Source organism: Nycticebus coucang, chromosome 21 (genome assembly GCF_027406575.1).
Source record: "Nycticebus coucang isolate mNycCou1 chromosome 21, mNycCou1.pri, whole genome shotgun sequence".
NCBI classification, from domain to species: Eukaryota; Metazoa; Chordata; class Mammalia; order Primates; family Lorisidae; genus Nycticebus; species Nycticebus coucang.
Genome location: NC_069800.1, coordinates 13,230,927 through 13,352,822, shown reverse-complemented (window position 1 = coordinate 13,352,822; position 121,896 = coordinate 13,230,927). Strand labels below are relative to the sequence as shown.

Here is a 121,896-nt window from a genome sequence, read left to right as displayed (position 1 = left end):
TTAACATCATTATTATTTTTTGAGACAGAGTCTCACTATGTCACCACCCTTGGTAGAGTGCCAAGGTGTCACAGCTCACAGCAACCTCACACTATGGGCTTAAGAGATTCTCTTACTTCAGCCTCTCAAGTAGCTGGGAGTATAGGTGCCTGCCACAACTCCCAGCTATTTTTTTGTTGTAGTTGTCATAGTTTTTAGCAGGCCTGGGTTGGGTTTGAACCTGCCAGCCCCAGTGTATGTGGCTGGCGCCCTAACCATTGAGCTATGGGTGCCAAGCCCTGAGCCTTAACATTAAATGCAGAAATTCTGGCTATATGCCATCCCACGGTGTATAGTCTGTTTCTTGACTTAACAATTACAGGAGCGAGTTCACACCTACAGCAAAGCGCTGCTCGTTTGCGTCTCGGGTTGCGCAACACTACAAAAAAAAAAAAAAAGGGATTCTTTGATGGGTTAAAGCGACGAGGTTTTGTCTATCTAAAAAGGCTTGGACGATGAGGAAGCCTGTAGGTCGGAGACGAGCCACTGGAGGAGTGAGCCACAGGCGCCACCCCATTGTCCGCTGTGATGATGAAGCATGGTTACATTGGTAAATTTGAAATCCTCGATGATCGCAGAGTTGGGAAAATCGTTGAGAACCTCACAGGTTAAACGAGTGTGGAGCGATCAGCCCCAGGTTTGCTGTGCAACTCTAGAAAGATGGCAGTATTGTCTGCTTCCATCCTGCCGGTTTGGTTTCACTGTACTGACAACTTCAGCTGGCATCACGGACCATGAAGAAGCAAGAAGAAAACACACGGGAGGGAAAATCCTGCGATTCTTTTTCTAGGGATGCAATACATATTGAACAAATGAAATGCCTCAATGAAAACAAAACAAAAATAAAAACAAACAAATAAAAAAAATGCAGAAATTCTGCTCAATGGATCCATATAAATATATTCAGCTTGATTCAATTTTATGTTTCTTCACCTTTATCTCACACTTTCATTCCCACACATATGTCCTGAATCTGATTGTACAAATTAGAAAATTTAAGTAGTTCTTTTGGAGTGTAGTACACTCCATGGATTATACTTTGTACCCAACCTTTAGGGACCGCTAGGTCTTGAATCTAGTCATAGATCTAAAAGTCAAGAGTGATGGGGTGGGTCCTTAGGAGAATCAGCATTGCCTTGTAAGTCAACTGTCTCAGATGAGGTCATTACAGATTCCTTAGGCAATGAAAGGTTAATCCCCCCAGGCAGGAGTGGAGAGGCTACTTTTATTGAAGGGAGACAGAATGCTTACATGGATGAAAAAGACTCAAATTTAGGGGCTCAGCACTCCCAGTACCAAGTCAAGGTCTTCGCACGTCTCCATTCCAACTTTTTGAATCCTATTCTTTCCCTGTAAGTGCTCTCCTTCTAAGTGTAGATACCTTGTAAGGCCAAGAATTCAATTTGTGTTATAATTCAGCCACTTAGATGAGCTTCTGAGTTTGATTTTCAGCAATCTCAGCCTTGCAGTTATAGGACATAAGGCAGACACAGAAGCTTTTAGGTCACTTAACGTTACTTGAACTCAGAATCCCTGAGCGCATCCTTTTCTTTTCCCACTTTGTCTGACAACATTAGGAACAAACAGCCAATATTATACTCAATAGTTTGACAAATGTGGTAGGAAGTATCATACACATCGTTACCCAGGTCCTTGCTTTTTAAAAATGTCGGCTTAGGAATAGCTAATGGTGATATTTGTTAGTTCTATTACTTGATCATGCCATGAACTACCAATGCTTTCTTAACTACTGGAAACAGAGTTATTTTTATCTCTTTGATCTAATCATATTAGAGAGCCATTTCCAGAAACTCCAGAATCAATTTGGAAAATTTATCTTTATGATTCTTTTCCTCACCACTCCTTGTACCAGAATGTGTAGTTGTCAGGGCTTACCAGAGAAAAAAAATCAACAGGCAGTTTACATAGAGAAACACAAATCTTTTATAAGGATTTTGGTTGATACAATTATAAAGATTGGCAAATCCAAATCTGCAGTGTGGGCCAGGAGGTTCAAGACTCGGGGGGCAGATAAAATGCAAAGGCAGTTGGCTGGAGAATTCCCTCTTGGTTCGGGGTCAGTCTTTTTGTTTTCCTTCAACTGGTTAGATTAGGCAGACCACATTATGTAGGGCAATCTGCTTTACAGATTAAAAATGTTAATCTCATCCAAAAATGCTCTCAGAGAAACACCTGTCCTAGATTAACGTTTGACCAATATTTGGCCCAGTCGAGACATAAAATTAGCCATCATGACTGGTATTTTTAAATACATCAGTTTATTCGCAATGATTTTTTAAAAAGATAAACAGGGAAGAGAACCACTTGATAATCCAGAGACGAATAACAGGCAAAAAAATTTCAAGTTTTTTTCTATGATAATTACAATGTTAATGGGGCTTAAAATTAATTAGTATTGGGAGGTGCCTGTGGCTCAAATGAGTAGGGCGCGGGTCCCATATGCCAGAGGTGATGGGTTCAAGCCTGGCCCTGGCCAAAAACTCCAGAAAAAAAAACTAATTAGTATTTATGGCATCTTAGTGTCTACATAGTGTATATTTTTCATTTTTCTTTTGTTTTGGAGACAGAGTCTCACTTTGTAGCCCTTGGTAGAGTACTGTAGCATCATAGCTCACAGCAGCCTCAACCTCCCAAGTAGCTGGGACTATAGGCCCCTGACACAATGCCCAGCTATTTTTAGAGACGAGGTCTCTCTCTGGCTCAGGCTGGTCTCCAATCTGTGAGTTCAGGCAATCTACCCACCTGGGCCTCACAAGTGCTAGGATTATAGGTGTGAGCCACTGTGCCCGGCCCATATTTTTCTTATTACCCCTCACATTAGTGTAATCCAGATATCACCTGGGGACTTCCTCTGGCCCTACCCCCACCCCTTGAGATCTAGGCAAAAAGTGTTTCAAAATCTGAGTTTTCAGCCTGCATTAACTCCAATGTCCTGTGAATTTCCCAGACTAAAAAATTCTCTTCACCCCTTCTGCTTAAGCTCTGCTTTGTTTCCTGGCCCTGTAGTTCTAGACCAATGACCCAAAATGAGACTCAATCTCTTCTTCAGTTTCTACAAGAAAAATCCATACCAAGACTGAGTCTAATAGACTTTACTGGACACACTGGGCTGGGGACATTGTCACAACACTTAGCCTATATGCTACTGCTATCTTTCAAGTTCCTTCCCCTCTTTACCTCTCACCCTTTCCTTTTCTAAGTTCCTCAAACTCCAATTTTTGTACTTCTATGTAAACCAATTTAGCCACCTAGGTAAGTTAACTGTGTTCTGCCCAATTTTTGTTACTGGTTTGCTGGGATAGATTTCTATCCTTTGCAAGGGATAGAAATTTAACCCAAGCCAGTTTAGGGCAAAAGGGCATTTTTTTGGCTAATGAATTTGAAGGACAGACTTCCAACCAAATTGCAGGATGAGAGAGATTTAGCTGTAACCAGGAACTTAAACTTATGTCTCTCATTGCAGATCGGCAAGTCCCAATTCTAACCTTTCAGCTTTCACTCATTTGGGAAGGGTGGTCTTATATTTCTTTTTTTTTTTTTTTTTTTTTTGTAGAGACAGAGTCTCACTGTACCGCCCTCGGGTAGAGTGCCATGGCGACACACAGCTCACAGCAACCTCTAACTCTTGGGGTTACGCAATTCTCTTGCCTCAGCCTCCCGAGCAACTGGGACTACAGGCGCCCGCCACAACGCCCGGCTATTTTTTTGTTGCAGTTTGGCCGGGGCTGGGCTTGAACCTGCAACCCTCAGCATATGGGGCCGGCGCCTTACCAACTGAGCCAGAGGCGCCGCCCGGTCTTATATTTCTTATTGCTCAAAGTTCAAAAATGCTGGGTAAAGATTCTGAATGGCTTAACTCAGCCAGCTGTCTATCTGTACACTAACTGCATGTTCCTAAAAGAACACAGAACCTTCCTGGGGAACTAAACACTTGAGGAGGGAGAGACAATTTCCAAGTAAAAGGAGGAATTTCACTATAGACATAATACTCTGGAACAGTTTTGGCTATACTTAAAAGTGAAATAGGGGATACACTTCCTTAACTTCTATACCAGCAATTCAAACAACCTCTCATCACACCACAGAAGAGGGGGTAATAAATATTCCCTGACTGACAGCACGAGCACAGAGAAATCACTTTCATTGAGGTCTCTTGAGGTGAGCCTTTAGGATTGAGTGTGATAGGTCAAGCCAAGAGGGGATTCCAGGGAGAGACTTCCAGGCTTGAGCAATAAATACTTACTCTCCCAGACCTCTCCTTTCATATACTTTAAAAAAAAAAAATGCACTTGAAGCCATCAGAAAACAAAGGATAAAGTTATCACGCTAAGACAAGGACAGGAGATTAAATGATCTTTGTTTGAACTAAAACAGAAGCTTTGTGAATAAGCCACTTAACTCCTCTAAAATGTGACTTTCTCATCTGCTACCCAAGTTCGGTAACAGTACCCTCAGAAGGCTCAAGTAATGATTAAATGAGACAAAACAAATCCTTAGTCAATGCCCTAGCTTATTGTAAGCACTCAGTTAAGTGAAGGATTATATAGCATGTTATATATAGCACTATATAATCTCCGCCTATTTTATACTCATAAGTGAAGCCAGAAGGTTGTATCGTATGCTAAATGTCGGCTAGATTCCATTCTGTAAATATTTCAAGTGAGTTTTTAATGCAAACTAGCCATTGTTCCCGTAAAATGCTCCGTTTGATAGCCCGGGCACATTCTGTGGCACAAAACCAGGAGAAATTAGTAACAAGTGAGTTTGGATGCTTTGATTCTCTCTAGCGAGGCAGGCGAGAAAGGAAGGTAAACTAAGACACGCTTTTCCTAAATCAGAGGTGACAAAACCGGCAAGAATAGCTCCCTCCCGACCTGCAAAGCGCGGGGATTCAGCGCCAGGGAAGCCTGGACCGGGGAAGCAGAATTGGAGGGAGCTCCAGCGGCTCAGACATTCCTGGCCTCGCGCTCCAGGGCTGGGATGGCCGAGAACAAGCCGAACCCAGCAGCCCTCTGTCCGCGGTCCATTCACGCCCCGCCCAGCACCAGCTCCTTCCCCTAGTTGCACCTCCTTCCCAGCTTCCCCCGCGTCGGGGCCGTGACATCACTTCCGGTATCCGCGCGCACGTGGGAGGAAGTGCCGGTGCCCGCGGCCGCGGCTCCTGGCGGTCTCTTTGGTTACGTTCATCCTTTGGCCGGCCGACGCCTCCGGCTGTACTGCAGCAATGGGAGTCCCGGCATTTTTCCGCTGGCTCAGTCGCAAATACCCGTCCATCATTGTCAACTGCGTGGAAGAGAAGGTGAGGAGGTGCCAGGCGGCCGCTCCGCTGTGGCCCCAGACGCCCCGGCGCGTCTAGGCCTCGGCTCTCAGGGCCGTCCGCCTGCCCCCTGGAAGCCTTGCGGGAGCCCGCGCCTCCCCTCCCCCCAGCCCCGGGGACCGCCGCAGCCCGACACGTGGTTGGACGTCGGCACACCGATTCCAGGCCCTGGGGAGCGGCCTGGGAGCGGTGAGGATTAAGCGGGGGAGAACTCATTGAGGGCAGTTCCTCCCTGTCTGCTTTTTCCTGGGACCGGAAGGCCCCGCCCACGGCTTTGTTTCCTCCAAAGACCGCGCGTTTTGTGTTTGGGAAGAGACTACCAGGTTGTAGCGCCATACCTGCGTGGTCTGCTGAGTTAAGGGCTAGGGATGTGCGGATGTTGATTCCAGTCTTTAACAGTTTTGTAAAATAATCCTGCCTGGGAGCTTCTTGTTTATCATTCATGTCTAAAAGGTTTTCTCCTAGCGTGCGGGGCCATTTGTTGTTGTTAGATCTTAATTCTGAAAGCAACAGTGTTAGAAGTTTCTAAGACGCGAAAGTCCTAAGTTCCCCCCTTTCTGTGTACCTCCACTGCTGGATTGCACGCTTGTTAAAATTTTAAGGTTATTGGATGCCCTCTAACGATGTATTTTCGGTGTGTTAGTTAACATACAGGTAGACTTTTGGTCATTCTTGAGTTTTGTTATGGTTTCCGTCCGAGTTCGAAATTGTACTCTTAAGAATTTCTGGATGGGAAAGGTTCAGAGAGGCACATCATGCCTCCCTCATTCCTTGGTCTGTGAAGGCAGTACTCGCCTGTCACTGAATTTCTTTTGCTTAGATTGGTAAGATTTTGATTTTTTTATTTACTTGGCTTCTATCCAGTGCGAAACCAAAATCTTTGTTTTGGTGACTTTCCTGTTTTGTTTTTCTCAAAGGGAGACTGCTAAACTGTTTTATTTGCAAATTTTTTATCGAAGTTTATTGATCTTAACTCGCTTACAGGTTAAATAAAAAGCAACACCTTCTTGCTCCACCCCTTCCCATACACTTTAAACTGTTTTGGTTCTATCTCTGAATATCATGCTTATACTTGTTTTTAGCCGCACCTCCCTATACTCGTAATAGGGTAATGACTTTATTTCTTTTACCAGTAAACTCTTGAGTAATATGCCTTTATTTTTATTCCATCACCTATGTAAAGTATCCCTAACATCATTTTCTAAGGTTGATAATAGCTTTTTTTGCACTACTAGCCTTCACCTCAAGTTTGTCAGATGTCCTTTTTCTTTCTTTCTTTTTTTTTGGAGACAGAGTCTCACTTTGTCGCCCTCGGTAGAGGGCTGTGGCATCACAGCTCACAGCAACCTCCAAATCTTGGGCTTAGGCAATTCTCTTGCCTCAACTTCCCGAGTAGCTGGGACTACAGACAACCGCCACAACTCCCGGCTATTTTTTGTTGCAGTTTGGCCGGTACCGCGTTTGAACCCACCACCCTTGGTATATGGGACTGGTGCCCCCACTCACTGAGCCACAGGCGTTTCCCTGTCAGATGTCCCTTTACATGTGGGCATCCAAAATTAAATTATCAGGGCTTTAATTTTTTTGTTTTTGAGATAGTCTCAAGTTGTTGCCCTGGGTAGAGTGCTATGCCGTCATAGCTCACAGCAACCTCCAACTTGGGCTCAAATGATCCTCTTGCCTCAGTTTTTCTTTCTTTTCTTTTCTTTCTTTTTTTTTTTTTGCAGTTTTTGGCCAGAGCTGGGTTTGAACCCGCCACCTCTGGCATATGGGGCTGGTGCCCTACTCCGTTGAGCCACAGGTGCTGCCCTTGCCTCAGTTTTTCTATTTTTTAGTAGAGACAGGGTGTTGAAGTCATGAGCTCAAGAAATCACACGTCTCCGCTTCCCAGAGTGCTGGGATTACAGGTATAGCCATCGCGCCTGGCCACATCAGGGCTTTAATTATTCAGGTTTGTTTTTGAAAGCTGGAAAATCACAGGATTTTTGATTAGTGTCACTGTGCAGATTCAGGTTATGTACTGTGATAGTGTTTTTTGCACTTTTTTGTCTTTCCTGGTGTTGTCTTTTTCACGCATTTTACCTTTCTCTACACAAACACTGTTTTATCAGTTATTCTGTCAAGTTCTCTTTTCTTTTTGGAGACTCATTTTTGTTGCAGTTACACCTAGTTACTCTCTAGGCTTATTGGAAAGCTACATCCTGAGATTTTTCAAAAAAAATTTCTCAAATGGAAACTACTGTTTTCTGGATCATAATCTTTCTTGCCTTAAATGCTTCCTTGGTTTTTATTCTCAGTCTAAGAAATATTTTGTGGGATGTGAGTTTTCTGAATCACCCTAGGCCCCCAAATCACCCCATTCTGCCCTTATGTACATGAAAGATGAATCATTAGCTAGGCCTAAAATGCGTTTTCCTCAAAGCTTGGAAAGCATTGTTCTTTTGTAATCTGTCATCTGGTATTGCTGATGACAGTTAAATGTTAATGTGAATTATCTATTTCACCAGCACTTACAACGTGTTTGCTGTGCACCAGGCACTGTTCTAAGCACTTTGTTAATATTGTTTTTTAGATCCTCAAAACAACCACTCGACTAGGCCAACTATTACTATATATTATTACTACTAATACAGGTGAGAAAACTGAAACACAGAAAGGTTGAGTAACATACTTAGTATCACTCAGCTAACAAATGCCAGAGCCAGTGTAGAAACCAGCCTAGAAGGCCATGCTCTTAAGTTTTATGCTGTTCTACTGCTTTCATTCTTTTATGTTGGTCAGTTTTTCTTTATGAACTTTGGAAAGATCTTTATCCTTGACATTGTAATTTTGTGATACTTATGTACCTAGGTATAGATTTTATTTAAAAAAAAAATTTTTTTTTTTTGCAGTTTTTTGGCCGGAGTTGGGTTTGAATCCACCACCTCCGGCATATAGGGCCGGCGCCTTACTCTTTTGAGCCACAAGCGCCACCTGATTTTATTTTAAATTAAAAAAAAAATTTTTTTTTTTGGAGACAGAGTCTCAAGCTGTCACCCTAGGTAGAGCACTGTGGTGTCACAAAGTGATTCTCTTGTCTCAGCCTTCCAAGTAGCTGGGACCACAGGTGCCCAGCACAACACCTGGGTATTTTGTAGTTGTTGTTGTTGCTGTTGTTGCAGTTGTCGTTGTTTTAGCTGGCTGGGCTGGGTTTGAACTGCTAGCATGGGTGTAGGTGGCCAGCACCGTACCCACTGAGCTATGGGCTCCGTCCTGTAAATGTTTTTTTTTTTCTTTTCTGTAAATGGGTTTTGATCAGCATGTGTTTGACTCTTTGAGTCCGGAGTTTGTGTTCTTCGTTTTAGGGAATACTCTTTATTTCTTGGCCTTCTTTTTCTCTTCCCTTTTCAAACTGTTCCTCTTAGACTGGTTTATTTTTATTTTCTTTTTTCCTCTCATTCTTGAGCATTCTTTTCCCCTCTCCCAACCCTCTTTTGTAGGTTTATTGAGCAATAATTGACATAAACTAAACTGCACATATTTAGAATGTACTATTTAATTCAGTGAATACTACATACATCCATGAATGTATCCTTTACAGTGAACATCACTTCCATCTCTAAACTGTTTTCTGTCCCTTTGTAATTTCTCTCTGCCACCCATCTTTTGCCAACCACTGATTTGCTTTCTAACTCTATAGATAAATTTTCATTTTCTACAATTTTATAAATGAAATTAGACAATATGTATTTATTATTTTTTAACCTGGTTCAGTTACTTTCATTCAGTGTAATTATTTTGAAATTCTTCAATGTTGTTATTTGTATCAACACTTCATTTATTTTTGGATAGCATTTTGTGTTGTGGATATACTGCGTTTCGGTTTTTCTTTCACCTGATTGATGAACTTTGCATTGTTCCCAGTTTTGGGCAGTTACAGAAAACCTATGACTATCTGTGCACATGTCTGTGTGTGAACATATGCTTTCATTTTTTAGGGAAAAATCTTAGGATAATGGTTGGATCGTATGGTAGGTGTGTGGTTATTTTAAAAGAAAAGCCTACCAAACTTATTTTCCAAATTAATTATACCATTTTACATTGGCACCAGCAGTGTATGAGAGTTTTAGTTGCTCTATTCTCACCAACATTTGGTACGGTTAGTCTTCTTAGTTGGTTTTTTTTGCACACCCTTTCCAAGTGGATGGGACCACCAGGATGAAATAAAGAGTACATGCCATGTTAGAGTAATGAGAGTTTATTGAAAGACACAATAAACAAAAGTTAAGACAAAATGTAACTGAGGGGCGGTAGAAACAGCTCACTCAATCTTTTTAGTTTTAGATATTTAAGTGTAGTGTTTTTCTTACTGTGGTTTTAACTTGTGCTTTTCCCTAAAGACAGATGATGCTGAGTGTCTTTTCAGGTGCTTATTTGCTTTCTTTTCTTTCTTTCTTTTTTTTTTGTGGCATCATAGCTCACAGCAACTTCCAATTCTTGGGCTCAAGCGATCCTCTTGCCTCAGTTTTTCTATTTTTAGTAGAGACAGGGGTCTTTCTTTTGCTCAGCCTGGTCTCGAACTTGTGAGCTGAAGCAATCCTCATGCCTCGGCCTCCCAGAGTGCTAGGATTACAGGTGTGAGCCACCGCACCCAGCTTTATTTGCTTTCTATATAAATATCATCTTCAGTGAGGTGTCTGTTCAGCTTTTTTGCCGATTTTTATATTGGTTTGTCTTATTGAAACGTAGAGTTTATTACATATTCTAGATGGAAGTCCTTAGTTTGATATTATCTTTTGCAGAAGTTTTCTTGTAATCTGTGGCTTGCCTTTTTATTTATTTAACAGTATGTTGAAGAGCAAATATTTTTAATTTTTAATGAAGTCTGATTTATTTTTTCTATTTCTGCTTTTTGTGTTGTATTTAAGAAATCTTTGCCAAAGCTCTTTTCTGTTTTCTTAGAGAAATTTTATAGTTTTAGTTAATTTTGTGATTTCTTTGTTTAGTCTTCTAAATAGTAAGTTATGTTGTTTTTTAAACACTAAACCCACCTTGCATTCCTTGGATAAACCTCACTTGGTCATGTATTATTTTTATGTACTGTTGAATTCAGTTTGTTAAAGATTTCTTGAGGATTTTTATGTCTGTGTTCATGGAAGATACTCAAATTTGTCTGAAGCATTCTTAGATATGCTATTTGTCTAGTTTTAATGTTAGAATAATGTTGACCTCAGATTGAGTTGCATTGTATACCTGCGTTAGTGTTTTGGAATAGGCTCACTCTTGTAGTCCTAGCTCTCTGGGAGGCCAAGGTGGGAGGATTGCCTGAGTTCAGTTCAAGACCAGCCTGACCAAGAGCAAGACCACGTCTCTACTAAAAATAGAAAAACTAGCCTGGAGTTGTGGTGGGTATCTGTAGTCCCAGCTACTCGGGAGGCTTAGGGAAGAGGATCTCTTGAGCCCAAGAATTTGAGGTTGCTGTGAGCTCACACCACAGCACTCTACCCAGACTGAGTGATACTGTCTCAAAAAAATGTGTTTCTGTGTATGTACAGGGTGTGTGTATATATGTGTGTGTGTGTGTACAGGATGTGTGTGTACATATATACACAGAGTGTCCGTAAAATTTTGCACAGTATTTTAAATTGCACACGAATTTTATGGCCACCCTGCATATTCAGTAGAATTAAATCACCGAAGTCATCTGGAATTTTGAGAGGGAAGATTTTAAGCTACAAATTCAATTTCTTTGTAGACATGGAGTTACTTAGGTTACTTCTTTCTCTATCCTCCTCTCCCCCCTCCTCCCCCCTTCTTCTCTCCCTTCTCCCCCTTCCCACCCATCTCCCCGCCGCCCCTCGTTACCCCCTCTATCCTCCCCTTCCCCAGTCTGATGCAGACGCACTCACTGTAACCTTGAACTGCCAGGCTCAGGCAGTCCTCCCATTTTAGCCTCTAGAGCAGGCGTCCTCAAACTTTTTAAATAGGGGGCCAAGTCACTGTCCCTCAGACCATTGGAGGGCCGGACTATAGTTTAAAAAAAAAAAAACTATGAACAGATTCCTATGCACACTGCACATATCTTATTTTGAAGTAAAAAACAAGACGGGAACAAATACAATGACACCACCTCATGTGGCCCGCGGGCCGCAGTTTGAGGACGCCTGCTCTAGAGTAGCTAGTTTCACAGGTGTGTGCTACTACGCTTGCTAATTTTTAATTTTTTATAGAGATGAGGTCTTGCTGTGTTGCTCAGGCTGTTCTCAGACTCCTAGCCTCAAGTGATCCTCCCACCTCGGTAAAGTGCTGGGATTATGGGCATGAGCCACTGCACCTGTGTCTCCCCCTTTTCTATTTGGATGGGCTTTGTAGTTTTATCCTTCACAGATTTTGTCCATTTAACTAGTCAATTTTGTTGACACAAAGCTGTTTGTAGTGTTTTCTTATTCTTTAATGTTGTTGGAATCTGTAGTGATGTCACTCTCGCCTTCCTGAGGCTCATCTTCTCTCTTTGGTCCCATTATCAGGCTGGCTAGACTGTTCTCTAGTAAGCAGCTTTTGGTTTCATTGATTTTTTTTTTTTTTCCTGTTTTCTATTTGTTTGATTTCTGCTGTTATTTTTATTATTTCTAGGTTGTGCTCACTTTGAACTTAGCTTGCTTTTCTTTTCCTTGTTTTTTGAGGTAAGAAGCTGAGGTCATTGATTTGAAACATTTCTTCTCTGATTAGGTATTGAGTACTGTAAGTTGCTTTCTGGATATTGTTTAAACACAATGCTACAAATACTGACATGTATTTTTTTTTTCATTCAGTTGAAAATATATTCTGAGAGCCCCTTTAGCCTATTGATTTTTTTTAGGTTGTTACTTAATTTTCAAATATTTGGAGGATTTTCCAGATATGTTTTCTGTTACTAATTTCTAATTCCCCTTTCAGAGTGTACTTTGCATACTTTGAATTCTTTTAAAGTTTAGACTTGTTTTATGGTTCAGAATATGGTCTCTGTAAATGTTTCATGTAGACTTGAAAAGGATGTATCTTCTGTTGTTGGGTGTTCTGTAAAAGTTACTATACTGGAGAGCGGTTGATCGCAGTCCCGAGGTGGTACATTATGGCTGACATGCAAAATCTGGTAGAAAGATTGGAGAGGGCAGTGGGCCGCCTGGAGGCAGTATCCCATACCTCTGACATGCACTGTGGGTATGGAGACAGTTCATCAAAAGGGGCAATTCCATGTGTGCAAGCATTTGACTCACTGCCTGCTGGTCCTGTGGGAGAGTACTTGAAGATCAGTAAAGAAATTGAGGGAGACGTGCAGAAACATGCGGAGATGGTCCACACAGGTCTGAAGTTGGAGCGAGCACTCTTGGTTACAGCCTCTCAGTGTCAGCAGCCAGCAGGCAATGAGCTTTCTGATTTGTTGGCATCCATTTCAGAGCAGATCCAAGAAGTGATAACTTTTCGGGAGAAGAACCGAGGCAGCAGTTTATTCAATCACTTGTCAGCTGTCAGTGAAAGTATCCAGGCCCCCTTTCCAAGCCTGGCCCCTATGTGAAAGAAATGAATGATGCTGCCATGTTTTATACAAACCGAGTCCTCAAGGAGTACAAAGATGTGAATAAGAAGCATGTAGACTGGGTCAAAGCTTACCTGAGTATATGAACAGAGCTGCAGAGTTACATTAAAGAGTTCCATACCACCAGACTGTCCTGGAGCAAGATGGGGCCTGTGGGAAAAGAACTGAGTGGATTACCATCAGGCCCCTCTGTTGGATTAGGCCCTCCTCCCCCAGTCCCCACCAGTTCAGGCTCTGATGAATCTACATCCCATTCAGCACTGTTTGTGCAGATTAATCAGGGGGAGAGCATCACACATGCCCTAAAACATGTATCTGATGACGTGAAGACTCACAAGAACCCTGCCTTGAAGGCTCAGAGTGGTCCAGTACACAGTGGCCCCAAACCCCAAACAAGCCCATCCCCCAAACCAACCACAAAGAAGGAGCCAGTTCTACTTGAACTGGAGGGCAAGAAGTGGAGAGTGGAAAATCAGGAGAATGTTTCCAACCTGGTGATTGATGACGCAGAGCCGAAACAGGTGGTTTACATATACAAATGTGTCAACACCTCATTGCAAATCAAGGGCAAAATTAACTCTATTACAGTAGATAATGTACTATAATGGGTTCAGGTAATGGGTAAAGTGCCCACCATTTCCATCAACAAAACAGATGGTTGCCATGCTTACTTGAGCAAGAATTCCCTGGATTGTGAGATAGTGCCAGATCTTCTGAGATGAACGTCCTCATTCCTATGGAACATGGTGACTTTAATGAGTTTCCAGTCCCTGAACAATTCAAGACCGTATGGAATGGGCAGAAGTTGGTCACCACAGTAACAGAAATTGCTGGTTAAATGAAGGCCACTGGGTTCTTTGCCTTCTCCCTTCACACCATGGGATAAATCCGTATCAAGACTGTTCTTTTCTAGATTTCCTCTACTTTCTGCTCTTAAACTGCTTCTCTACTGTGAGAAGCACAGCTACCTGCCTTCATTGAAATATACCTCAGGCTGAGATTTGGGGTGGGATAGTAAGTCAGTTGATCTTGCGCAGGAAGGTGCGACCTTTCCATATCAGTTCAATCACACCACCAGTCCATTCTTAATGAACTGCGGAGCAGGACTGTTGCTTTTCAGCTTTTGGCTTTGGGGGTGTTGTTCTACCAATTCCTTTGAGAAGAATACAACAATTCTAGGAATTAACAGATCAGAATGTTCACACTAGTTAATCTTTTTTCTGACAATGAGCATGAGGGTAGTAGAAGCTGGTATTGATTCCAGACAGTTCTTCTAACCAAACTAACTTTTCACTGTTGACAAGTGAAGGCAAGGGTAGAACTGGATGAAAAGCCGAGGCTTGGCCATCTGGCATTCCAAGCAAATTGTTCCCTATAAGCATTCCTTTTATTCTGCATTCCATCCTGGTCTGTTTCAACCATGAGATAGAAGGTTCTTTGGTACCAGCTACTGTACCAGTGCCCTTCCAGGGCCATTAGAGGTGTCTTGGACTCTTTCTTTCTCTGGGATCCCTGCCTACCACCTTCCCACCTTTCCCTAAAGATGTCTTTAAAGGAAAAACAACACATCATTCCAAGATGTCTGGCATTCCTTCCTCTTTACCTGCTAGGTGCCATCCATCTTCACTGTCTCCTTTTCTCTGTCATGCTCAACAACTTAACAGCTTCTATCCAGGCACCTGAACCAGAGGACTAAAACCTCCCCTGCAGACTGGTTTTAGGTCTCAGTTTATGTAAGACTCTTACACAGCATTGCTAGTATAAATTTCAGCCCCACCCCCACCCGGACAAACAATTATCAACGTATGCAACTTTTTTTGGTGGGAAGAGAGACAGTCCTGTGATTTCTACCCATTTCCTGAGGCCTGTGGAAATAAACCTTTATGTACTTAAAGTTATACAGAAAATAGAATAAAGTTAATACCAAAAAATTATATATATATCCATTATACTGATGGATAGGATATTGAAGACTTGAAAATACTTAACTGGTTTTCTGTCTCTTTGTCATATCAATTATAGATGTGGGTGTTGAAATCTCTGTCATTTTTGCATTTGTCAGTTTCTCCTTTCAGATCTATTTTTTGCTTCTTGATTTTGAAGCTCTTATTAGGTACTTAAATGCTTAGAATTATTCTTTTTGATTAACATTTTTTCTCATTAGGAAAAGACCCTCTCTATCCCAGGTTACATTCTTTGCTCTGAAGTCTTCTTTGGTGTTAATACACAGTGTAGCCTGTTCTCTTGACAAATGTTATTTTAAATTTCAGCTTATTTGCATCTTTATAAAGTGGATTTTTTTGTAGGCAACATACATTTGGATCTTGCCTTTTTATACAAGTTGACAATCTTTGTCCCCCTTTTTTGTTGGTATAAAATATAATATAAATTATACCATTTTAACTCTTTTTAAGTATACAATCCAGTGGAACTAAGTACATTGATAATATTATGTAACTATTACCACTGTCCATTTTTAGAACTTCTTTATCATCTAGAACAGAAGCTCTACCCATTAAACACTAACCTCCTGTCTTTATGAGTTTGCCTATTCTAGGTCCTCACTTAAGTGGAATCATATAATTGTCCTTTTGTGTCTGACTTATTTCACTTAGCATAATGTTTCTAGATGTTGCATGTGTCAGAATTTTCGTTTGTTTTTATGGAATTTCATTCCAATGTATGTGTAACATTTTGTTTGAATACTTTTGGCTGTTATACATAACACTGCTAGGAACATTGTTGTATAAGTATCTCTTTCAGTCCCTGCTTTCAGTTCTTTTAGGTATACACCACATGATCAGAATCACATCACCTTGGATCATTTAGCTTTTTTTTTTTTTTTTTGGAGACAGTCTCACTCCATCACCTTGGGTAGAGTGCTGTGGTGTGATAGCTCATAGCAACCTCACACTCTTGGGCTTGAGCAGTCCTCTTGCCTTAGCCTCTTGAGTAGCTAGGGCTACAGGCATGCACCACTACACCCAGATAGCTTTTTAATTTTTGGTAGAGATGGGCCCTGGACCTTGCTCAGGCTGGTCTTGGAACTTCTGAGATCAATTTGAGATGACAGGTGTGAGCCGCCGCTCCCAGCTTGTGTTCAGCTTTTTGAGGAACCACCAAACTTATTTTCTTCCTCTGCTTTGTAATTGGGCGGGTGGAACATTTACATTTAAAGTGGTTATTGATACGCTTACGTTTAAATCCATAATTTATTTCTTTTCAGTCTCATCTGTCGTTTCAGTTTCCCAAATGTTTCTTTCGGGTTGAGTATTTTTATGACTCGGTTATATTTCTTTTGTTTTCGTACCGCCTACTCCTTATTGGTTTAACTGTCATCTTCCTTACGTCATGTCTTTTAACTACTTGGCTTATATAGTTCCTCCACTTAACAAGCCTTCTGACCTTGGGAAGTTGACTTTAAGGCCTAAACTCTAGAGAGGTGGAACTTCTGGCACTTGTTAAAGTAGAAGCTCTAGATAAATTTAACCGTTTAATTGAGCAAAGAACAATTCACCAATTGGGCAGTCCTCAGAACTAGAGGAGGTTCAGACAGCTCTGCTCTGCAGTGTGGGTTGGCAGCTTAAGGGACAGGAATCAGAAGTGAGAGGTATACAAACAACTCAGTTGGTTGCAGTTTGGGCATTTGCCTAATTTGGACTGGCCTGATGAGTTTCAGGCCACCTGTGGGCGATTATAGCTTGGCTGCTGTGATTGTCTGAGACTCAGCTATTTGTTAGAAAGTAGAATATACTACTAGAGTTTACTTTTGTATACTATACTTTTGTATACTATAGTAGTATACTATTTTTGTAACAAAAGTTAGGGTTTCTGTCTATATTAAACTAAGTTTAATTGCAGTTGGTTAAGTAGAAGAGAGTTGTCAGGTCAGGCCAAATTTGGTTTACTTTTAACACCGCATTGGACTGCCCCTACAGCCTTCACTTTCTGGTCATCTCTGTGTGAGGGCTGGAACCAGAAGACCTCAGCTGGGAATGTGTGTTTTGAAGACACAAAATTTTCACCTCTCTGCACATGTCAGCAGATGACTGAAAGTACTGTGTGTATTAATTTGGGGGTTAAAAATACACTATAGTAGGCTTGGTGCCTGTAGGTCAGCGGCTAGGGTGCCAGCCACATACACTGGCTGCCCGGACCTGCCAAACAGTAATGACAACTACAACCAAAAAAATAAAAATAGCCAGGCGCCTGTAGTCCCAGCTACTTGGGAGGCTGAGGCAAGAGAATCGCTTGAGCCCAAGAGTTTGAGGTTGCTATAAGTTGTGATGCCATAACACTCTACCGAGGGCTACAAAGTGAGACTTTGTCTCAAAACAAACAGAAATGTATACACACACACACACATATAGTAGTAAGTAGGAAAATTTGCAAATATGAGATTCATGAGTAATAATGACCTAACGTATGTACCTTGGAGCGTGGTTCTGTGGGTTAGACACATAGTGTATTAATGCAAGTTAGGCTTCTGGCACAGAAGCACTTGATAAATGGCAACTAGCTATGAAAATCTGATTTCAGAATTTTACTTGGTAAGTTAATTTTTAGTAGCTTATATGTCTGAGTAAAAGTGGAGATGTCTTTGTGTTTACCTCTTGGTAACACGGAACAGTGTAGAGTTGTGCTCTTAACTGTTTTCATGTAACGAAATGCAGGTTTCCTCCCCTGCTGCCTTTCTCTTTCCTTTTGTTCTGTTTCATTAAGTGCTGCTTCTGTGACAGGCACTGCTCTAAGGGAGGAGACAGTAATGAACAGGAGGATGTTGGTCCTTGACCTTGCATTGTATTTTCTCCAATATGTTTTTTTTGGAGAGGAGGGAATAGTTTTTCTACATCCTTTAAACAGCTTTATTGAGGGATGATTTATATAACATCCCATTTACGGATTAGAGTATACAATTCAGTGGTTTTTAGTATGTTCACAGATGTTTGCAGCTGTCACCACAGTCAGTGTTAGAACATTTTCTTTACCTCAGAAAGAAACCTGAGGTGCAGTAAAAGCGCTAGTAAAGCCTCTGCCTGCGAGCCCCTCTTCTCCATCCCTAAGCATCTGTTAATTTACTTTGACTTTATTTTCCTACTCTGGACTTCTCTGTGAGAGGAATCATATTGTATAATACATATGTTGTTTGCTTCTTTGACTTACCATTATGCTTTCAAGATTAATTGAAAGCTTGTGTCAGTACTTAATTTTTTTTTAATTGTTGGGGATTCATTGACGGTACAAAACCAGGTTACCTGATTGCATTTTTTAGGTAAAGTCCCTCGTATACTTGTGTCTTGCTCCCTAAAGGTGTGTCACACACCAAGACTCCCCATCCCTACCCTCCTTCCCTCTCTCTGCTCTTCCTTCTCCCATCCACCTCCTCCTCTCTCTCTCTCTGCTCTCCCCTTCCCTCGCCCCCCTGGGTAACTAGGTCATTAATTATCCTCGTATCAAAATTGAGTACATAGGATTCATGCTTCTCCATTCTTGTGATGCTTTGCTAAGAATACTGTGTTCCACTTCCATCCAGGTTAATACAAAGGATGCAAGGTCTCCATCTTTTTTAAAGGCTGAATAGTATTCCATGGTATACATATACCACAGCTTGTTAATCCATTCCTGGGTTGGTGGGCATTTCGGCTGTTTCCACATTTTGGCGATTGTAAATTGAGCTGCGATGAACAGTCTAGTGCAAGTGTCCTTATGATAAAAGGATTCTTTTCCTTTTGGGTAGGTGCCCAGTAATGGGATTGCAGGATCAAATGGGAGGTCTAGCTTGAGTTTTTTGAAGAGTACTTCATTTTTTATTAAATGAAAAAAATAATGTGTAGGGGTATATTGCATTTTGTTTGTCCATTTGTCTTTTGGTGGACATCTGAGTTTCTGTCTTCTGGCTCTTATGAATAATAGGTTTTAAAAATTCACGTACAAGTTCTCGTATGTGTCGCAGCCCCTAGTGACCCCTATGGCCCTGGACTCGGTCGCCGCAGGAAGGAACCAGGTGTGACGCGGATTAGAAGTACAAGCTTGCAGGAGGCGGGCTGACCTTGCTTGCAGGGTAGCCCCGAGCAACCTCCGCAGTAGCCCACACAGCACAAGACAGGTGAGGGGGGTGTTAGACAATGACTGCGTACCTAAGGATCGCCATGGGCTCGGGCTCTTTCTCCACAAGGAGCACCTGTGGACGAACCGTCCGAGGGTCTGTCCCCAGCTGCAGATCATCCTGCTCAGAGGACACCACCTGGCTCTTGGTGTCCTCTATACGTATGGACATACATGTCTTCATTTCTCCTGGATACATGCCTAGGAATCGAATGGCTGGGTCATATGGTAACTCCATGTTTGAGCATTTGAGTAACTACTTTTCCACTATTTATATTACCACTGGAACAGCATGCCTATTTACAGATAGACAGAGCCTGGCATTTATATTTATTTATTTATTTATTTATTTATAACCTAGCATTTATTGTGACTCAGTTTCCCCAGGCTCAGGAAAGACCCCTGGGGCAGATGGAGTCTTACATACCTCTGTGTTGCATGCAGCCGAGGACTGTATACCCATATTCACTGGGCTAAAGCTTTGGAGGACATGCTGCTTTTAGGGAAGACAAGAACAAAGCCCAGGCTGTTCCAGTAAGTTCTTCCCTAACTCAAGATACTGTATTCCCTCGGAAAGATGAGAACAAGGCCTGGGAGCTTTCAGGCAGTTCTTTTCTATTTCAGGGTATTCATGCCATCACATTCTACAGTTAATCTTGAGGACTACAAGCAAGAAGGGGTGGAGAACTGAGTTGGTCCAGGGCTACCCAGAGAATTGTCCTGTACTTGCTGACACTTGTTACTGACTTTTTTGGCTTTAGCCATCCTGTTGGGTGTGTGAAGTGGTTTACTAAGTGTTTTCATTTGCATTTTCTTGGTAACTAATCATGTTGAGCATTTTCATGTTCTTATTGGCCATTTGTTTCTATTTTGGAGAAATGTCTATTTAGATATTTTGGTTTTTAAATTGGGTTGCCTTTTTATTATTAATTATAAATTTTTTTTTTTTTTGTAGAGACAGAGTTTCATTTTATTGCCCTCAGTAGAGTGCTGTGGTGTCACATGGCTCACAGCAATCTCCAACTCCTAGGCTTAGGTGATTCTCCTGCCTCAGCCTCCTGAGTAGCTGGGACTACAGGCGCTCGCCACAATGCCTGGCTATTTTTTTGTTGCAGTTTGGCCGGGGCTGGGTTTGAACCCGCCACCCTCGGCATATGGGGCCGGCGCCCTACTCACTGAGCCACAGGCGCCACCCACTTATAAATGTTTTTATTATATTCTGAATATGAGTCCCTTATTAGATACATGATTTGCAAATATTTCCCCCCAGTTTGTGAGTTGTCTTTCCACTTTTTCTTTTGAGACAGAGTCTTACTCTGTTGTTCAGGCTAGGGTTCTGTGGTGTCAGCCTAACTTAGAGAAACCTCAAACTCCTGGGTTCAAGTGATCCTCCTGTCTCAGCCTCTTGAGTAGTTGACCATAATGCCAAGCTATTTTTTTTTTCTTCTACTTTTAGTAGAGATGGGGTATTGCTCTTGCTCAGGGTGATGTCAAACACTTGAACTCAAGGGATCCTCCCACTTTGGCCTCCCGGAGTGGTGGGATTACAGGTGCAACCCACTGCGCCCACCTGTCTTTCCACTTTCTTGATGGTGTCCTTTGATGGATAAAAGTTTTACATTTTATTTTATTTTACCTTTTAGAGATGGGGTCTCACTGTGTTGTCTAGGTCAGAGCCTCAAATTCCTAGGCTTAAGCAATCCTCTTGCCTTAACTCCCGAGTAGGCAGGACTATAGGCATGTGCCACCACATTGCCAAGGTTGATCTCAGCTGATCCTCCTGGCCTTAAATGATCTACCACATCAGCTGTTGAAAATTCAGGAATTATAGGCATGAACCACCATGCCCAGCTTTCTAGTGATTTTATTTTATTGTTTTTGAACTCTAATATTTCCATTGGTTCTTAAAAAATTTTTTTTTTTTGAGATGGAGTCTATGTCACCCTCAGTAAAGTGCTGTTGTGTCACAGGTCACAGCAACCTCAAACTCACTTAAGTGATTCTCTTGCCTCAAATAGCTAGGACTACAGGTGCCCGCCACAACATCTGGCTATTTTTTTGTTGCAGTTGTTTAGCTGGCCTGGGCCGGGTTTGAACCCACCACCCTTGGTGTATGTGGCTGGTGCTATAACCACTGTGCTACAGGACCTGAGCCTCTTAAAAAAATTTAAGTGATTTTTATCTCTGTTAAATCCAGCATCTGGGTACTCCCATAGGCTCTCTTTTTTCCTAGTGTTTGAGTTGTACTTTCTGTGTTTGTTTTTGTTTTTTATTGTTTCTGCATGCCTGGTAATTTTTTTCTTGCAAACAGGACATTTTAAGATTACATATTGTGGTGATTCTGGGTGCTGGTCCTCCTGTGGGGACTTGTTATGTGGCTGTTGGTTGACTGGCTACGTTATTTTAATGAAGTGTGCTTCTTCACTATCATGTTATACCCCTGATGTTTTTCCCCAGGGAGGTGCTGTTCGGGGCATGCCACAGCCACCTCGGGATGACAGTGGCACAGGTAGGGGTCTCGTGTACTTATTACTTGATCAATCCCAGCAGTAAAACTCCACCAATTGGTCCCATTGATCTGTTACTTTCAACAATACCCTGGGGGATAAATTCTTCTACAAACTAGCTTAGTGGACTTGTGGTCACTGGATTAATTTCTGAGGTCAGTGTTTGTATTCATGCCAACCCGGGAAGGGCTTCTCTCAGCTGTCTCCCAGTTTTTCCCACGAACTAACTGACCTGGAGTCTAGGCTGTATCTTCATTAGATCCAGGAATCTCCTTTCAATTGCTTTTCACCACAGGTTTCACTTTTTTTAGAACACCTTTAGGTTTAAAACTTGGCCATATACTTCCCTCCCTTTCTTTCTTTTTGAACAGCTCAATACAGGTAATGCTATGTATTTTTGCAAATGAAGTCAGTTCCAGAAATTTCATAGACTTTCTTGATTGGGTTGCTGTATATTCTTAGGACCATTTCCAAAGGTTTTAAATCAGGAGTGTCCAACATTTTGTCTTCTCTGGGCCACATTGAAAGAATTGTCCTGGGCCACACACAAACATGTTAAATATGCAAATACTCATGAAAGCTGATGGGCAAAAAAATATCTGTGTATAATTTCTGTTTTATCCCATACCACAGACAATGGAAAAAGTCCTCATTTAATTATGCAGCAGCCTGTTCAGAGTCCTTTAAAATAGTTGGGCAGGTCCCAAGTTTGTGATCACTAATATAGAATATGTATATATCTAAGTAATAAAACATCTTTTTAAAAATGCTTTTTGTTATAAAAGTAAAAGAAAATTGGGTAACATAAGACTAGTGTGGTATTTGACTTTGTATTTCAGAAACTAATGTATCAGTATCTGGTTTGGTGGAAGTAGTTGCAATTCTCAGTGAATGCTAAAGGTGCTCATCAGATAATTTGGTTCTAATTTTACTCTTAATATATTTCATTTTTGAAAATAGTTGCCTGCCAATGTAGGTGCTGCCAAAAAGCCATGATTGTGAAGTGAGAGGTATTTGTCTCTGGGAAGATAGGCCCTATAAAAGTCTAGTAAAGTTGAATGTCAGATTCAGCTGAATGCATTAATTGAATGCAGCTCTATGCATTCCATTGGAAAATAGGTAACATGTTTTTGTCAACTGAAAATGGAGTCCCAAACGCACTAAAATATTATTTTCCCCAAATCTTGAAATTTATTTTCAAATTCTGATATTAAATCTAAAACCAAGACTGCTGAATAGTTTTTTTCTATTCACAGGACTGTGTTTAACCAACAGGGTGGAAATGCATAAAATTGTTTGCCTTAACTTGAGCTTGTGGTAGTTTCAGTTTCATTTGGAACACTGTTATGGTTTACTTATTTTATGTTTATTTTTTTTTTTTTGAGACAGTCTCATTATGTTGCTCTCGGTACAGTGCTATGGTGTCATAGCTCACAGCAACCTCAAACTCTTGGGCTTAATTGATCCTCTTGCCTCAGCCTCCCGAGTAGCTGGGACTACAGGCGCCCAACATTATGCACCTCAGCCGTTTGTTGGGCTGCAGCTGTCATTGTTGTTTAATAGCCCTGGCTGTAAGCCAGTTTTCATCATTAAGTTCTGGCACAAATTTGGTTTTTGATACCATAAGATGTTTTTTGAAATCATAAAATCTTTTCTGCATTTGATCTCAGCTTAGCTATTTTCCCAAAAGTCAGTGTGTCACTGTAGTCAGCATTAATACTTTTAAGGAATTCCTGGAATTGACCATGATTCAGTCCTTTGGCCCATATAAAATTCACAGTCTTGGTGATGATTTGTATGACATTATCCATTTTTGAAGCTTTTGTGCATAAATTTTCATCCTTTTTTTTTTTTTTTTTGAGGTTGCCTCGGGCAACCTCAAACTCCTGGGCTCACGCAATCCTCTTGCCTCAGCCTCCCAAATAGCTGGGACTACAGATGCCCGCCATAACGCTCAGATTTTTTTTTTTTTTGTAGAGACAGAGTCTCACTTCATGGCCCTCGGTAGAGTGCCATGTCATCACACAGCTCACAGCAACCTCCAACTCCTGGGCTGAAGCGATTCTCTCGCTTCAGCCTCCCGAGTAGCTGGGACTACAGGCGCCCACCACAACGCCCAGCTATTTTTTGGGTTGCAGTTTAGCCAGGGCTGGGTTTGAACCCGCCACCCTCAGTATATGGGGCCGGCGCCCCACGCCCAGATATTTTTAGAGATGAGGTCTTGGTGTATCTTAGGCTGGTCTTGAACTGGCGAGCACAGGCCATCCAACCCACCTCCACCTCCCAGAATGCTAGGATTACAGGTGTGCACCACCGTGCCTGGCCTATAAATTTTCTTTTCTTTTTTTTTTTTTTTTCTTTTTTTGACTGTCAAGCTATCACCCTGGATAGAGTGCTGTGGTGTCATAGCTCACAGCAACCTCCAACTCGGCTCAAGTGATCCTCTTGCCTCAGTTTTTCTATTTTTCTAAAACGGGGTCTTGTTTTTTGCTTAGGCTAGTTTTAAACTCATGAGCTCAAGCAATCCACCCTCCTCAGCCTCCGAGGTATAAATTTTCTTGACGTACTCTGCAGTGATATTTCATCAAACATGAGTGTTGGGTGGCAATTGCATTGTTTTCTGTTAATTTTACAAATCTCTCTCTTACCTGCCATCATTAGGGCACTATCAGTAACTATACCAGATATGTTGACAGTGGACAAAGAAAATGGCTTTGACTTTTTTTTTTTACTGCTTCATGTAACTCTTAGTTTAGTCTTTTAAGGGCACTAAGAAGCCATTTCTTCAGTGGCATTATATTTGTCATCAGTGCCTCTGATAAAAATGGCAAGCTGAGCTGTATGTAGCATCAGTGCTATCATCCATGGCCAAAGCATAAAATTTAAAATTAGTAATTTTATTCTCCAAACTTTTTTCCATAGATTTTCTAATTTCTTAAATCCTGGCTATAATTTTATGAATATCCCCCTGTTTTTCAGGGCAAATTATATTTTGGCACACTTTCTACACATTGCTTAATAAACTCATCATCAGTAAATGGTTTTGATTTTTTTTGCAATTAAATATGCTACAGCATAACTAGCTTTTGGCTTGTACAGTGGAATCTGAGTTACAACTTTAAAAAATGTTTTTTTGGGAAGACAGGTTCTTTTTCAGTTCTGCTGTTTTTGTCCTTAGGACACGGTTCTTCTTAGTATTGAATTTGACAGGGTGTTCTTTATATAATGCCTTTCAAACAGCTTCTCTACAAATCAAGCAGAGCGCCTTACTATTTGTCTCGACAGAAAAGTAGTCATCTGTCCATTTTTCATCAACCAATCTTCTCTTATTTGTAATTTTTCCTCTTGAGACATAGAAGCCATGCTCAGATTTAAAAAATAGTAGTCAAGGGACTATATTTTCTTTGATTATGAAAATTAATTGACAGGGAAATAGAAAGCAAGGTTTGGATCATTTCACTGATGTGGGGCAAGTTGGCTGGCTGATTGTAAAGCACCATGGGCGATGTACGAGGTGTTCCCAAGGTGTGGAAGGACCCTTAATAATAAAAAAGAATGCTTACCTGACTTCTAAATGGTATTAAGTGCCTTAACATTGCAGTAGTAGGTTGAAATATTATTGATAATCACTGCCTTGCCAAGTCACTATGAGCCTGTATAATGCCTGATGGGGTCAATTTGGCTGCACTTGGGAGATAACACACTGGAAGCTGTACACTGCTTTAAACATGGGTGGGTATAAATAGCGAGAGCACATAAATGTTTATTTTATATGAAATTGTGATGCAGTGCTGTTCATGCTCGAGACCTGGGCATGAACAATTGAGTTCCACCAAAAACTTATAAAAAATCCTCAGAAAAAGTATATGGTTTTGTGTTGGACCACACATCCTGGGCTGTGTGTGGCCTAAAGGCCACTGGTTGGACACCCCTACTTTAAATGCTCTAGTTTTTAAAATAATTTTCACCAGTTTCACTTGGGAGCAGATGAGTAAAGCTTCTCATACGGTCTGTCATGTTGGAAATGGGTCTCTCTGATAAGATTTTATGTCTTAGCAAGGATCAGAATCACGTATCTTGTGTATTTTGTATACTCCAGTGTACTTGCTTTGGATCTACTGAAATTACAATTGATCAGTCTCATGTATTGGGTGAGATACCACATCAGAGGTCTTGGATTTAAATTCTAGTTCTTGAACTTGGCAGTAATGTGACTTTGGAAAAGCCACTTTAACTCCGCTAAGAATTTATGTTCTCCATTTTGAGTGGGATACTCCAGACCTCACAAGGTTGTTGTGAGGATAGAATGGAATAATCCATGAGCAAAAGTCCTTAGAAAAGGGCTTGTCAGATTTTAAGTGTTCCATAAATGTTAGTGATAGTTCTTGTTCACTAACAGTGTATAAACATGAAGATATAACACACATGGAACCTGAAAAAACTAATCACCCACAAATGTTCAAATACTCTATTTGATAACTGCATCAAAACTTACTGATTAATCAGAACTACTTTGAGATACCATCTAACTCCAGTAAGATTAGCCCATATCACAAAATCCCAAGACCAGAGATGTTGGCATGGATGTGGAGAAAAGGGAACACTTCTACACCGCTGGCGGGAATGCAAATTAATACATTTCTTTTGGAAAGATGTTTGGAGAACACTCAGAGATCTAAAAATAGATCTGTCATTCAATCCTATAACTCCTCTACTAGGTATATACCCAGAAGACCAAAAATCATATTGTAACAAAGATATTTGTACCAGAATGTTTATTGCAGCCCAATTCACAATTGCTAAGTCATGGAAAAAGCCCAAGTGCCCATTGATCCACCAATGGATTAATTGTGGTATATGTACACCATGGAATATTATGCAGCTTTAAAGAAAGATGGAGACTTTACCTCTTTCCTGTTTAAATGGATGGAGCTGGAACCTATTCTTCTTAGTAAAGTATCTCAAGAATGGAAGAAAAAGTATCTAATGTACTCAGCCCTACTATGAAACTAATTTATGGCTTTCACATGAAAGCTATAACCCAGTTATAACCTAAGCATATGGGGAAGGGGATGAGGGAGGGGGGACGTGGGCAGAGGGAGGGTGATTGGTGGGATTACACCTGCGGTGCATCTTACAAGGGTACATGTGAAACTTAGTAAATGTAGAATATAAATGTCTTAACACGATAACTAAGAAAATGCCAGGAAGGCTACATTAACCAGTGTGATGATAATGTGTCATATGGTCTATAAAACCAGTGTATGGTGCCCCTCAATCGCATTTATGTACACAGCTATGATTTAATAATAAAAAAACTTACAGATTGAAATTTTAAGCTGACATACTGTAATTTGAAAATTCATTACCTTTTGCCTATTTCTCCCCCAAAGTGTCACACGTTTTGTATTTTTTTTTAATTTTTTTCAAAATTATGTTTATATTAAATGATTAAGTCAAATATTTATGTAATAATTGATACAAGAAATTGTTGATTCCATTTTAAACATAAAAAAGAAAAACAATAAATGAAGGATAATATTAAAACCAAGAAAGCTATAAGGTACTTGTTGAAATATTCCATACATAATTTTTTTTTTTTTTTTTTATTGGGGATTCATTGAGGGTACAATAAGCCAGGTTACACTGATTGCAATTGTTAGGTAAAGTCCCTCTTGCAATCATGTCTTGCCCCCATAAAGTGTGACACACACCAAGGCCCCACCCCCCTCCCTCCGTCCCTCTTTCTGCTTCCCCCCCATAACCATAATTGTCAATAATTGTCCTCATATCAAAATTGAGTACATAGGATTCATGCTTCTCCATTCTTGTGATGCTTTACTAAGAATAATGTCTTCCACGTCCATCCAGGTTAATACGAAGGATGTAAAGTCTCCATTTTTTTTAATGGCTGAATAGTATTCCATGGTATACATATACCACAGCTTGTTAATCCATTCCTGGGTTGGTGGGCATTTAGGTTGTTTCCACATTTTGGCGATTGTAAATTGAGCTGCAATAAACAGTCTAGTACAAGTGTCCTTATGATAAAAGGATTTTTTTCCTTCTGGGTAGATGCCCAGTAATGGGACTGCAGGATCAAATGGGAGGTCTAGCTTGAGTGCTTTGAGGTTTCTCCATACTTCCTTCCAGAAAGGTTGTACTAGTTTGCAGTCCCACCAGCAGTGTAAAAGTGTTCCCTTCTCTCCACATCCACGCCAGCATCTGCAGTTTTGAGATTTTGTGATGTGGGCCATTCTCACTGGGGTTAGATGATATCTCAGGGTTGTTTTGATTTGCATTTCTCTAATATATAGAGATGATGAACATTTTTTCATGTGGTAGCCATTCGTCTATCGTCTTTAGAGAAAGTTCTATTCATGTCTCTTGCCCATTGATCTATGGGATTGTTGGCTTTTTTCATGTGGATTAATTTGAGTTCTCTATAGATCCTAGTTATCAAGCTTTTGTCTGATTGAAAATATGCAAATATCCTTTCCCATTGTGTAGGTTGTCTCTTTGCTTTGGTTATTGTCTCCTTAGCTGTACAGAAGCTTTTCAGTTTAATGAAGTCCCATTTGTTTATTTTTGTTGTTGTTGCAATTGCCATGGCAGACTTCTTCATGAAGTCTTTCCCCAGGCCAATATCTTCCAGTGTTTTTCCTATGCTTTCTTGGAGGATTTTTATTGTTTCATGCCTTAAGTTTAAGTCCTTTATCCATCTTGAATCAATTTTTGTGAGTGGGGAAAGGTGTGGGTCCAGTTTCAGTCTTTCACATGTAGACATCCAGTTCTCCCAACACCATTTATTGAATAGGGAGTCTTTCCCCCAAGGTATGTTCTTGTTTGGTTTATCAAAGATTAGGTGATTGTAAAATGTTAGTTTCATTTCTTGGTTTTCAATTCGATTCCAAGTGTCTATGTCTCTGTTTTTGTGCCAGTACCATGCTGTCTTGAGCACTATGGCTTTGTAATACAGACTAAAATCTGGTATGCTGATGCCCCCAGCTTTATTTTTGTGACAGAGAACTTGCCTTAGCTATACGGGGTTTTTTCCGGTTCCATACAAAATGCAGAATCATTTTTTCCAAATCTTGAAAGTACAATGTTGGTATTTTGATAGAAATGGCATTGAATAGGTAGATTGCTTTGGGAAGTATAGACATTTTAACAATGTTGATTCTTCCCATCCATGAGCATGGTATGTTCTTCCATTTGTTAATATCCTCTGCTATTTCCTTTCTGAGGATTTCATAATTTTCTTTATAGAGGTCCTTCACCTCCTTCGTTAGGTATACTCCTAGGTATTTCATTTTCTTTGAAACTATGGTGAAGGGAGTTGTGTCCTTAATTAGCTTCTCATCTTGACTGTTATTGGTGTACACAAAGGCTACTGACTTGTGGACATTGATTTTATATCCTGAAACATTACTGTATTTTTTGATGACTTCTAGGAGTCTTGTGGTTGAGTCTTTGGGGTTCTCTAAGTATAAGATCATGTCGTCAGCAAAGAGGGAGAGTTTGACCTCCTCTGCTCCCATTTGGATTCCCTTTATTTCCTTGTCTTGCCTAATTGTATTGGCTAGAACTTCCAGCACTACGTAAAGGTGACAGAGGACAACTTTGTCTGGTTCCAGTTCTAAGAAGAAAAGCTTTGAGTTTTACTCCATTCAGTAAAATACTGGCTGTGGGTTTGTCATAGATAGCTTCAATCAGTTTCAGAAATGTGCCACCTATGCCTATACTCTTCAGTGTTCTAATTAGAAAAGGATGCTGGATTTTATCAAATGCTTTTTCTGCATCTATTGAGAGCATCATGTGATCTTTATTTTTGCCTCTGTTAATATGGTGGATAACGTTTATAGACTTGCGTATGTTAAACCAGCCTTGCATCCCTGGGATGAAGCCTACTTGATCATGATGAATGACTTTTTTGATGATAAGCTGCAATCTATTGTGTAGGATTTTGTTCAGAATTTTTGCGTCTATATTCATGAGTGAGATTGGTCTGAAATTCTCCTTTTTGGTGGGTCTTTTCCTGTTTGGTATCAGGGTGATGTTTCCTTCATAGAATGTGTTGGGGAAGATTCCTTCTTCCTCAATTTTTTGGAATAATTTCTGCAGTACAGGAATAAGCTCTTCCTTGAAGGTTTGATAGAATTCTGGAGTGAAGCCATCTGGACCAGGGCATTTTTTGGTTGGAAGCTTTTTTATTGTTTCTTTGATCTCAGTGCTTGAAATTGGTCTGTTCAGGAGCTCTATTTCTTCCTGGCTGAGTCTAGGGAGAGGGTGTGATTCCAAATATTGATCCATTTCTTTCACATTGTCAAATATCTGGGCATAGAGTTTCTGGTAGTATTCAGAGATGATCTCTTGTATCTCTGTGGGATCAGTTGTTATTTCCCCTTTATCATTTCTGATTGAGGTTCCTAGAGATTTTACTTTTCTATTCCTCATTAGTCTGGCCAATGGTTTATCTATTTTATTTATTTTTTCAAAAAACCAACTCCTTGTTTCATTAATTTTCTGAATGATTCTTTTGTTTTCAATTTCATTGATCTCTGATTTGATTTTGGATATTTCTTTTCTTCTACTGAGTTTAGGCTTAGATTGTTCTTCTTTTTCCAATGCCATAATATCTCTTGTGAGATTGTTGATGTGCTCTCCTTCTGTTTTTCGAATGTAGGCATCTAAAGCGATGAATTTTCCTCTCAAAACTGCTTTTGCAGTATCTCACAGGTTTTGGTAGCTTGTGTCTTCATTGTTGTTATGCTCAAGGAAGTTAATGATTTCCTGTTTTATTTCTTCCTGCACCCATCTGTTATTCAACAGAAGATTGTTTAATTTCCATGCCTTTGTGTGGGGTCCAGCATTTTTGTTACAGTTGAGTTCCACCCTTAGTGCCTTATGGTCTGAGAAGATACAAGGTAAAATTTCAATTCTTTTGATTCTGTTGATATTTGTTTTGTGTCCCAGGATAATGATCAATTTTGGAGAATGTTCCATGGGGTGATGAGAAGAATGTATTCTTTATCTTCGGGATGGAGTGTTCTATATGCGTCTATCAAGCACAGTTGTTCTAGGGTCTCATTTAAATCTCTTATATCTTTGTTTAATTTCTGTTTAGAGGATCTGTCCAGCTCTGTAAGAGGAGTGTTAAAGTCCCTTGTTATTATGGTATTATCAGATATAATATTGCTCAGACTGAGTCAGGTCTGTTTCAAGAATCTGGGAGTATTTAAATTGGGTGCATAAATATTTAGAATTGAAATGTCTTCTTGTTGTATTTTTCCCATAACCAATATAAAGTGACCATCTTTGCCTTTTTTGACTTTAGTTGCTTTAAATCCACATGTATCTGAAAATAAGATTGCAACTCCTCTTTTCTTCTGAATTCCATTTGCCTGAAAAATTGTCTTCCAACCCTTGACTCGGAGCTTTAATTTGTCTTTTGAAGCCAGGTGTGTTTCTTGCAGACAGCAAATGAATGGCTTGTGTTTTTTAATCCAGTCAACCAATCTATGTCTCTTGATTCATGATATTTTTAATGTAGCTACTGTGTAGGTTTAGCCAGACATGTATCTACCTAGCTATTACTGTGGTTTCTGCTTATAAGGTTGTTCGGAACAGTAGGTTGGCATGAAATTCATTTTAGGGGTTTACTTTAAAACCTAATGTATTTTTACACAGACATCACTATATAGTTGCAATATCTTTACTTCCTTAAATACCTTTACCTTGATCGCTTAGCATTTTCATGCACAAATAGAATAAAACCCCCATTGTCTATTTGGGATACATAGATCCCTTTCTTTTATCGTGAAGTACAGGAGTGGGTTTACTGCTGGGCAGAGCTACCTTGACTGCAGTGTTCTTTAGGGGTGCTTCCTGGTCCTCTGGGGAATCGCTAGTCAGCCAGGGCACTGTATGGCCCTTCTAACCAAGCACCTATTTTCTCTGGGTATGCCTGTGTCAAGTTGCCTGACCCACAGGGGACCTGATGGGATGAGGAAAGAGGAGAGCGTTAGGGTTCATCTACCTTTTTTTTGAGACAGAGCCTCAAGCTGTCGCCCTGGGTAGAGTGCTGTGGCATCACAGCTCACAGTAACCTCCAACTCCTGGGCTCAAGCGATTCTCCTGTCTCCATTTCCCAAGTAGCTGGGACTACAGGCGCCTGCCACAACACCTGGCTGTTTTGGGGTTGTAGCCGTCATTGTTGTTTGGCAACAACAATGGATTTGAACCTGCCAGCTCAGGTGTATGTGGCTGGCGCCTTAGCGGCTTGAGCTACAGTCGCCAAGCCATCTACCTGTTTTTTTTTTGACTGGTGCTGAAGGATCATCTAGAAGCTGTCCAGTGAGCTCTCTCTTTGGGTCAGGAGCCTTTTTGTGTTCAGAAGGCAGCACATCTCTCACATGTTGTGGGTGCTGTTCTCCATCTAAAGACACCCATTCCCTGTGTTTTGGGCATCCTTTGTGATTTCTCAGCCATATGAGGTTCTGCTTCTGGTTTTCTGTAATAGCTATGTAGTTGATTTATTTGTTTAGTCTTTTATGTGTTCTTGGAGTGGAAAGAGAAGATTGCAGTCTGTCATCTGGAGTTCAAAAAGTAATGAACAGTTTTTATTTGAAATAAATTTGAAATATTCAAATTATTTTATTTGAATAAATAAACCAAAGTTCAGAATGATTCTCCTTTTGGTTACCCTTTGATGAAGGATTTCCCTTTAACCCAATAGGAGACACGTTTGGTACTGTATTTGACAAGGCACTTGAGGAATGAGTTTGAGGAGTAAATGTGTTCAGGTTTTTTTGGCAGGGGAGTGGGTGCTCAGAGGCATTTTCTCAAAATTAAGACCTATACTATATTTTTTTCTAGGTAGCAGAGGTAGCAGTTCTGCAGCGACCCTCAGTACAGAGAGCTGCATTATGCCCAGTTCTAAGCTGAGCACTGGGGCGCACAGCTGCTTTCACTCCACAAAGGCACATACGGGTTGTTGTAGCTGAGATCACATGGCCAACAAATCTAAAATATTTTCTGTCTGGCTTTTTGGGGGCGAGCACAAAGGATGAGCCTTGATTTTCCTGAGCATGAAGGCTGCTTGGTGCAGAAGAAAGGAAGATGTGGACTTTGGGATGTGGAGAGTAGATGGAGAGGCAGAGAGCCTCGTGCCTTCATGAGTTTGTTTTTGTTTGAGAGTTGTCAAATTATCTTCTTCCATAGACTCCCGCACCCCACTGAGAATTAACCTGCTTTCCTTACCACTTACCTCATGCACTGCTTCTAGTCAGGTACCTCTTTATTGATTACCAGCATGTAAGTACCGAACACTGTCTAATGCTGTCTTTTCTGTTCTGTCTTGAGTCTCTTTGGTATCCTTCCCCTCCAATTATAAATACAGATTGAAGTCTGATTTCATTTCCTTCCTTTCCTCTTAAAGATAACTGCTATCTTGACATTGGTGTTTATCATTCCCTTGCTTTTTCACGGTGCTTCATTGTGTATACCCGCCCCGAACAGTGACTACTGTCTCGTCTGTTGTGTGATTTTTCTTTAAGTGCTATGCTGTGCTTCTGCAGCTTGCTCTTCTGGCTCAGAAGTATAATTGTGACCATTCAGCTCTGGTTCTTTGAATCACCCTTGAGTCTGGCATTCTAGTAAATGGACATATCATCACTTATTAATCTCTTCTCTTTATTGTTTTTAATAGACAGAGTCCTGCTCTGTCACCTTAGGTAGAGTGCAGTGGTGTCATGGTAAATCACTGCAGCCAGCCTCAAACTCTTTGAGCTTAAGAAATCATCCTGCCTCAGCCTCCTGATTAGCTGGGACTACAGGTGTGTACTATGACGCCTAGCTAATCTTTCTGTTTTTAGTAGAGACGGGGTCTTGCTGTTGCTTAGGCTGGTCTTGAACTGAGCTCAAGTGATCCTCCCACCTTGCCTGGCTATATCTTCTTGATTGGCTCCCCCACCCCTTAAGCTGATCTTTGATTTTTCTTTTTCAACATAGGTAATATCATTTCTAAACATACAATTGAGTACCTCTGGGAGTAAGCCTTACCTTTTAAAGAACTCACAATGTAGGTGGATTAGGAGTATAATTATAGAATTATGATATGCTATAATGAATAAGCAAAATTCTAAAGAAGTGCAGGAGGAGCAGTTAATTTCTTGGGAGATGTTTAAAAAATGTTATAAAGTGAGTGACATTTGATCTGAGTCTAGAGTCAGAAAAATCAGTAAGATCTCAGGAAGTAAGTGTTGGTAGGGAGGAAGAAGAAGGGATTCTGAAAGAAGCAGCGTTATGCAAAGGCATTGCGAGATGAAAGCATTTTCCAGGAACTTCGGAGCATTGTGTCAGGACCCTCAGGAGACTAGTAAAGGTCCAAGACCTTGGTTACCACCTGTTGCGGGAATCATGGGAAAAGTTAGGCAAGATTAAGACATTTGTGTTTTAGAAGAAAACTATAGTGTAGAAGATGAAGTGGAGATTAGGGAGTCTCCGTAATGGTGGCTGTGATCTTTAGGTGAGACATGGTAACTTCATGTTGTTCGTGGTAGTGAGTGCAAGAAGATTAAGTGGGGAGATTGATTGCAGTGACGGGGCTTACTGATAATGGGTCATGAGGAAAGGTACTCCAAGGACTTCCGCGATTTCTCCCTTGGACCACTGAATGATACGGGAATTTGATAAACATCCTCCACATTGTCAAATTAACCTATTTTAGAAACCAACCACTTTCTACAGATGGAAATATCTGTGTCAGTTTACTTTAAGAAATAAAATAACTTCTTATCTTATAATTTAAAGATTACTCGAAGTGTTTTATTTCCAGTTAAAAAACAAAACACAGGATCATACTGAGCTTAGTTATCTGTCATTTTTAGACCTGAAAATAATCAGACTGCTATTAACCGTCTCTTCCTCATAGTCAAAGGAGTGCAGTGGTGTCAAGATTCCCGTTGATGCCAGTAAACCTAATCCCAATGATGTGGAGTTTGATAATCTTTATTTGGATATGAATGGAATCATCCATCCCTGTACTCATCCTGAAGATAAGTACGTAACCTATTTTTGTCACTGATATTGCAAATCAAAGAGGAAATACTATGTTATATTACATTGTTTGCTTGTTATTATAGACCAGCACCAAAAAATGAAGATGAAATGATGGTTGCAATTTTTGAGTACATTGACAGACTTTTCAATATTGTAAGACCAAGACGACTTCTCTACATGGCAATAGACGGAGTGGTAAGTGCTAAAGTAGTTAACTTAGAAGCTTCCATTTTGGATTTTGCTGTGTTCTCAGTGTCTAGTTGATACTAGTGAATTTAACAATGAAAACTTCATCATTCATTCGAATGTCTTTTAGTGACTGGTGCCAGGTACTGTGAAATTCTGGGGACATTTATTGGGGACTGCCCTTGCTTTTGAAGGGCTTACTGTCCAAGGGAGGGAGGCATAAATAAATGGGCAGGCTTGGTTACGTGCAGGTTTTTTAGGCACTAGATAACAATGGAAAGTGCTGAGGGAGAGCCAGTGCTGCTGAAGGAGTTAGCACATAGAGAGGAGTGGACTTTTGTCCCATTTCTTTTACTATGAAGAATAATTGGAGATTGGTGGGTACTGGTGGGGGGTGGGGGCTCTAAATTTATTTAGCCATATGCAAGTAGATTTTCTTTCTTTTAGGTTTAGTACATCCCAGTGGCTAATGGAATGATTTTGAAAATCCAGAGAACTTTGAATCCAAGATTAACTTCTCTGTGAGGTTCTTTTTACTCAATGAAAAATCTTAGCTGCCTGATAACTTGCTGAACTGCAGTTAGACTGGAATAAAATAATAAAGTGAACAGGAATATGTCTCCTTTAAAGCATATTCCAATTTACATTCAGCTAAATTTTCATTTTACTCCAGTGTGCCCTTACTGCTAGCTCAATTTATAAAATATTTGCATGTTTATATGTGTGTGTATATGTGCATGTGTATACACATTTTTATGTATAAATGTAGATCATGGAACTTGGTAGTTGAGGGGCTACATTAGATGGCCTCATGTTATGGGAAAGGGAACTGTTGAAAGAGAATATAAGAAACTTGTATTTACATGTACACAGGATATTTCAGAGTTCCTTCCAACCCAAACTCAGCTCGGTAACTTCCAAAATCTTAACAGTCCAGTTCACTTTATTCAGGCTTAGTCTGTGATTTAAACTGCATTTAGTTTGAACACATTTAAAGTACTTTTAAAGTACTTATTAGTTAGAATCATTTAAAGTACTTCTGGTTAAAACATTGCTCCTTTCCTAACTGCTGTCCTTTTTTAAAAGACAGTGATAATTATGAACCTTATTGTGGGAAAAATACAAAATAGAAGTGTACTGAGCTCCTGCAGGTCAAGAAGAAGTAGTGGTTTCTTTTTTTCTTGATATTTGTTTTTAATTTCAGAATATTACAGGGAGAATTAGTTTTTCTGTTGCTTTTGTGGGACATTGTGAATCCCATTTGGAGATCATCCTTCCTTTTAGGCATGGATATAGGGAAGGTCTTCCTGATCCTGGTTTTATTGTGATTACTAATCAAATACTTACTAGATCTTTAAGTAAAGTGAGTTTTTTTGGTTGGGGCTTGGAAGCATTGTAAGCCAGGGAAATTGGCATTAGACCATGGGCCGATGAAGTGCTGGGGCTTCGTAGGATTTTTGTCCATTTGATATGTTACTCACCTTAGTGAGCTCAGCTTTTAGGTTCTTGGTCTGTGTTTAAGGTCTCAGGATCCATTGTCTGTCATGAAAGAATTATTCGAGATTTTACTTAATTTTCTTCCATTTTATTATACTACTATTATAAGAATGACTGGTTCAAAATAATGTACAGATTTATTTGTGAATATTTTTATTAGTATCACGTGAATATGAAATACATGTTTTCAGGCACCACGTGCTAAAATGAACCAGCAGCGTTCAAGGCGGTTCAGAGCATCAAAAGAAGGAATGGAGGCAGCCCTCGAGAAGCAGCGAGTCAGGGAGGAGATACTGGCAAAAGGTAAGGAATATACATTTTAAAGTTGGACATTTAACAAGGTACATGGAGGGGCAACTTTTTCTTACAAGTGAGGGAAGTTTTTAATTTAATAAGGATCCCAGAGTATCTGAGGAAAATGTAAGTTCACTGTTGAGGAAAAATTAGCCATTAACCCATTTATACCTTGCATCTCATTATTGGAACGTTAGTGACGTGGGAGTCATTGCCAAGGTCTGATTTTTCACACATCTTCCTCCCCCCCTGAGATTACGTGTTACTATGTGGTGCACAGAGTTAAGTCACTGCTGCAGACACTGGTGTTCTGGGAGCTTGTCAAAAAGTCAGGCAAAAAATTCAAAATTTCAGCCTCTGGCATAAATGGGTTAATAAACTTGTTCATTTTGAGACTCTACAGTAAAAGGAAAACTTGAGAGTAAAAGGAAGGAATGCTGAAAAGGGAGAGCAGATTGTCAGCCCCTCCCAGGGTGAGTGTGGCTCTACAGCTAATGTTTATGTATCTGTAAAACAGAATAGGAGTGCTTCTCTGTGGGGACTGTGAGAAAGCTACGATTCTGGAAACATTTATCTGAAATCAGTCTTGGCTTGCTTATGCTTCCCCTGGAAACTCAGAGGCCCATCTGAGAAGGCCAGGAACGACCTAATCCGCATTATAGCTGGTTGCCAAATCTCTTGCACACTTGGAACACAGGTTGATGGAGTAGGCACTGTACTCAGGGTTCTCTCAATTTTGGGATGTTGAGGATGAGATGTGGTCATTTTTGCAGTTTCCCAAAGCCTTGGAAGTGCTAGTGGGTACAGGAGTTGATTAGAGGAGAAAGGTCAGAGGGTGCGGATGCAGACTGGCCGTCACCTGCCACATCTGTGTGGGAGATAGGGTAGGGTTTCTGGTGTTCTGCTACATGAGACAGTGTACTAAACCAGGAAAGCTGTAATTTATTGGCTCAAGAAAATTGCAATTTGCATTTGAAAAAAGGATGCCATAGTATGGTGAGCTCAGGCCTATATTTACAATAATTTTTAAGTTATTTTGATTTACCAGAAGATATATAAGTCTGGTTACTTTAGCCACAGCCTATACATATATATATATATATATATATTTTTTTTTTTTTTTTTAAGGAATTTTATTTTATTTTTTGGTCAGGGCTGGGTTTGAACCCACCACCTCTGGCATATGGGGCCAGTGCCCTGCCCCCTTTGAGCCACAGGCACTGTCCTAGCCACAGCTTATAATTAAGACTGTCACACCTATTTGTATTTAAAACACAGTGTTTTGATTTTAAGGATTCTTCTTTTTTGAAGATGCAGGAAATATTTTGAGAAGCAACTAATTAGTCATGTAGAGGAGAAATTAAGATTTTTTTTGTCCCGTTACCTGATAATTTCATTTTATTATCTTATAAAGGTAAGATAAGCTTAGCTTTTTAGTTTCATCTTTCTAAGGTGCCTTTACTTTAAGAACTCATATCAGAAATAAAACCCTTAACCTGTGTGTGTGTGGTTCCAGAGAAAGACTTTTAACAGTTTTTATATTTTTATGTAACAATGTAGTATCCTTTTGTGTACCATACCAATCTTGTTAAAACTTCATTTAAATGTGAAGGGAGCAATTTTTATTTTCCAAAAGGGGAACATTGTTCCTCAGGTGACATTTCTCTTTGTTTTGTGTTTGAGCTTTGTTGTTGTTCTGGCTTAATATTGAGTCATTTACCTTACTTTTTATGGGGAGAATGAAACATTGCCTCTTTTTTTTCTAGGTGGCTTTCTTCCTCCAGAAGAAATAAAAGAAAGATTTGACAGCAACTGTATTACGCCAGTAAGTAGACTCATATTTTGCTAGCTATTCCTAACTCTTAAATGATAGGTTAATTTATTTCCTTCTATCATTTTAGGGAACTGAGTTCATGGACAATCTTGCTAAATGTCTTCGCTATTACATAGCTGATCGTTTAAACAATGACCCTGGGTGGGAAAATTTGACAGTAAGTTTCACATTTTCATACTTCAAAAAGATTAGAGTGATCATTTGAAGCTGTACTTTGATAGGATTAATAACACTCATCCCTACCCCCTGCCTTACCCCTGCATAAAATGTTAGTTGACTGTCAGAAATGTCAGAGAAAAGCTTCTAGGGCTACTGGAAATGGGTTGCCTTGCATGGCCACATTTTAGATGGCTGAATTTTCTCTGAAGGCCAATTTTATCCTTTGACTATACTAGGAAGCCATAAAATGGGGTTCATAATTTAAAAAAACATATAGGCAAGTTATTTTTGAATGGAAATTGCTCTTACTAGATATCAAAATATAGCAAGATTAAAATTATGAGGCTGCCTTTATAAAATAGCCATGTTCTAATAATTGAGTAAAATTTAAATGAACTATTAATGTAATTTTATTGATAAGCTGTCTTTTATTGATTTTTGTCAGGGCATGTATGGTTTGGTGCTTTGTCCTTGGGAGATAGTGAAAATATTAGGAACTTATGAATTTATTAGTTTTGTAATGGCTAAGTGTGACCCAGATTTTTTTTTTTTTTTTGGTAGAGTCTCACTTTATCGCCTTTAGTAGAGTGCTGTGGTGTCACATAGCTCACAGCAACCCCCAACTCCTGGGCTTAGGCGATTCTCCTGCCTCAGCCTCCCGAGTAGCTGGGACTACAGGCGCCCGCCCATCTATTTTTTTTTTTTTTTTTTTTTTTTAAGTTTGGCCAGGGCTGGCCTTGAACCCACCACCCTTGGTATATGGGCCGGTGCCCTATTCACTGAGCCACAGGTGCCGCCTGACCCAGATGTTTTATTTTTTTCCATTCTATGTAATAAGTTAACACTTTATTCAGAAAATTTTCTAACTAATAACACTATCTTAATAGAATTATGTTAGTTTTTTCAAGATATTCAGTTCTTTTAATTATTGTGTCTATAGAAAATTGGGGATGAGCTGAAAGTGTTAAACACTTTTTTTACTAGGTTATTTTATCTGATGCTAGTGTTCCTGGTGAAGGAGAGCATAAAATTATGGATTACATTAGAAGACAAAGAGGTAAACCTTATAAATATTTTATTATATGTTCTATTAAAAAATGCCATTAAAATGCCATTGAATAGATAATATTTGGGAAGATGTGAAATAGTTAATATTTGGGAAGATGTGATATTCCTGTGGTATATACTATATTTAATATGTAATTTCCCCCTTCTTTAGCCCAGCCTAACCATGACCCAAATACTCATCATTGTTTATGTGGAGCAGATGGTGAGTTTCTTCTTTCGGATTTGCTTCTGTTAGATTAAATTATAGTAGGCTGCTATAGTAGGTTGTTGGTAATTATTACTAATGGTTTCCTGGGAATTCAAAAATGCCTTGCCTCTTTTATGTTTGAGAGAGTTGCTGTTTCATCAGTGATAGATAATCACTAGTCTTTAATTTTTTTTTTGTTTGTTTTTTACATTTTTCAGCCTTAATTTAACTAGAAAATTTCCCAAGGCCAGGCACGGTGGCTCACACCTTGTAATCCTAGCACTCTGGGAGGTCGAGGCGGGTGGATTGTTTGAGCTCATGAGTTCAAGACTATCTTAAGCAAGAGCGAGACCCTTTATCTACTAAAAATAGAAAATATTAGCTGGACCTGGTGGCAAATGCCTGTAGTCCTAGCTACTTGTGAGGCTGAGGCAAGAGGATTGCTTGAGCCTACGAGTTTGAGGTTGCTGTGAGCTATGACCCCGTGGCACTCTATCCCAGGTCATAGAGTAAAAACTCTGTCTCAAAAAAAATAAAGAAAAAGAAAAGAAAATTCCCCAAGTGTTTAATCCTGAGTGGTAGTCTGTGTCGTAGGTCCACATCTGTGGAGGGCTCTTGTTGATGGAGAACTGTAGGCTTCAGGGCGCTGCTGCCTCCGTCTGGGTGCTTATTGGGGCTTTTCTTTGTGTTGGTGTCTTGCACTCCTTTGGTTATGGAGCCTCTCGAAGTGCTCACTGTTCATGTTTTTCTCATTGTCAATTGATAGCTGATCTCATTATGCTTGGCCTTGCTACCCATGAACCCAACTTTACCATTATTAGAGAAGAATTCAAACCAAACAAACCCAAACCATGTGGTCTTTGTAATCAGTTTGGACATGAGGTCAAGGATTGTGAAGGTTTGCCAAGAGAAAAGAAGGGAAAGGTAAGACCTTTGAGATGGTAGTTGCCTCATTTTTTCTTTAAGTATTCTATTGTGGTAAAACATATGTAGCACAAAATATAACATTTTGATGATTTTTTAAAAGTATATAATTAACTAGCATTAAGTATTAAGTTGCCTCATCTTTAAAATGAATAAAGAGAAGGTTATGTTTGATAAAATTTTTTCCCTCTTTGCTCTGTTGCCCCTCACAGAGATGTATCGTTTAAAGTATTTTAAGATAAACGCGTGTTCAGAAGCATGCATGCACTGGTTCTTTCCACTTTGCTCTTTTCCTAGTGTAGCCTCTATCTATTTGAGGCTTAGCCCTAGTAGATAATACTGCCCATTGCATGTGATTTATTTGTAGAATTTACTTATGTCAAACGGTTACTCCTTGAAAGGAACTGCAGACTAAATTTGTTTAAAGCTTCTTGATACTATTAAGTTTGCTTGATACTTTTAAGTTTCTATGTATTTTTGGGTTAGTTGATTATATCCAGGCCCCTCTGTCTTAAGAATATGCTGCTTCTTTAAAAGATATTCTTGAGTGAAAAGGGCAGATTAAAGAATAAAATATGCTGTAGGGTTCAGATATGCAATACTATACAGACAGTATGCACGTTCTCTGTGTACACGTACCATACAGACAGTATGCACGTTCTCTGTGTACACGTACCATACAGACAGTATGCATGTTCTCTATGTACACGTACTCAGAGAGGAGGGGCTGGAGAGATATACATGTTCTCTACGTACACGTACTCAGAGAGGAGGGGCCGGAGAGATAAACGTGTTCTCTATGTACACGTACTCAGAGAGAAGGGGCCGGAGGGATATACATTAGTTTGGGTGTAGATTGGGATGGGCTTTGAAAAATGTAGTGCTTCTCAGAAAGCCACTGTTAACCAAGGACTAGGGTTGGGATAGGTTGGGGTGGGGACAGGTGGAAAAAAATATAATTTCATGTGGAAGTATATGATTTCAGATACCTGTGCACATAATGTTCACAAAGAGGGGACTGGAGGCATTTATATCAGAATACTAATGTGGGCTGGGTATAGGTTAGGGGTTGGCAAACTACAGTGCTCTAGCTTTAGCCCTTAAACTAAGAATAGTTTTTATATTTTTAAAGGATTGTAAAAACCAAAACAAAACATGAAAGAATATTCAGCAGAGACCCTGTGTGTTCCCCAAAGGCTGTTTACTATCTGGCCCTTTGCAGAAAATGTTTGCTGACCTCTGGTCTGGGTGTGATTAGGTTTAAAATAAAATTTTATTTTAAATGGCTTGGTAAGTTTTTTCTACTTAATACTGATAATATGAAAATGAATCTTTCTTTAGAAAAAGTATTAAAATTTGCTACGTTGAAAAAAATTACCAGGTTTAGAGTACGTGGTAATCTTCCCTCCCATTCTTACAGCACGATGAACTTGCGGATAGTCTTCCGTGTGCAGAAGGAGAGTTTATCTTTCTTCGTCTTAATGTTCTTCGTGAGGTATGAGCAGTGATCACTAGACTCAGCATCGTAAAGCAGGGAGCTGCAGACGGCTTTAATGGCAGCATTCCTTTTTGGTTGTAGTATTTGGAAAGAGAGCTCACCATGGCCAGCCTACCCTTCACATTTGATGTTGAGAGGAGCATTGATGACTGGGTCTTCATGTGCTTCTTTGTGGGAAATGACTTCCTTCCTCACTTACCATCCTTAGAGATTAGGTATGTGTGTTTGCATGGTTTTTCAAAGCAGTGTCGTAGCCTTCTTGACTTTACAGTGCCTGCTGGTCCTAATGCATAATGTTTGTCTCCTGGTGGCAGGGAAGGTGCAATTGACCGTTTGGTTAACATATACAAAAATGTGGTACACAAAACTGGGGTAAGTTAACTCTTGAATAATTTCAAAACACAACTATTTGCTTTTATAAGAAGATCATTTTACATGTATTTTATCACTTACAGGGTTACCTTACAGAAAGTGGTTATGTCAATCTGCAAAGAGTACAGATGATCATGTTAGCAGTTGGTGAAGTTGAGGATAGCATTTTTAAAAAGAGAAAGGATGATGAGGTAAAGTGTTTCTATTGCAGTAGCTAAATTGCCCCCGTCTCTAATAGGCTATGCTGATCCTGTGACTGTACTTCTAATCTCTTTGGGTGTGTTGTGATACCACTGATGTCACCCTGAGCAGGCAGTGCTTCGATCACTCTGTCAGGGTTATGATGCTTGCTGTGTGGAACTGTGTATTGCACACTCTTTGAGCTGCATTATAATTTTTTTCCTCTCTTCATGATCTTAATTAGGATGTAAAACCAAACACCCATCTAATATAGGGTACAAAGGAGGGTTCCAAGACTAGAGACTGAAGGGATTGAGCTAATGGCCACAATGTTTTATAGGCAGCAAGAAAGGTTAACACCTGAGAACTCAAACTCTAGGGGGAGGATGTAGGGGTCTGGGTTAAATTGTATCAGACAGTACAGAGGGATGATGGGAGAATGTGAGATCTCTGGAGGGTTGCAGCTCTTAAGCAAATGAAACAAAAAAAAAAAACCCAACAAAGCACTTGGAAATCGATTGCTTATGATGGGTGGGTGCTTAGGTGAAAAGTCCTGGTTTCTGGCTGAGGGAGTAAGGAGTTTGCTGGTGCCATTCTGTAAGGTCAGGCTCTGGTGTGGCATGGGTTGGGGTGGGGTGGGGACTTGGTGGTAATGGAGTTTCATTTTGGAGATGTTGAATTCAAGGTGCTACAGGACACCTGAGAAGAGAAAAATGCGTTAAGCGATTGAGTAGAGGTGAGGAAAGTTCAGGGCAGAAGTCTTTGAAAAATGATTTGAGAACCATTAACTGATTGATGGGAGGTACTTGAAGCCATGAGTGTGAGTTTGAATTTCCTGGGAGCTTGTGTGAAGTGAAAGTGCCTCCAGCAGAAGCAGCCCAGGGAAGACAGGCATTTAAAGAGAAGGAGGGCTCTAGCCTGCTGCCTGAGGGTCCGAGTGAACCAAGCAGGCACCTAGTCTGGTTGGCCCTGCGGAGCTGTTGGGAGAGGAGGGCCGCAGCCCGGAGGCAGAGAGGGTTGGAGGCTGATTATAAGGGATGGCAATGGAGGCCAGCAGTGAGCAAAATGAGCAGATGTAGCTTCTTAGAAACAAAGTCAGGGAAATGAGTTCGGAAACTGATCTTACAAAAAGTATATGACTCTTTTAAGCAAAGAACAACACAATAATATTGCTGCTGTGTTACATGATCTCCCAGTAGATTATTAAACTTGTCATTGAATTGGACAAGATTTTCTGTTTTCTTCAATTTTTGTGTATTATATCCAAAGATCTCTTATTTTTATAACTTTGGGCATCATTTTATGTTACATAGTTGCCTGTAAGTGTTCTTTCTAAAAGCCTTCAGTACTTGGTAATCTTTTCTGTGATGGCAGGTGTTTTCACATATAAAATTCAAGCTACAGAACTAGCTTTGTCCGTGGGTATCAAGGTCTACCAAAACAGCTATTTTTAACTAAATTTTCAACCACTGTGGTTGCTTCACTTAATCTGCTCCCATTTACACCCACCTAACAAAAAACTATAGTACTGTGTATTACGTGGTATTAAAACCTTGTGTTAGAACAGTTTTTTTTTAAATGTCTTTAGCAGACTACCATTAAATGTTGGTGATAAGTTGGCATTAGATGAGGAAGTATGGAATTTTATAGATACCATAGTGTTATAGGTTTAATTAATACAGTTTCCAGCTGACCTGGTAGAGGGGGCATTTTAAAGCTTTGAGGTTTTTATGGTATCCTCGAAGTCTTATGTTGCCCTTCAGCATGGTTAGGCATCAAGGGCAACTCTCAGAAATCCAGTATGAAAGTTTCTGAGTGTATGTGTTTTTCTGGAAAATCTGACTTTCGACAGATTTTCAAATGAGTTCGTAACACAAAAAAGATTTAGCGATCAGTAAGGTCCACCCATAAGCATAAAGCTTGTGTATGACTGCTACCCTTAGAAGTAGGTATTTAACAGACCAGTAGAACAAATAGTAGGAAGAGAAAACAGTACTTGTTATTAGAATTGAGCACTTGGGCCAGAAAGGTGATGCTTTTTATTTTTTGAGCATTGCTGTTTGCCTTTTATCCTGCAAAAGTTCATTTATTTAGCAAACATTTGTTAAGTGTTTATGTGCCAGAAAGTGTTTTGAGTGATAGTGACATAACAAACAACAATGACAACAACAAAACTGGATAGAAATTCCTGCCCGTACGTGGCTTGCATCTTCTGGGGGAGCTGGACAATAAGCAAAGTAACTAAGTAAGCGTCATAGTGTGTTAGTGATAAGTGCCGTGTGGAGAAGAAAGACGGAAGCAGGTGAGGAGGCGTCTGGGAAGGTGGCAATGGAGAGATTGCAATTCTAGAAGCCCCGACCAGACCTGGAAGCTGTGAGGGAGGAAGAGAAAGAATTTCAGACAGAAGGAATCACTAGGGCCATGACTCTGGGATAGGAGCATTCCCGAGATGTTCACAGAATAGCGAGGAGCCAGGGTGGCAGGAGTGGAGGCAAGGGGAAAGTAGGAGGAGAGGAAGAAAGAGGGTAGATTGTGCTCTGCATCAAGATCTGGGGTATATTCTGAAGGGCCGGCTGCCATGTTGAGACTGTTTGGAGGCAAAGGTTGGTGGTGCAGGGAGCCGGGGGAGGAGGCCTTTCCGTGCTGCTAATCCAGAGGAGCCTGGATGGTGGCAGTGGAGATGATGAGAGGTAGTAGGATTCAGAATGTATTTTGAAGACAGAATCAGTAGGATTGGCTAATGTATTAAATGCAGGGTGTGAAAGAGGAAAGGTGTCAACAGTGGCTTCAGGGCATTTGTCCCAACAACTGAAAAATGTTCTGAGCAAGACTGTGAAAGGTACCAAGGTGAGATGGGGAAGTCCTTTAAGCTGGAGATAGCCAAATGGAGAGGACTGGGGAGGCTTGGCTGGGGGTCATCAGCATCTGAGACTGGCTAGATTAGTCTGGTGGGAGGAAGGAAGTGGAGAGAGGCCAAGAACTGGGCCAGGGGTCTGTGAAGATGTGAAAAAGTCTGGGATTGAGGAGTAAAGGCACTTAACAAGAGGGGAGGAGGAGAACCAGGTGAGTGCAGAGTCCTGAAGCCAAGTGAAGAGAGTGTCGTGATTTAAGGAAAGAGTCATGGTCAGATAAAGACTGAGAATGGACACGATCTGCAGATAGTTGGTGACAGACGAACTTCACTGAAGATGGGGGTGGAAGCTTGAGTAAAGAAATCAGTGGTTTCCATATCATAAGAGGTTTTTACAGGCTCAGAGCAGCAGACTCAGGCATCCAGGGTTCAACTCTTCTCCTGGTAGAGAGCACCAGTTTGAGATCTCCTTATGGTTATTATCACACAGCACTTGACAGGACTGAAGTGGAAGGGAAAGAAGTGCAGGTGCCAGGATGACCATCAGTACAGTACCCGCTGGCTCCTGTTTTGGAGCAGCAGCCATAGCCTCCCTAACTATTGTTTTACTTCTTGATACTCAGGGACACTTGGGCTTGGGCATGGGAGGCTTTTGAATGGCCCAGAGTTAGTGGGAAGCAAGTACCACCCCAAATCCTATCCAGATGAAACCATTTTGAGAGAGTGGAGGGAAAATCTGTGTGGACTGGAGCCTTTCCTATGAATTAAACTGGCCCAGAGTAGCAGTGATTTCCTTTCTCTCTTCCCTTAGCAATCCATATTTTGGAAGCTGGGAGAAGGGGTGGTGTTTGAGTAGAAAACTTTTTCTTTTTCCTTTGTTATGTCATGTATGTGACAGAATTAGGAACTGTCAAGCCCTTTTTAGGTGACAGTCTCATTAAATTGTCTTGTTGATTTTTTATAAAGTCTCATCTTACTATATTCAGCTAAAACTTAAGAATTATTGTTTTCTTTCTGGTTTGTAACTTTCCCATATTGATGGCCTGTTCTGTCCAGGATAGAGCCAATGGTCTTTTTAATGCCTTTTGCATTTTCCTTAAATGATGTCAAAAATTATCAGAAAAAAATTAACAACAATTAGATTGTATCTAAATTCAATCTCTCTACCAAGCTGAAGTTCTGTTAAGCAGCACTTTGAACACTGCCTACATTAATCATATATCTAGATTTCTGGGGTCTTCCTTTAAAATGTAAATTGTCTCCCAAATCATTCCTGGTAATGTTTAACTCTGGCATTTTTGTGTAATTATTTGACAGAATATGTGGATTTTATACTTTTAGGACAGTTTTAGAAGACGACAAAAAGAAAAAAGAAAGAGAATGAAGGTGAGTTTTAATTAATTTCATGAGTTTAGCAATAACATAAGTTTATAGTTTGTAAAGGTGTTCATTATAGTACCTTTATTCCTTATCCATTAGGAGTTGTTCAGAGATGTAAATACCCACCCACATGCCTTCTTGGAGAAAGAATACTGGTGTTGATTTTAAAGAAGATTTTTTTCTAGCTCTGGAGTCTGATGGGGTGGGGGTTAGGGAGTGGGAGGCAGGTGGCACTTATCTATTTGATTTGTTTACACATCAATCTAGTGTCATTTTTTGTAATAAAAAGACAATCCTTTGTATTCTCTTGAAAGTTAATTCTGTTTTATTTCTACATTTTTTGTCAGGTTAATTTTCCTAGAACACAACAACACTCCAAACTTTGTTGTTTCTCTGCTCTAAAAACACTGACACCGGCCTGGTGCAGTGGTTCATGCTTGTAATCCTAGCACTCTGGGAGGCTGAGGTGGGTGGATTGCTTGAGCTCTTGGGTTTGAGACCAGCCTGAGCCAGAGTGAGACCTCATCTCTAAAAATAGCCGGGTATTGTGGCGGGCACCTGTTGTTCCAGCTACTCGGGAGGCTGAGGCAAGAGAATCGCTTGAACCCAAGAGTTTGAGGTTACCGTGAGCTATGACTCCATGGCACTGTACTGAGGGTGATAAAGTGAGACTCTCAAATAAAATACAATAAAATTGGGCAGCACCTGTGGCTCCGTGAGTAGGGAGCTGGCCCCATACACCCAGGATGGTGGGTTCAAACCCGGCCCCGGCCAAAATGCAACAACAAAAATAGCTAGTCGTTGTTGGGGGCGCCTGTAGGGAGGCTGGCACAAGAGAATTGCCTAAGCCCAAGAGCTGTAGGTTTCTGTGAGCTGTGACGCCACAGCACTGTTCCAAGGGCAACAAAGTTGAGAATTCTGTCTCTAAAAAAACCATTAAAATAAAATCACAGACACCTTAATCCTCTCAGAATGCAGTTCTATCTTAGTTTTGGTGTTTAGTGCACTCTATTGATCCGATTGAATTCCATCCAGCTTATGCCTGCTGCATCTAGCACCTAAACACCACGTCACTCCTGACTCAGGCGGTTGCCTTCATTGGGTCCTCCGAGTGGACTTCTGACTGTGGCTCACTCATCTCTTATCTGTCATTGGGTCCTCCGAGTGGACTTCTGACTTGTGGCTCACTCATCTCTTACCTGTCATTGGGCTCTCCGAGTGGACTTCTGACTTGTGGCTCACTCATCTCTTATCTGTCATTGGGTCCTCCGAGTGGACTTCTGACTTGTGGCTCACTCATCTCTTACCTGTCACTGGGTCCTCCGAGTGGACTTCTGACTTGTGGCTCACTCATCTCTTACCTGTCACTGGGTCCTCCGAGTGGACTTCTGACTTGTGGCTCACTCATCTCTTATCTGTCACTGGGTCCTCCGAGTGGACTTCTGACTTGTGGCTCACTCATCTCTTATCTGTCATTGGGTCCTCCGAGTGGACTTCTGACTTGTGGCTCACTCATCTCTTATCTGTCATTGGGTCCTCCGAGTGGACTTCTGACTTGTGGCTCACTCATCTCTTATCTGTCATTGGGTCCTCCGAGTGGACTTCTGACTTGTGGCTCACTCATCTCTTATCTGTCATTGGGTCCTCCGAGTGGACTTCTGACTTGTGGCTCACTCATCTCTTATCTGTCACTGGGTCCTCCGAGTGGACTTCTGACTTGTGGCTCACTCATCTCTTATCTGTCACTGGGTCCTCCGAGTGGACTTCTGACTTGTGGCTCACTCATCTCTTACCTGTCATTGGGTCCTCCGAGTGGACTTCTGACTTGTGGCTCACTCATCTCTTACCTGTCATTGGGACCTCCGAGTGGACTTCTGACTTGTGGCTCACTCATCTCTTATCTGTCATTGGGTCCTCCGAGTGGACTTCTGACTTGTGGCTCACTCATCTCTTATCTGTCACTGGGTCCTCCGAGTGGACTTCTGACTTGTGGCTCACTCATCTCTTATCTGTCACTGGGTCCTCCGAGTGGACTTCTGACTTGTGGCTCACTCATCTCTTATCTGTCATTGGGTCCTCCGAGTGGACTTCTGACTTGTGGCTCACTCATCTCTTACCTGTCACTGGGTCCTCCGAGTGGACTTCTGACTTGTGGCTCACTCATCTCTTACCTGTCACTGGGTCCTCCGAGTGGACTTCTGACTTGTGGCTCACTCATCTCTTACCTGTCACTGGGTCCTCCGAGTGGACTTCTGACTTGTGGCTCACTCATCTCTTATCTGTCATTGGGTCCTCCGAGTGGACTTCTGACTTGTGGCTCACTCATCTCTTACCTGTCATTGGGTCCTCCGAGTGGACTTCTGACTTGTGGCTCACTCATCTCTTATCTGTCATTGGGTCCTCCGAGTGGACTTCTGACTTGTGGCTCACTCATCTCTTATCTGTCATTGGGTCCTCCGAGTGGACTTCTGACTTGTGGCTCACTCATCTCTTATCTGTCATTGGGTCCTCCGAGTGGACTTCTGACTTGTGGCTCACTCATCTCTTACCTGTCACTGGGTCCTCCGAGTGGACTTCTGACTTGTGGCTCACTCATCTCTTATCTGTCACTGGGTCCTCCGAGTGGACTTCTGACTTGTGGCTCACTCATCTCTTACCTGTCACTGGGTCCTCCGAGTGGACTTTTGACTTGTGGCTCACTCATCTCTTACCTGTCACTGGGTCCTCCGAGTGGACTTCTGACTTGTGGCTCACTCATCTCTTACCTGTCACTGGGTCCTCCGAGTGGACTTCTGACTTGTGGCTCACTCTATCTCTTACCTTTTCCGCAGAGCTGTTCTTGTTGGTTCATGGTTTTCTTAACTCTCATGCTTCCCACCAGTGACGTTTGTTTTCTTAATCCCATAATGCTTTATAGTTATTCTTACTATACAGTCCTTGTTTTTATTGCTTTCCTACTGGATTTTCAAACTTAATGGAGTTTTATTATCATGTTTTATAGTATTAAGTAATTCAGGAAACGGGAGAAAAGTAGAGTTATTTTATTATTGCAGGTAGGTTTAAAACCACTTAGATTGGGAGGTGTATATTTGGTTTCTACTTCTGTATTACTATTTTTTCTTTCAGCTGGTATCTGTCAGTTAGCCAAGACTATCACCTATTACAGTTATAATCATATATCTAATTGGAAACAGAGTTAAATTCTAGCAAGGTAAAGGGCAAATAAAAGTATTTCCTGGGTACAAGTCAAACTTGACTTTTTTCCTTTATACTATTATATTTGTTTGCCTGAAATTGTACCTTAAATTTGTCTTCTGAAATTGTAAACAAACAGTGGGTTAGCATAATGAGACTTGAATAGATTCCTCTCTGCATCAGGATGGTATATTACATACGTGGTTTTAGGACAGGGTTAGTAAGTATTACAGACTGTTGTTTACAGGGTGTAAGTTACCATCAAATCAAGCTGTTAACAACCCTGTATTGTTAGTAGAAACCCATTTGGTCTTTTAGTGAGTTTAGTAGGTAAGTAATTAAAATTAGAACTCTGTTTCATTGCTCTCTTGTTTTCCTGTCATCTAACTGTGTTGTGATTAATTTTAATATATATATTCATTTCCATTTATGTTAGAGAGATCAACCAGCTTTCACTCCTAGTGGAATATTAACTCCTCATGCCTTGAGTTCAAGACACTCACCAGGTTCTCAAGTGGCCAGTAATCCGAGACACGCAGCCTATGAGATGAGGATGCAGAGTAATAATTGTGTAAGTCGCTGACTTCTGTGCAGCACCGAATGGCGTGAATCTCAGGTGCCTCTTGTGGTTGTGTGTATGTGAATTTTATCATTTAGCCTGGAGTAGTTTTTATATTATAGGTTTTTCTTTTTTTTTTTCCAATTTCTTTGCCTTAAGATATTTTAAGATTAGTTAAATCTATCTTTATCAGTATGAAAATACCTAAATGATGTGAAAGAGAAATATGTGGGATACTTGGTACATGCAAATATAAAGATACAGCAAAGTGGCTACAGTGTTTTTTTAATGCAAATGAACCACACTGCTTCCCTCTTCCCCAAAGAACAGGGTGGTGGGCATGTTGGAGACATCTGTATATGTCACAACTGGGGCAAGAATAGGGCAGCTTTTGATCTCTTATTTCTCTTTCCTTTCCAGGGGTCAGGTAGTGGCATTTTGCAAAATACTGTTACCTCAGGCATAAACTCTCACTCTGTAATCCAGACATGGAATAGATCTGGATAAATAAGACGACCCTCACAATCCAGACTCTGGTTGTTCTCTGTTTGTACATTCAGGAACTAAGAAAAGGGTCTGCCCTGGTTGTCTGGATCTGCAATGTGGTATCCCTCCTTATTTGAACTTTGTAACCTAACTTGCAGAAGCAAATCAACGTGCCCATCAAGGCTGTGCTCCGTCCACCAGCCTCCTGTTGTTGTGGCAGCAGACCCCGAGGTCTCAGAGCGCCTGGTGTGGCAGCAGTAGGTGTGAGGGGACAGACATGAGCTAACAGTAGAGGGAGGAAAGCAGTATTCAAGGTTCCATGTGAGATGTACATTTTTGCTGTCACATAGAGCAAAAGGAAATTGTTAAGCTTGGACATTTACGTTTTGTTATTCTAATAGTTTTCCTTATTACAGCAACCTCATGTGGAATTCTGCTTTACTTGGAGACTGATTCAACTTGTATTCATATAAATCACACTAAGAAGTTCTAGTACCTTAGATTTGAAAACTAGAGATTCTGCATCTCCAGTTCATTTGATTTTGGTTTTCTTGTTCCACCAACAGAGTGGGATGTAGAGGGTCAGGGAAAGGGGTTGCAGTGAAACTCTTGAGGAGAACAGAAAAATCACCATTCAAGATTACAGCGACTATTGTCCCCACAGGGTAGAACAGAGAGTGACTGGTATTCTCAGATGCTCTCTCAAAGGTAGAATGCTTCTTTCTTACTTGGGGGGAGGCAGGCAGGTTTAAACTTTGTCAGTTGTGGTTGCTTTGAGGAGGGTCCAGTATAATCCAGGCTCTGTAGACCTGCAGGACTAGACTGTTGATCAGTAAAATTTGCCATGGGAGTAGGAGTAGGGAGATTGGAGGTTGCTTATTTGATGCTGTTCTAATCCTTAACTTAATTCTAAGTGTGGAATTGGAGTCTGTATACTGGGATTTTCACATAGAATGTTCTGAACGGCAGGAAAAAGGAAATTGTGAAGCCAAATCATCAGTTTGTTTGAAGGGGACTTTCTCTGGGCACATTAGTCTCCAGTACTTGTCTGTTGATGTCAACATTATTAATGTTTTATTAAATAGCTTCTGTTTCCTTGTATATGTAGCTTTAAATTTTGTGTTCTAAAATATGGCTTTATTATGTCTGAGGCCATCCTTAGTTTAATCGAATTTTATTGTAAACAGCTTTTAAAAAGAAATTTGTTTGAATGAGTTTATGTGAATCTAGTATATTCAGAAGAAAATACCTTTGTTGGTAGAGGCAGAGTAAGCTACATTAAACATAAACATAAAGCATTAAAAGATGAATGGCTTTTTTTTCCTGAAAATATTAATTTTGCCTCCTAAAGATCAACTTTATGTCTTGTTAGCCAAGAATCAGTTTGGGAAAATTTGCCTTTTATACAACTTCTCTGTATGCAGACAATAGGAATATCACCTTTGTAATTTTTAAATCCAAATGGATTAGAAGAGGGTTAAAAAAACAATAGTGACAATTTACTGAAAGGTTAATCACCATATTCCAGGCAGGCAGCATGCCAGTAGCTGTCCTTGTTTCAACTAATTTTTTCAATAACCTATAAGGAAATAGAACATTATTATCTCTATTTTAATATTAGGCTCACAGATGTTATTGCCAAAGGCCACACATCCAGTAAAGGCTGAATTTAGTATGTCAGCTCATATCTGTCTAAAAATACCTGCATTGTGTTTCAAGTACAGCAGTGCTACTAATGTCAATTCTTTAGAGTTTAAGCTTGAGAAGTTTGATACTATATTAATCTTTTTGCAGGGTGTGTGGAATGGTACAAGATCAGTCTGTGTGCTTTCTAAATATATTTAGTGTTGTCTACTTAGTAGCTTTTAAAAAGTATGTAACTATGAAGCATGATTGGTAATGGTGGTTATATGTACTTTTTAAAAAAATTTATTTATTTTTTTTATTGTTGGGGATTCATTGAGGGTACAATAAGCCAGGTTACACTGATTGCATTTGTTAGGTAAAGTCCCTCTTGCAATCATGTCTTGCCCCCAGAAGGTGTGGCACACACCAAGGCCCCACCCCTCTCCCTCCTTGCCTTTCTTACGTAAAATGAATAATGAAATCCTTCTTTTGTAATGTCATAATTATCTGCAGAGTCCTTCAATATCTCCTAATACAAGTTTCACATCTGATGGTTCCCCATGTCCAGTAGGAGGAATTAAGCGAAAAGCAGAAGACAGTGACAGTGAACCTGAGCCAGAAGATAACGTCAGGTGAATTCATCTTTTGGTAGCGCTTTGTTAGCAAATTGCTGAAATAGATGCTGTGTGATTAATGCTATTTAGCTTAGAGCAGCAGTGCCTCCAGATGCTTGCCTGTTATCTTTTTATCCACCAGTAATTAACGTGAAGGGTTAAAATAGCCAGTAAGTTCCAGTGAGATGTGTAAGCTGTAGCTGTTAAACCTAAGTATCTGAATTAGTCTGCGTGTAAGTTTTCGTCTTCCAAGCCACTTTTTCTTCTGATACCAGGCACCAGATCTACTAGACATGAGGTGTTTAGGTCTCACTGTTCGGACATTTTATTTTCAAGCTGCTTAACCTATAAAGTTCAGTTGTGCTTCAGCACTTCAAATAGTTTTCTTTAACCTTCTCAACTGAAAATACTCTTCCTTGAAATGAAATATTCAAAAATCATTCTGTTAAGAGATAATACATACGTATTTTAAAAACTACCAACATGGATATGCACAGTTGTATTTCATGACAGAGGAGCTTCCCTTTTGCTGTATACTCAAAATTTACAATAGGAAAGTTTGATTATTTTGTTGATCCTGAAGTTTGAGATGAGTAAGTAAAAAGATTAGCAGCTTCTCATATAATTAAATCCAAATTTCAACCCTGGGCTCTGAGTACAAAAGGCAACAGTCTCAACAATTGTATCTTATTAAGAATTTAGGAAAATGATCTGTTTCAGAGATAAATAAGGCAGTAGTTGTCTACAGCTTATGTTTCCTAATTTATAGGACATGGAAAGTGTGTGGTTTGTGTTTAAGATTGGAAATTTTCACTATATAGCTGTTGTGATCAATACTAGTAAAATAGGTAACTTGATTTTTGTATTTTATTATTGAACTCTTGTGCTGAAGATAATCACAGGCAGAAATGCTTCTTCTACCAACAAATGCTTAGGAGTCTTAGCATTTATTTCATTATTTTCTGTAATATGTTCATACTCCACCTTACAGATGCAGGATCCTTCTCTTAATTATTGTCCTATAAATGTGTGGTGTGTGTGTAGGGGTTAAAATTGGTATGTGTATCCTGAAACATGACTGCAATTATTTGTGAGATCTGGCACAGGAACAAAAGAGCCCTTAATGGTAAATCATCTTGATGGTCTTTTTTTTTTAGAGACAGAATCTCACTCTGTTGCCCTTGGTAGAGTGATGTGGCATCACACAGCTCACAGCAACCTCCAGCTCTTGGGCTTAGGTGATTCTCTTGCCTCAGCCTCCTGAGTAGCTGGGATTATAGGTACCCGTCATAAGGCCTGGCTATTTTTTGTTGCAGTTTGGCCGGGGCTGGGTTCAAACCCACTACCCTCCGTATATGGGGCCGGTGCCCTAACCACCGAGCCACAGGCACTGCCCCCATCTTGATGTTCTTGATCTGTCCTTTTTTTTTTTTAAGTGTTCTTTGGGTTCATTAAATAGAATGTTTAAATCTAGATTCCTTTGTTCCTTCTCCACTCCCAGTGCTTACTTCACTTGACTAGCCTTAAAAAAAATGTTTAAATCTCTTAGAGAATGAGAAATGAGTAATTGAAAAAAGTACACTTTGGGTGAAAAGTGATTCTTCACATTGTATTTGCAGTGATTCATGATAGTTTAATGGATTAACTGAGCCGTTTAGTGTATACGGGTATGTTGAGCTACAGTGTGTGTGTCTATCTCTTTGCTTTATGCTGTCAGCAGCTCTTAGCTGAAAGAGGGATAAGGCCCATGCAAGGTATACACAATTTCTGTCTAGTTCCTAAGTTATTCTCTCTCTCTTTTTAAAGCATGTTATTCTCTGGATTTATTTATTTACTTTTTGCAGTTTGTGGCCGGGGCTGGGTTTGAACCCACCACCTCTGGTATATGGGGCCGGCGCCCTACTCCTTTGAGCCACAGGCCCCCCTCCCCCCTTTTTTTCTTTTTGAGACGGAGTCTTATCATGTCGCCCTGGATAGAGTGCCGTGGTGTCACAACTCACAGGAACCTCGAACTCCAGGGCTGACACAATTCTCTTGCCTCAGCCTCCCAAGTAGCTGGGACTACAGGCGCCCACCACGACGCCTGGCCATTTTTTTGTTGCAGTTGTTGTTTAGCTGGCCTGGGCCGGGTTCGAACCTGCCACTCTTGGATGTATGTGGCTGGCGCCGTAGCCACTGTGTTACAGGCGCCGAGCCCTAAGTTATTCTTTTTAAAACCATTTTTCACATGTAAAAAAAACTAACCTGTGGAAGTATTTTTTAAAGTAATTTATTTGAGTTTCTTTGTACACGTGCAGTTAAAATACTTTAATAAACTAAGTGACTTGAACTGTATGAAATAGCTTTAGTGTTTGAATCTTAAGGTAGTTTTAGGATTGTGGTACAATAAAAAAATGTAAAGTAGTATTAAAATTTGAAAAAACAAGTTTTTTTATCTGTTTTAATAATTTGTTTTATAAATATTTTATAATGGCCTTACCAAAATCAGGGTTTTTGATGTTTAACTGTCTTCCAGTTGATAATAAGTTCCATGAAAGTAGACTTTTTAGAAATAAAAAAAAAAAAATAGCTGGGCGTTGTGGCGGGCGCCTGTAGTCCCAGCTGCTTGGGAGGCTGAGGCAAGAGAATCCGGTAAGCCCAAGAGTTAGAGGTTGCTGTGAGCTGTGTGACGCCACAGCACTCTACCCGAGGGCAGTACAGTGAGACTCTGTCTCTACAAAAAAAAAAAAAAAAGAAATAATTAAATGAGGGGCAGTGCCTGTGGTTCAAGGAGTAGGGCGCCAGCCCCATATGCCAAAGGTGGCGGGTTCAAACCCAGCCCTGGCCAAAAAATTGCAAAAAAAAAAAAAAAGAAATAATTAAATGAATCTTTGTTTAGCATTACTATTTAACTCATTCATATTTCCTCTGAATATTAAATATAAATTGATTTGGGATATAATGTAATAGACAGTCTGTTACTAGAAGTGTGTCAACATAAACTAGCTTTGCCTGGATTTTAGGTTATGGGAAGCTGGTTGGAAGCAGAGGTACTACAAGAACAAATTTGATGTTGATGCGGCTGATGAGAAATTCCGTCGTAAAGTTGTACAGTCGTATGTGGAAGGACTTTGCTGGGTTCTTCGATATTACTACCAGGTACAAAAAGAATATTTTTGTCTAACTTGGGAAGTGACCTTTTTAGAAAGATAGCAATTTCCTAATATGTATTATTGATACTGAGATAAAACCCAGAAATTTATATTCAGAAATTTATAACAATAATAATAATATTTGTTCATAAAGACTTTGAAGTTTCTTGGAGATACTTTTTTTTTTTTGGTTTTTGGCCAAGGCTGGGTTTGAACCCGCCACCTCTGGCATATGGGACCAGCGCCCTACTCCTTGAGCCACAGGCGCCGCCCCGTATATTTTTTATTTTTTATTAAATCATAGCTGTGTACATTAATGCAATCATGAGGTATAATGTGCTGGTTTTATATACAGTTTGAAATATTTTCACTGAACTGGTTAACATAGCCTTCATGGCATTTTCTTAATTATTGTGTTCAGACCCTTAGTTCCTTGGATATTAATGTGTAAACAAAGCTGTGTTTATTGTTGAAGGGTTTCAGCGTCAAATAGTATAGTTGACAAATACTTTGCCTTTAAGATGATTAAAGTTAAGTTTAAAAATAACTGCGTAATTAATTGACATTCACTAAATGCTGAACAAAGGATAAAGACTAGAAAATACCAATATGAGTTGGACGATACTATCTTCTATAACATAGTGATGTTATGTGAAGTTTTTTAAAATTTATTTTTAAGATTATGGATACATAATGTTTATCTTTATAGGTACATGTCATGTTTTGATAAAGGCATCCAGTGTGAATTAATCAAACCCAAGTAACTGGGGTATCCATCACTTTAGGCATATAACATTTCTTTGTATAGGAATAATTCCATTTCCACTCTTCTAGTTTTATTAAGGTATACCAGCGCGTATAATTGATTATAGTCACTTTGTTGTGCTGTCAAATATTGTTCATTCTTACTATATTTTTATATCCATTAAGCATCCCCACTTTATCCCTGCCTTCATGCCACCCTTCTCAACCTTGTTCTGTTCTCTTTCTTTATGAGATGATTTGTTTTTAATTTTAAAATTGGAGTAATCCATTACCTGTACTTCTTGGTAATCTAGATGTTAGATTGTTGGGAGATTAGGTAGGTTTGGGGTCTGTAATGTCGACATTTAACATCCAGTTTTATGCTCAGGGAGCAAAGCAAATTTCCCAGGTCCTTTGCTAGACCTGGGAAAAGGTGAAGTTTGTCAGAAGAAAGAAACACAGCACCCCAAGTATTGACTGTAAAACATTCTGTTTGCATATTACTCATACTATCAAGATTTTGATTCACTAGGCATAGAGTTAGAACACATGTCTGACATCTCTTTTCTGAGTATAACCTGCTTTTGTTTTTTTTTAGTGTGTTTACTCAAGTATTTTTATAGGCAAGAGAATATCATATGAAATTATAATAGTGAATTGAAAAATGAAACTTTTGGCAGTTTTGCTCTAAACTACTGTTTCAGTAATGTCATTAACCACCTACATTAGTGGTTCTCAACCTTCCTAATGCCGCAGCCCTTTAATACAGTTCCTGTGGGTTGCGACCCACAGGTTGAGAACCACTGACCTACATGCTCAGTAAATGTTAGCTGCCGCTGCTATTGGTTTTATTTGATGCTGGCAGTTTTAGAGTTGGAAAGAACTGTCAGCAAGTGTATTTTAAGAATAAAATCTTCACCAGATTGTGTTTGTGGACATAAATTTTGTAATTAACTACTAACTATTAAAGATGCTTTGCAGTCTTTTTTTAAAGCCAAGAAGCCATTTTTTATATGAAATAGAAAGTTCAAATTTAATCAAAATAACTTTTAAGACTCGTGGAGAAAAATCAGCATATGGAATATACACCCGCGAACTCATGTTTTATAAATATTAATAGCACATTATAGGTTAATTGTCTTAATTTTTGCTTTGTTTATTGTGACCATTATTAACGTGGTTTTCTTTCTTTTTTTTTTGAATAATGATGATTCCAGGGCTGTGCTTCCTGGAAGTGGTATTATCCCTTCCATTATGCACCATTTGCTTCAGACTTTGAAGGTATTGCAGACATGCCATCTGATTTTGAGAAGGGCACAAAACCGGTAAGCTTGAGTATTTAAAGTCAGAAATTTATAGAATTTTGGATTAGATAATAATTTTAGGCCTTTAACTTTTTTTCTTTCTTGTAGTTTAAACCGCTGGAACAACTTATGGGAGTTTTTCCAGCTGCAAGTGGTAACTTTCTACCTCCATCATGGCGGAAGCTTATGAGTGATCCTGTGAGTCTCTCATTATTTTGAGTGTGTGGGTAATTGAATTTTTGTCACATATTTTATTAATTTTATTCACATCTGCTTTTGCATCTCATATTTAAAATAGTGACGTACAGAAACAAAACATTTGAGTTCTTCTGTATATTTTTCACTATGTTTTTCCCTCTGGTTGCTTTGATTAGCAGTACTTTACCCCAAAACTAATTTTTTTTCAGCCTTCCTGTGAGTCTCTATTTTTATTTGTTCTAGCTGTGTTTGGAGCTTCCAGATCTCACCCCAAATCACTTATGAACTTGTTTTGTGTGTTAGCTAGGAAGAATGAGACCCAGCCAGGAAGTTAATTGTTAGAATAAACGAACACTGCCTGACTGAGACCCACGGTTGTCAGTTCTAAAATTCCTCTACAGTAATCCCTTTTCTTTTCATCTTTTAAAATAGAATTGTTAATTTTGTTCAATTGGATTTGGGATTAATGATCTCATATCCTAATAACACTTTTTAAAAGTAATTACTTTGTTTCCTCATCAGGCCCGATAAAACTTGAATGAAAGTCATATCAGATTCTTTATAACAGAGACATGTGACTTCTGTTTTGAATCTCTACTTTTCTCCATGATACAGGATTCTAGTATAATTGACTTCTATCCTGAAGATTTTGCTATTGATTTGAATGGGAAGAAATATGCATGGCAAGGTAAAATTTGATATTATTTCTTTTGGTAAAACTGTGAACAAACATGATTTATAGGATGAAAGAATTCTGTAAACAGTGACTAGTTTAAGAATTTTATGTGAGACACAGGGAGAAGGAAGAGAACAAAAGAATTATATGGGAAAATTCACATTTCTGTTTCTCCATCAGACCTGGGATTAGCAGTGATTAATAGTAGTTTTAACAGTAACATTCTGATAAACAATAAAATGGGTTGAAATAGGGTGGTAATTAGTATGTCTTTCGTCTCTACTGTGATTAGTTAAGGAACTTGTTCCATTCAGTCAGTAGCTCCTTAGCACCTTTTGAGGTTACTGAGAGATGCAGGTTACTGATAGTGTCCTTGTGGGGATTCACTTATGTTCCATAGAAACTTTTGAAAAATATATTAGAAATTGTTATTTAGCTTAAGTAGTCGACATTGATCATTACCTATTATTTTTTATCCCCAATTAACAAATTTTATAGGAAAGCACTATAAATTAAAATTTAATTAATTTAAAATGCTGTTCACCACTCAGCCAATACGGAATCCCTCTCCCACAGTAACCCACTGGCGTCTCTCACCAAACCCTGCTTGGGACAACTCATTTTAATCTTTTCTTCCACCATACACGTTTTAGGATAATGATCAAGTTTGGTAAAATCATGTTTTTATTTTTTTCTTGATTATTCCCTGTGATTGGAATGACCAATTAACAAAAGGACTCAAAGAGAGTCCTTGAGGCAGTGGGGCCTAAATAACAATAATTAACAAATCAGTTGGGGGTAACATCAGTGCTGTGTACTCTGTGGTCGTATGTTGTATGTAAATTGATTGGAGATGTGGGTTGTTTTTGAAGGCACTTTGTAAAGGATATTTTGATAAAAGTAGGAAGCATAGGGAAATGGAGGATGGTAAAATAAAAATAATAAATGTCCTTTGATGGACAAGAGTTTTTAATTTTCATGAAGACCAGACTATTGTTGTTGTTGCTACTGTTGCGTGTGCCTTTGGTGTCATATGCAAGAGATCATCCCCAAATCCAACGTCCTGAATCTTTCCCCTATGTTTTCTTGTAAAAGTTTTATAGTTTTAGCTCGTGTCACTTAGATCTGTAATCTACTTTGAGTTAATTTTTCTATGTGGTGCAGAGTATGGATCCAACTTCATTCTTTTGCATGTGGAGATCCAGTTTTCCTAGCACCATTTGTTGAAAAGACCATCCTTTCTCTATTGAATAGTTTGAAAATGAATTGAGCACGTCTATGTATATTATATGAGGGTTTATTTCTGGGCTCTCTGTTCCATTGATTGTATTTACAGTAGCTTTGTAGTAAATTTCAAAATCAGAAGTGTGAGTCTTCCAACTTTATTTTTACTCAGGATTGTTTTGGCTATTTGGGATCCCTTAGATTCCATATGAATTTTAGGATAAATTCAAACTTTGGCCCTTAATAGTTTATATAACATTTTGTATCAATATTTGTCTTACAAGTTTCAGTAGCAACATACTTTTCTTGAAATTTAGTACAATTAGGAAATAGTTATTTTCCCATACATGTTTTTAAAATTTAGCAAAAATAATTACAGTACTTAGTTCTTTCTTTGAGTACATCTTAGATAGAAGATGAACTGTATCTGGGTACTTTCCTAACATTTTTAAAACGTGTTAATATACTTACTAGCATTATGTATACTTTAATAGCTAATGCTTTTGTAAAATTTGATTAGTAGTATATAGCTATGTAGCATAGTAGTTTCAGTTGCTATATATTTTGTCTTTGAACAGACGGTTTAAATAATTTGATCAAAGTCACATTGTGGCAGCCAAGATCTGAACCCAGACAGTCTGATTCTAGAACTTATTTGAAATGTTTTGAGTATCGCCACTACTTTTGAGCTACCTCTGTGTGTTTGAGAGGATTCAATGAGTTAATACATGTAACATAGTAAGTGCTCAGAAAACAGTAGCTGCTTTTCTCATTTTTGCTGTCAGCTCACTCTCCAGCACTGTCATGTTTGGATATAGGGCATTTCTTTCTGCCTTGGCCAGGAGGGCTGATTTTACTGCTTAGTAAGTTTATTGCTGCCAGTAGCATGGCAGGTTTCTTACCGATTGGATTTAGGTTCTGGAGTTGATACTGTAGGAAAAGTCTTTTGTAGGTTATTTTTAGATATATAGGAGATTGAAAACAGAGGCTTAAGTAGTATCACAGTTTCTCATTGGTGTATTTCTCTTAAGTGTGTGGGGTTTTATTTAGTCATACACTGGTTATACACTAGGTTTTTTTTTTTTTTTTTTGAGACAGAGTCTCAAGCTTGCACCCTGGGTAGAGTGCCCTAGCGTCAGAGCTCACAGCAACTTCCAACTCTTGGGCTTAAGCGATTCTCTTGCCTCGGTCTCCTAAGTAGCTAGGACAACAGGCACCTGCCACAGTGCCCAGCTATTTTTTTGTCATTGTTGTTTAGCAGTCCCGAGCAGGGTTTGAACCTGCCAGCCTCGGTGTATGTGGCCGGTGCCCTACCTGCTGAGCTACGGGTGCCACCTATACACTAGGTTTTTTTTTTTTTTTTTAAGAGACAGTCTCACTCTGTAGAGTTCTGTGGCGTCATGGCTCATAGCAACCTTCAGCTCTTGGGCTTAGGTGATTATCTTGCCTCAGCCTCCTGAGTAGCTGGGACTACAGGTGCCTGCCACAAGGCCCGGCTATTTTTTGTTGCAGTTTGGCCGGGGCTGGGTTCAAACCTGCCACCCTCGGTATATGGGGCCAGTGCCCTACCCACTGAGCCACAGGCACCACCCTAATGATATGTTTCTTTAAAATTATGTGTATGGGTCCAAATAAAGCAGTACCCTTAATTCTAGCATTTTCCAGAGGATCATTTTTAGCCCCAGGTAATAGCTTTTGTTCTGTTCTCAAGTTTATTTAAGCAAGTCTAAGGATTTTTTTGTTTGTAAGTTAATTAGTAGGCTTTAAGATACAAAAAGAATACTTTGCCATTTTTAGAGCTGGAGTAGACCTATATATTCCAGGTGAATACAACTAAGTATTTTATTTGAATGATCTCATTTTTCAAAAGAAATGTATTTTGCAAAATACTAGGAAGATGACAGGACAAGCCTGATCTTTAAGGAGATTAACTGGCTTTCCTGAGGCCATCTTAGTAAGTGAGACAAAAATATAGACGAGTGTCCGCTTAACTCATTTAAAAATTTTATCAACACAGACTTAAGATTCAGAAGGTGTGATTTTTTTTTTTCCATGTCAGTCATTTTAAGGATGCAAAATATGTAGAATTTTTTCTTTTGCCACCATGTAGCACCTGAGTTTTGGTTAGAGGAGACAACAGAGGTTAGTTACAAAATGTTTTTGTATCAGCAAGGCTATCCTAGAAGTGTTAGGAGAGCGATGCTGAGTTGGGCTTGGTGATCCAGACGGCTGGAGTGGTTGGTGTGTGTTTGTTCCCCCAGGTGTTGCTCTGCTGCCGTTTGTGGATGAGCGCAGGCTGCGAGCTGCCCTAGAAGAGGTGTACCCAGACCTCACTCCGGAAGAGAGTAAGAATTACACTTCCACTCGCTCACCACTAAGTCTGTGTAATAGAGACTTGAATTTCTGTATAAAATTAGACTTTTTATTCTCCATTTGTCAATTTCCCATAAAGGGGAATATAAATCATTGAGTTTACTTTGTATAACAAATGCTAACTTTGCTTCTTTCTTTAAATCGAGTAGTACCTGAATCAAATGTTTGTTAAATTTTTAAGAAAGCAGCGAACGCTTCATGAATATCCTTTGAATTTTTGATTCTTATAGGACATGCACACACAAAAGTATTTTTGCCTGTTGAGAAGCTAATCATTTCCTTCATATGCCTTCTCCCCAACTACTCTCCACTTTGCTTGAAAGGTTAGGGTGAAACAGACACATTTGCCCTAAGACTGCTTGAAATGGTATTTTGCATAAAAGTGGAATTTTGTTATTAATACCCACAGTAAGAACGTTCTAATTAGGACATTTCAAAGTTGGGCTCCATTAAAAACTTTTACTGTACTTCAATGCTAGTACAGTAAATCTGTAGAAACAATTTCTTTATCATCTGTCCTTAGAATAATTGTTGTCATCAAAGGATACAATTTCTGTTTTCCCAGGGAATGTTCATGCAATTTTTTTTTTTTTTTTTATTTTGGCCGGTGCTAGGTTTGAACCCGCCACCTCAGGCATATGGGACCAGCGCCCTACTCCTTGAGCTACAGGCACCGCCCATCATGCAATTTTTATACTAAGAAATTGAATAACCTATAAGTAACCTTGCCCTTATAATATACACAGGTATCTTATAGTGATTTTTTTTCCCTTATCATGATTAAACAAAGTATTTTTTTCTTCCAGAGATACATATCATACATTTAGATCTATCACTTTTTAAATTAAGAAAAAAACATCCTCTAAAATACATATTATAGTTATATGTATCTGGGAGGTATGTATGATATTTTAATATCTGTATACAATGTATAGTGATCAAATTAGGGTAATTGGGATATCCACCACTCGATTTTTCTTTGTGTTGGTAATATTATAATTCTTCTAGCTATCATGAAATACGCAGTAAATTATCGTTATCTCTACTCTGCTATCAGATCCTAAAACTTCCTTTGTCTAACCTTATCACTTTTAATTTTTTGGTAAATTCTGTAATTAAGTTTTAAAAACTTAAATGCTTTCCTTTGTTTTACTTTCATAAAAATTGATCTTCTTCATATTTTAATGTAATAGGTCTTATTCTTTTTTTACTTTCCCCCAGCCAAAAGAAACAGCCTTGGTGGTGATGTTTTATTCGTTGGGAAACGTCACCCACTCCATGACTTCATTGTAGAGCTGTACCAAACAGGTTCCACAGAGGTACGGAATGCAGTGTGGTTAATCAGGAATGCATGCTTTTTTATATTTTGATATAACATGCATAATTTCAGATTTACCATTGTAACCATTTTTAAGTGTCATTAATCATATTCATAATGTTGTGCAGCCATCACCATTGTCCATTTCCAGAACGTGTTCATCCTGTTTCTGTTTGAACAGCCTGCTTTAAACAGCGCTAAGCAGTATCTCCTCATTCTTCTTTCCCCTGGGCCTCTGGTGCTTTCTCTTTTACTTTCTGTCTCTGTGAATTTGCCTATTTTTGGTACTTCCTGTAAGAGGAATCATACAATACTTGTCACCAACAGTGTCTTCAAGGTTCTCCCACCTTGCAGCATGTATCAGAATTTGATTCCTCTTTAAGACTGAGTAATATTCCACCTGTATGTATATGCTGTCTTTTTTTAGTAATTGATCTGTTGATGGGAATTTGGATTCTTTCTACCTTTTGGCTCTGATGAGTAATGCTGCTGTGAACACTGGTGTAGAATTATCTACCTAAGTCCGCATTTTCTATTATTTTTTTGTAGTGACAGAGTCTCACTTTATCGTCCTTGGTGGAGTGCTGTGGCATCACACAGCTCACAGCAACCTCCAATTCCTGGGCTTAGGCGATTTTCTTGCCTCAGCCTCCCGAGAAGCTGGGACTACAGGCCCATTTTCTCTATTTTGGGGGGTATATAATCAGGAATGCATTTTTTCACAGCCAGTGGATGTACCACCTGAACTATGTCATGGGATTCAAGGAAAGTTTTCTTTGGATGAAGAAGCCATTCTTCCAGATCAGTGAGTGTTTATTGTATATAATTCAGACAACTAGAAGGAAATTTAGTCAGCATTTTTTCCTTGTCTAAATGTTTATTTTTTAGTAATAGTAAAATTACTATATTTAAAACAAAACAAAACCCTGATGACTTAAAAAAAAAAAAGTCCTTGAAGCTAAGTCCAGCTCTTTCATATAGTAGCGGTGTTACCTGTGCTCTGGGTACCCTCAAAACCTTTTCAGAGCATCCGGGAGGTCAAACGATTTTTATAATAATATAAGATTTTAAGAAGTTATTTGTTTTTCTTACTCTGTTCCTTCCTTGCATATACAGTGGAATTTTCCAGAGGCTAGCGTAGTGTAGTATCTTAAGAGATTGAGTCAGAAGCAGAGAAGAGAATCCAGTTATTCGATAGATAGTAAGCCAGATAGTAATGTGGTATATGTACACCATGGGACACTATGCAGCCAAAAGAAAGATGGAGACTTCACAGCTTTTATGTTTACCTGGATCGAGCTGGAACATATTCTTCTTAGTAAAGTATGTCAAGAATGGGGAAAAAAGTATCCAGTGTACTCAGTACTACTATGAAATCAATATATAATCACCTACACATTGGGTAAAGTGTAACTATAGTCCACAAAGAAGAAGGGAAGAGGAGAGAGAGGGTAGTGGAGGGGGGAGGCAGGAGGAGGGACGGTATTTGGGGGGAACCTCACCTAATGTGCATGATGCAATGGTGCCTTTCAAAACTATTAAGAAAAGAGTATAATTGTGATGGATGTGTTAATCAGTTCAATGTAAGCATTTCGCAGTATATATCAAATCAGTACATAAATGCATCAATGTGTACAGTTAGGATTTAATAAAAACAGTGCCACTTTTCTCATTTATTTTTGCTTTGTAAAAAATAGCTATTTTCATAAAACTATTATTTATATTAACATGTAATAGAGTTATTAATCTTTAATTGAGAATTTTTTAAATTTCTTAGTTTTAATTTTTAATAGGTAAATATAGGTTGTTAAATATAACCATCATAAACAAAGCATCTTTGAGGTCCTTAGTGATTTTTAAGAGCATAGAAAGGTTCTGAGACTGGCTGCTCAAGGCTGTGTATGTAGGTGGAATTGCTGATGACAGGATGTGTGTATCTTCATTTTTTCTAGATAACATCAGGTGGAGTTTTTTACGGTAATTACACTATATTATAATACCAGTGGCAGTTTGTGAAAGAACTTGTTGCTCTCTGCTTATTAATGAGGTTGAATATCTTCTGGTTGACCGTTTCATTTATGAAGTACCTGTCCTGTTTTTTAAGTGGGTAATCTGTCATCTCCTGTTTTGGGTTAGGCCTTCTTTATAGATTCTTTTGCTTATGAGATATCAAGGAAGACAGGATCATTTTTAAAAAACATAAGTGAATATATTGTTTTTGTTAGTGTATTCTAATGGTTGCTCTTTTTTAAAGCCTAATGTAGTAACGTCTTTCTTCCACTTACCTAAGAGGTTACAATTAACATATAGTTCTTCTCTTGTTTGCTTTTAGAATAGTATGTTCTCCTGTTCCCATGTTACGGGATTTGACACAGAACACTGCCGTCAGGTAAGTTTTCTAAAATTCATGACATTTGCCTAGAACATAGCTCTGAACTTGCAAATAAATTTTCACAAGGAAATTGGAGCTGTTAAACTACTAGCGCTTTGAGATTGGAAGAGTCCCTGTGTCACAGACCTCAGACTAGACCCTCTTGACTTTAAATTGTGTATATTGTTAAGGTTGCTGATTTAACAAGCTTGCTTATCTGTTTTCTGGTTTCCCCTGACAACCTCTAATTCTTCCTGGATTAGGAAAGTGGGAGGTAGGGAGCAGGATTTTCTAATAGTTTGTTATGTGGGAGCAAACAGAACTATACCCTGGAGCTTCACCAGCTTCACCATGTTGAAACACACTGCTTTAATTATGTTTACAGTCATGGCCCTGCTGAGTTTAAAACAAAAATATTTTGTAGTATATTTTAGTTAAGATGAGAGAGAATGCATTTGTGATTTTTGCAGTTTTTTTTTTTTTTTTTTGGCCGGGGCTGGGTTTGAACCCGCCACCTCTGGTATATGTGGCTGGCACCCTACTCCTTTGAGCCACAGGCACTGCCCCATTTGTGATAATTTTTATCAACAGTTATTAAAAACTTAAAAGGCTAATTTCTAATGTCTGGAAAACTTGCATTTTCTACTGAGTAAGAATAATATAAAAAGTAACGTGCCTGTTTAGGATAAAAATCAACAAACCTACTCTGCTCATTTGTGTAATAAAATGACTAACAGAGTTTAATCGTCATTGTCATTGTCTCCGATGTAGGCAAGACTAAAGCAAACACGTCTCGGGTATTCAGGAATTCTGTAGAAGCCTGCTAATCCACATCCTCCTGTCCTACGTATTTTCATTTCTCTTCATCTCGGGAAATATAATTTTACTTAGATTTCTGATTGTGTAGGATAAGCATGTTTATTTCTTATCTTTAATGGATTTAGGTAGTAACTGATTGCCATTCTAGAAAGGTTTTTATTTAACGAAAACTATTGTGAGTCTGAAAAATCTTTCTGGATTAGTTGTTTTCATTAATCTTTACACAGTTTTTTGTGTATCTTAACACATAATTTGCCCTGACTCTTTATCTTTCTGCCCTTTAAGACTGAAGTATGGCCTTGTTTCTAAGCCCATCATAGAGAATCTGGCTCTGACAGATCTAATGTGAACACGGGGTCTCTGGCTGATGTGGAAGTGTTGGTGCTTCAGGCCAGCTAATCCCACAGCTTTCTCTTTGGATTGTTACCTGTTTGCTATGTGCTGTAAATTTTTTCTGCATATTTTCAGGAGTCTTCCTGCCTAGCCCTTTAGAAATAGTTGATTCTACCTAACTTTCTAATTAGGATAGAGAGGCTTATTCAAATGAGAGTTATGATTGTCCCTAGGATAGAGTGAGGCCAAGGTGCCAGAGAAAAAAAATGTGCTTCTTCTTGCCCCATCTCCTCTCCCATCCTAGACTGTCCCCGAGCTAGGGTCTGTAAACCTAACACTTTACATGTGTTCACACATGGACGTGCACACACAGGTGCACCTCTGCAGCTTCTACCTCCTCTCCTCCCACCCTTTTAGCTGCTGTTGCCTCCCTTCTTGGGCTGGTGCTGGATCCTTGCTAGGGGATAGGAGAAGCCTTGGCTGCAGGCAGCCTTCCAGGCGATAAGCGGATAGGAGATCCATGGGCCTGGCAATGAGAGGCAGGGCCATGATACTAAAAAATCTCAACTCTGGGCAGGGCCTGTGGCTCAAAGGAATAGGGTGCTGGCCCCGTATACCTGAGGTGGAGGGTTCAAACCTGGCCCCGGCCAAAAACTATGGGGGTGGTGGTAGAAATCTCAACTACCCCCCGCCAAAAAAAAAGACAGATCTTGGAATTTGCATTTTGTTGTTGGTTAGTTTATTTCTGAGCCTTAATGAGCCTTTGGTATTTGGTACTCATTATGGTCCCAAGATTATTAAATTTATGCAACAAATCCTAGATGTTCAGATGTATGTTGAAAATGACTTTAGAATAAAATTGATTTAATCGAGTTAATTTTCTAAAGATCCGTGAAAGGTCCAGGTTAACTTTTACTGCATGTGAGATAATTTCAATGTGTGTTTTGAGAAGTAACGTGGAAACTGAGCTCTAGTTTACTGCAGAGTGTGTGTGTGTGTGTATGGTTTGGGGGCTTGTTTTGCATCACAGTGTTAGATGTGCATTATAAACAAAAAATTGAAAATGCAGCCTTCAGTGTCAGTTATTTTTTATTTTTTTGAGATAGTCTCAAGCTGTTGCCTTGGTAGAGTGCCATGGTGTCACAGCTCACAGCAACCTCAAACTCTTGGGCTTAAGGGATTCTCTTGCCTCAGCCTCCCAAGTAGTAGCTGGGACTACAGGTGTCCGCCACAGCACCCGGCTATTTTTTGGCATTGTTGTTTGGCAGGCCGGAGCTGGATTCGAACTTGCCAGCTCTGGTGTATGTGGTTGGTGCCCTAGCCGCTAGAGCTACAGGCACCAAGCCAGTGTCAGTTATTTCTGTTTTAACTTCTGCTGTAATTTTTCCCTTTCCTTGTTTGGATGCATCCAGTATCCTATTCTGTATTTAAGAAGGTGTTCCCTCAAGCTGTCAGTCAGTTCTTCCTATAACAATCAGTCTTCTGTATACTGTGCAGGTTATTGAAATAGCTGAAGTTCATAGAAGGGCCCTTAGAGAATACACCCAATTCTGATGTAGGAGATCATCCCTCCCAATTCTGATTTCATAATCGTTCAGCATACTAGTAGTTCAATAAATGGAGCTATTTTTCGTAATTTTTCTTTTCTTCTTCCACCATTATATTATAATTTGCCTAGACATAGTATTTATTTTCCAAATAATTCCTTGTTAACTTTAAATGTGTAAAACCTTCTGCACATAACTTTAAACTTATAGACAAGTTGTCTTCCGAGTTTATCTGGAGGGGTTGGGTGTACACGAATGCATACTTGCTGTTACTTCTGCTATTTCAAGGCCTATGATAATTTGGCAGCACTCTAGCTCTGTGCCTGGTTCCTCAGTATACCCATGCTGGTTTCTTTAGTGTCCCTCTGACCTCTGTTCCTTCTTTCCACTGTTTGGAACGCTCTTCCCTTCTTTTTTCTGCCTCCCCTGGTTTGCTCTTTATTGTTTGTCTATTGAAATATAATTTGTAATTTATATAATTCTTATGCAATTTTTAACAGTAGCATTGTTAGATTTTTCATTTTTCTCTCACAATGCCTGTCATAGTTTTAAACCCTTCTAAAAGATGAGTTGTTCATATCATTGGTTTGGAAACAGTGTTTGCCAAAGTTTTCTAAGAGTCCAAATTTTCTGTATTCACTTTTGGATGAATCAGGCAAGTATAGAACATTTTATCTCTTTGAGGAGATATTTTTAAAAAATGTGAACATGTGTGGAGATGTATTTTTAGTGTATAACCATTCCTGTAGTATTTATACGGCTTGTGGTTGGCAAGCAGATAACTTTACACTTCAGACAAGCCTGAAGGAAGTGGAATACGTGCAGTCAGCATTGGACTCGGTGGTGGAAAACACTGGGGAGGGTTTAACTTTGACTACTTCTAATATTTTACTGAAGTATTAGAGAACCACTGAACTGGTTCATCTCTTTCATAGAATGTCACAATCTATAAACTCTTTAAGTGTTTTAAAATGTCAAGTATATGAATCCTGAAAGTTCCCTGTAAGAGCAGTTTGTATTGGTATGCTGATTTAGTGTTAATTATGGAAGGTATCGGGTAATGGTAGGGTAAAAATGAAATGTGATATTTAGAGTTTTCTGCTTTGTAAAGTGTGCTAGCACTCTCTAACACTAATAGTGCTAAAATAGCATTCTAAGGATGATTCTGCAAGTGGATTGAATCTGTAAGAGGTGTAGTGCCTTCCATTTCTTTTTAAATTTTTAAAAATTTTTATTTATTACAGGTACATAATAGTTACATGTCTCTATAGGACACGTGTGAAGTTTTGTTACAGGCATACAGTGTGAATTAATCCAGTCAGGGTCATCAGGATATCACCATCTCAGCTAGTTAGCATTTCTTCGCGTTAGGAATGTTCTGTTTCCACTCTTTTAGTTACTTTAAATAACATCCTACCTCAATGTTGATGATAGTCCGTTTGTTGTGCTATCAGGTATTGTTCATTTTATCTGTCTAACCATATTGTTGTACCAATTCAGCATCCCCATTTCTGGCTGCCCTTCCCAGCAATCGATCATTATTTTTATTATGATATTTAGTTCTCACCTGAGGGAGAACACAAAGATTTGTCTTTCTGCACTTAGTTTATTGCAGTTAAAATAACGTTCTCCACCCAGCCTGCCCACATTGTTGCAGATGACAGGATTCTGCTCTCACCTTCCTTTCTGTCGAGACTCTGCTACAGTATTTTCTTATTGGGAGTGGAAGGCAGGGCTTGCTTCTCTACCAAATCGTCAACGAGAAGGGCTACTCTAATTAATCTAAGCTATTCTTTGGTCTGGGACCCTTTGCCATATTTTTTATTTCCTTTGCCATCCTGTAACCAGTCCTGCCCATCTTAAACACGGCCTTTTGCATGATATTTTCTTTGGTCACCCAGATGAAAGAATTCCTTCCCCCAGAGACAGACAGACACACACACACACGTCTGGGAAGGCAGCTGTGCACCCCTGCTTTGACTCAGCATCTTTTCTGTGCTTGTTGCATTTTCCGCTTTCTTCCTTATAAACCTGTTACCAAGCATTTCTTTATTTTCCTTATCAGAAAAGGAGGCAGGCTTGATAACTAGACAGTGCGTGTGCATGGCTAGTCCTGCCACTGGCCAAGCTGACAATTTGGTAATCTACTGCAGAGCCCTGCTAAGACAAAGATATTTGCTTTGAGGTACCTTAATTGTCAGTCTTGCTTTGTTTACCAGTTTTCTCTCTTTATATCTGCAGAGCTTCAACAAGCCCAAATACTTAACTGTCGCTTCCTTTGTCACTTTCTTCCTTCGTCACTGTCTGTCCTGCCCTGCGCTGCCTTGCCTAGCACAGAACATTTGAGTTAAAGACAGTTAGCTGCCAATGAAGAGTGAGTTGTAAGAAGAACCAGTTGAATAAATGGAATATTCAGCTGTTTTGGAACTTGTGGTATTTTTATTATAAGTGAAGCTATATTTGCGTACCTAAAATACAGAGTTAAATCCTCCTGCAATGAAAATTTCTATATAACAGGTGAACTCTGGTTATTAAAGTGGCAGTATTCTATTAAAAAAAAGTTAGCTATCAGAAAATGTCAACCAGTTTAATAAAACATTTTTTACTAAAACTTTTAAAAATTGGACTATTAAATCCATAATAATTGGAGGAATTTTGGAAAATATAAAAAAACACAAGGAAAGGTGATTGTACAGAAAAAAATCACTGATAACATTTTGGTGAAAGTATAGTCTACTGTGTATATATATATATTTCCCATGTTAAGTCTTCTTTTACTAGATTAAAATATATATATAATCTGAAGATTCTTGTTAATAAGAACCCTGGTTTCTTTAACCAGTCCACTGTTCTTCATACACTTATTTACAGTCCTTCAGTATTATGAATAATGAGATTATAAGCATCTTTAAGTATAAATCTGATGTATAACTAGAGTACTAGAAGAAGCTTTCCTGTGTCAGAAGAAAGATTCCTGTGCTTACTTTTGGGATACACCAGTGTTTTCCAGCCTTTTTTATTGCATGGCACTCTGAAACCTATAGTTAAACTTCTGCAGTATACTTGAACTATGTTGATTAAAAAGAAAAAAAAAGAGTAAAAAATGGATGTACTTACTGTGTTCTGAGCTTCTTTCGAAAATAATTTAATTAATGACTTTAAAAAGTTTCGGGCCATATCTAAGATCTTCTCACAGCACACCAGTTGAAAATCACTGGAGCAGACATCTAGACACACACACACGTGCACACCCCACCAGGAATGAAGTTTGACCCAGTTTATACTCAAAAGTCTGAGAGGGGAGAGAGAGACAAGATGGCGGACTGAAGCCAGCTTTCAACAGAGGCTCCCGTCCAGAAGGAGAGTTAAGGGACAGGAATTTAGTAAGTATCCTGGTGGACTTGAGCCTCACTAAGAGAGAAGGTTGAAGAACGCACATCAACACCGCTGAGGCAAGCTGCGATCACAAAGACGCAAACAAAAGGTACAAAATCCTCCACCAAGCGGACGGGAGTACCCCTCCCCCATGAGACCGGCTCAAGAGCCCCACAATTAAACAAGCGGGCAGAAATTAAAGGCCCTCCCACTACACTCCACGGGAGAGACCTTCTAAAAACTGGACCTACCTCCCCTACTGGGGTGCCGTGGCGTTCTCCTACCAGGCATAAAATGGAATAAAACATTGGGAATCCTTCGCCGGCAACCCTCCCGGCGCTCCCCTCCCGCCCACTGAGGTCTGGAGGCCTGTCCCCCAGGAGTTCGGATCCTTGGGTGATTTCTCAAGGGGAGTAGACAGTCCCCGAGTTGCGACTGGTCAGCATTGACTCTGAGGCGCGCGAGTGAGGAGAGGGCACCGGGCTGAGGGGGAGTCACGCCTCGCGGCACTTCCCTGCGGTAAAGTGCAGCAACCCTCCCCGGGCACAAGACTGAATAAGACTCTAGCTTCCCCGCTGAGAGCTGAGAGCCCCTACTCTCACTCGGGGTCTGAGGGCCTGTCCCACAGGAGTTCGGATCCTTGGGTGATTTCTTGAGGGGAGTGCACAGTGCCTGAGCTGTGTCAGGTCAGCGCTGACTCTGGGACAAGTGAGCGAGGAGAGGGCACTCTGCTGAGGGGAAATCAAGCCTTGGTGGCACTTCCCTGCAGTGCAGTGCAGGAGCCCTCCCCGGGCCGTATTGTTGCTTAAAACTGAATGAAACTCTAGCTTCCGCCCCCCCACTCCCATTTGGGGTCTGGGGGCCTATCCCCCAAGAGTTCTGATTCTTGGGGGATCTCTTGAGGGGTGTGGACCCAGCACAAACTGCGGCCGCTCAGTGCTGACTCTGGGCCGCGAGACAGAAGAGAAAAGGGTTGCCTGAGTGCCCACACCAGAGCAGCAGTTCCCTGGAGGTAGATCAACAGCTGTTTTTTCTTTAACGGCAGAACGCTCACTAATGGATATTCTGAGGCCACACCCCCTGTCTCCCTGGGCAACCAGAGCAGGCCACCGGTGAGCCGGGGATTTCCTGACACTGCTCACAAACCCGGGAAGCTTCCAGGGCGGGGCCCAACCCAGAGAGGTGATCGGACTCAAACCTCCAACACCAAAGACGTTTGAACTCAAAACAGCTCGTCTTCTGTAGGCGATTTCGACAATAACAGAGACAGAACCCCGCAAAGTTGTCTGTTCTGTTAGCAGCATCCATTAGGGATGGGGCTAAGCCTGAGTGAACACCTCCCTCCCATCACCTGCATCAAACACTCATAGATGTCAGGCCCCATCTCCTCCTGCTAGATAGCGGCAGTCTGCGGGGGCCTGGCAGACTTCTTTGCGATTCAGGCAGGTGCAAACCCCTGGAGTGTCTGTTCACTGCAGGCAACTGGGTTAGCCATCTGCAGAGATACCAGTAACTGGGTCCGACGGAGGGGCAAAGTGGGGAAGGAGACGTCAACCTTCCTAAACTGCTCTGTTTGCTGGGTGGCTCCTCCTGACTCCACGCTGCACTGGGGTGAGCTGTATCAGAGGATTCACCAGGCCCCTGTGATCCAGTTCCCAGAGACCTCTTGAACTCTCTCACCCGAGACAAGTGCCGATTGAGACAGTAGATTCGGACCTTTTGAACTGGGCTAATAGACTGAGGACTTTTCAGGCGGTGCCCTGGGTGTGCGATTGTAGGAAGGTTTGATTCTCCTTTTCCAACTGGGGCCAGAGGTGGGCGGGCGGGGTGACTTAATTGCTGATTTTTCCACACAGCTGAGACTTCAAGCCAGAGTAGAAGTTGCAATAGGATCGAACAGAAACCAGCTGAAAACAAGACAGAACCACTTTGCTCCACCACACCAGACAGGGCCCCAGTTTCTCAGGCCACAACACTGTACGGGCCCTTGATAAAACCCCAGGGGAAAAACCAAAGGGAGTAAAATAACCATGGGGCGGAATCAGCGGAAAAACTCTGGTAACATGAATAACCAGAATAGATCAACCCCCCCAAGAAAAGATACGGCAGATGTGATTGAAGATCCCATTCATAAACAACTGGCTGAGATGTCAGAAATCGAATTCAGAATTTGGATGGCAGACAAGATTAATAAAATGGAATTAGGAATCCGAGGAGAAATTCAAAAATTGTCTCAAGAATTTAACGAATTTAAAGACAAAACCACCAAAGACTTAGACACACTGAAGCAAGAACTTACAGCCCTCAAAGATATGAAAAATATAGTAGAATCCCTCAGTAACAGAATGGAGCAAGCAGAAGAAAGGATTTCTGACATTGAAGATAAAGTCTTCGAACGCTCCCAATCTCTCAAAGAGGAAGAGAAATGAAGAGCAAAAACGGATCACTCACTCAGAGAACTCTCAGATAATTCGAAAAAAAAACAACATAAGGATTATAGGAATTTCTGAGAACGATGATGTGGCCTCCAAGGGCACAGAGGCCCTTCTGCATGAAATTATGAAAGAAAATTTTCCAGACATGCCTAGAGAATCTGAAATTCAGATAGCAGACAGCTTCAGAACCCCAGCACGATTCAACCCCAATAAGTCATCCCCCAGACATATCATAATTAGTTTCACTAAAGTTAAGAGAAGATTCTCAAAGCAGCCCGGCGAAAGAAAACTATAACGTACAAAGGTAAGAATATTAGAATAACTGCAGATCTCTCTGCTGAAACTTTTCAAGCCAGAAGAGACTGGTCATCAACTTTTAGTCTCCTAAAGCAAAAAAACTTTCAACCCAGGATCTTGTATCCAGCTAAACTGAGTTTCATCTATGATGGAGAAATTAAATACTTCAATGACATTCATATGTTGAAAAAATTTGCCATAAGTAAACCAGCTCTTCAGGATATTCTCAGACCTATCCTCCACAATGACCAACCCAATCCTATACCACAAAAGTAAACTCACTCAGAAACTTCGGATCAAACTCCAACTTCCACACTGGCGAAAGGATTAAAAATGTCCACTGGACCTTTGAAAAACTCGATACCCAAAATTCCACCTTATTAATACTCTCCATCAATGTGAGTGGTTTAAACTGTCCTCTAAAGAGGCATAGGTTAGCTAACTGGATACAAAAACTCAAGCCAGATATTTGTTGCATACAAGAGTCACATCTCAACTTAAAAGACAAATACAGACTCAGGGTGAAAGGATGGTCATCCATATTTCAGGCAAATGGTAATCAGAAAAAAGCAGGTGTTGCAATTTTATTTGCAGATACAGTAGGCTTTAAACCATCAAAAGTAAGGAAGGACAAGAATGGTCACTTCATATTTGTTAAGGGTAATACTCAATATGATGAGATCTCAATTATTAATATCTATGCACTCAACCAGAATGCACCTCAATTTATAAGAGAAACTCTAACAGACATGAGTAACTTGATTTCCTCCAGCTTCATAATCGTCGGAGATTTCAACACTCCCTTGGCAGTGTTGGATCGATCCTCCAGAAAGAAGCTGAGCAAAGAAATCTTAGATTTAAACCTAACCATCCAATATTTAGATTTAGCAGACATCTACAGAACATTTCATCCCAACAAAACTGAATACACATACTTCTCATCAGCCCACGGAACTTACTCCAAAATTGACCACATTTTAGGTCACAAGTCTAACCTCAGTAAATTTAAAGGAATAAAAATTATTCCATGCATCTTCTCGGACCATCATGGAATAAAACTTGAATTGAGTAACAACAGGAATCTGCATACCCATACAAAAACATGGAAGTTAAATAACCTTATGCTGAATGATAGCTGGGTCAGAGATGAGATTAAGAAAGAAATCGCCAATTTTTTGGAACAAAACGACAATGAAGACACAAACTATCAGAACCTCTGGGACACCGCAAAGGCAGTTCTAAGAGGGAAATTTATAGCACTGCAAGCCTTCCTCAAGAGAACGGAAAGAGAGGAAGTTAACAACTTAATGGGACATCTCACGCAACTGGAAAAGGAAGAACATTCCAACCCCAAACCCAGTAGCAGAAAAGAAATAACCAAAATTAGAGCAGAATTAAATGAAATTGAAAACAAAAGAATAATACAACAGATCAATAAATCAAAAAGCTGGTTTTTTGAAAAGGTCAATAAAATAGATAAACCTCTGGCCAACCTAATCAGGAAAAAAAGAGTAAAATCTCTAATATCAATCAGAAACAACAAAGACGAAATAACCACAGACTCATCAGAAATCCAAAAAATCCTTAATGAATATTACAAGAAACTTTATTCTCAGAAATATGAAAATCTGAAGGAAATAGACCGATACTTGGAAGCACGCCACCTTCCAAGACTTAACCAGAATCAAGTAGAAATGTTGAACAGACCCATATCAAGTTCAGAAATAGCATCAACTATACAAAACCTCTCTAAAAAGAAAAGCCCCGGACAAGATGGTTTCACGTCAGAATTCTACCAAACCTTTAAAGAGGAATTAGTACCTATATTACTCAACCTGTTCCAAAAGGTAGAAAAAGAAGGAAGACTACCCAACACGTTCTATGAAGCAAACATCACCCTGATCCCCAAACCAGGAAAAGACCCAACAAGAAAAGAAAATTATAGACCAATATCACTAATGAATATAGATGCAAAAATATTCAACAAGATCCTAACAAACAGAATCCACAACACATCAAACAAATTATACATCATGACCAAGTTGGTTTTATCCCAGGGTGTCAAGGCTGGTTCAATATACGTAAATCTATAAATGTAATTCAGCACATAAACAAATTAAAAAACAAAGACCATATGATTCTCTCAATTGATGCAGAAAAAGCTTTTGATTATATCCAGCATCCCTTCATGATCAGAACACTCGAGAAAATTGGTCTAGAAGGGACTTTTCTTAAACTGATAGAGGCTATCTACAGCAAACCCACAGCCAATATCATATTGAATGGAGTTAAATTGGAATCATTTCCACTCAGATCAGGAACCAGACAAGGCTGCCCATTGTCTCCATTGCTTTTCAACATTGTAATGGAAGTTTTAGCCACCGCAATTAGGGAAGAAAAGGCGATCAAGGGTATCCATATAGGGTCAGAAGAGATCAAACTCTCGCTCTTCGCAGATGATATGATTGTGTATCTGGAAAACACTAGGGACTCTACTACAAAACTCCTAGAAGTGATCAAGGAATACAGCAGCGTCTCAGGTTACAAAATCAACATTCATAAATCGGTAGCCTTTATATACACCAACAGTCAAATTGAAAAAGCAGTTAAGGACTCTATCCCATTCACAGTAGTGCCAAAGAAGATGAAATATTTGGGAATTTACCTAACAAAAGACGTGAAAGATCTCTATAAAGAGAACTATGAAACTCTAAGAAAAGAAATAGCTGAAAATGTTAACAAATGGAAAAACATACCATGCTCATGGCTGGGAAGAATCAACATTATCAAAATGTCCATACTACCCAAAGCAGTATATAATTTCAACGCACTCCCTATTAAATCTCCACTGTCATATTTTAAAGATCTTGAAAAAACATTACTTTGTTTTATATGGAATCAGAAAAAACCTCGAATAGCCAAGACATTACTCAGAAATAAAAACAAAACAGGAGGAATCACACTACCAGACCTCAGACTTTACTACAAATCGATAGTGATCAAAACAGCATGGTATTGGCACAAAAACAGAGAAGTAGATACCTGGAACAGAATAGAGAACCAAGAGATGAATCCAGCTACTTACCGCTATCTGATTTTTGACAAGCCAATTAAAAACGTTCAGTGGGGAAAAGATTCCCTATTTAACAAATGGTGCTGGCTGAACTGGATGGCAACCTGCGGAAGACTGAAATTGGACCCACACCTTTCACCATTAACTAAGATAGACTCTCATTGGATTAAAGATTTAAACTTAAGACAAGAAACTATAAAAATACTAGAGGAGAATGCAGGGAAAACCCGTGAAGAAATTGGTCTGGGTGAGTATTTCATGAGGAGAACCCCCCGGGCAATTGAAGCAGCTTCAAAAATACACTACTGGGACTTGATCAAACTAAAAAGCTTCTGCACAGCTAAGAACACAGTAAGCAAAGCAAGCAGACAGCCCTCAGAATGTGAGAAGATATTTGCAGGGTATATCTCTGACAAAGGTTTAATAACCAGAATCCACAGAGAACTCAAACGCATCAGGAAGAAAAAAACAAGGGATCCCATCGCAGGCTGGGCAAGGGATTTGAAGAGAAACTTCTCTGAAGAAGACAGGCGCACGGCCTTCAGACATATCAAAAAATGCTCATCATCTTTAATCATCAGAGAAATGCAAATCAAAACTACTTTGAGATATCTAACTCCAATGAGACTAGCCTATATCACAAAATCTCAAGACCAGAGATGTTGGTGTGGATGCGGAGAAAAGGGAACACTTCTGCACTGCTGGTGGGAATGCAAATTAATACATTCCTTTTGGAAAGATATATGGAGAACACTCAGAGATCTAAAAATAGATCTGCCGTTCAATCCTGTAATTCCTCTGCTGGGCATATACCCAGAAGACCAAAAATCACAACATAACAAAGATATTTGTACCAGAATGTTTATTGCAGCCCAATTCATAATAGCTAAGTCATGGAAAAAGCCCAAGTGCCCATCGATCCACGAATGGATTAATAAATTGTGGTATATGTATACCATGGAATACTATGCAGCCTTAAAGAAAGATGGTGACTTTACCTCTTTCATGTTTACATGGATGGAGCTGGAACATATTCTTCTTAGTAAAGTATCTCAAGAATGGAAGAAAAAGTACCTAATGTACACAGCCCTACTATGAAACTAATTTGGGACTCTCACAGGAAAGCTACAACCCAGCTACAACTTAACAATAGGGGGAAGTGGGAAAGGGAGGGGGATCGGTGGGATCACACCTGTGGTGCATATTACAGGGGTATTTGCGAAACTTGGTAAAGGTAGAATGTAAATGTTTCGGCACAGTAACTGAGATAACGCCGGAAAGGCTATGTTAACCACTGTGGTAAAAATGTGTCAAATGGTTTATGAAGCGAGTGTATGATACCCCATGATCATATCAATGTATACAGTTATGATTTAATAAAAAAAAAAAACAACAAAAGTCTGAGAATATAGCTTCACGTAATCAGCATTTGTGTGGTTTTCAAATTGTAACTTTTTCATTATTTTAAAAACAGCCATTAGAGCAGGATACAGGGTTCCAACTGAGAAATTGTTGTTCCGTTTTTTTTTCCCCATAGAATTCTTTGCCATTTGTGTACATTTTTATTTTGCTAGTGTTTGTATTTTTTCCTAATTGCAACAAGAGCTAATCTGCCCTGAGATGCTGCGGGGTCTTTGCCATGGTCTAAAAAAAAATGAAGATATTTTACCTTTATTTTTGTTTTTTGTTATTATAAACGTTTTAACCTGTCTCCAATATCATATTGAAAATTCTTTGCTTGTTGTCTATAGCTCAGCGGCCAGGGCGCCAGCCACATACCGAGAAGCTGGCGGGTCTGAACCCATCCTGGGCCGCCAAACAACAGTGACAGCTGCAACCAAAAAATAGCTGGGCGTTGTGGCGGGCGCCTGTAGTCCCAGCTACTCGGGAGGCTGAGGCAAGAGAATCACTTAAGCCCAAGAGTTTGGGTTTGCCACTCTACCCAGGGTGACAGCTTGAGACTCTGTTTCAAAAAAAGAAAAGAAAGTGGGCAGCGCCTGTGGCTCAAAGGAGTAGGGTGCCGGCCCCATATGCCGGAGGTGGCGGGTTCAAATCCAGCCCCAGCCAAAAACTGCAAAAAAAAAAAAGAAAGAAAAAGGTTGTCAAGAATTGAGGCAATGTCTGTTATTTCTGTGTCATCACCCACAGTTAGCTGGAACGTGGCTTTTCCCACAGAGAAAGTTCCATGACGGCTATGTATTAGGAATTAGAGGCAGTTTGGTGAGGAACAAATTTAACATTTAGTAAAAACATCTGCTAAACTAATTTTTGGCAAAGACTTTTGAATTTAAGTTATTCTGTTTAAACATGAAAAATATGTCAGTCTGCATGTTAACTAAGCCAGGCTAATATGATCAAATCATTAACTTATTCGTGTTCTTTTGCAGTATTAATTTTAAAGACCCACAGTTTGCTGAAGATTATATTTTTAAAGCTGTAATGCTTCCTGGAGCAAGGTAACAATAATTAACTATCTAGGTTTATTTTGTATGGATGTTGTTTATCTGTATAACTAAGTATTGTATTTTCAAATGGTCAGAAAGCCAGCCGCAGTACTGAAACCCAGTGACTGGGAAAAATCCAGCAATGGACGGCAGTGGAAGCCCCAGCTTGGTTTTAACCGGGATCGGCGACCTGTCCATCTGGATCAGTCAGCCTTCAGGACTTTGGGGTAAGTCATGGATTTCTGTCTTTTGTATATTTTGCTTTATGTGACTCATCCCACAAAGCAGTTTGGGACTTATGCCACAATTTTCTTTTTTTTTTTTTTTTACTTATTAAAATACTGAGTTTATTCCACATTTATAATTTTTGTCTGGCCACCAATTCCATGTCTGCCTACCACTACTATTATGTCCCCCATAACATTTCGTACATTCTGAAATTAAACCAAGGAAAGAATGGAGTTCCATCTTTAAAAATTGGACACCCATTTTGGACAGAACATTGTTTTGTGCCACAAAATTTTAACACCATAAAATGCAACTGTTTTGTAGATATTTTAGTAACTTTGATACTTTTCTCTTTTCGTTCATTTTTAAAAATTCACTTCTCTGCTTATGTATTGCTTTATGTGTTGTGTGAGAATTCTTTTATTTTTTCTAAGGCTTTTTACTATATTTCAAAGAAATAAAAATTTTCTTTACTCTCAAAGTGTTAACTGAATTAATATATGACAAAATCTTTTTAAGGTGTTAACCAACACATTAGTACTCAAACCCTCCACTCTCTTATTTATTTATTTATTTATTTATTTTTTTGGTAGAGACAGAGTCTCACTTTATTGCCCTCGGTAGAGTGCCGTGGCCTCACACAGCTCACAGCAACCTCCAACTCCTGGGCTGAAGCGATTCTCTTGCCTCAGCCTCCCGAGTGGCTGGGACTACAGGCACCCACCACAAGGCCCGGCTATTTTTTGGTTGCAGTTTGGCCGGGGCCGGGTTTGAACCCGTCACCCTCGGTATATGGGGCCGGTGCCTTCCCGACTGAGCCACAGGCGCCGCCCTTATTTATTTATTTTTAAATCTCAGAGAACACTTCAATTTTTGGTTACTCGGAACTTGAACTGTGGTATCTCGTTGCTTGAATTGGCATTTTACTGCTGCTGACATTGTCTTTTAATATGTTTATTGGTCTTCTGTAAATTTTTGATTTCTGTCTTTTTCCTAGCTCTTCAAGAGACTATGTAGTAGAGAGAGGTGACTTTGAAACAATAACAAGTAAAGTTTGTATAAAAAGAGCAACAAGCTGGGGAAAATACTAATTAATACATTATGTTTATGGAATTAATGGTGGTAACTCATAGACAGATATTTCCAATTAATAATAGGGAAACCTGAAGATTGAAAAACTGGTTCAGGTAGAAAGTTATCTTCAGCATGTGATGTATACAGAGGGACAGTGTAACACTATGGCTGTGAGCATGGGCTTTAGATTCTAAACACCTGCTGTCAGATACCTTCTATTTACATGTTTGGTTACTGAACCGCTCTGCCCTAGTTTTCTTATGTCTAAAGTGGAGACAATAATTAAACTCTTAAAATTATTACATTGTTACCAGAATTAAGTCAGCTAATGTCTGTAAAATGCTTGGGATAGTTCCTAAAGACTGTAAAAGTTAGCGTTACTGTTTTGGAAAGTTTTCATTCTTAATAATAATTTTAAAAATGCAAATTTCAAATGTGTTAAAGGTATCTTTTGTGCATTATTTTAAACTATTTTGGAAAGCAGCATAGTTATTTCCTCTAAAGTTCTGAGTTCTGAAGATACTCTTAACCTTTGATACAAATTCCTACTTCTTGGAGTTTGTCCTAAGAAAATAATTTATAGGGCATTGTAATCTATAATACTAGAGCTAAATGTGTAATTTATAATACTAGAGCTAAATGAGAGGAATGGCCTAGAAAAATATGAGCTATCAATATAGTGAAATAGGCTATAGATGTACATGTTAGAATTATGACTACTACAGAAAGGGATAGGGAGGTGTTTAATATAACAAAGTGAAAATAGCAAATAGGGAGTAATAAAGTGTACAGTGATAGCAATGACAAAGGTCCTTAAGGAAAAAAAATAGAAATACAGTGAAAAAAAGAGAAAGTCTAATTATTTTTGTATAATGTAATTGGTAAATATTTAAGTGATTGTCAGTAAAGAATGTTGTTGACAGATGGACATTTGCTATCACCATTACAATTGTGTGGTTTTGAACTTTACACTTTCTGATTTGTGCTATCTTTTTTTTTTTTTTTTTTAATTAAATCATAGCTGTACATTAATGCGACCATGGGGCACCATACACTGGTTTTATATACCATTTGACACATTTTCATCACACTGGTTAACATAGCCTTCCTGGCATTTTCTTAGTTATTGTGTTAAGACATTTACATTCTACATTTAGTAAGTTTCACGTATACCCTTGTAAGATGCACCGCAGGTGTAATCCCACCAATCACCCTCCCTCCACCCACCCACCCCTCCCTTTTTCCCTTCCCCCTATTCTTAGGTTATAACTGGGTTATAGCTTTCATGTGAAAGCCTGATTTGTGCTATCTTAATCAGGTCTAGCAGTAAAGATACAGCTATATGCACCTGTGTAAGTTGCACCTGTTTAATCTGTGATGTGATGGATATATCGCTAACGTAATTTTTTTCATGTGTGTGGTTTGGGGGGTTCCTTTTTATAGCCATGTAATGCCAAGAGGCTCAGGAACTGGTGTTTACAGCAATGCTGCACCCCCACCTGCGACTTACCAGGGAAGCTTGTACAGGCCACTGTTACGAGGACAAGCTCAGATTCCAAAACTTATGTCAAGTAAGTTTTTACTCATTGGTTACATTATAAATTGAATATCACCACAAAGGTTGATTTCTTACTTTCATTGCTAAGAGAAAGGTTGTATGAGTCAGTAGACTTTAAACATAAGATTGAAGAGTTGTAAGGGAATACTTTACACAAATTCTTTCAGATATTTATCTTGGCTGTATATAGTTAACTGAATAAGATGGGTGGGATTTCTTCCTTCTGTCTTCACTAAAAAATCTGTTTCTGAGTTAACACATGCAGAAAGATCTTTAGAATTGACTGCTATTCCATTAATTACTAGTATTTAGGCAGTTAAATCACATGCAATAGATAATAGAATTATCACCTCTTAGTCACTTGAAAGACAAAGATACCTCCCTGTTCATCTAAACTGTATCTCAGTACTGTGGACGTGTAGCCAGGCATTGCTTTGGGTACGACCATACCTTTAAGTGGCTCTGTGAAGACCTTACCCTTTCCATCACCCCTTGTAACTTGTCTTGTGACAGTCAGAAATGTTAACCACAAAAATAATTAACACTACATTTGGCTTATAGCAGGAAATGGAAAGGTTAGTTGAATGTTAGACTTCATAGATTTTGTGTTAGTTATAAATTGCATGCCCTTTAATGTTTTTGAGTTGCATTACTGTGCCCATTTATCAAGGATATATGAAGTCATGTGCCATGTTCTCAAAAGTGCTGTCTTCATGAAGGCTTTGCTTCTCCATTTCTGATTGTCTGCTACAAAAGCAGCATGGGGGAGGAAGGGGCGGTGTGGCAGGATGCTAACATTAGTTAGAGCTCAGTGTCATATCATTTAACTTCCTTTTCTGAATGATTGGAGTACTTTATAAAAATTGAATTTCAAAAGAGTACTATTCTATTGTAGACAGCTTTCTGAATTCTTTTAAAACTGAAACCATAGTTTAATATTAAAGAAAATACCTAAAGTGGATAATTGTTAGCAAGTGTTCATGCTGTATGCCCAGCAGTGTTTTAATGCCATCTAAGTTGCAAACCACTTTTTAGCCTGAAGCCCAGATTCCCAGATGTGCTGCCCAAAAAGAAATGAGTTCTAATGGGTCTCCTTCCCTCAGGACTCTCTGTTTTCAGTGCACTCTTTCTCTGTTCCTCTCTATGGGTTGTCTTTGCTGTATGGCTTAATGAAATTGAATGGATCTATTTCATGATTGCATCATGAAAACTATGGACATGAGCAGTTTTATTCCATTCAGCGAATACCAGGTTTAATGAGCCTGTGGGGATCTGCTCAGTGCAGTGGTTAAATAGCTATACTTCCCTTACAGTTCAGCCCACAACGTTTTAGAGTATTTCCATATATTCAATATCAAGTCATACCACATACAGCAGGACAGTTTAATCACTTGGAAAGATCTTTCTGTGCCCTGAGATTTTACTAATTAATGGGGAGTACATGTCCAGCTTATTTTCAAAGCCAGCTGTTTATCAACACATTCCTTATCAGTGACTTTTTTTGTACCATAAACTTCTATCCATAATAATAGTACAGCTTCTGGGTGGCACCCTGTGGCTCAGTGAGTAGGGCACCAGCCCCATATACCGAGGGTGGTGGGTTCAAACCCAGCCCCGGCTGAACTGCAACAAAAAAATAGCCGGGCGTTGTGGCAGGTGCCTGTAGTCCCAGCTGCCTGGGAGGCTGAGGCAAGAGAATCGCGTAAGCCCAAGAGCTGGAGGTTGCTGTGAGCCGTGTGACACCACGGCACTCTACCGAGGGCAGTAAAGTGAGACTCTGTCTCTACAAAAATAATAATAATAATAATAGCACAGCTTCTAAATTGGAAAAGGAATTGAGATGCAAAAATGCTAGAGCCAGGTGTAATTTCTGAGTTGGTTTAGCCGCTATTTCTCAAGATGGTAGTTATGAGGAATTTCTGAGGTTACTGAATTGAGTATAAACTTTCAGAGATCTAAAAAGAAGTATAAATAGCAAAGATGAAAGCATGTGTGTCCATTAAACAGTTTCCTTCCATCCTGTGTTTCCTAGCTGTTTCCCAGCCCCTGAGCTCTTCAGCACTGTTATCTATCTGGAGATTGCCTGGTTAGCTACTCACTTACCTTTTAAATCTTTTTTTTTTTTACTTTTTCTTCTTAAATTGATCAGTTATGTCACTACTGTGGCATTATGGGTTTGATGTGATTATTATTTTCAAATACACATCAAGGCCGGGTGTGGTGGTTCACTCTTGTAATCCTAGCCACTTGGGAGGCTGAGGCAGGAGGATTGTTTGAGACTGGGTGTTGGAGACCATCCTGAGCAAGAGCTGAGACCCTGTCTCTACAAAAAAAAAATTAGAAAAATTAGCCAAGTGTGATGATGCTTGCATGTAGTTCAAGCTACCAGCAAGTCTGAGGCAGGAGGATTGCTTAAGCCCAGGAGGTAGAGGCTGTAGTTAGCTGTTTTTTTTTTTAATTATTTTTATTTTTGTTTTATTTTTTAAAAAGATATGGAATGCTTCACGAATTTGCATGTCATCCTTGTGTAGGGGCCATGCTAATCTTCTCTGTATCGTTCCAATTTTAGTATATGTGCTGCCGAAGCGAGCACTGCACTTAGCTATTTTGATGCAACTGCACTCTAACTTGGGCAACAGAGTGAGGCCCTGTCTCAAGAAAAAAAAAATCAAAATAAATACAAATATATGAAGATTAAAAAGCTTCGTTATGGACTCCCCAAAATTATATACGTTGATTTTTTTGGGGAAATATTTTCCTAGGTCAGTGGTTGTTAACTTTCAGGGAGTCAGGTTCATAATCTGAACAGTCATAAACCCACTCCCCAGAAAGTCAGTCAGTATGAAGTTCATGTAAATTCAAGTGCCTTCCGTGGCCTCCTACAGTTTACTGTTCCAACGGTAAGAGAAAGAAAAACCAAAAAGTTCTTTTATTGATTGGCATCACACCAGAGGTAGAGAATTTCATGTCCTTAGAAGCCTGCAGTTCTGTGGTTCCTGGTCTGCCCTCTTTGAAAATAGTGTGTATCTCTGCATTTTATTTGAAATAGCAGAGTGCCCTCTCTACTTTTGTTGAGTAAATAACTCCTCACTTGCCATTGTTGTAGTTAATATTAGACCTAATTTGTACTTGCAAAGAGACTTTGCTTAGAATCTATTCCAGTTAAGAATGTCTTTATTTCATTTACACCATTAAAAATTTGAGACAGGTGTTTTGTTAAGTAGGAATTGATTTAGAGCAAGAAATAGGTGGCCCTGTCTGCCTGGTGACTTATAAATTTTTACTCTCATGCAGATGAGTACTGGGACTGTAATAATATTTGACATCTTTTCAAAGTGGTAGGAATGAGAAGAGTAAAAAAGTTTATAGAAAAAAAATCAGCAAGACTATGATAATTAAATTGAGCCGGTGGGGTGGGAGGGAAGGTGAAGGGTTGGAGGGGGATTTGGGGTTTTCCAGGCTGAGACACAATAATGTACACAGTAAGCAGTTGGGTGGTATTAAGTTTAGCATAACTGATACAAAATTAGCTTGGGAGCATAAACTGGTACGGATGATAAGAGGGGGGAGGCTGCTATAGTATGTTAGTTGAATAAAATTTGGCCTATAACCGTAAAATATAAAAACTAAACACCCATTCTTCTACAGTCCTGAAATAAGCAGTACTTCTTTTTTCTTAATTCATTTATACAGTTTTAAAAAATCTGAGTTATATATGTATTTTTGCACATACTTTTTTTTACATACACTTTTTATTGAAATGTAGCATATGCATTGCAAGCAACACTCTGTGGCAGATGGTCAAAAGTGTCTGACACAATTTGAGCTTGCTATAGCAAGAAAGTCTAACCTATTCCGGTGTTCTCTCTTTGTGGGATAAGCCGTTATATAGACTTTAACAGTGGAAAAAAAAAAAAAAAAAGAAAGAAATGTAGCATATGCAAAGTGCCAAGTCATACGTATACAGTTTGTTTAATCTGAGTATCAATTATTCAGATCAAGAAATAGAGATTTTGCAGGACCATAAGCCTTTCAGGTACCCTCCCACCCAGGAAAGGGCATATTGTCCTGACTGCAATACCACATAGTAGTTTTCCTTTTTAAAAAACTTTATCTAGGGCGGTGCCTGTGGCTCAAAGGATTAGGGTGCCGGCCCCATATGCTGCAGGTGGTGGGTTCAAACCCAGCCCCAGCCAAAAACTGCAAAAAACCGAACAAACAAAAAATAAAAACTTCAGTGGACTCTTACATCATTATTATTATTTTGAGGCAGAGTCTCAAGCTCTTGCCTTATGTAGAGTGCCATGGTATCATAGCTGACAGCAACCTCCAACTCTTGGGCTCTAATGATCCTTTCACCTCAGGTTTTCTGTTTTAGTAGAGATGGGGTCTTGCTTTTCTCAGACTGGTCTTGAACTCATGAGCTCAAGCAGTCTACCTGCCTTGGACTCCCAGAGTGCTAGGATTACAGGCATGAGCCACCGCGCCCGAGCAATATTATTATTTTTAAAACTAGCCCTCTTTTGTTCAGTATTTCTTTTCTGAGATTTATTCATGTCATCGCTTGTAACAATAATTCATCCATTCTCATTGCTTAAACTGTTCCAGTATGTGGCTGTATCACCATTTATTTACCTTTCCAATAGAAAGAGCACTTGTGCTGCCTGGGTCTCTTGCTACATTTACGTAAATATTTCTAATAGAGATGTACCTGGGGGCAGAACTGCAAGGTCATGGGTTGTGGGTGTGTCCAGCTTTCGTGAGTAAAAATGCTGAAGACGTTCCCAACATTATCATACGTTCGTTCATTTTGTACCATTTACATTCCTGTGGCTGTGCAGGAGAGTTCCAGTTGTTCCACATTTTACTGACCCTTCTATTGTCATTTCTTTTCACTGTTAATCAGTCTACCAGGTGGGGTTTGGTTTTTCTCTGAGGTTCTAATCAGCATCTTCGTGATGACTACCTTGAGCATTTTTCTGTGCTGTTGATCACGTTTCCTTCTTTAGTAGTGTGGTTTTGAGTCTTTGACTATTTTCCTATTGTGGGTCATCTACCCTTGTATTTTGTAGGAATTCTTTTATATTTTGGTTGTGACATTTTGTTGTTGTTTTTTTTTTGTATTGGAATTACTGTTTTTCCACTTGGTTAGTTTACCTTTGTACTTTTATTCTTGGCGTCATAAGATGAATAGAGGTTTGTGCTACAATTTAGGGAATGTGGGGATTCTTTTGTTGCAGGAAGACAAGGCCCAACAGAGAGAAAGAGCACCCAAACACCACGTTTATAAGAGGAAGAAGGGCTTTATTCACCAGCCGGGAGCTTACGGCAAAGAAGAATTCCAAATGGCTGCGCTCCCCTACTGTCTTGGTCTTTCCCTTTTTATTGACACTCAAAAAGTTCCACCCCACAGGTGCCCTTCTCATTGGCCAGTTTGAATCAAGTGGGAGATGTTATTCCCGCCCCCTACAGGATTTCACAGAACTTGGAAACTTCCAACTTTCAGGAAGTTAAGTTTACAAATTCCCAAGAGCTGAGTCACCGTGGAGAGGACCCTGCGGGTGTATCCTTGTGGTCTCCCTAAGAAGACCTGTTTTTCTAGACCTCACCCTTCTTGGCTATCCTCTCTCACTTTAAACTCACAACTGTGAAGTCTGACTTCATTGCAATAAAGAGTGAAGGGCAAAAGGACTATTCCTAAATAGTTGATGTGCTTTGATGTTTTTGTAAGTAATGTTATCACTTTCTTTTTTTTTTTTTTTTGAGACAGAGTCTCACTATGTTGCCCTGGGTAGAGTGCTGTGGCATCACAGCTCATAGCAACCTCAAACTCTTGGGCTTAAGCAATTCTCTTGCCTCAGCCTCCCAAGTATATTATCACTTTCTAATTGCTCATATATGGAAATAAAGTTGATTTCATAATAAAGTTGATAACATATCTAACAACCTTACTAAATTCATTTATTCTAATAGTTTGTTCTTTTGGATATTCTGCATACACAATCATGCCATCCACAAGTAATGACAATTATAATTATTTATTTTCTAATCTTACTGCCTTTTGTTTTTTTATGCTTTATTGCACTGGCTAAGACCTGTCATGTAATTAAGTAGAAATGATGATGGTGGATATCTTTTTTTTTTTTTTTTTTTAGAGACAGAGTCTCATTTTTTTATCACCCTCAGTAGAGTGCCGTGGCGTCACACAGCTCACAGCAACTTCCAACTCCTGGGCTTGGGTGATTCTCTTGCCTCAGCGTCCCAAGTAGCTGGGACTACAGGCACCCGCCACAACGCCTGGCTATATGTATTTTTTTGTTGTTGTTGCAGTTTGGCGGGAGCCGGGTTTGAACCCGCCACCCTCTGTGTATACGGCTGGTGCCCTACCCACTGAGCCACAGGTGCTGCCCTGATGTGGATATCTTAATTCCATTCCCAATGTGGTTTTTTTTTTTTTTTTTTTTTTTTTTTTTGAGGCAGGGTCTTGCTCCATCCCCTGGGCTAGAGTGCAGTGGTGTCATCATCTCACAGCAACCTCCAACTCCTGGGCTTACAATCTTGCCTCAGCATCCCAAGCAGCTGGGACTATAGGCACATGCCACCCTCCCGGTTAATTTTTCTATTTTTTTTTGTAGAGACAGGCTCTTGCTCTTAGGCTGGTCTCCTGCTCTTGCCGTCAAGCAGTCCTCTTGTCTTGGCCTCCCAGAGGGCTGGGACTACAGGTGTGAGCCACCATGCTTGGCCCCCAGTAGGTCTTAAAGGGAAAGTCTTTAATATTTTACCAGTAAATGTGATGTCTGCTGTAGTTTTTTCTTTGTAGAGAACCTTTGACATATTGAGGGGGTTCTATTCCATGTTTCTAGTAGATGGTGAATTTTATTTATTCATTTATTTATTTATTTTTTCTTTGAGACAGAGTCTCACTATGTTGCCCTGGGTAGAGTTCTTTGGCATCACAGCTCACAGCAACTGTTGGGCTTAAGTGATTCTCTTGCCTCAGCCTCCCAAGTAGCTGGGATTACAGGCGCCCGCCACAACACTGGGTATTTTTTTGTTGCAGTTATTCCTGTTGTTTGGCAGGCCGGGGCCAGGTTTGAACCTGCCATCCTCAGTGCATGTGGCTGGCGCTGTAACCACTGAGCTATGGGCCCTGGCTAGATGCTGAATTTTAACAAATGTTTGTTCTCCATTGGTTGAAAAGTTGCACAGATTTCTTTTATGGTTTGTTTGTTTGTTTTTTTACCTCCCCTTCTTTTAGGGTGATGTTTTTCAAATGTTTAACCAACATGGCATTCCTGGAGTAAGGGTGATTTCTGGAGTATGTTAGGTGTTTCATATGTTACTACTTTCTGTGTGTCAGTATGTTTAGGATTTTTAAAATCTGTGTATTGTGAGAGAGAGATTAGCTTTATTATATCTCTCTTTTTACGTGTTCTTGGGTAAGTTTTTTCTGGCCTCATACAACAAGTTAGAAAGTGTTTTCTACATTTTTATTCTCTGTATGAGTTATTGTAAGATCACTGTCATTTCTTAATCTTTAGAAGAATTAAGCCATTTGGGCTTAGAGATTTCTTTATGGTAAGGTATTTAATTAGAGACTCATTCTTTAATATACAAATTATTTAATTGAGAGACTATTCAATTTTTTTATTACTTACATTGGTTTTAAGTTCCCATTTTTTATACGAATGTGTCCACTTATTCTAAGATTTCAAGTTTATTGCCAGAAATTGTTGGTAATATGCTCCAAATATCTTTGTAATAACTGTAAGATGTTTAACATTCATTTCTGATGTTGATAACATACAGTCACTTTTTTTCTTGATTACTACTGCTAAAACCGATTTAATTTTATCAGATTCCCTCTCATCTTCCTCACTGCATTAACCTTTGGATTTATTGATTTTTTTTTTCGTCCTATCAATATCTGTTTATTTTCTGTTTAATTGATTTCTACATTTGTCTTCATTGTTCCCTTCTTAATAAATTTATATTCTTCTAATTTGTGAGATGGAGACTTAGATACTTTATTTTTAATTTTAATTTTTTAATATATGCCTATTAGTGCTGTCAGTTTTCCTCTAATCTCTTTATCCCACAAAGTTTTGTATCATTTATTCATTATCCTTCAGTTCTTAGTATTTTTCTGATTTCTATTTTGTGTTATTATGTACCTATGGATTATTTAGAAGCATAATATGTTGCTTAATTTTTAAATATACAAGGGCTTTCCTAATAATCTTTTAAAAATGTATTTCTCAACTGTAGGCTAAATTTTTAGATATGATAATACTAGATCAAAAAGTATGCTGAATTTTTAGGCTTTTAGTAAACATCAGCACATTAACCTCCAAATAACAGTGTCCAAATTATATTTCCTCCAGTAGCGTGTAAGAACGTCTAATATACCACTCCCACCAATACCAGGTGTTTTTTTTTAAGTTCTTGCTAATATGTTAAAAAGATAAAATGTATCTTTGTTTTTATAATTTTTAAACAATTGCTATTTTGATGATATTTTAACATCAGTTTTTTTCTTTCGTAAGTTGGCTCTTGTCCATTGCTGATTCAATTTGGGTGCTGGTCTGTTTTTTTGTAAGAGCTTTTAAAAACTCTTCTTAAGCAGAAGAGTGAACCAGGATATCGCCTTTCTAAAACCACAACTCGGTGGTTCTGGCTACAGAGAGATGATGAAGATTCCAACTAGTCTTTGGTAAAGTAAATCCAAAGTAAAGAAGACAGGAGGGGAAAATTGTTGAAAGTCTGGATAATTGAATGTGCAAAGTGAGGGGGGAGAGAGGAGGAAAATCAAGAATCAAGCCCTGTGGGTCCACTGTGGACACCCAGGGTACTAATGAGGCCTTTCCCAGAATTTGGAGACCCTGGAGGGTGAAGGAGTATGGAAGAATATAATGAGTGATTTCATGGAGGTGAAGTTCCTGAAAGACATTAGAGTCCTCTGCTGGCAGGTGGTAATCTATGTTTAGTATTTGCTCAAGAGAGAGGGGACAGAGTTGGAAAGAGAAATTTGGGAATCATCTATGTAAATCAGAAATGTGAAAGCTCAGAAGGGATTTGGGGAGTTTAATAAATTTTAATTGCCCTTGGTTATAAGATAATCTAGAGAAGCTTGGGGTGAGAGGTGAAGCTTTCTGAAGGCAACCATGTCATTTTACTAATCATTCCCTGCTATTTCTGTCAGAAATGTGTCAGATAAATAATTAGCCTAATGTAGAATGGTCACTGAGGGATAAGCCCAGAAAACAAAAATGCTGTCTATTGTCAAAGAAGGAAATCCCATGTTTTGTGATGTTTTCCCCAATACACTTTACAGACAGTCCAACATATTACTTCATTTTTATTTTCTTTTAGTTTATTGTCATTCAGACTTTTCTAGCATGCTTATTTTGTGGTTGCTTGTCAAGGACTTCTAGATTAGTATAGATAAATAAATTACTAGAATAAAAATTTACTAGGTTTATATAGGACTAATCCTCTCCCACCTATAAGTATATCCTTTATCCATCCCTGTCTATATTCAGTTCTAATTTTTCTTTAATCCCTTCTATTTTTTATATACATATATATGTATTTGATGTTTTTTTATACTAGATCTTTTGGGGTAGACCTTTTCTTTCAAAAAGAGCAGGGATTCAGGACAGCGCCTGTGGCTCAGGGAGTAGGGCGCCAGCCCCATATGCCGAGGCTGGCGGGTTCAAGTCCCAGGCCTGGCCAAACTGCAACAACAACAACAACAAAAAAGAGCAGAGATTCAAAAGTGTTAGCCAAGACATTCTCTTATTTTCTCCCTATAAGTCCTGCATTTGTCAAGATGCTTACTTTCAAAGTGTGTGGTATTTTTCCTTTCTGTCTTAGATATGTGTAATTTCAGTTCTAAATTTTCAGAATGATGAGAGTAGATAATCAAATTCCTAATTCTGTCTTCTTGAAGTCCTAAATTTCTGAGCCTCCTGATTGAGTACAGAAATCGGCGGTGGTTCTGTTCTGGTCCTTATAAAAATAAATTAACTGGAAGTATAACCTCACCCAGCAGCATAAGTGCATGTGAAACTTGGAGATTGCGTTCTGTCTGGAGAGTGAGTGGTTAAAAGAACTTAGCCTCTGGCTTTCACTCTGCCCTTTAATAACCTTGTGACCCCTGGTGGGTTTAAGTCAGTGCCCCAGTTTCCTCATTGCAAATGGAACAGAGAAAATGAAAACCTTACAGAATATCCAGACTAAATGAATTTAAGTTGCTAAGTGCTTAAAACAGTACTTTGTGTACAGTAAGTGCTATGAAAGTATTAAATGATAAAAGATCAGCTTTCCTTTTTGTTGAATTTTGAACTTTAAAATTTTATTAGAAATTATTTTAGCAAAATTGAGATCTAAACCATGTAATTGGCCTTAAAATGATTTTAGTATCATAACTTTTCCTCATGTGATGCAAAATTACACTCAAGAAGGACCATTTGGTCAAACTGTCAACTCTCTGTCAAGTGTCTCCTGTAGATGTTTCTTATTGTTGTTGGATTTGACTTTGATGTGTCAGTTTTTGGCTGATGAGTAATTGTCTGAGTACTGATAACTTGTTGGAGTCAAGTGCAGCTCTGAGTACTCCATGTCAATGAAGCATTTGGTTTCTGCAGCCCAGACAACCGTCTATGTGACTTCTTTTCGTTTCAATTGGTAAACTTGTCAATTAGCTGCATTTGAAAAGTGATTTTTGATTAGTGCAATCAGTAAACATGGAATCTTTTCTGTGATTGCCACGCTGATTAGGTAAATTGTCACTTGAAAAGCTATTGGTGAAGCTTGGTTTATGTGGCCTTAGAGCTCTAGAAAAGGGATAAGTTTTTAAAGACCAAAGGAAAAAAATCAACTGTCATTTTTTCCTCTCCCGGCTGTACCTTCTGAAGTGCAATTCACTCAGAATTTTTCTCCTCCCTCTCAAATGGATCTTCTGTTAGAGCCATACAAATGAATGATGAGAAGTTTGTTTTACTATCTATTTCATTACTGTCAGCCAGGAAATATTTCGGCTTTATGAATACTTAAAGGCTGTGTATGTATATGTGTGTGTGTGTATATATACATATACACAAACTTTATGTGTGTATTTTACTCAGAGCCACGTAAAGAATTTATTTAAAGGTAGCCTTTATGCCTTTCTTTGATTTTTTTTCTTCTTTTTGGATTGAAATCAAGGGATGTTTTAATAATTGCATCACCATTTTAAGTTTTAGAAAGTTTGCTTAGGTTTTAATTTTTAGAAAAACTGTATTTTGCATATCTTGAGTTTATGTGAAAAAGTTTGTTTTGGAGATGAGAAGTACTAGTGAGGGATAATAATAAAGAGAAAAGCACCCAGCATGCTAGGAATGAAGGGGTAGGGACGCTTGCTATTTTTAAAGTACTTATAGGTGTATAGGTAAACTATAGAAAAGCATCCTCTCTCTTAAAAAATGCATTTATACTTAGTGAACTTTACATTCTGGTTCTACTAAAGAATATTGCTGGCCTTAATCTAACATTTATTGTGTTTGAATCTTAGGAATATGTGTTCCTAATGACCAGGATGGCTTTCCCGCCAGCTGTACTGTTTCTAGGAGAAAATGTACAAGCTCGTTTTACCTCATTTTATTTATGTTTTTTTCTTTTTCCAATTTAAAATTTATTAGGGATCTAGTGTGGAAGCTTTTATAAGTACCATGGAGAGTGTGTGAAGCCACTTGAAGAATTTGCTTAAGGATAGCCTTGATGTTTTTCTTTGATCTTTTTTTTTTTAGATTGAATTCAAGGAATGATTTAATAATTGCATCACCATTTTTAGTTCCAGAAAGTTTGTTTAGGTTTTAATTTAAAACTATGTTTTGCATTACACCATACACAAAGAGATATCATGGATATCTAGGGCTGTTTCTAGGGTGACCACAGTGATTCTGGGCTCTGTGCAATGCAGAGGTAGACGGGGGTCTGACTGAAATTCACTGTATTTCTTTTGACTTTTGTATTAATTAGCTAATTTTGTACATGTAAAGGCACTGAAATAAAATACTTCTGGAAATAATTTCACTATTCTCACTAAATTAACTTTTATATTTGATCTGAATTCTGAGTGGACCAGTGGACTTCAAGTTTGACAAAGTAATGATCAGAAAAAGTGACCTATGTGTTGATTTTACTTTTAGTCGATTATGTTCTCATAAGTAGTAACTCAATGAAAATCATATAACATATTGAGGTACCTAAATGTATCCTATGTTTTTCCATAGAAATAAACCATTTTCATTTGTAAGATGAAATGACTGTTATTGTAAGAATTTCTGGGCCAGGAGCCGTGGCTCACGCCTGTAATCCCAGCACTTTGGGAGGCCAAGGCGGGTGGATCACCTGAGCTTAGGAGTTTGAGACCAGCCTGGGCAAGAGTGAGACCCTGACTCTACTAAAAATAGAAAAATTAGCTAGACGTTGTAGTCCCAGCTACTCGGGAAGCTGAGACAGGAGGTTTGCTTGTACCCAAGAGTTTGAGGTTGCTGTGAGTTATGATGTCACTGCACTCTATCCAAGGAGACAGTGAGATTCTGTTTCCAGTCAAATAAATCAATAAATGAATTTCTGAGTTTTACTCCTTTAGAAAATTATGAATATCTGATTGAGACCTTACTCTGGGGCTAGAACAGTAAACTTTCTCCTCCATTTTCTGTGGGTTGTGTGGTGATGAGCATCCTGTGTCTCTGTTCAGGGTTGGAAAGTGCATTTCACACATAGTGACCACTGAGTTGCCTCCCCGGCCTCTTACTCAGTTTGGCTGCTAGGAGTTTGACTTTTAAATGAGAAAAAAGAGATTTAATTCAAATTGGCTAGAGAAATCACCCTTCTTTTGACTCAGAATGGGATTTTGCCTAGAAATCAGAGTTCGTTGGAAGGCTTCCCTCACTTACTGAGAGAGGCATCTCCTAGTTTGGCTGTGGGAAACTTTGTGCCGGCCGCGGACCCAGGGGGGAAAGGCTGTGGTGGGTGCAGAAGGTTGCTCCCCTTTAGGTAGTTTGTCCACATTTGGAGAAGGCTTTCTTCACTGTGGCCTTCCTAGCTGTGTTGAGATAGGAAGGAAGTCAGAGCAGAGGCGGCCAGCTGTCTCAGGCTAGAATCAGCCAGATACTTATTTGTTCCATGTTCTTTTCATGGGATTTTGTAAAAGCATGATTCTACTTTTTTCTTTCGCCTTTTTTTTCTTTTTAAATGAAAACCAGATTACTTTTTTTTGGTTCCTAACCAGAAATAAGCTTTCATTTCTTTTCTTTAAGAAAGTAAGTTTAAAAACATGATTCTTATTTGTGTTTCTGTTAAAATGTGAGCCTGAATTCATTAAGATAAGCCTTGTCGTCTTTGTTCTTAGGATTCTAGAGGTTACTGTCCTCACACAATAAACACATTAGACAACTTCTGGAATCAGCTATTTTAATTAGGTCTCAGTAGACTCTGCTGAAGGGCGGTGAGACAACGGCCAGCTGCATGCAGTTGGTTTATGTGGTTGATACCAACCTATAGCGCTGCTGAACATCCCCTCCCCCCGAGAGGCCCCGGTGTGTTCTAACACCCATTTACTGGTCAGTTTATTTAGAAGAGCAGGGGCCATTTGATTATTTCTTCTGCTTAGATGTTGTTGCTAGTGCAGCTTTACATTTGGGGGAAGAGGTTTGACTATCAGAAAACAATGGGAAAGTGAGTGACCCCATCATTTAACATGTTTTTCTGGTTTGTGTTGATGAGGTTGTGTGCTTTCTGTTTTATGACAGTTGACATCTTTAGGAGGAAAATTTCAAGATCTCTGTTCGTTGAGTTTGGGTTTATGGAAAAGACCTAAATAAATCCTTTCCATTTGTGTAGTATATAAAATTAAATGTTAAAACTATACATGCCTTTACACAATACATAGCAAGAAATGTGTTTAATGACCAAGGTTACTAAAACTGTTTTGTTAGCAAAAGAAAAATGATGAAACAAAGAATTTGCTGACCCTGTTGGCTACTTTGTGGTGTGTATAATTATGATGCTAGCTTATATGGTTTACATTTTATCTCAGACTTTTTCTAACAACTTTTGATTATAAAATATGTGGGGAGCTCAATATTGATTACTTTTAAAAGTCTTCTGTTTAATCCTTCCATTTATTTTCCAGATATGAGGCCCCAGGATTCCTGGCGAGGTCCTCCTCCCCTATTCCAGCAGCAAAGATTTGACAGGTAACAAAAAGCAAACATGACTTTTAAACACTTTCTCACATTCACATTTTGGGTTTATGGGCTTTTTAGAAACTAAAACCTCCATAATTAGGGAAATATATAGCTAATTACTTTTAATTAAAAGACTCGGGTTTATATACTTTCCTGCTTTTCTTGGTTCTTGGCCTTTATTTTATTGATGCTGTTGGGATGCCCTAAAAATGCAACGCAGAGAGCTTAAAATTGCATTAGGTTTTGGGCAGGCTAAACAGATTTCTTTTTAGAAGGGTTGTGCAGCTTAATGAGGCATAACTAATGGTGTTCCACTTTTATCATTTCTGTGTGGCAGTGCAGCATTAGTACAGACCAACCATTGATTCTTACTACAAACCTCTTGAAGTCCTAATCAGCTTCTTTGGTACAACTTTTTCAGAGCTGACAAGCCTATTGTAGGGTAGTGTCACTGTAGGTCAGTAGTTATTAGTTGCCACTGAAAACAGTTTCTTTAACTACTTAAGATTGAACTGAATTAAACGCAGAAGGGACTCAGAAGAGGATTATGGGATCTGCAGTCTAATAAGTACCATGGACTAGGAGGAATGTGACATGGTTTCATAACAAGGGATGTTTGACATGTGTTCCTTCATTGATAAGTTGCATGCCCCTAAGTCAGATGGACTCTGTATAACAAGACAGTGAGGCACGTTATGAATAATTATATTAACATCTGAAGAATAATTTTTTGAAAGACGACTTTAAAAAGTGTCATAAAACATTTTATGATGGTTTTGCCAGCGTCGGGAAATATAAAAACAAATCGAGCCCTATCATAGAAGGGCTTCCTTTTTTGCCTTCCCCGTTCTAATCTGTTTTATTTTCCTCTCCTCTGGCATTTTAGCAATTTTTAATCTGTTCACATCTAAAATGAACAAAATGTTTTCTTATATTGAATTATAAATGTTTCTCTCCTTTTTAGAAAACTCTGTTTAGAGATACCAAAACTTCATTTTTTTCTTCAAAAAAATAAAAGAAACTATGTTATTCGGTATTTCTTAATAGTATCAGCCATCTACTGGAAGTCCCATTAAATGTAATATGATTGGCAATGTATGTATGTTTTCTTTTTAGTATACATGCTCAAAAACATACTGTTTCATTATCTTCAGAGTAGTAGTATCACAGTCAAACAACTTAAATGAGTAAGGGGTAAATTGGTCTTAAGTTACAGTAGAGCCTCCGTGGTTGACCCCTCCCCGCACGGATCACCTCCTTATGCTGGCCTAATATTCATCCTCCAGCACATGTGCCCATCAGCACGCTGGGCCTCGTTCCTTTTGTTCACCAGTTTGTGATAGTCCCTTGGGTGGTCGACTCAGAGGTTCTGCTGTATATACTTGTTTTACTTATCTTACTGATTACTTTCTTTTCATGTTGACAATAATTGCTACTGTCTGCTTACAAAGTGTTAGCACTGTGTTAACCTGCTTTTATAAACGTGACTTTATTCCTCCCAGCAACTCCTTGTTAAATAGATGGTGTTATTTTTGCATTTTTATAGATGAAGAAACTGAGGCACACAGGAAGTTCAGCAGGTTGCCTTAGGTCACTCTTTCATGCCATTCTTTACCAAGAAACTTTTCACTGGAACAAAACTCATCAGAGTGTTTATTCTGAGCATAGTATAAAGCTGTAAGAACTTCAAAGGAAGTAAAGGCTCTACTTCCACTTTGGAGGCGCCCTTTCTTCAGCACCAGCAGCTTCCTTTCCCTCTATGTATGTTAAGTTTTCTTAAGCTCATCATCATTGTTCCTGCTCTGGCCCTGATGTGTCTGCTGGGTTTTGTTTTTATTCTGATCTAGCAAGTACTGATATTATTTAGACTGACTTTGTGAACCCAGCAGCTTAGGGACAAGTTTTGTGGGTATATATTTTGTTTTATTTTTAGTTAGATATTTATAAAATCATGCTTGAAAGCAAAAGTTAAGTAAGACCAAGTAGAATTCTATTTTATAGGTCTTAAATTTGGTCCTTCAAGAAATGTACTATTTTATTTCTAAGTTTGAATTCAGCTCTCCTAAATTCTCCATTAGCTACAACAGATGTATCACATCACCCTAGACATATGCATTTTCATAGCTCTTGTAAGTACAACCATTAGGCTCCTCCATAAGACACAGCAGAGAGACTGTCACGACTTCACTGAGATGACTAGTTAAGTAGAAGAATTCTTCTGAGAAGCAGGTTTTACTGATCCTCAGTTCAGGATTATTTTCTGCTGTACTATTTTGAGTGTTTGCCAAGAATCCTATCAGAAAAAAGAACATTGAGGGTGTTTTCCTGATGCTCCTATTGTTGTTTTGTTTTGTTTATTTTATTTTTTTGAGACAGAGTCTCACTCTGTTTCTCTGAGTATCATGGCATCATAGTTTTGAGATAGTATTTATAATCCATATATTCTTTTGATATAAAAATACAGCAGTGGCTCTGGCTTGTAATCATAGTACTCAGGCTGAAGTGGGTGGATTGCTTGAGCTCAGGAGTTTGAGACCAGCCTGAGCAAGACTTAAGACCCTGTCTCTACTAAAAATAAAAAAAAAATAACTGGGTGTAGTGGCATATGCCTATTTTCTCAGCTACTCAGGAGACTGAGGCAAGAGGATTGCTCAAGCCCAGGAGGCTGAGGTTGCTGTGAGCTGTGATGCCATGGTGCTCTACTCAGTGTCTCAAAAATACAAAATAACAACAGAAACATCCCTCCCTCTTCCTCCCCTCACAAAGACAGCCTAGTGTTGATACTTAGCAGAGCTGTACAGCATTTGAGTTCCTGTCCCTTGTTCACTTGAGTTCTGTCACTTGGTCTGGTTTCTTCTTGCCAGTGGAGGCCTCTCTTTACTGTAGGTATGGGAGCCATTTAATTTTAAACTTAGGAGTATTAAGCTTAGTTATTTGTGGAGAAATCTTCAAAAACTCTTGATTTGCCATATGTATAAATTAAAAATACCCAAATTGGGGCATGGCGCCTATAGCACAGTGGTTACCGTGCCAGCCACATACACCGGAGCTGGCGGGTTCAAACTGGGCTGCGCCAGTTAAATAACTGCAACAAAAAAATAGCCAGGCGTTGTGGTGGGCGCCTGTAGTCCCAGCTGCTTGGGAGGCTGAGGCAAGAGAATCGTTTAAGCCCAAGAATTGGAGGTTGCTGTGAGCTGTGACACTACGGCACTCTTCCTTGGGTGACATAGTGAGACTGTCTAAAAAGAAAAAATCCAAATTGGTAGTAGTTACTTCACAATGCTAGTAATTTTTCAAAACAGTATGGCAAATGGCACAAATAAGTTCACCTCAGTTATTAACCTCTAATTCTAAAAAGTCAGGGAGTGTCGACCTCAGTGCGTCCACTCCAGATCTTAAATGCATTTTCCTGGACAGATTCCAGTTCGTATTTGCAAATTATTTTGATTAATATAGACATTAGGTAGATTTGTGGAAATTAAGGCCTGTGGACACATAAAAAGAGGGCAGCACATGCCATTCTTATTTTATTCTGTTAACTTTTATTCATGATTTTTGTCATAAAAATGAGCTTCATTGAAATAAGCATTTTAAAAAAGGAGAACTGTGTTTTTTTGTTTTTTTTTTTTGGCCGGGGCTGGGTTTGAACCCACCACCTCCGGCATATGGGACCGGCGCCCTACTCCTTGAGCCACAGGTGCCGCAAAAGGAGAACTGTGTTTTTTAACTGAATTCATTCCTACCTATTTTTAGAGCACAAAGTATTTTAAATTGCACTTATAATATGTATTATTCATGGAAGCAGATTTTCCTGAATCTTAGTTGAGTGAATTTTATCATTACAAGACTAGAAAGAAAAATTGATTAGTTAATACAATGTGTGAGCTGCATTTTGGGCATATGCAGCTGGGCATTTGCATTAATGCCCCACTTTTGATGAACTTTCTTGATCACAGCACAAATCTTAGCACCTCCCTCCTGCAGAGACCAGAAGGGACCATTCCTGTCCCTATACATGGAGCTGTTCTTACTAAAACAGATGAGCTAAATAAAATATTCTTGCTAAAATATATTTGTGCCAATAATGAACTTGAAAAATAATTAAAAGCCCCAAACATATGCATTTCTGTATAAGAAAGACTTATTTTTAATTTTATCTTGTATTACTTACAGCAAATAATATTAGAGCTCTGGTTTCAGTCACCAACTGTAAAGAATAGCTTTGGCCTTTCTAGAGTTGTTCAGAGAGCTGTTCTTCTCTTCGAGCCATCACACAAAAATAATTATCTTTGGTAGTTTTTAATAAAGAGAAGGCACACTGCAAGTGAAGAAAGGAGAATGGGGGAGGGGGGGGTTAGAGAGAATGGATTCAGGCTTGAATAGCTGTTAGAAGAATGCATTACCCAGAGAGCCAACTTCAGGCTTTTTTCCCCTAAGACGTCGCGGAAGTGAAATTCTTACGCTGATAGGGTTATAAAGTAATACCAGTTAGTCAGCACTTTATCGAATTTAAGGTTTTATTGAATTCCTCCTAACATCTTCAATAGCCCCAAAGCTTCTAATGTTAAAATATACTAGAGCATTTTACTTCTGTTTATTCTTTGTAGTGACTTCTATAAAATGGAAGTTGAAGAAAGTGCTTCAAGGAGAAATGGTGATTGTCTTTAGAAGGTATATCTTTGCTACATTATGTGACAGTTTTTAATTAAGTTATGATTTAATATGTTATACCTGTTGCTTTGTGTCTACAAAGTTAAAATGGGTACTTAAAGACAATTAACATTTCTTTCGACTAACAATCTGAGACAGCAAACTGGGTTATAATAGCTGTTGAATCTGTGTTCCCATATAAACTGTACACCAAATGCCAGTCAGCCTATGCCAATTAGTGCTCATGTTGCTAGGTCACCGTGGTCAATTGAGAGCTGCATCAATAGAACTTGAAAAGGTTTCCTCCCAATCAGACCTTCTGACATATTGAACAGAATAATGGATGGGAAAAAACAGCCAAGTCCCCTACCCTGGATTCAAAATACTCAGCAGTAAGAATTCATTTGCAACCTGCAATTAACTAGAAAGAATGGATCCAAGAAGGAGTCTGGACATTTTTGAAAATAAAGCCTCATTCTCCTGTCTTGTACATGTTTACTGTTTGGATTGCATCTTAAATGTAGCCAACTTGGTGATCTTGGGTGCAAATCTTTAAATGACTTAAAAGGAAATTTCACAATTGAAACTAAACAAAAATAATTTTTAAAAGTCAGAATATCAACTGGGTTGAGTTTAAACACCCTTTGTAATAAATGTTACTTCTTGGAACGTGTTAGACTGTGTCAGACTACACGGGATATGAGACATAAAGGCTATTCTGGCTCTGTATATCACATAGGAAAGGCACATGGGATTGTCCTAAACTTTGGAGATGATACCTACTAGTTTTAGGCTTTGCTGTATAATAGGCTTGGCTTCTAATGCAGACGTGGTGTTTTTCTGCAGAGGCGTTGGGGCTGAACCTCTGCTGCCATGGAACCGGATGCTCCAAACCCAAAATGCAGCCTTCCAGCCGAACCAGTACCAGATGATTGCAGGGCCTGGTGGGTATCCACCCCGACGGGATGATCGTGGCGGGAGACAGGTAATACAGTGCGAGCTGAGAAGCGTGTTGCTCACGTTGTATTATTTAAACAAGCCTCTCCGTATTTTCTTACCAACATTATAGAGATGTTGGGTCCATCATTAAAAATGTAGAGGGTGACTACTTGGCTCACTAAATGGGGTTTTATACCTTAAAGATGCTGAACAATTTCTAGCCCAGAAACTAGGGCTTTTAGTTTTGAAATGTGTTCAAAACACATGCCAAATGTGTTCAATCACCAAAACATACTGTTTTTCCTTTAAAGATAATTGGTTGTTAATAGAAACTAGGCCTCACCTAGTAGATGATAGTTTTCTGGAAGTTGAAAGTAAGAATCTCCCTTTTCAGCCATTGTCTTTATTCATGTTACAGTCTCCTGTCTTGATGCATCTAATATTCTTTCTCATGAAAAAAAATCTCTTCTTGTTAATTTTCCATGTATTTTTCTAGTAAATGAAAGCTGTATCATTGAAAGTATCATAATTCCTGGACAAATTCAGTAGATGTAAGCTTCATTTCCTTCTCTTAACAGCATCAGTTTTAGCAGCATTTAAGACTTGAGATCTATTTGGCATAATTTCTTCCAGCAATTTGACACCCTGGCCAGTATTTACAGCTTTAATCTACTCTTTACTAGAGAATAGATTGGAATGCTGTGATTCAGAGTATGTGGTGTTTGTAGAGTTTGGCACCTGCAGAGATGTGAAGTGGTTGTAAAATTGCTTACCTGGTGTTGCCTGCTGGCCTTTTGCAGGGCTTTGCATATTAATTTGTAAGATCTCTCCTCTAAATCTAAGGAAATCTTCTTTTATACGTTTTTGATGTATTCTTACAAGTCTTTGTCTACCTTATAGGAAAATAATCATCTGAATTGCAAAGTTAATGCCTTTTGAGGAGATTTTGTTGCAGTTCATTTAAATCACTTTACAGTAGTTTGCTTTTAATTCTTTCAACCCAAGACTTCTAAAAATTGCATCAGAAAATTGAGGCTGTTTATCTTACTAGAGTCTAGATGGCACTAGTTTAATTAATGAACATTTTTGAAATGAGGACATATTTAGAATGTGAAGAAATCTTGGAGAATGTTTAGTCCAATCACCTCATTTTCTGAATTGGAAATGGAACTCTCAGAACTCTATACAGTTTGGCAGCAGAGCTAGGGGCTGGCTGCCTAGTGACCTCAGTTCATCATCTTTCTGCCTCCAGAGGAGATCATCCCTTTAGAGGAATTCTTTGCTGTTATAGCTTAGAAGATATAAAACCAATTGATAAATTTATGATTCCTTTAGGACTTTTGGGAAGTATATTCATTAAATTGCAGAAGTTCATTGTTAAAAACAGCATCATGACTTCATTGTATTTTTAGTAAAGTTTATATGATTGAACAAAGCCTTAGCCTACACTGTGGCTCCTATTATAAATTAAAGTACTAATGTGCTGGGGGAGGGGGGGAATCAGGGAAGGAGGTCTATTTCAGAGTCCTGGAGGCCTAGAAAGCGAATTATGATGAAAGGATGTTACAGTTATCTTCCTTTATACAGAAATGTTATTTGCAAGCATACTAGGGTATACCACTTATTGCTTATATTATCTTTGGTGGTACTTAATGCTCTATTATGTATTGCTAAAGAAAAAATCGTAAAATTAATTGGTTATTTGGCCTTAACTGGCTTATTAGCAAGCTCTCTTGCCTTGGTTAAGCAAAGTGATTTTCCTGGTGTAATATCTTGAGTCATTATGAAAGTTTAGAGGTACACAAAAATGAAGAAACGTAAAATCTGCCCTGCTAGAAAGAAATGAAGCCCTCCTAGCAACACCAATAAGCCCAGCAAGTTGAAACTTAACACAGGTGAACCAGAAAGGACTCTGTCTACTGTATTTCTTGGAAGTGAAATAATGGACTATAACACAATCTGTTTAAAAACTTTTGTAGTTGACCAACGTGTAGCGTACAGAGATGTGCATACCTTACCACCGCATGACTTGAATTACTGGTCGTGGTGGTGGGAAAACTGAGAACAATAAATAGTCTTTGTATGTTGCTTGCACAAAGTGCACTTAACTGTAGTAAATTTATGTGCATTTTAGGGAATTTTTAAAGTGTGGTTATTAAGACTTTTGGGGTTAGTTTTCAATGGTAACATTTGTGCTAAGTCTCCAACTTTGCAATAAGCTTGTGTTCAAGCTGTGGATCAAAGTACCTTTCGGGGGACTTTCTGTGTGCCATACTTAGAAGACATACTCAGCTCCTTTTCCTTTATGGTGTGTTTTTCTTTAGAGATGTAAAGTTAACTTGCAAGGGTATTAATCCAGAAAATAAACTCTTTCTGTTCTTTATTTTCAGGGATATCCCAGAGAAGGAAGGAAATACCCTTTGCCACCACCCTCAGGAAGATACAGTTGGAATTAAGCTTTTGTAAAGCTTTCCCAAATCCTTTCATCCTTCTGCAGTTTTATGCTATTTGTGGAAAGGAGATTTCTTTCTCAAGTAGTAGTTTTTAATAAAACTACAGTACTTTGTGTATTTCTTTTAACAGTGTATATTTCTACTGATCTGATCTCACTGTTTATGTTGCTTTCCAAAGATGTGTGTTGCATAATACAGTGGATCTGAATTTATTATTGCTTGTAAAACATATTTGATGGAACAGGAGAACTGGTTTTTCATTATGATTAAAAATCAAACCTGCTGTGAGTTTCAAAGCACAGTGTATTCTAGATCATCTTAGGATCCATGCTGATTTTTAATGCACAAGAATTAGGTATGCACTCTTGAGCTGGAACCCTCAACAACCTAGAGTATATATTGTTCAGTATTTCTTTGGAAACATTTCATTAATGTACTTGTCCTACAGAAATTTCTGGACTTTAGTAAAAAAATAAAATGAAACTTTAAAAACTCTGGTCTCGTGGGTTTTTTTTTTCCTTTTATAGTATTTCAGCTTTGAAAATCGACTCCAAGCATATTTTTTTTAAATCAACTTTTACAAAAAAAACTACAAGGCAGTGAAGTAGATTTTAAGGGGATATGATCAGCAAGGCAATCCAACAGAAACTTACACTTTCTCATTAACAATTTGGCTAACTATAAAACTTTCGTGAGAATAAATTATATACAATTTTACAAAGTTCACGTAGACTAGTTTTAAGGATTAGTTTTAAATATTTGCTCTAGTTTTAAGGATTTGTTTTAAATATTTCAAAAAAGTTTAATTCCCAAATAGTCTATAGATTTCAATTTGTACTCATCTTTTTCTTTGCTACTAAGCACATACTATGGTTCCTTAAATATGTTAGGAATTCACACACAGCACTTAACCTCTGGCATTTTCATTTGATTGCCCAAACTTAAGACACATACAAAAGCTTTATACTTTGTTTTTATTTTTCCATCTTAGCCTAAAATAAAGAGGAAAAGTTTCTCTTTGACCTTGTGATTTAGGACATTTTTGCTTTAATATTCCACTAGAGCACACTTGTAATCTTGGGCAATATGGGGGGAAAAAATCCACCGTATCTTGAATAGGAAAGAATTTTGAAGCTATTGAGTTCATTGCTAATAATGGGAGAAGAGAGCAGCATCTTTTATCGTTGAGACAAAGGCTCATTTTAGGAAGTACCAACACAACCATTATGTATCTCCTTCACTTGACTTTCAAGTGATAAATGCCTTCTGTTAAATTTCTTTGTAAGTATCTTCTGAAATATTAAAAATGTATAGCTGTCTTTAAATAAACACCGTATATTCCAAAGGAGCCTATATTCTTCTACCCTTTGTATATTCTCAGACCTTTGTTTTAAGCTATTAGATTATCTTTGATTCTGTTAAAGACATCCCAGCAGAAGCCCTGATGGAAGAAAGGAGAGCTCCATTTCCTCTGCAGGGCAGGGGGTGTGCCCCGAGGGCCTTGCTCCACACCACCCTCCCTTCCTTCCTTCGTCTTCTTCCCACACTTTCCAGCTTCTCCCTACGTGTAAACCTTCCAGAAAAATGCCCTGTTAATTTCAACAAGTAGAATGCTTTTTGGAGTCGTAAATGTAATAGGCTGTACATACCTTCAAATTTTGATGTAAAAATAAAGTCAGTGGGCCAATTTTAAGTAGTTAAATTGTAGTTATATTTAGCACATTTTTTTCAGGGTTTCTTATCAGTAAATTTTTTTCCCTTAAACTTTAGAACCTGGAGACACCCTGACAACTGTGGCACTAAGGGCCTGTACCGAGCAATTGTCTTTGCTTTATGGATCAAATCGGGTATAATGTGTGTTAATATACAAAGCCGTCTACCAGCTGGTATTAGATTGCCATTAGCGTTGGAAAGCCAAATTGGGTGTAATGACCTATAGGTTAATTTTCATACGACAGCGCAGGACGTCACGCACAGGCACAGGTGGCGCCGGGGATCCCGCGCTCCCTTTTTGGCAGGGCGCGGCGACTCCGCAGCCTGCGGTGGACGGAGCGGTGAGGACAGGCTGGCTGCTTCTCCGAGTCAAGGTCCTAGGTCCTTGGCCCCAATTTTCTTTAAAGAGCGGCTGGGAAGCGCTGGGCCCTCGGTGCACATGGGGCACGTGCCCGGCGCGCAGGTCTCGCTCGCGCAGCTCGGCCCTCAGACCCCAGCCGGTCGCCAGCCCGGGAGCCCCGCGAGCTGGCGGCTTGAGCGGACGGATGCAGGAAAGCTCCGACTTCCGAACCCCGAGCTGCCGTCTCTCCGTTCCCCGGACGCGATGCTGTAGCTTCTCAACTTGCCCAGTTCCGTCTCCACTCCCTGTACAAACGCAAGCACCGCACCTGTAAGAAAATACTGGAAACGTTCTTCCTCCCGTGGCTGCTGTTTTAAGTTCTAGGTCTGAAGGTGGCCAAATTGTTAGCTGTGCACACGAATCTAAGAGTCGACTTCAGTCCTGGCTCCCAACCGCGGAGCGGGTGTCCAGCTCCGTCCCGCTCCCTGGCCGCCTATAGCCTGCCCGAGGGGTCAGGAGCGGAGACCCCGCCGCTCTTCTCCTCGGGATAGACCGCTCTGTTCCTAACCAGGAGACAAACTTAGTATCAAACGGCCCATTCTCCGTGGGACTTTTTCCTCCTCTCAGGGTAAGGCTGAATAGGCGTACTTGTGTCTTGTTTCCTGATGCTGTATTTAGGGAACGAGGACCAAGAGAGAACATGCTTTAAATAGGAATAGAACTGTTCACTACTGCAAAATAGATTGCACAGCTTAAATTTAGGCAATGTTAGTGCTTAAACTTTTATTAGAAGTCAGCTAAACAATAACTGAAATAAGAGGTTACACAGAATTTTAAAAACATGAAAGGCATTTACTTGTAATCACTCTAAAGCAAAACCAAATAAAATATAAAAAAAACTTCTCATGGAAACTTTCATTACCTGTAAACTTAAAAATGGTAACAACTAAAGTGAATTTGAAATCACAAAGTTACCTCAGTACTTACTGGAGAGAGCGGATTCCTGACGCCTTGTGGATGCAGTTCCCAGGCTGGGCATCTTCTTTGAAACTTTCTCAAATACTCACTAATTCTGGTGGCAGTAGAAGATTACTTATGTTTTATAAAATGTACCCTATTGCCTTGTCACACTGGGTGTGGGAATGGCAAGCCACAGTGTTTCAAAAAGTTGGACCCAAGGTAGTGTTAATGTTAAGTTACACAGCTGGGGAATCATCGATGCTTGGAACCCGTCTGAATTTATGTTGCCATCACATGATATATTTTTTGTTGGGCACAAATTCATATCTTAAGACCCATTTGGAAGGTCTTTGTATAATTACGGTCCACAATTTTGTTCTAAAAGTCTTTCTAAATCATTAGTATTCAGCACTGTTAACAAAGTCTATGGAAGGTGCTTGCATTTAGTGAACAAGGCTGAGTCTCTGATTTGCTTTCAATTGAGTAAACAGCCACTAGCAGAATAGTTTGGACACATCTGTATTGATAGAAGTCTGACTACTAGCTGTTAGGTTTTAGTTCTAGGAAAGCCTTAAATAGAAAAAAACTCGGTTACACCCCCACCCTATCATATACAAAATACTCTTGTGTCCTTCAAAACTGCACACACTCTCTCACACACACACTTTAATTTACATCCCAACACAGCTTACAGAAAAGTACCTGCAATCCCTGTCGCTCCTTTCTGCAACTTTGATTCTGGGTTTTGGTTTCCATGCCTCAATTGAAAAAGGTAAGTTATATTGTTGTAAAAGTCCAAAATATTTAGGAAAATGTCACATCCATGAAGTTAGCATTTCAGAAACTGAGGTTTGCTGTGGCCTCTGCTAAACTTTTAGGGGGCTTTGTTCCTCTCAGACCCTGTACCAATCCTCCCTGGTGGTTGTGGAGACACTTATCCTCCTCTTCAGTTAATGAGTTTCACCTAGTCTGGCTGTTTGTGTTTTTATAAAAGATCTGCAAAGCACTAATTGCAAAAGAAGAAAAAAAGCTCTTGTCTTGCATTAATCAGAACGTGGAATTCTATAGTAAAAACATTTTCTATTTTAATTTTTCAGGAAATAAACCTCCTAATTTCAAGATGTACATACATTAAATTCAGTCTCTGGGTGTATAGTTAAGTCCTTTGTAGCAATTACTTCTCACTTGGATCTTTTACAACTTAAAAGAATGCTGAAAGGAAAAACCATATGCCTACCCCAATATTTCAGAAAATACTGTATAAAAAAAATTGTTTCTTTTTAATGGTGACATTTTTGAAAGAGAGTTCACTTGTTTAGTTGAAGGTATTTTTTATTCCAGAAATAAATTATGGAGAAAAATTGACTACGAAGATCAATTGTCTTTAAATAGATTACCTCCAACCTTTAGGCCATAAGGTATTGTATTGGGCTATAAAAAAAAAAAAGTAATTATTGCAAAGTATGTGGACTTTTAGAACATGTTTTATAAAATTTCAGAATTCTGGTACTATGCAGTTTGGCCAGGGCCGGGTTTGAAGAATTCTGGTACCATGATGAGGAAACCATCATAATGGTTTCACAAACAAGCATTTTGAAATTTGGCACATTAGTAATAGTTTTGCCAGCTTGGTTAACATTTCTAAAGTCACTTCCATTAATATACAAAAACCCAAGTTGGGAGAATTTTCTGTAGGTGTATTGCACCATTTTCATACTAATTTGCTTAAATTATTTCTCCTTATATAAAATGTCTTAAAAATTAGATCTCATTTTCCAAAAATGCATTCACAGCCTCTTGATAAAGGGGCTGTCTTGCTTCTTAAATGCCCTCCCCACCAAAGAACTGGAGTTCTTTTAAATTACTATATAAAACACAGGTTACAGAACGTGCAAGTTTAACTTCTCAAACACCTTCCTATGGATTCACTTCGCACATTTAGAAAAATGCTGTAATAACGAAGTGGACTATGATGTATCCCCAAGCTGTAATTCTAAAACCTAAAACGTAAAACTGTAACTGTTTAATTTGATCATTTGTAAATGTTTAATCATGCTATTTCTTTAAATTTTTGCTAATTTTATAAGCTCACATTTGTCAGTTTTTAGTATTTTTTACCCCAATACCAGTTATTTAAGTCATGAGTAAACTGAGCTGTGGTGTCATATCATTGCCAACTAGGGTAAAAAAAAAAAAAAAAATCCCCACAAAACCCTATACACTTAATGAAAAAGAAAAGACCACTTGACTTTTAGAAAAAAAATACTTAAGATTCTTTTAAGTTATATTTAAATATCCATTTGAGGCATAGGAAATATAAATTGGTATATTAAAGAGTAAATACATTTATACAATAAAACACCAATAAATTCAGCGCAACTCCTGTTAAGTTCTAAATATGATGAAAATTATAAATATTCTAGTTATCCTTTATATCTTGATTACAATTCAACAAATCACCTCTCTTCTTGATGTGATTTGAAATATAGATTGATGTGAATTTTAGCAATGCTATTTGCTTATTTTAGTAATTTATCAAGGCATTCAAATTCAGACAAGAAAATACTTCAAGAAGAGTAAATACCATGTCTATGGAAAGATGGGGTCCATTTATTTTATCAGTTGATTTTGGGAGACCAGATGCCATAAAGAAGGAAGTGTACCACCTTGTTTTCTCTTATGGTGAGCTGCATCTTAGTGGGAGAGAATCAGCTTTCAGGGTATTATAGACTCATTTGCCTAATACCGATCAAAACATTTTGAAATCAGCATTGAATTAAAAAAGCTAAGTAGACCTATATATCGGTATTTTGATTATTCCATTGCTGTATTACCTAAATGGAAATAATTCCTCTGCAATAATGTTGCTATGTATGCGATCCACCTTGAACTGCCTTAATTGACTTTCAATCAAATATTAATAAAATTGCACTGGGAACCTTTGAAAATTAATCTCTTGTTATAAATTCCACTTCAAAAAGGATTAATTGTTAAATTAATGAGGATGGGTTGATTTTACCAACTACAAACACCCAACAAAGTTTCCAATTTTAGAACTCTTGAGAGCTGCGGTTAGGGACTTGGTGGATGTGAACACAAGTTTTTCCGCATAATTTGGGAACTTGTGGAAGGAGAAAATCACTATCTAAAAACCTCCTAGTGTGTGTGATGTTACAGCATTTGGTCCCGGGGCGGTCTCTGTCCCCCACTCCCAGCAGAGAGGATCAGAGTTTGCCCCTCTCCGAGACTCTCTCGTTTCTTATCTCTGTGTACCCCAAGTGTTAGCTTCCGCACATGGCCCCCTTCCGTTCCGGCAGTTTCTTGCAGAGCTATCACACGCCGACCTCCACCCCGGGGCGCCTGCGCTGTCACCAAGTCCTGCCATAGAGCAGGTTAGCACCCAGCACACCGCTGCCGTAGTCCCCGGCGGCCGCGTCCAGGGTCGCCAGGCCGCCCGCGGGGGCGTGCAACGCAGGAGGGCTGGGCGACAGCTCCTCGAGCTCGGGCGCGGGCGTCGGGGCCGGCGGCTGCGGGCCGGCCTGGCCGGGTGTGGGCGTGCTGGCGCCGTTCTGGCACGGCTTGCCGTCCTTGACCAGCACCGGCACCGCCACGCGGCGCGGCGACGGCGGCGGAGGGCCCAGGCCGCCGTCCTGCTGCAGCTGCTGCGCCGCCTTGTCCTTGGCTTGCCGCTTCATCTTGTAGCGGTGGTTCTGGAACCAGATCTTGACCTGCGTGGGCGTCAGGTGGATCATGCTGGCCAGGTGCTCCCGCTCGGGCGCCGACAAGTACTTCTGCTGCTTGAAGCGTCGCTCCAGCTCGTAGACCTGCGCTTGCGAGAAGAGCACGCGGCGTTTCCTTCGCGGCGCCGCGGCCGCTGTGTGCAGTGGCACCAGAGACTTGGCTGCGTCCGCGATGCCCGTCAGCGACCCCATGCCGGCCACGTTCACGCCCGTCGACGGCCCCATGAACCTGGAGACTGGGGAGGAGGCGCAAGGGGAAGGCGAGTGAACTAGAGGTCCGCCGGGCGTCAAAGCCGCCGCCGTCCTCTTCCCGCCGCGGCGGCCGCGACGCCGCCGGGTCCGGGCTGGCTCCCAGGACCCCCCGCGCAGCGCGGCCCTGGCCCCAGCACCCCCCGCGCGCCCTCGCGGCGTCCCAGGACCCCGCGCGCCGGCCCGGCGCCAACCTCCGCACCCGCCCCGCGCCCCAGGTTGAGGCGGGAGATGCCCGCGCTGCCCGCCGGCCCTCAGTCCCGCGCTCCTGGCCCCGCTCACTTGACGAGTAGCGCGGGTCCGGGTTGGGGCCGTACCAGCCGGTGGCCGCGGCGGCCGCGCCGCCCCGCATGCCGTCCGTGTAGGCGGGCAGCTCGCCCATGTTGCCCAGGCCGCCGTTGCAGTAGCCGCCCATGGCGCCGTGCGGGCACTGCGAGACGCCCGGCGGCATGTGGTAGGTGGCGGCCGCCGCAGCCGCCGCCGCCGCCGCCGCCGCGGCCGCCGCGTTGTGGCCCGCCATGGCGTGAGGCGGCTGCATGCCCGGCACGGCCGCCGCCTGCGAGGAGGGCCCGGGCGGCGGCGCGCGGTAGGCGGCGGCGGCCGCAGCCCCCAGGGACGCCCCCAGGCCGGGCGGCACGCCGTCCATGGCGCCGCCGAACTTCTTGTAGGTCTCCTCGATGGGGCTCAGGATGTCGGACACGGAGAAGGGCGTCGTGTGCTTTGGGCTCAACGACATGGCTCGGCGCACCGCCAGGTAGGGGGGCCCGGGGCGGGCGCGGGCGGGACGCGGCGGCCGCTGGTAGCCGCCGCCTCGGCCGCAGCGACAGCGGCAGCGCCTGTGACGCGCAGTTGGGGGCTCTGCGAGCCCGCGGAGGTGCGGGGTCTAGGGTTTATTTTAGTCCGGCTCCAGGTTTACGACAGCCTCGGGGGGCGGAGCAACATCCCAAACGAGCAAACAATGATCATTGACATCTTTTTCTCTCGCCTCCTCTCCCTGTAACGGAGGCAAAAAAAAGTAGAAGGGGCAGTTGGATGTTGCATGAGAAGATCACCCGCTTTTGCTTTCTCCATCCTTCGCGCCTTTATCCGCGGCAGTTATCCCAGCCCTGGAGCACCAGAAAAACTCAGAGGCTGGCGTCGAGGCTGGTGGTGAAGGACTCCGTGCTGGTCCTCTTCCAGACCCCAGTTTTCCTACAGTGACTTCGTGGCAGAGTGCGGTATATCTCGGGGAGGAGGAGTTTTCAGGGCGCTCTTGGTCCACTCCAGTTACCAGCCCCACACTTGCTCCATCATCTAAAGTGTTAAAAAAAAAAAGGAGGAGGGGGCTCTTGGGTCCCAGGATAAGAGCACATAAAGAGAAGAGGTACAATGACGGTCCTCTGCTATTGTAGGGCTCCCTAATTTATGCATCTTTCGACCCTTAAGCATCACTTTGCGGGCAACCAAACGGGCACTTCCAAATTAGCTCAAAGTATCCAAATCCAAAGAAGAGAGAAAACACATACAGACACAGACAAATACACAGATGCTAACTCGTGTAAGTATTCTGATTTTACCCTGTGGGTATGGAGATTGAACAGGGAAAGAAGGTATGTTTTTATTTGCTAACACGTTTCATGTTCAATTTGCACCTGTAAAGTTTTTTTTTTTTTTTTTTTTTTTACAGCTTTCTTTCCCTTTGTTCTGGTCCTCTTCCTCCAGCCCTTGTAAATATCTAAATATCTGATTTAGGATTTATTACTTCTATGATCAAAAAGGAAAGAAAAAAAAAATCCCTGAAATTCCAAACATTTCTAGTTGTTTCCAAGGGGTCTTTTTGATGTTGTTGGAAAATATAACCTGTTCAAGGAATGTGAAGATGAATGCAGAAATCAGGTGAAAATGGTAATTTTTCTTGAAAAATACAAAACTACAGGTAAACTGATTTTAGAAACCTTGTCATCCTTTGACTTGTAAATTTACCTGCTGCACAGCCAAGAAGAATGTAAACATTATGAACTGAATGGGATAAAGAATATAACAAAAGTGTGCAAAGCATATTGACTAAATTTTTAAAACAATCTTATAGTGAAAAAAAGAAAAGAAAAACGAAGATTTAAGATTTCCTAGAGACTGGAGCAGGAGAAAGAAAAACATGGAGACTGTTTTCTTAAGCAAGAGGTTTTGATTATTTTAAAATAAAAAGGAAGAAAAGGATATGTGAAAACAATTTAAGTTTAACCTGCCAGCACGTGTCTTGAAGGCAAGAATGGTGTTACTGATTCCTTTTTCTGTTTGGTTTCAACCCTTTGGTGGGAATGGATTTGATCTTACTGGTTTTAATCATTTTTTTCGTTGTTGTTCATTTTAGTGTAGTTTTTCAAGGAATGTGCCCTTTCTGGGGGAGGAAAAAGCCATATGGTCACCTATTTGAAGAAAATGACAACTAGCCAAGTGTTTAGAGTGATTTACTGAAGAATAAAATGCAAAGTTACATGAATTATTTACAGACATTAGTAATTGACTTAGTAAGATTAGTACTGCTACAATTTTAACATGATGCTACTTTTGCAGGTCTTTCCTGAACTTCACATACTTGGGCTAGGTCTTCATCCTCACCTGCACTGGAATTACCTACTTATTTTTTGTTAAGTAATGATACACAAAGAAGCATTTATGTATGTATTTAAGCACTTGCTTGGATCCTTCTGAAAACTACAGTTTGGCTTTTAAGTTTTTGGTTTAGTTTAAATTGTATTGTTTACTGGTATTTATTAACTTAAATAAAAAATAGTAGAAAGTCATTTCAAACTTTTCCTAGAAACATCAGGGTAAGTAAAAAACAGTTGTTATATGAGAATATGTAAGTCACTTGTGAACCATCATATTTTATTTCTCAAATTCAAATATATTTCAGAAATGCAACCCATTATCTTAATCTTCATGTTGATTAGTTGTCGAAATTGAAAAAGTGTTTATAATAGTTTTTTCAGATCATTATTTTTTCTGCTTTCAGGCTGTGCATTTCAAGCAATTTACATCAAGTGACTATACTGTAATTTGTTGCTTATTTTGTTTTTCAACCACATTGGATACTGTTACAAGTGTATTTGCATCTGGAATCTTTCCATCTTTAAATTTAAGAAAACTATTTTATCATATCTGAAGATTCTGTATAGAGAGTCACTTTCTGACTACTTAGGAACTTTCTTCACTGGAGGTGAACAGCTCTGGAGGGAAAAATCTATAATCTTTAACATTTATCCATATCAATTATTTGTGTCTTATTCTAGAAATTATATATCTTCATGCTGGAAACACTATTTGGATGTGTGTGGATGATTCTGAAAATAGAGGTAGCCTGAAGGATGTGTCTGTATGTTTATATGCAGACACAAATTCAAACAATCCAATTGATAGTCCATTGAAGATTTTTATTAATTTCTGCAGATTATGGTCTGCCTAAGATTATATATGGAAATTCATACTTAGAGGATTCTTAAAAACTACTGACTAAATTGGATTTCACAGGAAATTCATTTCTCAGGAATATTTTCTTATTGGTTTTTGTTTTTTAAAACAATACTGGCACTCAGGGGAAAAAGAAAAAACAAAAAGAGGCACATACAACCACAGGGAATAAGTGAAAAGAGACGGCTCTCACTCCTCCATCCTCCATTTCCTCTCCTCAGAGGAACATGGTGTTACCCATTTTTTTTGGGGTAGTCTGCATCCTGACACACGTACACACGACTGTTTCATAAACAAAGGATAGCATGATCTAGGTGATTAGGTACCTTACTTTTTTCATAGTTCAGATTTTTGTAGTTTCACAGGTCACACTTGATTCTGTACAATTTAATAAGGTAGGTTGTGGAAGATACAGGCAATTTTTGTAGACAAAAAATTCAGTAGGATCTCTTGGCTTTCTGACAAAAACTGTGGTATTGAAAATCTCTGATGTGTTAGTTAACCTTAGGGACAAAAGTATTTGGCTAAATAAATTCAGAAGAAAGAGTGTTCCCCAGAGTTGGGATTTGCTGTTGTCAGAAGCTCAGCAAAAAGGGGCTGGGAGGCATTGAAAAACTTCTGACGTAGCCACGTTGAAGTGGGGTTCCAGCCAGTATCTAAAAGGAAAAAAATTATTTTTCTAGATGCTAAATAGATTTCCAACGGGTCCTCAATTTCTTCATCAAGACAATCTGTTTGAAAATACAACTTTCTGCTTGATACTCAGGAACATTAGTGCCTTTTAGAAATGAAACATTTGTTGTATTTGTGGTTAGTTTAAAGTAGTTGTGAAATAATTTGATTAATAAAATTCTCATATTGTAGAAATAGCTTGAAAATAGCATCTTTGCAGTTGGGAAGGGATAAAGAAACACATCGAGGACACTCACAGTTTGTAGTAAAATTTGAGGTTATAAAGAGGAAAATAAAACTGCCATGAAGATGAAACACAAAGTTCATTTTAGTTTAAAATATTTTGCTAATTGCACCAGTTTCAGAAATGTAGCTCTCATTTCTTTTTAGTTCCACCTGAAGTCTTTGTTTTAAATGTTTATTTCAAAAGTTTGTTATGGTAATTTTACACTTGTATTTATATGACTTATTGCTATATGACACAGTAATTCTTTCATATTTTCTTCACAAAATGCAAACTCCTTGCAGTGTAACTAATTTTAAAAAATCTAGTCACCCTTTTCTAGGGATTCAGATATTTTAGATTGAAAATCATTTTCTGTTTACTGACCAGTGTTTATTGTAACCAGTGAACATATTTTAAAGTAATACAATTATTAGTACAATGTGAGAGTGAATGGTAAGTATTAAAGACATTATAGTTGTCTAAATCATAATAATGAAGTCCAGTGAAATGATTCCTCTTGTTTCAAAACAAAAAAGGAAAGAAAAAGAGAAGAAAAAGAAAACCAAACCAAAACAAGTAAGCTCCCCTTCTAGGGCCAAGATGTGGTGCTAGTTTTTATAGTCATAGTAGAGAATAACACTAGTATAACAGGGGTGTTAAATAAGAAAATTGTTCAGAATGTTCCGATTCTCTCATGCTAGGATTATGAGCTTGAATAGAAAATTTAAATATTTCTGTTTTCAAAATTACTTTTAAGGAATGTTTATACATGGTACAGGAAAATTGAATACAATTTTTATTTCAAATTGATTTGTATATCTTGCTTATATAGAAAGTTTAAAACATTTTAGAATATAATGACATTTCCATTGAACAGTATTGTTAGTATTTTTTACATTTTTTGAATGCCATTAAATATCTCTTATATGGGAAAAAAGAATCATTTGAATTTTGAGCAAAATCATATTTCTATAGATTATTTTGTGTGAGGAATTATTCTACTATATCTCATTAGATTGAATGCATGTAGCTTTTAAAAATATGCACTTTTATAACTGCCTTCTCACAAACTGTCAATTTTTCCAAACCTAGGAGGTTCAGTGAATTTAATGTCAAGTCTCTTCCTCTCCCTGTAAGTTTCATTAAAGATATATCACTTTATATTCACAAATTAATTTGTAATTATCACAGAAGATAGCAGTTTTTATAACTGAAGCTGAGAGGGTTATTTTCTAGCCATCCCTTATTTGAAGGAGAACTTTAGTTTTTGATATTTTGATAAATTGATGATTAGAACATTACATTTGTTAATAAAGTTTTGCTATATACATTTTAGAAGAAATAACTGTGACAATAGAATAATTACAGAATAATTTGCCCAATTTCGTTCTTTTTTCTTTAACGTACTATTAACGATGAAGAAATAGTTGACAGACATTTTCATGTATATGTCTGAATTCTAGGTTGAGAATTGTGTTGAAAAGGAAGCTAATGTTCACCTCATAAATTAATAATTAATAATAGTTTTGGTGGATTTTAAGCAATTATTGGTTCAATAATTTGCATTAAAAAGCTTAAGATAAAACAATTTCATTAATCTATTTTATTCAGTCCATGTGTGTCCCAGGAGAACCTGAGTGATAAAAATTGACTCATAAGATTTCCTAAAAAGCAAACAAATAAAACCTAATAAAATGAGTCTTAAATCACAATAAATCTGTCAGATGTACTTGAAAATTACTAATTATCACCTCAAAATATCCAGTTGTGAAATAAACTACTAGGATCAGAATCTTCAGTAAATCTAGTGTTTATTATTAAGGTTTTGAAAATAAAGTATTAACTATAAAAGACAATTTGATCTTGTCATTGTATGGGGAATTATGTACAGATGATACTGAAAAGATGATTCAAACTGGTTTTTGCTTTTGCAAATCATGGAAATTTCACAAAATGCCACAAGCCACTGGAGTTCAGCCCAAAATACTAAGCCAGAGAAATGAGAGTTACCTGAGAAAATCAATGCCTGTGTAAATGAAAGCAGCTTATCACTGGCATGCAGCACGTCTTTAAAAATGTCTGATTTCTCAATAGAGGAAACAGAACATTCAGAGTAAATCACCTATTCCAAAATAAAAAAATAAGTTGGAAAAACCTCCTAACTTTACCATAAAAATGACAAGCCTCAATAGGCAAAAGATTTTTTTTTTTTTAATTACAGAGTTAGAAAAAGAAAGGGGCAGCCCCCGTGGCTCAAGGAGTAGGGTGCCGACCCCATATACTGGGGGTGGCGGGTTTAGGCCAGCCCCAGCCAAAACTGCAAAAAAAATTTTTTTTTAATTTGTTAAAATTCTCTTTTTAATGATACAAATAATTTCAGACCATGAAGAGTATGTTAAGGTCGAATATTGTACATAAGTTCTAGAATTTGGATAATGGAATAACTTATAAGGTAATTCTTTTTGTATGCTTTTATATACTTTATATGCTTGCCTTTATAAATATATACACATAAAATACTCTGAAAAATCTGAATGGAGAGTATTTCACATAGGAACTTTTGTTTTTCTGTAAATAGTGTGGTATTTATGATTTCATCTACAATTGGTTCTCTTGAGTGCAGTATTTCTTTAGGATAATCAGTGGTAGTGCATAAATGATTGAGCTACTGTTGTGAACATAATTGATAGTGGGCTGCCTTGATGTAGCTCTTACCAACAATTTACAGAGATTAAAAGGGTAGTAAAAATGGTGGTTTAGAAATTGCTTTCTAAAGACCCTGGAGGATCGAAGGGAAAACTGGGGTTTCCAGTGCCCTCAGAAATAATCTTTACATAGAACTCAGATTTCATAGGTACAATTGTTATTTAAGTGCTCTGGTCATGCAAAAAAATTTTTTTATGTGGCATAAAGGCATTATTTGGTCATGGATTTTAAATGAACAAATCAGAGTTTATACTCCCATATCCAAAGGAGAAATGGAGAATGTTCTGTATACTTCATAGGTAATATATGTATATAGGTAAACAATCATGAAGGCCAAACACTTTTCATGCCTAAGAAAGTCTAATCACCAATTGTCTTTAGCTTTCTATAAATACTGTCCTGTTTCTATGTGCTTGGTAAGTTGCATTTCTCTCATGTATATATTTTGACAGAGTAGAAACTCAGGAGGAATTACATGATGTAAAAACAAGGAAAAATATATACATTCTTCCTCTGCCATGATTCATAAAAGATATAAGGAGATTTATAAATATATTTGTGCACTTTAAACATTTGTAAGAATTAAGATCTCAAAAATAAGGATCTAAGAGTAGGAGGTTAAGATATGGGTGGAAAAAACATCAACTAAACAGGCTATAAAGCCTACCAAGTTCCTGTAGTTGAACTTGGCTCTAAGCTTCCTAATGGTCAATCGAAAAGCTGGTTTTTATTTTTGAAAAAACATGTCCCACTCCCACTCCAGTTCCTTAGGGAAAGAAGCATTTCCTAACCCTCAGCTTTAAAGAAATATCTCATGGGGGTGGGGGGCGTGGGGGCTTCGTTAGAAGGAGCACTGAATATAAAATTCTTAATAGTTCTATTGCAGATGAAATCAGTATTTCATAAGATTGGCTTGTTATAGGGCCAAATATTCTTAAAATATTTGAGACCTCATCACCAAAATAGCTCAATTAAGGACTCAGAGGTGTTGGGGCTAAATAATATGGTCCAGGTTTGTAGATGACTGATAGCCCAGGAATGAACTGCAGGCTTTTCAAAGAAGACTTCATGAAAATCACACATTGTTTGACTGAATGGTTATTAGAACATCCTTATACTGAGGCTAAATATGTCACCATAATTTGCAGGTAACGATCTTAGTTCAGGCCTTTGTTTCCAAAGTGTGAATCTGGTTTTCTCCCACAAAGCTCTCTAAATATGTGTATAAGGGGAAATTATATTATTACCATACTGTCCATGGGTTTTCTTCTTTTCATACTAAAAAATCCCACAGAATCAAAAAGATCTGGAATGATCATAGACAATTGTATTAACTAAAAATTTACGAAGTGATTACCATATGCTTAAAAATGTCCTGGGTGCTTTAGAAAATTGGGGAAGGAGCCTTTCTGATTTCAGAGAGGAAACATTCTTGGCATCCATATCCCGACCTTGAACAGTATTTTTAAATATATGTGCTAATTAAGTACGTATAAGTAATGCATGGATTATGTACAGATGTG

At 39.3% G+C, this 121,896-nt stretch overlaps 2 protein-coding genes, 2 non-coding genes and 1 pseudogene across 4 annotated transcripts; 3 read left to right on the top strand and 2 right to left on the bottom strand.

The window, feature by feature from the left end:
- Window positions 1–5,162: 5,162 nt before the first annotated feature.
- XRN2 (5'-3' exoribonuclease 2) lies at window positions 5,163–106,812 on the top strand. Its single transcript, XM_053573594.1, has 30 exons — window positions 5,163–5,359; window positions 34,479–34,606; window positions 34,690–34,801; window positions 36,481–36,592; window positions 38,350–38,408; window positions 38,485–38,574; window positions 39,561–39,633; window positions 39,796–39,846; window positions 40,598–40,755; window positions 42,176–42,250; window positions 42,335–42,468; window positions 42,568–42,625; window positions 42,709–42,816; window positions 46,998–47,042; window positions 50,668–50,802; window positions 53,416–53,534; window positions 56,519–56,654; window positions 58,609–58,716; window positions 58,804–58,893; window positions 59,509–59,581; window positions 63,055–63,138; window positions 64,388–64,485; window positions 65,210–65,289; window positions 66,817–66,873; window positions 81,122–81,190; window positions 81,274–81,405; window positions 83,924–84,051; window positions 98,221–98,284; window positions 103,772–103,910; window positions 106,255–106,812. Exons 1-30 carry the CDS (start codon window positions 5,285–5,287, stop codon window positions 106,318–106,320), a joined length of 2,856 nt encoding a protein of 951 aa, XP_053429569.1. The 5' UTR covers window positions 5,163–5,284; the 3' UTR covers window positions 106,321–106,812.
- On the top strand, window positions 12,416–13,770 carry LOC128573383 (adenylyl cyclase-associated protein 1-like; annotated as a pseudogene).
- Window positions 86,525–86,631, bottom strand: LOC128574281 (U6 spliceosomal RNA). Its single transcript, XR_008376658.1, has one exon. It is a non-coding gene; the product is annotated as a U6 spliceosomal RNA (small nuclear RNA).
- Window positions 87,817–87,941, top strand: LOC128574367 (small nucleolar RNA SNORA28). The gene has a single exon (XR_008376739.1). It is a non-coding gene; the product is annotated as a small nucleolar RNA SNORA28 (small nucleolar RNA).
- Window positions 106,813–112,698: 5,886 nt separating the features above from the next.
- Window positions 112,699–114,058, bottom strand: NKX2-4 (NK2 homeobox 4). Its single transcript, XM_053574865.1, has 2 exons — window positions 113,602–114,058; window positions 112,699–113,306 (listed from the first exon to the last, which is right to left on the bottom strand). The coding sequence occupies exons 1-2, from the start codon at window positions 114,053–114,055 to the stop codon at window positions 112,699–112,701; spliced, it is 1,062 nt and encodes a 353-aa protein (XP_053430840.1). The 5' UTR covers window positions 114,056–114,058.
- Between the last annotated feature and the right edge of the window lie 7,838 nt (window positions 114,059–121,896).

Excerpts from the sequence above, each read along its gene's own strand:
- XRN2 (XM_053573594.1), top strand. The coding sequence starts at position 5,285 with ATGGGAGTCCCGGCATTTTTCCGCTGGCTCAGTCGCAAATACCCGTCC. Across the intron at positions 50,803-53,415 it reads GGATGCAGAGTAATAATTGT|AGTCCTTCAATATCTCCTAA; the intron begins GTAAGTCGCTGA and ends AATTATCTGCAG. Across the intron at positions 84,052-98,220 it reads GATTCCAAAACTTATGTCAA|ATATGAGGCCCCAGGATTCC; the intron begins GTAAGTTTTTAC and ends TTTATTTTCCAG.
- NKX2-4 (XM_053574865.1), bottom strand. The coding sequence starts at position 114,055 with ATGTCGTTGAGCCCAAAGCACACGACGCCCTTCTCCGTGTCCGACATC. Across the intron at positions 113,307-113,601 it reads GGACCCGCGCTACTCGTCAA|TCTCCAGGTTCATGGGGCCG; the intron begins GTGAGCGGGGCC and ends CCTCCTCCCCAG.